At 41.7% G+C, this 144,179-nt stretch overlaps 1 long non-coding RNA gene and 1 pseudogene across 2 annotated transcripts; one reads left to right on the top strand and one right to left on the bottom strand.

The window, feature by feature from the left end:
- Positions 1–1,722: 1,722 nt before the first annotated feature.
- LOC101423082 (cancer-related nucleoside-triphosphatase pseudogene) lies at positions 1,723–3,464 on the bottom strand (annotated as a pseudogene).
- A 51,536-nt stretch (positions 3,465–55,000) lies between these two features.
- On the top strand, positions 55,001–114,837 carry LOC101419714 (uncharacterized). 2 transcript variants are annotated; one of them, XR_188563.3, is made up of 3 exons: positions 55,001–55,038; positions 55,706–55,800; positions 110,802–114,837. It is a non-coding gene; the product is annotated as an uncharacterized lncRNA (long non-coding RNA). The 2 variants fall into 2 exon arrangements; XR_011650028.1 differs by lacking the exon at positions 55,001–55,038 and adding an exon at positions 55,054–55,164.
- Positions 114,838–144,179: the final 29,342 nt, after the last annotated feature.

Genomic DNA, 144,179 nt, shown 5'->3' with positions numbered 1-144,179 from the left:
AAGAATGGTTTTATTTCTGTTTTGGGGTTTAATGCTCTATAGAAGTCTGTAAGGTCTGGTTTATTTATCATATTATTCAAACTCTAGTCTTTATTTATCCTCTGTCCAGATGTTCTATCCAATACTGAGAGTGGTATATTGATATATCCAACTATTTTAGTAGTGGCATTTATTTCTGCCTTCAGCTTTGTCAATGTGTGCTTCACATGTCTTTGGACAGTGAGGTTAGGTGCATACATATCTGGTATAGTTGTTGTTTTGCCTAATTGCTCCTTTAATTAATATATAATGACCTTCTTCATCCCTTATAATAGTTGTGCTTTTAAAATCTATTTACTCTGATATTACTATCACTAATTCAGCTCTTTTTTAGTTATTATTTTCATGGAATATCTTTTTTTTTTGAAACTTTAAAAATTTTATTGTAGTAACACATAATTTGCCATTTCAATCATTTTTAAGTGTACAATGCAGTGGCATTAATTACATTCACAATGTTGTGCAACCATCACCACTATGTATTTCTAGAACTTTTTCATCACCCCAATCAGAAATTGTATTAAACAATAACTCCCCATTTTCCCCTCTTCCGAAACCCTGTTAACCTCTAATATACTTTCTGTCTCTATGAATTTGCCTGTTAAGGTTATTAACATTTTCAAAGTCTAATCTCTTCTACACAAGGACTCACATATCTGTAATCATCGATTTATTTTTATATTTATTAAGCAATAAGTGAACAAATAAACAATAAGAGATGAGGGGAGAGCCTTCAATGGTTTTCTTTAGGAATAATAATTTTTAAAAATCAAATAACTTTACCACCTTAAATTGCCTGAGACTGAAGCTGCACCTGGATAGGAATGTAATTTTCATGCCATGAAAAATTGATTAGGTAGTGAGCTCTTTTTTCCTCCATCCCCTGAATACGTTTATAAACTTCAGTGGGGGCAAATTCCATCTAATGCTCTGAAAACCATTTCTTGTAGAGAGCCACTTGCTGTGAAACCTAACCACAACCCTCCGCAACATGGCGGAGTTCACAAATCTGCTCTGTCACTTCCTTATTCTTCTTCCTCCCTGTTTCTTTGTTCTCCGCTTCCCGCCACAGCCCAGGCAAATACAGCAGTGCGCAGACGCAAGGCGCGAAACTCTACATACCAGACGAGAACTTCTAGCCAATCCCCTCCTTAGACATTCACCTTCCTCCCTAGCAACTGTATCAACCAATCCCAAGTCACCACTTGCCCTTCCTCACCACCCCTCCTCCTCCCTAGAGTATATATGCCCAGTCCCCTCAATAAAATTTTGCAGCTTGATCAGAACACTGTCTTGCTGTCATTCTTCGTGTCTCTTGTCCCACCATCCCTCCCTGGCAGGTACTTGGGCCCTCGTTAGTGTCCCGCGGGACGGGACAATTTCTCATTTCATAATTAACCCAAATCATGCACACCACTGCAAGAGGAAATAAACAGAAATCTTTAAGCATAAATAAACCATAATGGATTGTTAATCTTGTATAGTCAATCCAGCATTATGGCTAATTTAGTCTTTTAAACATTTATGGAAAACAGCTGTCCAGCTTTCTTGGAAAAGCCCACAAGACTTCAAGAACTTGGTGAGCATAAACCTAAAGGCATAAAACCTTGACAGGCAGGGCCCCATCAGGCCCCGCTTGAACTGTGCACATTTCTTCGCATGCACAAAAAGCAGGAACACAAATTATCTCCACTTCCTCCCGCTCTGCACCCACATCACACTATCTTGCAGAAGGTTGGTTCGGTTTTCCTTGGTAACATTAAGCACCTTCACGTCGTTTGTTTCTTATTTCTTCCACTATTGCCAGTGGCTTTCCTTTAGGGACTCGTATTGTGCCAAGGATTATGATTCCTGGGGTGGACAGTGTCTGACAACAGCGTGGATGGAAGTCTGACTGAAGAGCTCCCTTTTCCCCCTTTCGTCAACGACACGCACTCTCTGCCCTGGGCCACGCTGGACCCCGCCTTCCCCAGGACAGGAGGCGCCCACTGCTCCGGGCAGGCAGGCCCGCCAGACCGCCGACTCGGTATTCGCGCTTTCCAGCAGGAGGCGCTGCCCCCATTCCAGGTAAAGGACCCCGAGTGCCGGAAAGAGGGGCGACATCAAATCCTGTTCTTCTCCCTCCTTGTCTGACTTCTTCTGTATAAAATCCATCCACGGGCCCGCCAGAGGACTTTAAACCCTCACTGACTTTCCGGGTAGGTGTTGTTTTTCCAACACCTGGTGGCCCCGTTAGGAACACGTGTCGGGCCATGCCCGCCCGGGTCGGTCGGGGGAATATCTTTTTCTAATCTTTCCTTTTCAACCTGGTTTTGTCCTTATATATGTGGTGAGTATCTTGTAGACAATAGTTAGATGGCTCATATTTTTTCATTCATTTTATCAATCTATGTCTGATTGCGGAGTTCAAGCCATGAACATTCAATGCTATTTTTGTAAAGGCATTACTTATTCATCCATTTTGACCTTTGGCTTTCTGTTGTCATATTGTACTATTGTCTCTCTTTTTACCCTTTAATTTACCCTTTCTAATAATTTTTACTTTTACACTCTTCTCCAAGTCTCTCGCCTTTTTTTTTTTTCCTTCCAGCATGCTGTACTCCCTATAGTATCACTTGTAATTCTTGTCTGTGAAGACTTTGAACTCCCCTCCATTTCTGAAGGACAGCTTTGCTGGATATGGAATTCTTGTCTGGCAGTTTTTCTCTATCAATATCTTAGTTAGATCATACCATTTTCTTCTCTTCTCTTTGGTTTCTGGTCAGAGGTTGGCACTTAATCTTATTGAGGTTCCCTTTTATGTCATGCTTTGCTTTTCTCTTGCTGCTTTCAGAATCTGCTCTTTTTCTCTGATACTTGTCATTCTGAATATTATTTGTGTTGGGGTAGGTCTATTTGGATTTACTCTGTTTAGGGTGCATTATCCTTCTTAGATATTGATATTTATGTCTTTCATAAGAGCTGGGAAGTTTTCTGTCAATATTCCTCAAATATTCTTTCTGTTCCTTTTCCATTTTCTTCTCCTTCTGGGACACCAATAATGCATATGTTATTGCATTTCACATTGCCATTCAATTCCCTGAGACCCTGTTCCTTTTTTTCTGTTCTCTTTCAGTTCTGTCTTTTCCAGTTTGGATGTTCTGTCTTTGAAATGACTAATTTTGTCATCGATCAATTCAAATCTACTCTTATGTGCCTATAATGTAGTGTTAATTTCATTGATTGTGTCATTCTTTCAAATTGTTATTTATGCTCACCCAGTGTTTTCTTAATGTCCTTCATCTCTTTATGTACATTTGCTTTCAATTCTTTAAATCGATTCATGAGAGTTTTGTGATTGTCATTGATTGTCTTAAATTCTGTATCTCTTCAAGATATTTGGTTTGTTCCTTTGGCTCTGCCATCTCTTCCTGTTTCCTAGTATGGATTGTAATTTTTTGTTGATGTCTAGGCATTTGAATGTGTTGGTGAATTTACTCTGGCCAGTTTCTCTCTCTTGCCTATTGTTATTTCAAAACTCTCTTTTGATATTTGGTTCAACTTATCCTAAGTTTTAAAAATTGCCCAGCTTCTTATCAAAATTTTGGCAGAGAGTCAATAGTGAGGCACAGATTTTCTCCCAGAAGATAGAGAACAGAAAGACCCAATTACCGTTTTTGACCATGCAATTTCCAGACCAGCCAGCAAATGGCACTCATTGGTGCACGTTTCTGTGGAGGCATTGCTCTCTGTTTTCCTTTGCTTTGTTCTGTCCAGAGCTCAGATTCAAATCAGGATCCAGTGGCTGAATTCATTGGAGAAAATCACTCCAACTGCCCCTCTCTTTTCCCTTGTAATAGCTGACAGGGAGGAAGATGTCTGCTCCCCTCTTCAGTCAGATGCAATCAGCCAGATATTTTACTCTCACTTAACAGAGTGTGTGGGAGGAGAACATTTCCCAGTGGCTGGGAGGTTGTGTAACTCAGAGTTTGTTGTTTTGGGTTCCTCCTCTCTCTGACCCTCACCCTCCTGGAAGTTCTGGAGCACTGTCCTTATCAGTTTACCCCCAAAGCAGGTCCCTCAGGGAGCTTTTGGCTCTTGCTCTATTTTTTTGTGAGAGAGCTGAGCTTTGCCTGCCTAATCTGATGCTACCTTCCCACAATCCACCACCAATTCTGTCATTGTGGTTTGATTAGAATTTCCTTAATAGCTAATGATTTTGAGCATCTTTTCATTAGCATTTCGGCCATTTGTATAACTTCCTAGGAGAAATATCTATTCAAGTCTTTTGCCCATTTTTTAATTGGGTTGTTTGTCTTTCTCTTCTTGACATGAAGGGTTTCTTTATATATTCTGGATATTAAACCCTTATTTGATATGTGGTTTCCAAATATATTCTCCCATTGTGTAGGCTGTCATTATTCTTTCATGATAAATCCTTTGAGACTCAAAGGTTTTTCATTTTGATGAGGTCCCATTTATCTATTTTTTTCATTTCCTGTTTGTGTTCTAGCTGTAAAATGTAAGAACTGCCTACCCCAAGATCCTGAAGATGCTTTCCTATGTTGTCTTCTAGGAGTTTATAGTTCTGGTTTTTATATTAGTTCTTTAATCCATTTTGATTTGATTTTTGTATATGGAGTGAGGTAGGGGTTCACTTTTATTCTTTTGCCTACGGACATCCAGTTTTCCCAGCACCATTTATTGAAGAGACTATTCTTTCCCAGTTGAGTGGTCTTTGCCCTTTGGCAGGAGCAGTTTTCCCTAAATTTCTGAGAATTGTTTTCAGAGCTCTCAATTCAATTCCATTGATCTATATGTCTCTCCTTTTTGCCACTACCATCTGCTTTAGTTATTCTGGCTTTGTTATATCATGAGTAATATGAGTCCTTTCCCATGCCATTCTTCTTTTAAAGATGGCTTTATTAAAAAATAAATAAAAAGTAAAAAAAAAAAAAAAAAAAGATGGCTTTAGCTATTCTAGGCCCTTTACCCTTCTGTATGAATTTGATGCTTGGTTTTTCCATTTCTGCAAAGAAGACTCTTAGAATTTTTATTAGGATTGCCTTGAATCTGTAAATCACTTTGGGTAGATTTGACATCTTAATAATATTTTGTCTTTCCATTCATGAACATAGAATGTACTTCCATTTATTTAGGTCTTCTTTACTTTCTTTCATCAATGTTTTGTAGTTTTCTGCATACAAGTCCTTTATATCCTTGATTAAATTTATTCCTAGATATTTGATTCTTTTAGTTGCTATTGTAAATAGGAAATATTTCTTGATTTTTTCTTCAGATTCTTCATTACTAATGTACAGGAACATCATTGATTTTTGCACATTGATTGTGCATCCTGTCACTTTGCTAAGTTCATTTATTAGATCTATTAGAATTGTTTTTAATTATTCAGGATATTCTATGTATAGGATCTATGTATAGGATCATGCAAACATGGAAAGTTTCAATTCTTACTTTCCAATCCAGATACCTTTTATTTCTTTCTCTTGTTTAATTTCCCTGGCTAGTACTTCAAGTACTATGTTGAATAACAGTGGTGACGGTAGGAGTCCTTGTCCTTTCCTGATTTTAGAGAGAGAGCTTTCAGACTTTCACACTTAATGGTGAACATTAATGGTAACTTAAGTAGGATGTTAGCTGTGGGCTTTTCATATGTGCCCTTTATCATGTTGAGGAAGTTTCCTTCTATTCCTAGTGTTATAAATGTTTTTTTTTTAATTTTTAAATTTTTTATCATTATCTTTTTAAAACAGATGCATGGATCACACAAAATGTTACATTAAAATAGTGTCCTGCATCTGTCCCTGCAATATCATTGAGGACAACTCCAAGTTCCGAAAATGCCCTAATGTTACACCTCTTTATTCCCTCTCCCTGCCTTCAGCAGTTTCCATGGCCACTGTCTCCACATCAATGATATAATTTCTTCCATTGCTAGAGTCACAATGTTTCTATAGTAGAATACCAGTAAGTCTACTTTAATCCATATTTTATTCCTCCATCCTTAAGACACTGGGATGGAGAGGTCCACACCACCTCTAAATTGAGAGAGGGCTTAGATCCCACATGGCTGATGGATGGAATTCTCCCACTTGCAGCTACAGACTTCCTTGTTTCCCTGGTGTGGTGGTTGACCACCCTGTTAGCAAACCTGATCAAGAAGAGGTGTGGATTTTGTCAAATGAATTTTTAGCATCAATTTTTTATCATGTTTTTTTCCTTCTTTCTGTTAATGACATTAGTTGATTTTCTTATATTAAAATACTCTTGCAACCAGAGATAAGTCCCAGTTGATCACAGTTGTAGCAGTTTGATATTATTGCTGAATTCTGAAAATAGATATTAGATTATGTTTGTAAACTGGTCCATACCTGGGTGTGATTAAATTGTGATTAGGTTTTTGATTGGTGAATATCAATAGAGTGTTGGTAACCTGCCCCATGGTGGGTGGAACTCACACATAAAAGAAATGGCAAAGGACAAAGTTGGAGTTTTCATGTTGAAGTTTTGATACTGGAGTCTTGAGCTGGGGCCCTGGGAAATAAGCACACAGAGGAGCTTGGTTGTGAGGAAAGAGAAACAAGCCCTGGGAATAGAGGAACCCTGAGCCAAGGGAGAAGCAAGACCCAGAAAGAGAGGAACCCAGGAAGTCTGGACCATGGTAGATGTTGGCAGCCATCTTGCTCCAACATGTAGCAAAAGACTTTGGTGAGGGAAGTAACTTATGCTCTATGGCCTGGTAACTGTAAGCTCCTACCCCAAATAAATACTTTTTATAAAAACCAACAGATTTCTGGTATTTTGCATCAGCATCCCTTTTACAGAATTTGGTACCAGAAGAGTGGGGTCATGCTTTTGAAAATACCAAAATGCTAGAACTGTTTTATCAATGGGTAAGGGGTATTTTTTGGAGGAATTGTGAGAGCTTGGTAGAAAGAACCTACAGTGCTTTGAGTAGTCTGTTGATAGTAATATGGACTCTAAAGAGACTTTTTTATGAGGCCTTAGAAGTAAATGGTGAAACTATTATTGGAAATTGAAGGAAAGGCAGTCTGTGTTTTAAAGTTGCAGAGAACTTATCAAGATTAATTCCTAGTGCTTTATGGAATGCAGAAATTGAAAATGGTAAGCCTAGACATTTGGATGAAGAACTTTCTAAAGAAAACTGAGAAAATGTAGCTTGGCTTCTCCTTGTAGTTTATAGAATAATGCTAGACACGTGAGATAAGCTGAGGACTGAACTGTTGGGCATAAAGAAAACAGAAACTGATTCTGGAAATTCCAAGTCTCTGGAAATCAAGCTCCCAGAAAACAGTGACGCATTTGCTGACTTAACCAAACTTGTAACTTATAAATCTGGATTGAAGATGCAGGTATATAGGAAAGAGTTGTGGAAAGTATTACTGTCCAATGGCTTGACCCTGATTCTTGCATGCTAAGCCAACAAGGTTTTTGGGAGAGTTGAATGAACAAAACCACTGCTTGGAACAATGGGGACATGGAAAGGAGAGATTGAAGGAGAAAGAGCTTTAAGAGGAAAACCATGGAAGCTGAGATCTGCAATTAAGACATCACCTTGGGCCAAGAGAGGAGCCCCACCCTTGTGTACAGAGAGGGTGAATTTGCAATAGCAGTTGAAGAGGGTGGATGTTCCCACCTCATGTTCAGGGAGAGTTTTACCACCCCAGGATACAGAGAGGGTGGAGCACATTCCTTAAGGATTAGAGAGGTTAAGGTCACCTCTGGTCTAAGAGAGGTGGACCTGTCCCCCATGAATTAGGGAAGGCCAGGTGGTCAACTCATTGCTCTGAGAGGGTTGAGACTGTATGCCAAGGATTAGGGAGGATGTTACCCTCATCTCACTGTACTAGAGGGGTTAAGACTCTAACCCAGAGTTTGGGTAATGTGGGGCAATCGCCCCAATGCTCTTGGGGTGTGAGGTTTGGAACTTGGTCAATACCCAAATGCTTGATGAGGGTGGAAACAAGAAAATGGCCATTGGGTAAGCCTGTGGAAAGTGTGGGTCCCCATGTGGCATCAGGGAGAAGAAACCATCATCTTAACAATGACTCTCAGACTTTGACATCTAATGAAGTATGTACTGCAGGTTTACTGAAGTGTTCTGGACCCCTAACTCATGTTTCCCTCCCAATTTCTCCTTATTGTGATGAAAATGTTTATCCTTTGTCTGTCCATTTGTGTATTGGAAGGAGATAAATTGTTTTGTTAGTTTCAGAGGTCTACAACCAAAAGGAACTTTGCCTCAAAACAAACTATGTATCTTTAAGCTGATTATGATATGATTTTGTACTTAGTATTGTTACTGATTTAAGGGTTTGTTTTTTAAAAATATTGTAATGTCTTTTTGGAATTCAGAAGGTGGAGTGTAGCACTTTGATATTATTGCTGAATTCCAAAAATAGATATTGGATTGTAAACAGGTCTATACCTGGATGTGATTAAATTGTGATTAGGGCTTTGATTGGTGAACATCAATAGGGGGAAGCAGACATGGCTCAACTGATAGAGTGTCCACCTACCATATGGAGGGTCTAGGGTTTGATTCCCAGAGCCTCCTGACCCTTGTGGTAGTTTTTAAGGATATTTCCATCTATAGTCATAAAAGTTTGTAGTCTGTAATTTTCTTTTCCTGTGCTATCTTTATCTGTCTTTGGTGTGAGGGTGATATTGGCCTTGTAGAATGAGTTACTCTTCAGTTTTCTTGAAGAGTCTGAGTAGGACTGTTGTTAATTCTTCTTCGAATGTTTCATAAAATTCCCCTGTGAAGCCATCTGGTTCTGGGCTTTTCTTTTATGGGAGAATTTTGATGATTGGGTAAATCTCTTCACTAGTTCTTGGTTTGTTGATTTTCTATTTCTTCTTGAATTAAGAAATGGCAACTTTGACGCTCTGTCTCAGGGAAGTGTGCACCTGGGGGAACAAAGGAGGACAGAGGCAAGAGAAGCAGGCTGCTCACAGCAGGGCCTGGCTCTAAGAGAATGGGGGAGGGGGCACTGGAACTCTAGGCATAGCAAAGAGACAACAAGAGTGCAAAATCATCAACATTCTGTAAAGTCAGAGTGAAGAAGAGCAGACTGAGAAGAGTGAGAGAGAATTAAGAGGCAGCAGGTTCCTGGATGTGGGTTGGTTTTGGGGGTGAAGGGCAGGACACTGACAGTCTGGAATAGGAAGGAATGTGTGTCCAGTTAGTTTCCTAGAGGTGACTGGAGGTGGGCAGGACCATTGTGGCCTTAGGTCCTTGGCTCCAGTCTGGACATGTCTTCCACGTGGTGGAGAACAGGTCATCTGATAGGTAGTCCTGGTTTTTAGGATGAGGCGGGAGCACTATGACTCTGTACCACTTAGGTAGCTATGACAGCCTCCCTGACATCCATCTGGTTCTAGCAGCATGTCTTCGGAGCCCTGTGGCCTCATCCTCAGGGTTAAGTCCTCCTAGAAGAATCAGATGTTGCATTTCCCAAGTACACTTTTATTTAATTTCACTTAATTTTCCAGTGCTTTCTATAAACACATTATTCTGAGAAGGTTTTCTAACCTGAAACATCAGATCTGTCTTGTAGAATGACAATAATTTTCTTATTAGGGATTAAGCAGGCCTGATGATTTACTCACTTGACTTCCCTCTAGGGAACATGTTTGCACAAATGTTCCTTATTCTTTTGATTTTTTGTAGCTGATGATGCAATTAATATGTAAGTAATTTGCCATCCTACCGATGCAGAGCCGTCATCTTCAGAAAGCTTTATGAAAAGAAAAAGGTGAGTTTTAATTTGGAAGTAGAGGATGGGGAGGAAAAAAACCTGTTTATCATGAAGTCTAGCCTGAGACAGCAAAAAATAAAAATAAAAATAAATAAATAAAACCACCTTCCTGTTTCCCATGAAATGGTGTGCAACTGATAAAACCCCAAACATGAAGCAACTTCCTGGGTCCACGCATCTCATTTATTCCTCTAGAGCCCACTTCCAATAGCAGTTGAATAAATTATGAAATCTGTAAAGATTCAGGAAGAAGAGCTCAAAGAACAGGGGACTATTGATTTTAGAGGTGATTGTTTTGTTTTAAAGTGACTTCAGAGGGAAGAGAAGAGGCCTTTGGACATTGACACTAAACTTCTTTTCTGCTGAAATAACTGACCAGTGACCTAGAAAGAATCAGCCCTTCTTCCATCTTGTGGTGGGAGTGGGGGGAACCTTTACTCGGGGGATCTTGCTCACATATTGACCCCACCAGGTTATCAGCTAGGTATTTGTCTCGAGGTGCACTTGGTTTATAGCTTCTCTTTATCCCTCAGTTATTTACATCCTGTTTTAGCAAAGGCATCTAAGAGATTTCAGCTCAGAGTGAGAACCCGGATGGAACCCCTTTGTGAGGTGACTGGTCCTACTTGGGGCTCAGCAAAGGTGAATGGAGGCCCCAACGTGAATGGAACATGCTCACAGGGTTTTCCTTGGAGTGCCCCAAAGGGAGTCATGTCTGGGTTAGAGGAGAGGCCCTGGGGTTGTACAGGGAGAAACAGATACGTGAAGGTTCCAGTCAGTGCCCCTTGCTCCTCCTGTCCATCGGCTCTGTTACCTCCTGCTTTTCTCGCACATGGAAGCCAAAGGTGACATGCCTTCATTGCATAATCTCCCTCCTCTCTGCTTTCTAAGAAAGGACAGATTGGTCTGCGACATTCCCACAGGGTGTTTGTTTTTTTTAAAGAAGATTTAGATTACATAAATGTTACAGCAAAAATAAGGAGCCTGGAGGCGGGGCAAGATGGCATCGCAGTAAGTGCACCTTCATCATCCCTTCTGAAAAAATGGCACAAAATCCTGCCTGAGTGAGCTGTTTTGAGAACCCACAAACAGGAGGCTGCTGGACATAGATCCGGAGAGGGCACGACAAGAAGAGTGACAGCTCAAGGTAAAACCGCGGGTTTCTCCCTCACCCCCAGAGCAAGAAGGCTGCTGTCCAGAACCTCACTGGTCACACAGCCAAGGGAAAAACTCCAAGAGTGGGAGGGTTCTGGTGAAGGGTACAGAGGAGTGTGGGAAGTTCAATTGTCTGGACCCCCTTTTTGAGCTTTGAGGAACGTACCAGCTGGCTTGAGTAGAAACCAGGCAGCTGCTGAAGCAGCCTGATTTACCTAACCTCTGTGAGTTACATCTGGGAGAAGGTGGAGTGAGGCAGTTAACTAAACCTGCTCAACACACCTAAGGGAGTGCTTGGTAGGCTCCCAAGAGCATATTTAGGGTTCTGGGCAAGGTGTGGGTGCTCTCCCTCAGTGAGATTGAGAGTCGTCATTTTCCATGGTGATTTGGGTCACCAGGGACCCACTGGAGTTTCGGAAGGGAGGTCTCACATGGGCTTCCTGCTGAGAGGGAAGTGAGAAAAGGAGAAAGGGGAAGGATAGATTCCTAATCAGTTTATTCAATTGCAAAGAGTCTACCTTGCCCCTAGAAGGGGACTTTTTTTGAGAAGCAGGTTGGCCCAGAAGGAGGGTTTGACTCAGTGGAGTAATTTCAGCCTTTAATGACAAGGTCTCTGGTTCAGTTCCCAGCTCCTCTTACAGTAATGACCCATTGGGATATTAGCTGACATTTTGAGACAGGGAAAACAGATATTACCCTTGTATTAGCTTCTCTTGGGTGTCTTATTTCTCTAAATAGGCGCTTAAGAGGGAAGTCTGGTTTTTTATTGTTTGGTTGACTCCTTGCTTGAGGGTTTGTGTTTGTTTTTTTTTCTTCTTGTTCTCTTGTCTTTCCTTCCTCTTTATACACCAACCCTTTATTTTTTCTTTTTTCAGTTAGGTGCTGCCAGCTTGTTTATTGTTTGCTGTGCTTCCTTGTCCTCAATTTCCTCTTTTCTGAGTTTGGCTACCAGTGCAGTCTCTTTTCCTTCCTACATCTTTCAATCTTCCACCTTCTGTTGTTGCTCTTACATTCCACCTCTCTTTGGCCCATTTTTTCTGTTTTCTATCTTTTCTTAACTCTTTAAATTATTGTCCTTTATTTTTTCTTTCCCTCTTTCCTGATCATGCTAGCCTTTTAATTCATACTATATTCTTCTCTATATTCAGTTTCCCATTTCATTGTAGGTACTCCACTTTCTTATTCCTAAAACTATACACTGCTTACATGAGCTTAATATTTATTCTCCTAGGTCTTATATGGTTCTTCTGCTAACATTTACAACCAATACTACTATTATGCTTTTTCTTTCCTTACTTCTTTGCCTTCCCTGGCCCTAATCTATTCCCTTCAAGGTAATTTAGACAACAACAAGGAAATAGATTAAGAAGAACAGAGTGTCAAAGAGAAGACTTAACAAACACACACAAAAATAGCACCTAAAAAAACCCGACTAGAGGGAGAAGTGAATCAACTGAATAAACCCACAAAGATAAAATGATGAGCAGACAGGAACAAAAAATTACAAATCATACCAATAATCAGGAAGACATGACCCAGTCCAATCAACAAATTAAAAACCAAGAAGAAGAGAAGAACATCAAACGTCTAATCAAAGCTCTCCAAAAAATATCATGGGCCAACTTAATGAAGTGAAGGAAGAGATTAAGGATATTAAGAAAACACTTGGAGAGCATACTGAAGAAACTGTAAACATATGCAAAAAGATAATGGATATGATGGTGATGAATGGGGCAATCCAAGAAATCCAAAATGAAATATATACTCTCAGCAAACAATAGCAGATTTGAAGAAGCAGAGGAAAGAATTAGTAATGTGGAAGACAGTACATCTGAAATCAGATAGTAGAATTGATAGATAAAAAGATAGAACAAATCCAGCAGGGACTGAGGGATTTGAATGATAACATAAAACACACAAACATATGCATTATAGGATTTCCAGAGAGAGAAGAGAAGGAAAAGGGGACAGAAGGGCTGTTGGAGGAAATAATGACTGAAAACTTCCAAAACCTACTAAAGGAGATGGATGTACATGTCCAAGAAGTGCAGTGCACCCCAAAAGTATAAATCCCAACAGGCCTAGCCCAAGATATATACTTGTCAAATGATCTAATCCTCAAGATGAAGAAAATACTGAAGGCAGCAAGAGAAAAGAGAACCATCACATAAAAGGGAAGCTTAATAAGGTTAAGTGCTTTTTTCTCACCTGAAACCACAGGGGAAAGAAGGCAGTGGCATGACATAGTCGATGTACTAAAAAAAAAAATTTCCGGCCAAGAATATGCTATCCAGAAAAGCTGGCATTCAAAATTAATGGAGAGTTCAAAATATTTACAGATAAACAGAAACTAAGAGAGTATGCCAATATGAAAACTGCCTTCCAAGAAATACTAAAGGGAGTTCTGCAGTAGGAAAGATAAAAACAGGAGAGACAGATTTGGAGGAGAGTGTAAGAACAACCAAAAAGACAAAAAGAGAAATAACAATATATGACATAGAGAAATCCAAAGAAAATATGGCTAATGTAAGTAATTCCTTGAGAATAATAACACTAAGTGTTAATGGATTAAACTCAACCTGTCAAGAGACTCAGATTGGCAGAATGGATAACAAAATATGACCCATCTATATGCTGTCCACAAAAAACCCACCTTAGACCCAGGGAATCAAGAAGGTTGAAAGTGGACAGCAGGAAAAATTTTTACAAGCAAACAATTACCAAAAAGGGCAGGAGTAGCTATACTGATATTGGACAACATAGACTTTAAATGCAAAACTATTTTGAGAAACAAAGATGGACACTACATATTAGTAAAAGGGGTAATCTTTCAAGAAGAAAGAACAATCATAAACATTTATGCACCTAATCAGGGCACCTCAAAACAAGTGAGGCAAACACTGGAAAAATTAAATGGAGGAATCGATGCCTCTACAATTATAGTGGGGGACTTTAACACACCATTATCACCATTAGAACATCTCAACAGAGAATTAATAAAGTAACAAAGACTTTGAACAATATATTAGAGGAGCTGGACCTAATAGACATATACAGAATATTACACCCAAATACAGCAGGATATACATTCTTCTCAAGTGCACATGGATCATTCTTGAAGATAGACCACATGCTAGGCCACAGAGAAAGTCTCAACGAATTCAGAAAGATTGAAATCATACAAAATAATTTCTCTGACCATTGTGGAATGAAACTGGAAATCTGCAAGGGCCAGAGACCCAGATTTGGCAACAAGATATGGAAGTTAAACAACACGCTCTTAGACAAACTTTGGGTCAAGGAGGAAATCTCAAAAGAAATCAGTAGCTACCTTGAAACTGATGAAAATGACAACACAGCATATCAAAACTTATGGGCTACAACAAAAGCTGTACTGAGAGGGAAATTTATAGCCCTAAATTCATACATGAAAAAAGGTGAAAGAACTAAAATTGAAGAACTAACTGCACACTTGGAGGAATTAGTAAAAAAAAATCAACAAACTAACCCCAAAGGAAGAAGAAAGAAAGAAATAACAAAGATTGAGCAGAACTAAATAAAATAGAAAATGAGAAAGCACTTGAAAAAATAAACAAAACAAAGAGCTGGTTCTTTGAGAAGATCAATAAAATTGGCAAATCCTTAGCTAGACTAACAAAGGAAAAAAGAGAGAAGATGCAAATACACAAAATAAGAAATGAGAAGGGAGATATCACCACTGACCCCACAGAAATAAAGACTATCATAAGAGGATACTTTGAAAAATTATACACCAACAAGAAGGACAATTTAGAGGAAATGGAAAAATTCCTAGAAACAGATAAGCAGCCTACATTGATAAAAGAAGAAATTGATGATCTCAACAAACCAATCACAAGTGAAGAGATAGAATCAGTCATTAAAAACTTCCCAACTAAGAAGAGCCCTGGGTCAGATGGCTTCACAGGTGAATTCTACCAAACAGTCCAGAAAGAACTAACACCCATCCTGCTTAAAGTCTTCCAAAAATTGAAACACAAGGAACATTGCCTAACTCATTCTATTATGCCAACATTACCCTAATAGTGAAACCAAACAAAACACCACAAGAAAGGAAAGTTATAGACCAATCTCTCTAATGAACTTAGACACAAAAATCCTCAAAAAAATCCTTGCTAATCATATTCAACAACACATTAAATGAATTATACACCATGACCAAGTGGGATTTATTCCTGATATGCAAGGATGTTCAACATAAGAAAATCAAGTAATGTAATACACCATATAAACAGATTGAAGGGAAAAAATCGCCTCATTTCCAGAGATGCAGAAAAGCATTTGACAAAATACAGGGTACATAAAAATGTTTGGATATTTTCATAGTAGTTACAGTTAAGAACAACAACTAAGGGAGTGCTGAGTTCCTAGCCACAGGAGCTCTATCACATTCCCCAATGAAACAGCAACAATCCCCCAATTGCAATGGCAAAGACCAACAGGAAGGATGGTCCAATGATGAACTCTTGATACTGATAACTATGCTTATGAGCCTGTGTGCCTGAAATGTGAATTAGGCCTAGAGCTGCAAGGTGCCCAAGAGTTACCTCCTGAGAGCCTCCATGTTGCTCAAATGTGGCTACTCTCTAAGCCACACTCAGCATGTAAATAAATTACCTTCCCTCCAGCATGGGACATGACTCCCGGGGATGAGCCTCCCTGGTGCTGAGGGATTTCTACCAAACATCAGCTGGTGATGAAAATAGAAAAAGACATTGAATAAAAGGGGGAAACAGTAAAGAGAAATGATTGTATATGGCTGAGAGACTTCAAAGTGAGTTGGAAGTTCATGAGAGGCATCACGCTTACACACACCTCAGCAGGATCTCAGAGACAGCCAAATTAGATACAACCACATGTAGTGGTCCTCCTGAGGGCTACAGAGATGCACAGGTTCTATGGTCATGGCAGATGGCTCTGGAGTTCAATGCCTTGCCAGTGGACCTTACTTTGGAGTTTGTGTTACTGAGTGTGATAGAGTTGGACTCAGATGTGACCTTTCTACACATGCCTCTTCTGTCACTCTTACTGAACCTTTAGTTGGTGCTGGGGTTGGTGTATTCTCAGGAGACCCTGAGCCTCAGGGGAGTTGCAGCACCTGCTCTCTGGTTTGTTGGATATGCCCATGTCAGCTAACAAGGAGGTGGGGATGATCAACCAGAGTATCTACAACTGCAAGCGGGAGAACTGCATCCATCAACCATGTGGCATCTAGTCCCCTCTCCAGTTAGAGGTGGAGTTGACATCACCATCCCAGGGTCCTCAGGATGGAAGAATATAATATGGATTAGAGTGGACTTACTGGTGTTCTATTATAGAATTATTGGGACTCTAGTAATGGAAGAAACTGTATCATTGATGTGGTGACAGTGGCCATGGGAGTTGCTGAGGGCAGGGAAAGTGAAGAAGAGGTGTGATATGGGGGCATTTTCAGGACTTGGAGTTGTCCTGAATGATACTGCAGTGAGAAATGCAGGACATCATATATCCTACCATAATCCACTGAATGGACTGTGAGAGAGTGTAAACCACAATGTTGTGTAGCAGTGCTCCAAAATGTATTCACCAATGCAATGAATGTGCCACACTGATGAAAGAATTTGTTAATGTGGGAAGAATGGGGGTGGTTGGTGGGGATGGGGAATATGGGATCCTTTTATATTTTTTAATGTAATATTTTGTATGATCTATGTATCCTTAAAGAAATTTTAAAAATACATTAAAAATTTAAAACAAACAAACAAACAATGAACAACAACAACAAAAAAGTTAAGGGTCCTGAGATGGTTTGATTATAAAGGATCATCTGAGTGGACCCAATGTCATCCCAAGGGTGTAATTACAAGTACAAGATGGAGATGGGAAAATCAGAGTCAGAATGAGACCATGAAAGCAGAGGTTAGAGTGATGTGGGGGTCTTGAGCCAAAGAAGACAGGCAGCCCCTACAAGCTGGAAAAGGCAAGGAAACTGATTCTCCCATCGAGCCTTCAGAAGGAAGGCAGCTATGCTGACACCTTGATTTTAGCCTAATGAGACCCATTTTGGAATTATGACCTTCAAAATTGTAAGTTAATAAATATATACTGTTTTAAGCCACAAAAAATAAAATAAAGAGGATTCCTATATACCGAACCCCTCTCTCCCTCCCACACTTTATCCCATTAACATCTTTCATTAGTGTGGTACGTTTGTTACCATTGATTAACACATAATGAAGCATTGCTACTAACCATGGTCTATAGATTACATTATAGTTTATGCTTTGCACCACACAATGATACAAGTTTAGACAAAATGTATAATGGCCTGTATCCATCATTGCAATGTCAGGACAATTGCAATGTCCCAAAAATGACTGATGTTACATCTTTTCTTCCCTCTCCCTCCCCTCAGAACTTCTGATGGCCACTGCCTTTATATCAATGATACACATTCTATCACTAGAATAATAAATGTATTTTAGTCCCTAGTTGAATTACCCCTTGTGTTTGTTCATTCCTCGATCTTGAGGTTTTGGGGATGGTGACATCTACTCTATTTCTTATTGAGAGATCCCGTGGGCAGATGCTTGGAACTGTCTTGCTTGCTCTTGTAGATACTGTTTTTTTTTGTAGATGGACATTTTCCATCATTATCCTTTTGTTAGTTGTGCTGAGCGAGTTCAGTTGTGGTGAAATATACACAACATAAAAATCATTTTAACCATTTTAAGTGGACAATTCTTTGAAATTAATTTCATTGACAATACTGTGTAACTTTCACCACTATTTATTTCCAGATAATCCTTCCAAACCAAAACTCAGACTCATTTAGTAATAATTTCCCATTCCTTCTGCACCCACCCTTGGTAAACAATATTCTGCTTTCTAGCTCTATGAATTTGCTTATTCTAAGTATGTCCTATAAGATAAATCATGAAGTGTTTGTCCATTTGTGTCTGGCTCATTTCATTCAACATGATGTCTTCACGATTCATCCACGTTGCAGCATGCATCAGTACTTCATTCCTTTCCATGGCTGAATAATATTCCGTTGCCTGGATCTACCACATTTTCTTTATTCATCTGTTGATGGATTGCTTCCACTTCTGGTGATTGTGAATAATACTGCCATGTATACAAATATAGAAATATCTGTCTGAGACCCTGCTTTCAGTTCGTTTAGGTATATATTGAGAAGTGGGATTGCCCAATCAAATGGTAATTTCATACTCAACTTTCTGAGGAGTCACCGAACTGTTTTCCACAGTGATTTCACCATTTTACCTTCTCGCCAACAATGCATGAAGGTTCCTATTTCTCTGCATCCTTGTCAATACTTGTTACTTTGAATTTTTAAAGTAATAGCCATCCTAGTGGGTATGAAGTATTCCTCATTGTAGTTTTAATTTGCATTTCCCTAAAGGCCAATGATGCCGATCATGTTTTTGTATACTTATTGGTAACGTGAATATCTTCTTTTCATAAATATCTGTTTAAATCCTTGGCCCATTTTTAAATTCAGCTGTCCTTTTGTTGTTGAATTTTAGGGCTTCTTTATACATTCTGGACATTACATCATTATCAGGTGTATGGTTTCCAAATATTTTCTCCCATTCTGTAGGTTGTCTTTTTACTTTCTTGATAAGGTCCTTCAATGCACAGAAGTTTTAATTTTGATGAAATCCATTTTATGTAGTTTTGTTTTTTGCTCATGCTTTAGGTAAAAAAAATCTAAAAATCCATTGCCTGCTATGTGGTCCTGAAGACATTTGCCTAGGTTTTAGTGTAAGAGCTACACATTATTAGCTGTCACATGTAGGTCTTTTAATACGGTGCCCCCACAGAGCTTTAAAAAGATTGGTTTTTTTCCCACACTAATGAAAGATGTTGTTAATGCAGAAGAGTGTGTGTGTGTAGATGAGTGAGGTATATGTGAATCCCCTATATTTTTGATGTAATATTTATGTAATCTAAAGCTTCTTAAAAAATAATAACTTTTAAAAGATTAAAAAAAGATAATTTTACTAGCAACTGCAGGAAGAGAGAGAAGAGACATCAAATTGAAAAATATACAACATTTCCTTGAAATTCAGAGAAGCTGGTGTAGAATGCAAAGCCAAACAGAATCCTAGAAATGATCTGAGCCAAACTCTTCATACAAGTGAGGAATTGGAGGTCCGGAGAGGAAACGTGTGTACTGTGTGTGACATCCACTGAGTTGGGCGCAGAGCCAGGATACATTTGCTGCTCATCTCCTGGGGCCCCAGGGTGTTCCCCTCAACCTGCCGCTTTGGCCCAAGACCTGACTTTATTCAGATGTAAAAGGAGCCGGGAACAGGAAGGAAGGATCTGGCCGTATGTGGAGTCTCATGCCAAAGACTGGAATGAAAATGCTTTAGCCCGTCAAAGGATAAATGAATCCCTCTAACATAAAGAAAGAGGGTAGGGAGAAGGAGTGCCATTTGGAGTAGGAGCTTTGAAAAGGAAAGAGACCTCAGGAGAGCAGAGATAATTACCTGCCGTGGCTTTAACCAGCTAGAGAACTTTTAAAGAACGTTAAATCACACGACCCTAAGGTGGATTGCTTTAAATTAATGTGCTCTTTTCTGAATGTTGATAGCTGAATATGTCTATTTCCATAGTCCATAGCCTATGGACTCTAGTCCAGCCTCTTTATTTTTTCAGATGAGCTGAACATACCACAGAGGAGCAAAGTGACTTGCAAAGTTAGAGAGAATGTGGGTGTCACATCTAGGAATCAGATGGTATAATTAAAGCAGGAGAGAAGACGGATGAAGGATGAAGAGGCAGGAGTGGTTCTCTACCCTACTTGCTGCGCATTCAGATATTCTCCCTTGGGATTGATGGAAGATACAGCACTACCTCATTATGAACATCACCTCTCAGTAGTTGTCCAAGGTGGACTAAGCGACCTAATTTCTCTGTGGTTTTAAATTACATGTCACTACATGGTGCTGTGTGGATGTGACATAGTCTGAAAATGGTTTAGAGTGGGTGTGGTACACAGAGTAGATATGGCAGAGTCTGGGCAAGGTACAGCATGTGCATGGTTAGGGTGGGTGTGGTGCAGAGAGGATGTGGTATAGCATGGATGTGGTACAGAGCGGACATGGCATACAGTGGACATGATGTGTGGGCATGACACATTGTGGACATGACACAGAGTGGACATGATGTGGTGCACATGTGCCACAGAGTGGACATGGCATAGAGTGGACATGATGTGTGGACAGGACACAGAGTGGACATGATGTGGTGCGCATGTGACACAGAGTGGACATGGCACAGAGTGGACATAACGTGTGGACATGACACAGAGTGGACATGATGTGGTGCACATGTGACACAGAGTGGACATGGCACAGAATAAACATGACAAGTAGGTGTGGCTGTGTGGGCTTGGCACAGAGCAGACATGGCATGGTGTGGGCATGGCATGGTGGGGACATGACACAGTTGGACATAGCCTGGCATGGACATGAAATGGTGTGGGCATGGCACAGTGAGGACACAGCATAGAGTGGGCATGGATGTAGGTGCAGCAGTGTAAGCATGGCAGAGAGGATATGGTACAGTGGGGACATGGTCCAGAGTAGACATGGTGTGGAGTGGGCATGGCACCAAGTGGACATGGCACGGTGGATGTGGACATGGTGTGGACATGACATGTAGACAGTGTGGTCATGATGCAGTGTGAATATGACACACTGAGGACTTTGGGAGCAGTTGCCAAAAATGTCACAGTACAGAAGGTATTTTGTGGATGGGATTTGGTTTCCTATATTCTAAAGTGAAATGGCCAGACTAAAAGATTTCTGAATTTAAATCTGTTTCCAACATAAACTTTTTGATGGACTTGCCAGTCCTGTGCCTTTCCCTTCATTGAAAACCAGACACAGGAATAAACATGAAAGGTAGTGCTGTCATTTGTGTGTGGAAATCAGCTATTTTTAAAACTAAAAAATTACCAATTTGCTTAAAATATTTAATTCAGTCCTAAATGCAGGTAAGTATATAGGTAACTAAGAAATCCAATAGATTACATTCAGACATAGCTTAAAGGGATTTTTATCACTGTGTTTTTAAAATTGTGTTTTTAAGGAGAATTTAAAAGGACAGAATACATTTTAAAATGAAATCTAAAATGTATTCCTTAAATGTATAAGGATTATGCTCATAAGCATCCCTAACCTATCTGTAGTCAGTCGTTAAAGCATTGGTTTGGATAAAAGGCCTCTCATAGAATAATTGGTCAATTAAATTCCTTTTAAACAGATCAAAATAACAGTGGCAACTAATTAACTCATAAATATTTCAAGCCCAAGTTTTTAACAGTGTCCTTTTAGCATGAGTCAGTTAATATTTTGAGGCCATCTTTGAAGAAATCTATCCATTGTATAAAGAGAAAGCAGTCTTTAATTTAAAACATTTATTTCATTATGGCGCTTTGCCAAGTAATTAATGGGACAAATTATTTTCAGGAATCGCCACATATATCTTCCTCTCCTTTAGAGACAAGTAGAGCCCAGTAGGTAGACTCAGCAAATCTGTGCTGGAATCCCAGCTCTCCCACTAACTCATGTCAGCTGAGAGCAGCCACTACCACTACTTACCCTCTCCAGGCCCCAGTTACTTTATGTGTAAGGTGGGGGATTGTGCCTGCCTCCAGAGGTGGTGGTGAGGAGGACGTTGAGGGGCTGCTCAGGAGGCCGTTGGTATCATTAGCCTTTGGTCATGAAGGTCTGTTATGTGCCTGTGGCTGGGAGTGCATCTTCCTTGCAGGAAACAGCACCCACTACCACCTGACCCAGGTTGCCTCCCTAAGCGTCCACTTGCTCAGCAGTGACGGGGCATCGGTGCTGGTGGACTGAGTGCATCAGTCGCATTAAAATCAGCATGCTGCTGGCCATCCTAAGCATCCTGAGGGGAAATGCCTATGTGGCAGCATTTCAGTTTGACCAGAAACTGGGTAAGCAAGAGTCCTGGGCCATCTTCAATGCTCACGGTGTTTCTTTGAGGAGGCCCAGGGAGGGCTCCTTTCCTTGGGGTTTCTGAATGCTGCTGCCACACAGTTTCTGGAAGGGCCGTACTGACCCCTACCCCAAACCCACACCATCCAGGTGTCTCTCTGGAGTTGTTTGTGTTTTTTTGCACATTGAATACTAGATTACTTGAAAAGTATCTTTAAATGTGATTCGGAACTAAAATTCTATCTGATCATCATCCTTCTATTTGTTAGAAGGTTAAACGAGCTTTCTTGGTCATATGGTTTTCTATGTCAGTTTTCTGGAAAAGGACAAGGACTTGTCAATATTGTATAAGAAAGTAAAATAAAAACTATTCACCATTATGCCACAACCATTGTTTTGAATTATGCCCTTTCACTCACTTCATTATGCACATACTGTTAGTTATCTTATTCTGCAGAACAAATGATCCTGAAATAGAGTGTATTAGTTGACCAAAGGGGTGCTGATGCAAAGTACCAGAACTCTGTTGATTTTATAAAGGGTATTCACTTGGGGTAGAAGCTTACAGTCACAAGGCCCTAAAGAGTCCAACTCAAGGTTATTTCCTTACCCAAAGTCTGTTGCCACACGTTGATGCAGGATGGCCAGCAGCATCGGTGTGGGTTCAGCCTTCCTCTTCCTCTTAAAGCTCAGTGTTTCCAGTTTCTTCCAATCTCTTCTGTAAGCTGACATATGGCTCATCTCTCTTCCTGGGGCTCATTTCTTTCTGGGCTCAGCAGCTCTCTTCTCTTCACAAGGTTGACTGTAAACTATCAGGCTCATCTCTCTTCCTGGGCTGCAGGATCCTCTGTGTATGTTCTCTGCGAGTCTACCTCTCTTGCCTTCTTGATTGATTATCCCTTTATATAGCCCATCAAGGGGTTGTGGACAAGGGGGCAGGGAATGAACCCTGCAAGCCATAATGATGTGACTGAATCAAAGCCCTAATCATAGCATAAGATAATCAAAGGCTTCTCAGCTGAATCTAATACAATCTAAGGGTTATTGTGCACAGAGAAACAGACCAGTTTACAGTACAGATTTGTTACAGTAACAAATCAATATTTCTTATTGAAATTCATAAATCTCAAACTGCCACATCTTAAAAAATAAACATTGTGTGACCATCTTTGAGGGTCAGGAGGGTGAGGATACAGGCGCAGCTCAGATGGATGATTCTGGCTGTGGGTCTTTCTCAAGGCTGCCATCGATGAGCTGGTCAGTAGCTTTCCAGGAAGGGTCAGTCACTGTGCTTCCAAGTCCACTCACCTAACTGTTGGCAGGAGGCCCCAGTTCTCCTTCCTCAGGCAGTTCCCAACACAGGGACCCAAAAGAAAGTCAGTCTTTTATAAATGAATCTTGGAGGTGGTAGACTGCTTCTTTGGCTCTACATTTGATCACCCAGGTCAACATTGGTGCAGTTGGGAGGGGGACTAAACAAGACAGTGAAAACCAAGAGGGCAGTCGTTGGGGGCTGACTCACAGGCCGTGGGCCATAACATATGCTTAATAGAAATGGGATCTTGTGCTTTGGACTGTTCTATAATTTGCAATTAAAATCATCATTAGAACATCCACCTACCACATAGGAGGTCCAGGGCTCAAACCCAGGGCCTCCTGGCCCGTGTGATGAGCTGGCCTGTGCACGCAGTGCTGATGTATGCAAGGAGTGCCCTGCCACACAGGGCTGTCCCCCGCATAGGGGAGCCCTATGTGCAAGGAGTGCGCCCTGTAAGGAGAGCCGCCCCACATGAAAAAAATGCAGCCTGCCCAGGAGTGGTGCCACACACACAGAGCTGACACAGTAAAGATGATGCAACAAAAAGAAACACAGATTCCCAGTGCTGCTGACAACAATGCAAGTGGACAAAGAAGAACACACAGTGAATGGACACAGAGAGCAGACAACAGGGGGGTGGGGGGGAAGGGGAGAGAAATAAAAAATCTTAAAAAAATAAAATAAAATAAAATCATCATTGTGTCATGTTCATTTTTCCATTTCATGTATTATTCTGCAATAGCAAAAAATCTCATAAGTGTATAGTCTTCCATTTTATCATTATATAATTTGTTTACTCAATCATTTATAATTACAAAAAAGTTTTACTATGCTCACCAATGCTGTGATATTTATATCTATAGCTAAATCTTTATACCCATCTGTGATTATTTCCTTAGTATAAAATTCTGGAAAAAGTGGAATTGTTGGATCAAAAAAATTTGCAAAATTTCAAAGTTAAAAAAATATATATATATGTATTTTATAAAGATACTTAGATTACATAAATTTTACATAAAAATATAGGGGGTCCACAGGATGGAGGAATAGAGTATAGATTAGAGTGGACTTACTGGTGTTCTGCTGGGGAACTATTGTGATTAGTAAGCGAAGAAATTGTAATATTGATGTGGAGAAAGTGGCCACGGTAGCTACTGATGGTAGGGAGAGGGAAGAAGAGATATGATGTGGGTGCATTTTCAGGATTTGGAGTTGTTCTGGGTGGTGCTGACTCAGATGCTGGACACTGTGCATCCTGCCATGGCCACTAGGTGGACTGGGGGAGAGTATAGACTACAATGTTGACCACTGTCCATGTGGTGCAGCAGTGCTCCAAAATGAATTCACCAGGTGCAGTGAATGCACTATGATGATGAAAGAGGTTGTTGATGTGGGAGAAGTGGGGTGGGTGTGGGTGGGGGGTATATGGGGACCTCATATTTTTTGAATGTAGCATTTAAAAGAAAATAAAGAAGAAAAAAAATATATAGGGGATTCCCATATGCCCCACTCCATATATCTCCTACATTTTCTCACATTAACAACATCCTTCATTAGTTTGGTTCATTCATTACAATTGATGAAAACATTTTTGGAAGCATTGCTACTAAGAATGGATTATAGTTTACATTGTAGTTTATACTCTCTCCCACACAATTTTATAGGTTATGGCAAGATATGTAATGTGCCGTATCTGTCATTGTAATGTCACTCAGGACAATTTCCGCATCCCGAAAATGCCCCTGTGTTACACCTGTTTTTCCTCTCCCTGCCCTCAGAACCTTCAGTGCCCACTGCCTCCATGTCAATGATATAATTTCTTCCATTGCTAGAATCACAATAAGTCTATAGTAGAATACCAGTATGTCTACTTTAGTTCATAGTTCATTCCCTGATCCTGAGGATTCTGGGATGGTGATGCCCACCCTTCTCCACCTCCAACTGAGGGGGCTTCAGTGTCATGTGGCAGATGGATGGGATTCTTGCAGGTGTAGACTCGGTTCTTTGGGTTGGTCTTTGTCCATCATCATCTCCTTGTTAGTTGTTCTGGGTGAGTCCAATGAACTGGAGAATAGGTGTTGCAACTCCATTTAGATTCAGGGCCCAGCTGGCACATGGACAGCTCAAAGATTTTAATCTCTTGGACATACACCTATCATCCCTAGTACTAATTACAGTTTCAATAGAATGGTCAGCAGAGTCATGTTAGGAAACCACAACTGAGTCCATCTCTGTCACATGGGGGAGCATAAATTCCAAAGTAGTGCCCTCTGGCAAGGCATCAAACTCCTGAGGTATCTGCCCTGCCTATAGAGAACTGGACATCTCCAGAACCTTCAGGAGCCCCACTATTTGAGGTAGTATTTGCTTTGGCAGTCCATGAGATCCTGCTGAGACATGCCTAAGTGTAACCTCTGGAATGAGCTCCCAACTCACTTTGAAGTCTCTTAGTCATACAAAATCATTTGTCTTTACCTTTCCCCCCTTTTGATCAAGGCCTTTTTTTCCAATTCCATTGCCAGTTGGTGATTGGTTAATACATATTTCTGGATTGCCCCTCAGGATGTCTTACCCATTAATTCTCACAGCAGTAGTATGTGGGGTGTGCCTGTGCTTAGGCTTCTTATAGCACATTTGTTCCCAGTCCTAGAAAGTCAGGTTTGAAAATTGCTGGCTTTTCATGGCCCTATTTGGAGTTTAAAACCTTTAAACCATGCATAAAGTTTATCAGGAGTTTTTTGATATCTCAAGTCTATTTTCAAAGATACCTAATTCCTTGAGCCACTCAAATCACAGTTCTAGGAATTTGTATTTGGATACAAATGCCTATTGGTTTGTGTTCTTTTTCTGTTTTGTGTTTTTACTCTCTGAAGAAGGCATTGCAGCCACCACATTATTTGTGGAACCCCAGCCACATTAGCCAATGTTGTTCTGTGGGCTGGGAAGCTGTGCTGGCCCATGCTGCACTGTGTGGTGGTGCATCTCCTTTGTGGTTTTGTGACCACTGGAGGCATTATGGAGGGGATGTAGACCCCTGGGCCTCCCAAAGAGAGCAGCATAAGGGGCAGGGGATTCTGAAGGCAGAAATGAAAATGGACAAGGAATCCTAGAGAGAAAGGCAGAGGACACAGGGAAGAGCAAGGACCCAATGACGTATTGGAAGGTTACACTCCATGTAACCTCTCCTCTTCACTATTTTCCTCTCACCATCCCATTAGGCCATGGACTCTTATCAGTACAGGTAAAGTGAAGATTTTATTTTATTTAATCTAGGCATTTATTAATTTTTAGGTGTTTTTCTCATGTAAAGTGATTATATACAACCCTATCTTTTTACATGTTGCCATAAAGATGTGCATTGTCTGGTTTAGGAATGCATTAAACTTATTTACATTATTCTTTATGGGAAAAATTTGTTTAGTATGTGTCATTTTTGGTACTTTTCATGCCTTCCAGGACTAATTAACAACAAGTACTGAGGTACTACTGTATATTTTTTCTTTTGTGGCCAGTTCTTGGGTGTCATATATAAAAAAAAAAAATCACTACAAATTCCAAGATTATGAAGCCTTTCTCTTATGTTTTCTTCTAAGAGTTTTGTACTTTTAGCTCTTATGTGTAAGTTCTTGATCCATTTTGAGTTATTTTTTGTATATGGTGTGAAATAGGAGCCAACTTCATTCCATTGCAGGTGATGTCCAATCAGTTTCTAATTGAGATGGTGCTTGGGTCTCATGGGGTAAATGGATAGGACTATCTTGCTTGCAGTTGTAGACTCTCTTTTCCTTGGGATGGTCATTGTCATCATCATTTCCTTGCTAGCTGTCCTGGGTGAATCCAGTGAACTGGAAAGTAGGCATTGCCACTCTGCTGAAAATCAGGGCCTCACTGACCTATGGAAAACCCAAAGATTTAAGTCTCTTGGACATACAGCTATCAACTCTAGTAGCAACTATAGGTTCAAATAGAAGGGGAAGAAGAGCCATGTGTATGGAAACCCTAACTGAGTCCAACTCTTGTCACACTGAGAAGCATATTTTCCAAAGTAGGGGCCCACTGGCAGGACACCAAACTCCTGAGCTGTCAGCCCTTTCTATAGTGTCTGGATGTCTCCAGAGCCCTCAGGAGTCCCACTGTTTTGAGGCAATATTTATTGTGGCAGTCAATGAGGTCCTCCTGAGACATGTATAAGCGTAGCCTCTGGAATAACCTCCTGTCTTACTTCAAAGTCTCTTAGACATATAAACACATTCGTCTTTCTCTGTCCTCCTTTTGGTCAAGGTCTTTTTCCAGTTGCATTGCTTGTTGGTATTTGTTAGTATCCCTCAGTGCCAGGGAGGCTTATCCCCAGGAGTCGTGTCCCACACTGGGGGGAAGGTAATGCATTTGTATGCTGAATTTGGCTTAGAGAGAGGTCATATTTGAGCCACAAGGAGGCTCTCAGGTGTTAACTCTCAGGCAATCTATAATACTAGGTGAAGTTTCAATTTCAAAAGCAAAGGTTCATAAGTATCAATATCAAGGGCCCATGAGTGTTCCATCCTCCTTCCACTGGTCACTGCCTGTGTACTTGCTGTCCCATCAGAGAATGTGGCAGAACTCCCCAGGATGGGAATTGAATATTCTTATTGTGTGGATCTCCACCAACCATGAAAATGCCCCATGGACACTTGAACACATTCATATGCCATAATGGTGTGCCACAGCTGAACCTCCTCCCATGCATTCCCCATCACTGATATTCCCCACCAATTATCCTCTCCTGCCACAGTTGCAACCCTTCTGTGATCCAAAACTTCTTTAAAAATGAAGCCAACAAAATAACCAAATAAAATTTATAAGAGAATGAAATAATAACATAGTTTTAAAAATAACAAATAAAATGCAAAAAATTTAAAATTTTTTTGATATAATAAAATATTTTTTAAGAAAAATTATTTTGGAATTTTGTTTTTTATCACTGTAAGATCTGTTGTCTTGTATGTATAGTGACATTTTCTTCCATTTATTCCCTAAGAGTCTTATTCTTTTCATTTTATCTTCAGAGAAACTTTAGCTTACAGAAAAGTCATGTACAGAATATGGGGGATTCTCATATTCCCATCATCCTCCACCTTTTCCCTTTTCCCATATTAATAACATTTTACATGTGGATGTACAAATATTGAAGCATTGCTACTAATGATTTTTATATATGGTTTACATTTTGGATGATACACTTTTATAAATTTTGATGAAATTTAACATGACCTGTATCCATCATTGCAAGATCATGTAGAACAATTCCAGTGTCCCCAAAATGCCCCATGCTCCATCTATTCTATTCCTCTCTCCCCCTCCCCTCTGGACCCATGGCAACTAATCAGCTTCACCCCTTGAAAAACAAGATTCATAGTTACTTTTAACAACATTGAGGGCTTGACATACTGGCCTGTCCTCCCCTATTAGATACTACCTATGATCTCGAGAGACACTTGCCCTTCAATTTGAGAACATAGCAGGACTTCCCAGGATGGGAGTCCAACACCTTCCTGTTCGTTGTATGGGTCTCCACCCACTGACACCATGCACTATGGCAGGGTGAACACTCACACACTCCCTAGGAGCCTGCCCCAGATGCACACTGTCACACATTCCCTCACATCTGACTCCTTCAACCAGTAAACCTCCCCTTGTGTATTTGCCAAAACATTCCCAACATTAAGTTTCAGCCACATACCAGCAAATCCCCTGAGCTCATCTGCTCCCTCCTCTGACCCTCCCCCCCCGTTCAATGGACCGTACAGCCCAACCCTCAACCTTTCCATCCTCACAGACCAGCACCACCCATCCCAATAGCATCACTGCACCACTGTCAAGCTCATCTACTTCACAGTCACAACCTTCCATCTTATCATAGATTTTGCCCATATGGCCTTGGCTCACAACCATCTACTCCCTTTCTGTCTCCTGTGAACCTATCTTCCAGACTCTAGCTCTGTGGGTCTGCTTAATTTGCCTATTTCATATCTATGGGGTCATGTAATATTTGTCCTGTGCCTGGCTTGCTTCACTTAACATAAGGTCTTCAAGGTTTCTCCAAGTTATCCCATATGTTAATACCACATTCTTTCTTACACTTGAGTAACATTCCATTGTATGTATATGCCACAGTTTGTCCATTCATCTTAATGGACATTTGGGTTGTTTCCCACATTTGGCAATAGTGAATAACGTCACTATGAACATTGGTGTTCATATATCTGTTCATGTCCTTACTTTCAATTCTTCTGGGTGTATACCCAGCTGTTGAATTGCTGGGTCAAATGGCAGTTGTATAGTTTGCTTCCTGAGCAACTGCCAGACTGTCTTCCACAATGGTTGCACCATTCTACATTCCTACCAGCTGTGGATGAGGGTTCCATTCCTCCATATCCTCTCCAACACTTGTCATCCTTTTCATCCTTTTTTTTTTTATAGCTTCCAATCTAATGGGTGTAAAGTAATATCTCATTGTAGTTTTTATTTGCATTTCCATAATATCTGGTAATGTTGGGAAGCGGACTTGGCCCAATGGTAGGACGTCTGCCTACCACATGGGAGGTCCACAGTTCAAACCCTGGCCTCCTTGACCCATGTGGAGCTGGCCCATGTGCAGTGCTGATATGCGCAAGGAGTGCTGTGCCATGCAAGGGTGTCCCCCGTGTAGGGGAGTCCCATGTGCAAGAAGTGTGACTGTAAGGAGAGCTGCCCAGCATGAAAGAAAGTGCAGCCTGCCCAGGAATGGTGCTGCACACAGGGAGAACTGACACAGCAAGATGACGCAACAAAAAGAAACACAGATTCCCGGTGTCACTGATAAGGATAGAAGTGGTCACAGAAGAACACACAGTGAAAGTACACAGAGAGCAGACAACTGGGGGAGGGGGAGAAGGGGAGAGAAATAAATAATAAAAAATAAATCTTTAAAAAAAATCTAGTAATGTTGAGCATGTTTTCATGCACTTTTTAGTCACTTGTATTTTTTCTTTGGAGAAGTATCTATTCAAATCACTTGCCCACTTCTTAAATGGGTTGTTTGTCTCTGTTTTTAAATAGCCATGAGTCTAATGGATGTAAGATGATCTCTCATTGTAGTTTTGATTTGCATCTCCCTAGTGCAAATACCTAGTGATGTTGAGCATCTTTAATGTACTTTTTAGCCATTTATATTTCTTCTTTGGAGAAGTGTCTATTCAAATTGCTTGACCAATTTTTAAATGGAGTGTTGGTCTTTTTATTTTTGAGGTGTAGGATTTCTTTATATATGCTGGATATGTTTGTCATCTACAGATAGTTTTTATTCTTATGGTTCTCTTTAAACAGTTGAAATCAGTTAGAGGCCAGTGTGCTTCTCTTCAATAAAAAGGACCATCTCAGAGACCTTAGGAAAAGATTATATGCCAAGTTCCCTTAGGCCCCAGATTGTAATGACATTGATTAAATAACTTTGAAAAGAATACCATTCAACTGAATCAAGATTTGCGTAATTCTAATGAAGGAGCTGATAGGTTCATGAGATTTTTAACACAATGTTTTTCCTCAAAAAATCTGAATTCTTATGAGATCCTTCTGCTTTCCTCATTTTTACCCAAAGTGCTGCAATATATTCTTAATGCTGCTACTCTGCTACCTTTATTTAATGAGGTGGAACCCCATAACTGTAAATTGGTAAATTCACAATTAATGGCCTTATACCTGCTCTTTTAACCAACCTAGATGCCATTCTGTTTTTCAATGGTTCTTATGATAGAAGATCTAATGGTCAGTTCCAAGCAGGCAATGTGGTTACCACTCACTATGTACTGATTCAGTGAGCTAGCCTTCCACAACACTTTTCTTTCCAACAGGATGACCTCTAATGCTCTTACCTGAGCCTGCTTTCTATCTGAAGGAAAATCTGTTAACATCTATAGTGATAATAGATACGCTCTTTGTGCAGTCCACAATTTCAGCCTGCTGTTGAAACAAAGTGCGTGCCTTAGTTATTCTGGTCCTCCCACTAAAAATGTATAGGTAGTAATTTCTTTTCTGCCATTTTACTCCTATCCATGGTTGCCATCATTAAAATACAGGCTCACACAAAAAGAACTGAGCCTGTGCGGTCACCCCTCGGGCTGAAGTGTGGTTTGCTGGCCTGGCGGGGGAGCAGCCGCGGCAGGCCAAGCCGCTGCCCCCATAATAGGGTGGCTGGTCGGACTCACCGCCACCCCTGAAGGGAGCTCGGCATGGGCGCAGAGTGCCCTCGGGTCTCCCCTTCTCGGCAGCCATGCTTCCGCGGCCGCCCCTCCTCCCGGATGGCACCACACGATGCCTTGTGGGGTGGCACCCTTCTTCTTCTTTCTCCCTGCGCAGGCGCAGGGCGGAAAATTCCAGGCTGCCCTTTTCCCCTCCCCCGACAGCAGCAACAGCCAGGTGTGGGCGGAAAAATCCAGTCTGCCCTCCACCCCAGCAACAGCAGCCACCAATCCCTAAACCCTGCCCCTTCCCCCAGCAACAGCAACAGCCAATCCCTAACCACCACCCCTCCCCCGTCTGGTACCGCCCACTGACCTTTCACCAGCAACCAATCAGAACAGGGCGTGGCTTCGACCAATCAGCCTTCCCCAGCCCCTATAAAACTGTTGCCTCTCCCTCAATAAAGTGGACTTGCATGTTTACCTTGTCTCCGCGGTAGTTCTTCTGCCGTGCGCCCTCCAGTCCTGAGAGCCCCCGACAAGGGCCTGGCCTCCCTTGTCCCCAGTTCGTTGCCTGCTTCTCCGGGCGACCCCTTCGTCGCCGGCTTTGCCGGGCGACCCCGTCAGCCAAACCGCGCAACCCCTTGTGAGACCGATCCCTCGTCTGCTGCCGGACCGACCCCTCGTCCCAGGTGGGACCGACCCCTCGTCCCAAGCGGGACCGACCCCTCGTCCAGAGCTGGACCGACCCCTCGTCCGCAGCCAGACCCCACCTCTACCGACCGAGCAAGCTGTCACAAGCCTGAATATCAAAAACTGCCCTTAGAGATTTTCAGGAGAAATCAGCAACTACTAACCAGCTGAGATTACACACTTAACATAAAATTGTTTAAATGAATTGAAGAAACTGGCTTTCCCCGACCCAAAGTTTTACATTTGCTCTTATATTTGTATTTATCTATCTATTTATTTATTTTTAATAATAAATTCTTTTTTTTTTTTAAAGATACATAGGCCCACAGGAAGCTGGGCAAAGAGAAGGCAGCGGGGGTCCCCTCGGGCGGCCCCCACGACCCGCTCCCCGTCACCGACGAGGTCGTGTGAGCGGCGCAGTCCTGCGCGGCCCCCAGGGGTGCCGCGCCCCTCGGCAATAAACAGAGACAAATGAAAAAAAATAAAATAAAAGATACATAAATCACAAAAATGTTACATTAAAAAATATGAGGTTCCCACATACCCCACTTCCCACCCCCCACTCCTCCCACATCAACAACCTCTTTCATCACTGGCCTATTCATTGCATTTGGTGAATACATTTTGGAGCACAGCTGCACCGCATGGATTATAGTTTACATTGTAGTTTACACTCTCCCCCGGTACATTCAGTGGGTTATGGCAGGATATATAATGTCCAGCATCTGTCCCTGTAATATCATTTAGGACAACTCCAAGTCCCAAAAATGCCCCCATATCTTATCTCTACTTCCCTCTCCCTGCCCTCAGTAGTTACCTTGGCCACTTTCTCCTGATAATGCTACAGTTTCTTCCATTACTAGTCACAACCTTTGCTCTTGATGATCATTCATAATAACACTTCCTTTGGGAAACACAAATTCTCCCCATATGAAATTAATACGGGCAGACCTATGTCTCTGGGAAAAAAGTGACCACTGATCACTTATGGTAAAACCATATGACCCAATTTGCAAATCCTTACTGCATTATGCTAAAGATTATTTCTAACAGGTAAAGGATACCCTTCCTTACCAACATGACAGACACCCCATTAATCATAATATAGAACCAAGGGGACTTGGTCTACTGGAAATGAGGCCAACAAAAGAGAGCCTTTGAAGAAAATTAAGAGGTTCTGGGAAAATAGCATTGATGTAGGTAAGCACTGCTCAACTCTTCTACAAAAAATATCAGAGAAGGGGCCAAAATCCTACCTTAGTGAGCTGTTTTGGGAATCCACAAAGCAGAAGGCTGCAAGGCATCACTCAGGAGGAAGCTGGACAAAGAGATAAATAGCCCAAGGGAAAACATTACTCACCCCTGTGGCTAGAAACAGCAGGTATATAAACCCTACCCTCAAGGTAGATAGCCTCCATGGATCCCCTGGCTCCCACCAGCCAGGTGAGTAAGAAGGAGCATTCCCTGGGAGGAAGAGGGGTCTGGCAAAGTGTGGAGAGTGGTTTCCTTTCCATGGAAGATGGAAAGAAATAAGGTACAGAAAGGCAAAATTCATATATAGAGATTCAATAACACACTCTCAGTGGGTCAAAGAAGAAATTGCAAGAGAATTCTGCAAATATCTTGAGATGAATGAAAATAAGATCATAACATACCAAATGCAAGTGGATGTTGTTCAAGTGCTTGAGTGTCTGCTTTCCATGTTCCCACGTATAGAGGTCCTGCGTTCAATGTCCAATACCTCCTAAAAAAAATAACTATGGGACACTGAAAAGGCAGTGCTGAGAGGGAACTATGTAGCCCTCAATGCTTACATTAAAAGCAAAAAAGAGCTAAAATTGAAGAACAAGAAACTAATCATTCATACCCTTGCATACCTGTTTCAATCCCAAACCAAACTGAAGGAAAGAAATAGTAAAGGCAAGAGAAGAAATAAATGAAATCAAGAACAACAACAAAACAATGGAAAGAATCAACCAACAAAACCAAAAGTTGGTTCTTTGAGAAGATCAACAAAATTGACAGACCCTTAACTACACTGACAAAAAAAGAGGGAAAAGGCAAATAAAATCAGAAATGAGAGGGGGACATTACCACTAACTCTGCAAAAATAAGAGAGATCAGAAAAGGATACTATGAACAACCATATGTCAAAAATCTAGACGATGTAGATGAGATGGACAAATACTCATGAATGACCAATACTGACCCTAGAAGAAATTGAAGACATAAACAAAACATTCAAAAGTGAACAGATTGAGACAGTCATCAAAATCCTCCAAAAGATGAAAAGCCCAGAACCAGATTGCCTCACAAGTGAGCTCTAACTATCATTCAAAGACAATCAAATACAATTTTGTACGAGCTCTTCCAAAAAAATTTTAACAGAAAAAAACCCTACCAAATCCTTCTTTGAAGCAAACATTGTTTTAACACAAAAACCAAATAAAGATACTACAAATAAAGAAAATTACAGGCCAATATGTATAATGAACACACATGTAAAAATCCTCAACAAAATACCTGCAAATCAAATCCAAAACCACATTAAAAGAATTATGCACCATGATCAAGTGGGTTTTATCCCAGGTATGCAAGGGTGGTTCAACACAAAAAAATCAATTAGTGTAAATAAACCACATTAATAAATTGAAGAATATAAATCACATGATCCTCTCACTTGATGCAGAAAAGGCATTTGTCAAAACAAAAACAAAAACAGTTCAAAAGTTAGGAGTAGGAGGACACTTTCTCAATATGTTAAAGTGCATATATGAAAGACCTATAACTAGCATTTACACTCAATGGTGACAGAAAGCTTTCTTGCTGAAATCAGGAACAAGACAAGGATGTCCAATGTCACCATTATTCAATATTGTGCTAGAAGTTATAGCTGGAACAATTAGGCTAGATAAATAAAAGTCACCAAAATAGTAAAGGAAGAAGTAAAACTTGCTCTATTCATTGATGATATGATTATATATCTAGAAAATCCTGAAAAATTCACAACAAAGAGGTGGGTCCAGAAAAGTGGCAGGATACAAGATTAATAAACAAAAATCAATAACAGGGAACCCATGAGGAGCCGCCATGCCTCTGAGCTTCTGCAGGTGTGTTCATGTCCACCTGTGGCTGTTACATAACTGCGATGTCCTGGTAACCTGAGTGGAATTGGCTGCCTTGAGGCGCTGTACATCTACAGAGATCAAGGATTCATCATGACAGTATTTCACTGCAATATCATATATCAGGGATAAAAACCCTCAAGTGGAAGAAAGTCCCCAGTGACTACTCCTCTGCTGAAAGAAATTTTCTACTTCTCATCGAGTAGCAAGAAACATTGACCAAAGGAATTGAATTAAAAACAGGGAATGAAATCATCAAGGGCCATTGCCCTGCAGAGGAAAAACTGAACAAAAGAGAATGAAATTCTCCTAAGATGCACATATTCCCCTCTTCTGTGATGGATTTCACTTTAGTCCAAGGGAATAATCCAAGATGTTGAATAAAATATCCTCTTTAGACTGACCTTGATATAATGACACCTGTGAAGGAAGAGGTCCATTTTCTACAAGGAGAAGTAGCCTTCTTCTTCATCTTGTTACCACATGCAAAGTCCTTTACCACAGACACCAAGCATGGGCTCCACTAAAAGAGGATATCCACTCCCACTAGGACTTTCATAGTTAGAGGGGAGAAGCCTGGCTTCAAAGCTTCAAAGGGAGACTGACTCTCGTTAGGGGCTAATGAAGCTGGTGAATTTAATGTGAAGGTACTGTTCATTTACCATTATGAAAATTGTAAGCCCTTAAGAATTATGACAAATCTTCTCTGCTTTTGCTTTATAAATGGGACAAAAAAGCCTGGATAAGAGAGCATCTGTTAACAACACAGTTTACTGAATATTTTGACCCCTCTGGTGAGAACTACTGCTCAGAAAAGATTCCTTTCAAAATATTATTGCTCATTAAGAGGATTGTGTGAAGATGGCAATGGACTGACTCATGGAGCTGAATGCTCTTTCACACAGACATACACAAAAATAGAGAAAAAGCCAAAAGCTGTCTAAGGGACCTTCTTTGGGGTTCAGCAGAGCAGGACAGTGTGACACAATTCCCAGGAACGTGTGGGACAGAAGAAGCTGAAAAGACAAACATGAATTACCAAGCCCCTCCAGGAGCCAGAAAGGGCTCCTCTCCCCTACCCCCAAGATGTCAAGCTGGGAGAGAACCCTTGTCTTACTGTAGCCAACTGAAAGGAGAACAGACATCTTCCTCCTTGTCAGCTGCTTCAAGGGAAAAGGGAGGGGAGATTGGGATGTTTATCTGCAGTGAAATCAGCCAGCAGAGACTGCTTTGAACCTCTGATCTGGAGATTCAACACAGGAACATAGGAAAGCCCAGACTGAAACACCTCTGTGGAAAGGGGCTCTAACTAGCATCTTCTGCTGGCTGGTCTGGAAACTGCATGGGCAAAAACTGCTCCTGCTCTATGTAGCCAACCCCAGGGTGAAAATCTGTGCCTCACTAGTGAGTGCCTGGCCTGATTTTGAAAACTTAAGCTGGGCAATTTTAAAGACTGAGAATAAGTTGAACTAAATATCAAAGAAGAACTGTGGGGGGAAAAACAGTAGGCAAGAGAGAAATTTGCCATCAGAGGAAATACACCAACATATTCAGATACCTAGACATCAGCAAAAAAGTACAAAAAATTACAAGATGGCCCAGCCAAAAGAACCAACCAGATAGCTGAAAGAGATAAAGCATTTAATACAATTAATCAGTGATAATCACATAATTCTCCTAAGTCACTTCAAAGAATTTAAAGAAAATATGACTAAAGAAATAAAAGATACTAAAAGAAATAAAAGACACCCAGAGATTATAAAGAACAATTTGAAATCCTGAAAAGAAACGTAACAGACATTATAGGAATGAAAGACATGATGGATGAAATTAAAAACACATTAGAGGCACATAAGAGCAGATTTGAATTGCTTGAAGACAAAATTAGTGATTTCAAAGATGGAACATCAGAACTGGAAAAGACAGAAGAGGAAGAGAAGAGAATGTAAAAAAATGGAACGGAGTCTCAGGGAATTGAATAACAATGCAAAATGCATAAACATTTGCATTATTGGTATCTGAGAATAGATGAAAATAGAAAAGGGGCAGAAAGAATATTTGAGGAAATAATAACTGATAACTTCCCAATCCTTATGAAGGACACAAATATCAATATCCAAGGATAACACACCCCAAACAGAATAAATCCAGACAGACCTACCTCAAGACACCTACTGCTCAAAATGACAAATAACGGAGATAAAGAGAGGATACTGAAAGCAGCAAGAGAAAAGCAAAACATTACATACGAGGGAAACTCAATAAGATTAGGTTCCAACCTTTCATCAGAAACCACAGAGGAGAGAAGAAAGTGGTATGATGTACTTAAGGTACTGAAAGAGAAAAACTGCCAACCAAGAATTCTGTATCCAGCAAAGCTGTTCTTCAAAAATGAGCGTGAGTTCAAAGTCTTCACGGACAAACAAAAATTGATAAAATATGTTACCAAAAAGGCAGATTTGCAAGAGATACTAAAGGGGGTGCTGCAGCCTGAAAAGGAAAACAGAGATTTGGAGAAGATTTAGAAATAAAGATTATTAGGATGGGTAAACTAAAGGATAAGAAGACAACAGAACAATATGACAGCAGAGAGCTAAAGGACAAAATGGATGAAGCAATTCAAAGTTTTCAAGTAGCTCTTCATAGCAATCCAATGAACCTGAAATATGGAAAGAAGACCATTCTTGGGCAAGAACTCTCCAGGAGTAGCAGAAAGTGGCACAGAGGATTAAAAAGAGTGAATCAACAGCAGAAGTGACACATTTCTTACAAAAGTCAATTCCTGACTATGATTCTGAAAGTGATGAGATTGTTGCTGTTTGTGCAGCTTTTGCTGAGACACAGAAGACAGCCTCAACAAATAAAACAATGGTTACTGTGTCTGCTTTTGGGACTGCAGAGACTGTAGCTGAGAAAGAAGATGGTGCTCCACCACCAGATGGCTCTGTTTTTATCAAAGCCTGATGAAGGAAGACACATAGCATGAATTATTTGGATCTGTCTTTATTATCATTTAAAGTTTTAGATACAGGAACATTTATTCTGGAGAAATAGGGTGAAACTCCTGTTCATAAGATAAGGTTTTCAGATGAAGTATATAAATCAAAATGGTAGCATTATTGTATAGTGTTTGGACTATGTTTGCTAAGCTATGCTTTATACTTAAGATTAGAATTCTGAGCAAAATATTTTTGATGTATAAATTTAATTTAATACAATATTTGTATGGATACATTTTTTTTAATTTTTATTTATTTATTTATTTTTAATTTTTTTATTTTTTATTGACTTTTTAATAATATTACATTAAAAATATATATGTGAGGTCCCATTCAACCCCACCCCCCCACCCCCCCTTCTCCCCCCCCCCCCAACAACACTCGTTCCCATCATCATGACACATCCATTGGATTTGGTAAGTACATCTTTGGGCACCTCTGCACCTCATATACATTGGTTCACATCATGGCCCATACTCTCCTCTATTCCATCATGTAGGCCCTGTGAGGATTTACAATGTCCGGTGATTACCTCTGAAGCACCATCCAGGGCAGCGCCATGTCCCGAAGACGCCTCCACCTCTCATCTCTTCCTGCCTTTCCCCATACCCTTTGTCCATTATGTCCACTTTTCCCAATCCAATGCCACCTCTTCTATGTGGACACTGGATTGGTTGTGTCCATTGCACCTTTATGTCAAGAGGAGGCTCAGATTCCACCTGGATGCTGGATGCAATCCTCCCATTTTCAGTTGTAATCACTCTAGGCTCCATGGTGTGGTGGTTGTCCTTCTTCACCTCCATCTTAGCTGAGTGTGGTAAGTCCAATAAATCAGATTGGATACATTTTTTTAAAAGATTTATTTATTTCTCTCCCCTTACCCCCACACCCCCTCCCCCCCCATCCCAGTTTTCTTGTTCTATGTGTCTATTTGCTGCGTTTTCTTTGTCTGCTTCTGTTGTTGTCACAGCATGGGAATCTGTTTCGTTTTGTTGCGTCAGGTCTCCGTGTATGTGGCGCCAAGGGCAGGCTGCACTTTCTTTTGCACTGGGCGGTCTCCTTAAGGGGCACACTCCTTCGGCGTGGGGCTCCCCTACGCGGGGGACACCCCTGCGTGGCAGGGCACTCCTTGTGTGCATCAGCACTGCGCATGGGCCAGCTGCACATGGGTCAAGGAGGCCCGGGGTTTGAACTGCGGACCTCCCATGTGGTAGACGGACGCCCTAACCACTGGCCCAAGTCCGCCGCCCTGTATGGATACATTTTATTTTTTAATTTTTTTAATTTTTTTAATTTTTTTTAATTTTTTAAATTTAATTTAATTTTATTTACTTTGTAATAATATTACATTAAAAATATATATATATGAGGTCCCATTGAACCCTACCTCCCCCACCCCACCTCTCCCCCCCCTCAGCAACACTCCCTCCCATCATCATGACACAGCCATTGCATTTGGCAAGTATATCTTTGGGCACCCCCGCACCCCATGGTCAATGGTTCACACCATGGCCCACACTCTCCCCCATTCCATCCAGTGGGCCCTGTGAGGATTTACAATGTCCGGTGATTGCCCCTGAAGCACCATCCAGGGCAGCTCCATGTCCCAAAGACGCCTCCACCTCTCATCTCTTCCTGCCTTTCTCCATACCCATCAGCCATCATGTCCACTTTTCTCAATCCAATGCCACCTTTTCTATGTGGACATTGGATTGGTTGTGTCCATTGCACCTCTATGTCAAGAGGAGGCTCAGATTCCACCTGGATGCTGGATGCAATCCTCCCACTTTCAGTTGTAATCACTCTAGGCTCCATGGTGTGGTGGTTGTCCTTCTTCAACTGCATCTTAGCTGAGTGTGGTGAGCCCAATAAGTCAGATTGTAGGTGCTGGAGTGTGTTGAGGCTCAGGACCTGGCTATCACATTGTCAGTCCAGAGATTCAAATCCCCTAAATATATCTTAAACCCCGACACTAACTGCACCTCCAGCACATTAGCATGAAAGTCTTATGAAGAGAGATCCCATCTGAGTCCAGATTCGTCACACATAAACACCAGTTCCACAGAGGGGCCATCTGACCTGGTAGTTAACCCCATCGGCCATGACCATAACTCCCATGGGTCTCTTTAGCCCTCGAAGGAACCGATATCTGGGGGTTGTATCTGCTTTATCTGTCTCTCTGACTCTGCTCAGTTGTGCATAAGGGCAATCCTTCTGACAGCCTCCAGACTCTTTTTTAGAGACTCGTAGCCATATAAACTCATTTCTCCTTTCCATTTCCCCCTTACATTAGGTCAAACAGCATTTTAAAGTCATGTTATTTTATGTAGACAGGGATATTCCGCTGATCCGCGTTGAACCTTCCGTATGAGGTCATTTTCCAGTTGCGTCATCAGTTGGTAGTTGATAGTGGTCCCTCGGTGCCAGGGAGACTCATCCCCGGGTGTCATGTCCCACGCTGGGGGGAAGGCATTGCATTTACATGCTGAGTTTGGCTTCGAGACTGGCCACATTTGAGTAACATGAAGGCTGACAGGAGGAAATTCCCAGGCACAATGCTGCTCTAGGCCTTGTTCTTATTTTAGGCTTATCAGCTCCCAAGCATAGTCATTAGCGTTATGGGCTCACTGTTGAACCCTCACTCCCTCCCGGTCCCCGCCACTGTACCTGGGAGACTGTCGCTGCTCCCCTAGGGACCACGACAGAGCACCACTGGCCAGGAACCCAGTACCCCCCCCTGCTGTGGTTTTTAATTGTTGCCACTATGAGTATATCCAAACATTGCCATGCACCCTGGACATATGTTCTGTACAGCTCCCTGTCAGCCATATATCCCCTGTCAATGGTATCCCATACCAGTATTCCTCCATTGCCATTGTTGAAACACTCTGTGATCCAGAACTCCCTGAAATTTGAAGCCCAATATAATGTCAGGGTCCCTTACTAGGAAATGGCATATAGCTATGGGTTTAAAGGTTATATAAAGAATACATGTTGACTTGGAAAAAATTCTACATCCTATCTTTCCCCCCCCCCTAATTATTGAGCTTCTCTTCGCAGGAGCCCTAGACCACAGCAATGCATATATATAGTATACAGCACTCCCATACATCCACCACAAAACCTTTCCCTTCCACAGCGATACTCTTACACCCTATTTACATCATATTTACTTAACGTAATGTACAGAGTCTGAGACAATAGCTTTCAAACAAGGTGACATTTGTGCTTACATTGTGGTGCATACTTTAGGATACACAGTTTTTACATTCTTAGTTATCCTATGTTTTACATTATGGTTTACATTATCAGTCTGTCATCTCCTATATGTTATGCTGTAATATTACATGTTTTATATCCATCCTTGTGTACTCTCACGAAACTCCTCTCTTACCCCCCATTTACCTTGGTTACACACATTTAATGTCCATTTTCCCTTCCACCTTGGTGCCCACAGTGACAGCCAGCCTCCGTTTCCCAAGGAGCCGCTTCCAGATATAGATGGAATAGTGTTCAGGGTTGTATGGATACATTTTAAAGACACAACTTGAAAAGCAAATTCTTGAATAGTAAATAACTTGGTTGGTGTTATTAAAATGTTGACTCTTTGACTTTTGAGTTATGATAAAGGAAATAAGTGATTGCTTTCTCTCCTAGAAATATATTGCTGTTATTATTCACTCTATTTTCCTTGCTTCTGAAGAGAAAGTTTGTCACAAGGCTTAAATGTTTTAATAGTTGTTTTGTTTCAAAGTTGTGGAATCTTTGAAAGTTCAGCCAAAAATGCATGCGAATGTGAAAATGTGCAGTTTCTCTTAATTCTGATTTGTGCTTAAGGTTTTTGGCTTTAAAGAAGTTGAAACAGTGGTAGTTGCCTCCTTCAAGTATTCGTTAGATGTTTGCTGTCACAGTGATGGTTTTATTTTTTAGATTATTAGTATAGGTAGGTTGGTCCTTACGACAAGTGAGTCATTTTTTTACAGTGTGCATTGCTGTAATGAGTGGATTTTACGGATACTTCATAATAAATTGTATTCCTACATTGTAAAAAAGATAGGGGATGATGTGGGAGTGGGAAGGGGACCCCTCATACTTTTCATGTAACTTTTCTATAATCTAAAACTTTAAAAATAAAGTTTATTATTTTAAAAAAGGTGATTCTGGTGTGGTCTTAAAATGAAATAATGTGTTATTAGAAATAGGAAGTAAGAAATTCCTTATTATAAAGTGGCAGGGGAAGTAGTAGAATTTTGTTCTGTTATTGGAAGAAGGCAGAATATTTAAGTGGCAAACTTGGATATTTATCTTATAAAATTTCCAAGCAAAGCATGGAAAGTATGGCCTTGTTCTCCTGTTCATTATAGTAAATTACAAGAGAAAAGACATACATTGAGGACTGCGATTTTAAGATAAAAGGAAACATCATTTATTGATTTGGTAAATTCTCAATCTATCAAGAGAGATTTCCCTGGAGATGGGAGTAAAGTGTGGCTGAACTGAAACATTGTCCGGTGATAAGGTATGTGATCACTTAATGTTCAGCCACTTTACTGCCTGATGATGACAGAGAGGGGCTTTCAGTCTGCTCATTGTGGATTATGAGATCAAGACCCTGGGGTTTGAAGAGCATGGGGACACTTCCCCAGCATTCAAGGAGGGCTTGGTTGACTCTCCAGGGATCAGAGAAAAATTGGACACCACACAGATATTTGGAGTGCAGTAGCACAAAGCCTCGAGTCATAGATTTAAGAGTCAAGGACTCTTAAACCTTGAAATCTAGTCTAATATGTCCAAACAACTGGATGCCATACCCTCACTAAATTAACCATACCAAAAACCCCTCATGAACTTCTCTGTGCAGATGGTTTCTGATGTACTTCCCCATCATATTCTTCCTGACAAATCAACCCATCAATTAAATCTCCCCTAAAAGATCACAGATTCCCCATTTCTACTTAGACTACTTCCAGCTTCCCCAAAACAATGGCTTCTGAAGAGAGAATACCTGTAGCCTTCTTTTTTGTCTTTCATCCCTACTTGAACCTGAGTCCTTGCCAAAGGCGTTGGTAGATGACTCTCTTGCCATAGCAAGTTACACTTAAATAGCCTCTACTTGTTCTTATTTGTTATTGTATGTTCCCTGTGAGGTTAGATTTCAGCTCACGTTCCATACGTGGGCCCCTTTGTAGGACGTCTACTTTGAACTTGTCTTGTTCTATTGGTCCAGCTGCTTCTGTGAAATGTACAAGGTGGAGGTGACTGGGACCTGGTCTCATGCTCCCCAGTCCTATCCCTCAGCAGCAACCAGATTCCTGGACTTCAGATGACGTAGCTGAAGATTTCATGTCAGGCCATCAGTCCTTCAGTAGCTTGATGTAGTGATTATCAAAAGCAAACTCAGAGACAAATAGTCAGCAGTTCTGGTAAGGCTGAAGTAATTGCCTTGCCAGCAAGTGATTGGTGGGTAAACTAATACAATGAGGTCATGGTGTCAGATATTCTTTCAGTGCACCCACTCAATGGGAGGACCTAATTCAGGCTTGGTGGGTGGAACCATGCTCAGACTCCACGGTATAAGCTGGAGGAATCCTGGATATGGATATAGTGGACACCGGTAGTGAAATACCGGGAGGACCATGCAACCATTCAATCTGACTTCCCTGGACTCTCTGGACATCAGAATAGCTTTCCCTAGTTTGGAGGGGATTGCCCAGTTTAAATACTAACACATTTCCTTGAACTTTACAATGTTCAAGATTGTTAGCAACTTTTTAAACTAGATTATGTCCTAGAAATTAGAGCATTTGCCTCTCAATTTGATGGGGAAGAGATTTTCAAAGAATTGATAAAATTACATAAAGCCAACCAGGATAAACTAACAGAAATCAAAAGAGGTCGGCAGATTTCGAGACAAAGGAGGTAGTAAAAAATGAGACATGAGGAGAATTGATTTGCTTTGACACCAAGAATGTTTATCATATTGGTCATAGTTTTTTAGTTGTTCACAGGTTATATCTTGAAGGGAGATGGGATGCAGTACTTTTCAAGAAGTTTCTCCATGTTGGGTTGGAATGAAATAACCCAGAAGAAGCCTGGTGCAGGACTGTGTAGCTGACAGCGCCTTCTGGTGTTCACTCTGGGTGGCCCAGGTTGCTTGGTCCTGGGTCTTCGTTACTTTTCTGTGGACTTGAAGATTTGGGTAGAGGAAAGCCTTCAAATAAACTTCCAAATAAACAGTTACTTTGCTCTATGAAGAGGAGAGAACATGAGGACAGAAGATATGATAAAATTGAGGTCGTCAGAGGACCCTAATGAAGCAGACCGTTTCAGCTGCCCAAGTACATATGGACTCTGTCTGGAAACTCCTTTGCACCCTGAACTGTCACTCCTTATGGAGCAAATGTCCTCAACAACTCCTCAGCCCAATCCTCTGTTTTCATGTGAAGAACCAGGAGTCTTGAGATGCAGAACAATCAGTGAGAGTGGGTCAGAAACTGCTGTGCCCATCCCCTTAGCTTGCTCTTTGTAGAAGCAGAGAATCTGAATGTCGAATGAGCCAATATCTAAAAAAAACTTCAGTATTTATATTATGTATATCCTCTTGGCTCTGTTTCCCTGGAGATTCCTGACTATTACAGGGTACTGGGACATTTTTAAAGTGTCTCTTTGTATAGTTTTTTTTTTTTTAATGGCTACACTGGGTATTACAAAATATATATATGAGATTTATATCAATCCACTTCTATCAACACTTTATTTCTTTTAGTGAAGTGTTGAAAACCTTCCTCCCATTTAGGTCCTTGAACCTTCCCTGCTCTTAAATATCATTTGTGTTGAATTTAAGATGGTTTTGTAATTTTTTCCTATTCTTTTTCTTTTCTATAGAGAAGTTGTATGTTTACAGAAATATCATGCAGAAAGCAGAGTTTCCATATAACCCCCTATACAGACTCGGTTTTCCCTATTATCACTTTGCAGTAGTATGTTACTTTTGTTACAATTGATGAATTTGTATTATAATTATACTCTTAACTATAGCCATCAATTATTGTTTATATGAAGACTCACTGTTTCTGTTGTGCAGTTATGTTTTTTAAAAAAGTTTTGGGGAACTGGACATGGATCAACTGATAGAACATCCGCCTAGCATATGGAGGGTCCAGGGTTCAATACTCATGGCCTCCTGGCCCAGGTGGTGAGCTGGCCCACGCGCAGCGCTGCTGCATGCAACGAGTGCCCTGCCACGCAGGGGCGCCCCCGTGTAGGGGAGCCCCACGCGCAAGGAATGTGCCCCACCAGGAGAGCCGCCCCATGTGAAGAAAACCCAGCCTGCCCAGGAGGGGAGCCGCACACAAGGAGAGCTGATATAACAAGATGACACAATGAAAAAGAGACACAGTTTCCCAGTGGTGCCTGACAGTGCAAGCAGACGTAGAAGAACACACAGGGAATGGACACAGCGAGCAGACAATTGGGGGGGGGGGGGAGGGGCAAAGGGGAGAGGAAAAAAAAACTTAAAAAAAATATTTGGTTCTAGTACTATATATACAACCTAAAATTCCCCCTTTAGCCACTTTCACATATAATTCAGTGGCGTCAACCTTCATGGTGCTGTGCTCTCATCACACCATTCATTACCAAAATTTTCCATCACCCCAAACGGAAGCTCTGTTCCAAATAAGCATGGACTCCCCATTCCTTACTACCACCTAGCTTCTGGTAGCCTACATTCTAGTTTCTGACTCTATGAATTTGATTTTTCTAATTATTTCACATCAGTGAGATCATACAGTATTTGTCCTTGTGCATCTGGCTTATTTCCCTCCAATGGTATCATCAAGATTCATCCATGTTGTCATCTGGATCAGAATGTCTTTCCTTTTTATGACTGAATCATATTACATTGCATGGATATAGCACATTTTGCTTATCCATTCATCTGTTGGACATGTAGTTTGTTTAGTTTTTGTTTCTATCATCAAATGTCCATATAAAACTCATAAAGACTTATATGTACTCATTATTTCTACTTTTTAAAAATTGCTCCTTCTTGTTCCAAATTCTTTCTTTAAAGGATTTCCTTTTATGTTTGAATAACTTCCTTTAGCAAAATTTTAGGGTATGTCTACTAGTGTCAAAGTCTTTGTTTTCCTTCTCCTGAGAATGTCTTTATTTCCCATTTATCCCCAAAGGAGAATTTTGCTTGATATAGAATTCATGGTTGACCCTTCTCTTCTTTCATCACTTGAAAATGTTGTGCCACTTTTTTGTGGTCTCCATGGTTTCCAATGATAACTCAGCTATAATTTGAATTGTCTTCTTAAAAAAATTTTTAAACTTTTTTACTGTACTTAATAAATTATTTCTATTTGGCTGCTTTCAATATTTTCTCTTGCCTTTAGCTTTCAAAAGTTTAATTAAAAAGTTTAATTAATCAATCTTGGCATTGATTTCTTTGGATTTATCCTGTTTGGAGCATGCCCAACTTCTTGTGCCTGTACGTTTGTGTCATCAGACATGGGAAGTTTTCAGACATTATTTCTTTCAATATTTTCACTCTCTTTCTCCTCTCCTTATGAGACTTCAATGATGCAAATGTAACATATTTTGTTCTTGTCCCACCAGTACCTGAGGTTCTATTCAATATTTTTCAATCTATTTTTGTCATATGTACAGATTGTGTGAATTCTACTGATATGTCCTTGGGTTCATTAATTGTACCCTCTGTCATCTCCATTCTGCTACTGAGCCCATCCAGTGAGTTTTTTCTTTGCTATTGCATTATCAGTTCTATAATTTCCTTTGTTATTGTTTTTTTAATAACAGCTATACCTTTGCTGTGATTTTCTATTTTACCATTCATTTCAAGAGAATTTGTAATTGATTACTGAAATCTTTTTTTAGGATAGCTGCATTTAATCCTTGTCAGATAATTCTAACACCTGGTTCTTTATTGTGTAGATATAAGTTGATTTTCTTTTCTCTCTTAAGTTGTGATATTCTTGGTTCTTGGTATGACACGTTGTACCCTGGATATTTTGTGTATTATGGTAGGAGACTCTGAGTCCTATTTAAATCATATTTTTTAGTAGGTAGGCAACGCTGTTTAGGTTTACCATGTGGGTATTTGGCTTCCTTTTGTGGTTTTAATGGTAGTTTAAATTTCAGAGCTTTTGCAGTACAGTTTTGGCCTTCTTGCCTTACCTGGTGCTGCTGGGGCTCCCCCTGGACCCTGCTGGTGCCATCCAGGGTGGGGGTGGGTGGATGAAGTTTTTCTGGGCTGGGCCACAGCATATCTCTTGATGTCAGAAAGTGTATTATCAGGTCCCTCCTGTTTGGGTTCCTAAATGCCTTTGTACCTCTAGGAAGGAAGGCAGTCTCAGACGTTTAGGGACAAAGAGGGTTCTTGCGTTAGCCATGTGTGACTAGGTCTTCTTGCCGGCCTGCCTGCCTGCCCCGTGCCTCTAGTCAGGGCAGGGGTCTTCCAAGCCTAGCCAGCACATCCTGGTCAGGGAAGGGAGTCTTAGACCTTCAGAGCCCAAGGAGAAAGAGGCATCCCAGGTTGGGCCACTTGTGTGACTGGGTCCTATTTGCCAGTTTTGCCCACTCATCTTGGTCCACCTTGGTGGGAGAAGAGAGTCTTGGGCCAAGCAAGGAAGAAGAGCACTTTCCCTGGCTGCTTATTTATTGGTAGACTCCTGATTAACCTCATACAGATGAGTCAGGCTCACCTGCCTGATATGGTCAGGGTTCTGGTACTATCTGAGGGATCAATCTGAGCTGCCTTCTGTTGCTATGTTGGGGGTTGGGAAACGCTAGGTGTGTGTGCCCTTCTTCTGTTGGCTGGTGGTTACACGAGATGCCCTGCCAATGTGTTGTTCCTCCAGTCCTGGAGTCACAAACCTTTTCTCCTTCTTTTAACCACCTTCTAGAGTTCTCCTTTAGATTGTCTCTGGCATTATTTTCAGGGTTTCTAGTTATGTTTAACGGAGGGGAGCAGGGAGAAACTGGTCTACACCATCTTATCTGGACTGCAAGTTCTTCCAGATAAATCTTAGCAATTTCCATTAAAAACATCATGGTGATCTTGGAATTTGTTAATTTGGGTCCCCATTGATAAGCTTGAAGAAAGCAGTTTTAGGGAACCCACTCCAGTTGTAGCAGAAAACTGAATTATTGCCCCCATTCTTCACTCTCCTCCCAGTGTATGTATCATGCAGCCCCAGTCTTTGTCATGCCCTCCCATTGTTAGCAGGGTACATTTTCCCACCCCTTGACTCTGGGCTCAGTGATTTCTTGCTTTAGCCTATGGGATATAACAGACATGTGCTATTGGTTTGTTCTCTGTGTCTCTGCCATAACCAGAAGTAAACCGTCCTAGTACAGGAGTTGCCTCCTCAGCCTGAGCCCCAGAAAGAAGATAAATGCATCAGACCTGAATCCACCTCAGAGAGCAGCCAAGCCTAGACCTCTAACTTGAAGCCCAGCTACCCAGACGAGCCCTGCTCAGATCAGTGGATTGTCAATTAAGCCACAGACTCCTGAGCTAAATTACTTCTTATTTCATGTGACTAAGATTTTGTGGCCATCTACAGCATTATTGTGGCCATAGTTAACTGAAATAAACCGGTCAGCTCCTGCAGGAGATGTGCCTTTCTGTCCTTTTCCTATTTCTTCCTTCATGCTCTCTGGGAGGGGCTGCAGTGATCATCCTGACCTTGGGGATGGAAGCCCTGTACTAGGATAAGAAACTGGCGGCTGGAAGAACCTGGCCTCCATGCCAGCCCTGCACCGCCCACCTCCAGACTTTCTTTGTTTAAGTCTTCAGTATTTGGGGATCTCTGTTTCATGGACCCAAACCTAATCTGAACTGATACAAAAAAGATCTCTACATTGAAAAATACTATGACTAATTTTCAGTTCTCATTTCACTCACATCTCCAAAATTGAACACTGCATTTCCCCCGGTATAAATAAGTGGCAACTGAAAGATTCCATGTTGTCAGACCAAAAAATCTTGGACTCATCCTTACCTCCATCAGCATATTTTATTGACTCAAAAATGTGTCCAGAACCCAACAACTTATCACCATTTTCATTCCAGTTCAAACCAGCAGCTGTAACTATTGAGTTGCTTTCACTGGTGTCTCAACTTAAGCTCTTTGTCTAATACAAACTATTCTTGACCCAGCATTCTATTATTTATTTTTTTAAAGATTTTTAAAAAGATTTATTTTTTATTTATTTCTCTCCCCTTCCCCCCCCCCCCAGTTGTCTGCTCTCTGTGTCCATTTGCTGTGTCCAGCATTCTTTTAAACATGTTAGAGCATGTTATACCCCTGCTCAAAATCCTCCAATTATTTCCCATTTACTAGGAATAACAGCCAAAGTTCTTTTTATAACTTTCAAGACCTGGACCAGCCAGCCCTCAGTTACCTCTCCAGTTTCCTCTCCCTCCTCTCCTTCTTCACATTCCACTTTGCTACCAACTCACACCCAGGTCAGGTTTTTGTACTTGTAGGTCTCTATCTGGAACTCCCTTCCCCTTTGGTCACATGACCTCCCCCTCTCTTCATTCATGCCTTTACTCAAATCCACCTCACCTACCCTGCCTGCTCTACTCAAAATGGCGCACTCCACCCTGTTACTGTTTCATCTTACCCAGCTTTTTCTTTCTTCTTTCTGTTATCATATTGTATGTATCTCTTTATTTCCCATCTCTCCATAGATTTTAAGCCTCATGGCACCAAGACTGTGTTTCTTTGTTTAGTTTTGTCTTTGTGGTTGTAACTCTAATGCCTAGACCTCTGCCTGGGACGTAGTAGGGCTAAATAAATAAGCATTGAATACAAGAATCTCTATCTTGAACACAGACACACAGTAAAGTATGTACATATTCAGTTATGGAATCAAAAGGTGAGAAGTAGAACTAGCATTTCAGAGTGATTAAGTTGTCTACATGACAGAACTAGAAATTATACTTCCTGACTCTGCAATTCAGCAGGCATTCACCTAGACCAGTGGTGCCCAGCTTACTTCCATTATTGCTCCCCTAGAAAGCCTTTTTTTCCTTATCTCCACCAAAAACACACATAAGAAATTTTAATACCACAAATACACAGTGTATCTGTTTACAGAGAGTGGCCCTTTGGAGGGCACAGAGCATTGTAATATTCAAGTAATTCGCTCCCCAGGAATCAATTTTTACCCCACAGGGGGGCAATGTTGCCTCCATTGGTAATATAATCTGGACTAATGTAATTTGATAATGGCAGTAGATGAAATAAATTTATTTTTTCTGTAATCTGAAGAACTTTTGCTATCTGTTGCTCATACATACATATTCCCAGTTCTGCCTCTGACATAAGGTAGCATTATACTTCTCCTCTACCCACTTCAAAGCTACGTGAGGCCATATGACTTGCTTTAACATAAACTATAAGTGGAAACGCCCTGTGTTACCTCCAAGGAGAAGTTTTGGGGCCGGTGCATGATTCTCCCCTCTCTTCATCTTGCTCCTGTGACTATGGAAGCACATGGTGAGGTGATGCCTCCAATAGCCAGGATCCCTGAGTGATGATCCAGAGCTTCCTGATGGCTCACAGTGGATCGTTTATGTGAGTGAGAAAGAAATTTCTGCTGTGAAATGCCACTGAGATTTGGGGGGTTGCTTCCATGTAGCCCATCTTGACTGATAAAGCATTATTGCATGGGGAAAAAATGTTGGATGCATAAAATTAGCTACTTTTCCCATTTTAATTTTAATTTAACACAGCCCTCATGAGGAAAATATACACAAATATATGTATTTTTTTAAATCCACAATTTTATTTATTTACTTTTCAATAAGTTTAAATCCTTGAGGGGTACAGCATCACATGGATTCGGTGTCCAACAGTCTCAGCTGGAAGGTTGCTTCAGAACTTAGCACAAACCATGCCACTATTTCCATGAGCACGAGTTACCTTTCCCCAGATTACTCTGGTTTTGCTAGGTTTGCCGCCAGGCATCACTGTGTTGTTTTTTGCTTTGTACACATAAGCCCATCTCTTGCCCAAATAGAATTCAGTTTCGTCTCGGGCATAAACGCCTTCAATTTTAAGAAGGGCTGTGTGCTCCCCTGGTTCTGGAGTCCCCGCTTAGAGTGGATCAAAAGTGGCTTTGGACCACAGCCTCCCATATTTGCCCTTTTAGAAGTCCTGTTCCCAGCAGGCCTCCAAAGGCTCCAAGATGGAGGAAAGAGCCACAAATATAATTTTTGGAAATTATTTTTAAATTTCAATTTTACTGACCTTATTATTTATTAAATTTAAAATCACACATAAAACAAGGGTTAGAGCTTTAATTCAAATATAGGTTGACACGTGGGTAAATGCCGAGGTTGGAGGGAGACCTGCCAGGGCTTTCTGAAGGCTCAGTGCTTTCCACATTTTCTTTGCAGGGTATGTTGTACTGGATCATGGACTTCATTAACAATTTAAAACAATGTGTGTTCACTGAATTTGTGTGACCTTTTCCTGTAACAATCTCAAGGCACCGAACTTTTAGCACATCCTTCCTCAGTAATTTTACATGCAGAGAGGATGAGAAGGTTAGACAATTACAGATGTCCACTAGCCAATGTCAGCAGGATGTATGAGGTGCCAGTAGAGGTTTTCTTTCAGGTATTAGCAATCAGAACGTAAAGCTCCAATAGGGCTGGGGTGAGGCAAGAGGCATGCTGGGAATATGGTAAATAATCCTGGGAATTGGGGCAGTGCAGCCAGCCTTCTCAGAGGATAGGAGAGGAAGCAGTAAAGGGCAGGGCTTTCAAAAGTAAAACCAAAGGGAATGAAGTAGACTTATTCTTATTCTAGCAATGGAAGAACTCTTATCACTGATGTAAACGCAGTGGCCACCAGAGGTTGTGAGGGATAGGAGAGGGAAGAATAGGTGTAACATGGGGCATTTTTGGGACATTATATTTGTCCTGCATGACCTTGCAGTGACAGTTACAGGTCATTGTGTATTTTGTCATAACTTACAAAATTGGGTGTGACAGAGTGTAAACTATAATGTAAGCTGTAGTCCATGGTTAGTAGCAGTGCTTCATTATGTGTTCATCAATCATAACAAATGTGCCACACTAATGAAGGAGGTTGTTAATGTGGAAGTGTAGGAGGGGGAGGGAGTGGGGCATATGGGAATCCCTTATATGTTTTATGTAACATTTATGTAACCTAAATCTTCTTTAAAAATTAAGAAAATTGTAAAAAAAAAAAAAAGGAAAACCAAGGGTTTTTATCAGCAAAGATGCCTAACACAGAATCCTCACCAGCACTCAAATATATTCAGCCATCAAAGTGTGTAAAAGGTAGAAAAGTTACCCTTTGCTCTACTAATTACTGTTTGCCCCTTTCACTTGACAAACTTTTGCAAGACTCTATGTAAGTTCACCTTTGCCTGATATTCTATAATACACAGTGTAGTTTCTAGTACTGGAAGTGTATCTGGTCTGGAAAATGGAGCCACCGCAAATATGCAGGGAGTAAAAGGGTTTGATATGGGAATTAGGGCTTCACCTATGTGGGAGGACAGGGAAGGTCTGCACAGGGCAGCGGAGGATGAACAAAACAACCCACATCAGCCTGAAAGACTGGAACAGGAGGGAAGCTGGAGTGAACACAAAGGCCAAGAGCCAAGGCCTCTGGCCACCGTGCCCTCTTAATGATGATGGCTTAGCACTCCAAACCCCATGCACATTCCTCCCATGGGCAGCAGTCCAATCCTGAACTGTAGAGGAAGGAGCATTCTGGAAGCCATGGTGCCCAGCCTTGGCAGGGAGAGGTGGTACTGCCAGGATGATGACAGATGATCCAGAAAAGCAACTACACAATGAAAAGGGAACTTCATTTACTGAAAATGGGTCTATTTATTTTAACCGGTAACTGCGGAACAGGCTAACATCAGGAATTCCGTTTAGCTATCTTTTTATTTTGTTAAGAACAAAATATCAGCTGATGCATTTATGAAATCTTTTTCATCTGATTTTAGACATGATTTTGCAACAAAGAATGTCCTGTTTTTAATGATCAAAGGCAGTGTCCCTGCCTTACTGCCTGGTTGATCAAGGTGAGACAACGGCAGTGTTTTGAGTGATCTATTGTGTGTTCATAAAGAAATTAAAGTTGCTCTCTCGTGGCATTAAAAATTATTCAGATCTAGCACATTAAAAATCCAATCAACTGTGACTTACCCTAGAATTGAAAACTGGCTTGCAATACAAGTTTATAATATGTCAGTGGATCTTTAAACTGTTTATCTGCAAATAATCTAGCTTGAGAGGGCACAAGGCAAATGTCAAATACAAGTAAAAGAAAAAACTTGCAAACTTTGATTAATGTTTCTGCAGTTATTTGGGATTTGAGGGTTCTATGATGATAGAAAGGAGTCCACTGCCTCTTGTGGTTTAGAAAAGCCTGAGAGAAGAGAGGAGGAGGAGGAAGGGGTGGGGGAGGAGGAAGGTAGATGGGGAGCAGGAGGGAGGGAGGGGAGAAATGGGACATAAAGAATGGCAGGGAAGGTTCCTGCAGTCAGAGAGGGCCCTGCAAAGGCACTAGTAGAAGAGGGGAAGCTTAAGGGAGCTGGGAGAAAAACCCTCTGACCAGGTTCTGTACTAGAGCAGAAAAGAAAAATGCTTTAATTGGTTCTAGTAATGAAGACTAGCAAGAGACTTGCTCAATTGCAAAATTCCTTTTTCCTCCTAATTCATCTTGAGTATGTCTGTGTTGATAATATTTGTTTAACTTAATATCCTAGCTTTTAGCCATTTTTAGAACTAGAGAAACCTATTCCTTGAACAGGAACAAGTCAGGATTTTTGTGGCTCCTTTCCAATGTAGGCACACCTTCTCCTTTTGGATGGCACGGAACTCTACCATCAGCAGGTGACAACTCAGAACTGTGCAGGTGAGAGATATAGTAGAAACTGTTCCTTTCAAGCACCAAAGAGCATTGTAATTATGATAGTTTTTTGACATTACAGGAATAATCTGTTTGGAGTGATTACACAAGTCCTAAAAGATGAATTACCGACAGTTTGTTCCAAGTACTGCTCTAAAATAGTCCCAAGTGCTGATTCACTTATAACCATAGCATTTCGTAGGTCTTAATTTCCCTTTAAGATCCACTTTAAAATTCCTATGTACGTGGGAAACTACAATAATTCTGTCCATTTTAGTTATTTTTATCACACTGGGTCCTAGAGTTATGACCTGTTAGTTGAAAAGGAACTGGTAACCATCTGTTTACAATGAGACTCCGCGCTCCCCCCCCACCCAGCGCCCCTTCTGCACTTTATTGAGCTACCATCCTAGGTTCAGCCTTTTATTATGTAGAAGAATATTTAACTCACAACCTGCGGGGGGCCGGCAGTTCTCCCAGCGAGGGGTCCCCACTCCTGGCCAACGGATCCTCGTGGACGTCAGGCGCGGACCGGTTGTGGGGGACGGGGGACGGGGGACGCTGGGCTCCGGAAGGCGCACTGTTGGGGCCCGGGACAGCCCCGCGGGACGCGAGCGCGGTGGGGGCGGGGCTTCTGACAGGGGCGTGGCCGCGCTCTTAGCCCCGCCCCAGCAGCGCAGCTCCGCCCCCGCTCCGGCCCCGCCCAGCGCGCGGCTCCGCGGCTGCGCCGTTCAGAGGTCCAGGTGTTCGGGGTCCGGCCTCGGTGACCAGTTGCTCAGGTCCTGGCGCGGACGCGCGCGGGGCTCCACGTTGCGGGGAGGGCCATGTTATCTGACCGCAGGGCGGGCGGCCGGGGGCGAGCGCCGGGACGGAACCTCAGGCGGAGCGCGCGGCTGCCCCCTCAGGTGCCGGGTCGAGCGCCGCTGCGTGGCCCGGGGCGTGTGCGGGCCCGACCTGGCGGCGGGCGGGCGGGGGCGTCCGCGGCCCTGGGGGCGGGGCGGGCGGGCGCTGCGGGAGCCCGCGGGCAGCGCGGCAAACCCCGCTAGCGGCCTCTCCGGCGGCGTTAGGGAGCGCCCGCCCGCCCTTGCGGGTGTGAGGGCGCGGGTCCCGACAGCTGTGCGCGGCGCCGCGCCCGTCCTGTCCCCTACGCGGCTTGGGGCCGAGGGAGGCAGGGGCTGCCTTCGCGGGCGGCCGGTGGGCGGCGGGGGCCTGCGGGCGGGCTGGGCTGTGTGCGGGGCGCCGTCAGAATAAGAGGTCGCCGGCTTTACTTGCGCCTGCAAAGGTAGTATCTTCAATCTTCGGAATTTTTTCAGACACGGATAACTTGTTTATTCTGTAAAAGTTAATTTAATGAAATTAGATAATTAAAGCTGCAAACCTGTTTATGGATGTACCACCTTTTGTTATTCATGCACTGTTTGATAGACATTTGTATTTTTTCCCCAGTTTCGGCTCCCATGAGCTTGCCTTAAGATTCGTTGTACAGACATAGTTTCATTTGTCTTGGATAGATTTCTCGAGTGGAATTAGGAACAATTATGGTAAGTTTATGTTTTCAAGAAACTGACAAAATGTTTTCCAAAGCTGCAGCACCGTTTTGCATTCTCCAGTTTTTCCACATCTCCTTTAAGAGTTTGTATTATCTTTCTTGATTTTAGCCGATTTAGTATGTATATATGATAACTCATAGTAGATTTTAATTTGTATTTCCCTAGTAATGAAAAGAATTGAATGTTTCGTCTTTGGTGAAAGTGTGTTTACATATTTTCCCATTTTTAAGTGCTGTTATTTTTCTTCTTTTTAACAAATCAATTTTATTGGTACTTATCAACAAAGCATACAATTCATCCAAAGTGCACAATCAGTGGTATTCTGCACCATCACGTAATTGTGTGTTCATCACCTCAATCGTTGTTAGAGCATTTTCATTATTTCAATAATAATAATAACCAAAAAAGCAAACAAAATCCATCACTTCTCCATCTATGCTTCCCCTGCTCTTCACAGCCTCCATTTCTGGCTATTCTTGCACAAATACTTTTTTTTTCTCCTCTATAAAAATTGATTTATATTTACATTTTATATAAATGGAATCATAGGATATGTTATCTGGTATATTTGGTTCATAGTAATGCAGTCTTACTGTATTTGTCCTTTTGTGTCAGGATTGCTTCGCTCAACATAATGTCCTCCAGGTTCATCCATGTCAAATATTTTATGACTTCGTATCTTTTTATAGGTGGGAATATACCACTGTTTGTTTATCCATTCATCAGTTGATGGACACTTGGGTTGTTTTGGCTTCTGGCAGTCGTGAATAACGCCATTCTGAACATAGGTGTGAGGATGTCTATTTATATCACTGCTTTCACTTCTTCTGGGTGTAGACCCAATAGTGATAGTGCAGGGTCCCATGGCAAATCTATATTCAACTTTGCCCAACAGTCCTCCACAGTGGCTGTACCATTCTGTATTCCTACCAACAGTGAAGAAATACTTGTCCAAATCTCTGCTTTCAGTTTTTTTGGATATATATCCAGAAGTGGGATTGCCAGGTTATATGGTAATTCTAAGTTTAACCTTTTGAGTTACTGCCAAACTTGTTTTCCACAGCCAGTGCATTATTTTACATTCCTACCAACAGTGTACAAGGTTTCCTATTTATATGCATCCTCACCAGCACTTGCTATTTACCAATTTTAAAATAGCCATTCGAGTGGGTGTGAAGTGATAACCCATCATGCTTTTGATGTGCCTTTCCCTGATGGCTAATGGACTTGAGAATCTTTTTATATGCTTATTCGCTATTAGTATATCTTCTTTGTAGAAATGTCTGTTTAACACTTTGCCCATTTTTAATGGGTTTCTTTGCCATGCCTACTTCCCTTGGAGGTTAGCCAGTGACTCAAGCTCTGTCTTCCTTCTCCACTTGCCACTGGCTATTTTCTTGATGTGAAAGTAGCCCCTCACCACTTGGCTGCTTCCTTCTCCTCATTTGATCCCAGCTGCATTCTTGTCTTCTCAGACTTAGGAAACATTTTTTTTCTTTTTTTTTTTTTTTGCGGTACCAGGGCTGGGCATTGAACCTGGGACCTTGTATGTGGCAAACTGCCACTGAACCACTGAGCCACATAGGTTCCCTTGAGTTGGTTTATTCATTTGTTTGCTTGCTTGTTTTTAGGAGGCACTGGGAACCAAACCTGAGACATCCTGTGTGGGAAGCAGGTGGTCAACTGCTTGAACCACATCCACTCCCAGCCATCTTTCTTACCTGCTCTGTTATCCTACCACTGATCTGCTCAATATGTATTTGCTGATTCTTTGTCTCTTGCTCACTGGATTGTAAACCACTCCTGTAAGGTTTACATTCATCTCTCCCTGCCCTGCGCCCAGTGCAGGGTCACATGTACAGTTATCACTCACTCACCATGTAAGAGAATGTGAAGAGTGGAGGACAGCGCCTGGTGCTCAGCACTTTCCACCGTCTGTACGATGACTCTCCTGGCTGGGGAGGTGCTTTCAGACTGTCACATTTGCAGCCCTTGGGTGTATTTGAGACACTCATCACAGGCTTTGAGTCAGCCCAGCTTGGGTGGAATTGTGAGTCTTGTGAAGTCATGTTCACAGTGGGTTAGCCTAAAGTCAGACTTCTCTGTACTTAGATCCTGACGTACTTCATGGGTCAATTTAGGGAAAGTACTTGAGATCTTTGTGCCTATCCCTTGTCGGAGTCACGGACCCGAAGGGTATCGGGAATGAAAGACAAAGAGAGATTGGGATCAGGCGTTCTGAGAGCATTGAAGCCTCAAGCTCATCAGACAAGTTTATTAATATCAGGGGCTTCTTTATATACCCCAAGCAACCGTGAGAACCAGCAACTATTCTAGCTAACTATTCCCATAATTTCGTTAATGAAAACACAGTGCACAGTGGATAAGAGAGTAACTAAAGCCTAAGATGTTCTATTATGTTATTGAACCAAGTATACTCATAAATCTTGTTGCCCAGGTTACTTGAGATATCAAGTCTGGGTTCTGCTGGAATGTTATGTTTCCCAGAGAGATTAGCCACCTGCACGTACATCTCCAGGGACAGCATGACCCAGTGGTCAGAAAGTAACTTGCTACCATGGAAACAGCATGCCTTTGTTTCCCACAATCTCTCATCTGTAAAGTGGTGATAATAAAACATACCTAATTTTTAGACTTTGTTTTATAATTAAAATCTAATTTTCTTGCCTGCCTCCCCAAATAAACTCCTTCCATCTCTAATCCTCAAAAAGTAGAGTGATGGGCCCAGTGGGTCCTATGCTTTTTTAAAGACAAATTGTCCAATGATATGTCATATCTTAGACATACACATTTCACTTTTTAGAGAGCAGGGGTGAGTTTTCATCCCTTGTTCACTCTGGTTCTAGCGCCTTAATGCCATGGCCATACTTTCCAGGTGAGCTGATTTGTCTAAACCTTAATTAAAAGCAAAAAAATCACCAGCTTCAAAACACTAAGTATATTATTTGTGTTTTATTGTGTGTACTCGTGGTGATGCATGCAGCCCTTTTCACAGACAGAGTGCCCTTCCCTGGGCCCACTGTCTTGGGCCTCCACCTGTCTCTCTCCCTCCCCAGGGCCCTCTTCTCCCAGGCTCCCTGTCTACCAATCCCTTCCCCAGGCCACTTTTACCCTGGGCGCCCCATCTATCCTTTCCCTGGATCCACTGTATCTTGAGCTGCCATCCTTAAAGTCTAAAGACATTTTTAATATTTATGTGTCAGGCTTCATATTCAGGTTTCATCTATTTTGCTACTTTCCCCACCCTATTAGCTGGGACATCAAAAACTTTAAAGAGTTAAGCCTGGCTTCTTCTGTCTCCAGTTCTCCAAGTCAGTGGCTTCTCTATACTTGACTTTCAGAGCAGACATATATTATGTAAAAGAAAAAGAACCAGGTTTTATTTCTAAAACATCTGTAAGACTGACAAGGAAAATAGGAAGGGCAGAGGACATCCATGGGCAGCCGTGGGCTCAGCCGGCTCCACGTCTGGATGGGCTGAGGCTCCTCTCCTGTCCGAGTGATCTGACTGCTGGGATCCTACCAAATGACAGCCCCAACCCCCAACTTCAGGAACAACACTGCAGGGAATGCAGAGGAAATGGAAACCTTTATGTTTGGGGCTCCAGCTGGCTCTAGCCGTGCAGAGAACAGGAATTGATTTGTATAACACATTTTAACTGCACAACCCCAGATCCAGCCAGCAGGAAAGTGGACAAGGCTGCTTCTTGAGATTCTGCTCCCTGAGGCCAGCATTAGCCTCTTAGACCCTGAGATGGTGGAGCCCCACCTGGAGAGACGGGAACGGGCTGAGGGCCCATGCAAAGCCCAGGCTTATGATGAAGGAACCCTGAAGGCAAGGCTGTGCCTGGTCGGTCGATGGGAATAAAGCTAGGAATATATGTTCATGTGAATCCAGGATGGCTCTGAGAGGTGCTGGGCCCTCCAGTGGAAGTAAGGGGCCCTGCCAGGGCAGGCTTCTGGGTGTCGGGCAGCATGTCGGGCAGTATGTGCCTCCAAACACAAGGTTCCTTTTAGGGGTGCTGGCTCCCACAATGGCAATAGGGGTGCTCTGGCTTCAGGACCCCAGGGCTTCAGGCCTAAGCTTACCCCATAGCAGTTTGTAGTGTGGGGCCCCCCTCCCTTCTGCTCTTATTCTGAGTGCTTCAGTGTTGGAGCTCAGATCTGTGACCTCCCCTTGGCTCCCAAAGCTCTTATGTGCTGCTGGAACCTCCGACCTGGAGCCAGCTGGGGTGGTGCTGCCAAATGTTGAGCATCACTGCCTCATATTGGCCTTGAAATTGGTCACAGCACAGGGCACATTGGTGGTGTATGCAAAATCAGATGCATTGGCTGTGCTAGAGGAGAATATGGGACAGGACTGGGGGTGGGATGGGCCCACAGGCCAGCTGGAGCCTGGCACGGGTGCCAAAGGTGGAACTTGTGGGTATCAACCCTCTGAAGCTAACTGGTGCTGCCCAGGGGTGGCTGGCCTTGAGGAGAGGTTGAGGTGGGAGCTGCCAGGTTTGCAGACGGGAAAGAATGGTCAGAGCTGATGGCTCCATGAGGCTGCCCACCAGGGACTCCAAATAGGGACTGGGGGGAGGCTCTAGGATTAAAGGGGTCTTTACACTTTGGGGTGGGGTTGCCGAACCCAAGTGTGGGCTGGCTGGGAGTGTCTGTGGCTGAGGCAGTGCTGCCACTTGGGGTGTGTGAAGGGCCTGGTCAGATGGGAAGAATGTGGTAGTGGAGCCAGTGGGAGGCTGGCAGAGCGGTAGGTGAGGGAGGGATGTGATATTCATCAGGGTGACCCCAGGGTTGGAAGACAGCAGGAAACCAAACCTGCAGATAGGCAGGTTGAGTGGTCATGGATTTTTTTTTTTCATTTTTCTTCATTTATTAAAGTATATCACTCATACATAAAATATATAAACAGAAAGTGTATAGTAATAGTTCTAAACTTATAAAACAAACATACGTGATGTCCTACAGTAGTCTCATACCTCACCCTACCACCAATGCCTTACATTGTTGCGAAACATTTATAACTAATGATTAGAGAGCATCCTCAAAATATTACTACTAACCAAAGTATCTTACATTTGGTGTACTTTTCCCCCAACCCACTTTATTATTATTTTTATATGATTTATTCATGAACATAGATAAATAATGTGTATAGTAAAAGTTGTGAACTTACAAAGCAAACAAGCATAACATCATATAGGGGTCCCATACATCAACCACCAACACCTTGCTTTGTTGAGACATTTGTTACAAGTTATGAAAGAATGTTGTCAAAATTTTACTACTAACTATAGTCCTTATCTTACATTTGTTGTATTATTCCTCCAATCTACCCTATTGTTACTTTTTAAATATATTTTTATGACAGAATTTGTAAACTTACAAAACAATCATGCATATGTGCACAATTCCCATATGACACCCCTGTCAATACAGCACACTATAGTGGCACATTTGTTACAGATTATGAGATAATATCGGATTATTACCAGGTCCATAGTTTACATTTGGCACACTTTTTCCATCCCATTATCAAAACAGTACATCTTAGGCATAGTTGCATGAATATTACATTATTACTGTTAACCACAGTCCATAGGTCATTCCAGTTGTATTTTTCCCATGCTTCTCCAAATTCCCACCACCCTTCAATAGTGATGTATATCTACTCTAGTTCACAAGGGGCACTCTTGCATCTGTACCATCAACCACAATTCTCATCCACCTCTGGGTTTACTGTGTTATTCAGTCCCTCAAATATTCTCTAGCTTTCTGTGAATTGAGATTTACATTCCTAGACTACCCTTTTTAGCCACATTCCCATTTATACACCAATTGTTACTACAGTGTGTTACCATCAACTCTATACATTTCCAGTAAGTTAATTAAAAGTTATACATACATTAAACATCAGTATCAGTAGTCCATCCCTGCTCTTTTTTTTTTAAGATTGATTTATTTATTTCTCTCCCCACCCCCTCCCCCCGATTGTCTGTTCTCTGTGTCTATTTGCTGTGTCTTCTTTGTCTGCTTCTGTTGTTGTCAGCGGCACGGGAATCTGTTTCTTTTGGTTGCATCATCTTATTGTGTCAGCTCTCCATGTGTGCGGCACCATTCCTGGGCAGGCTGCACTTTCTTTCATGCTGGGCAGCGCTCCTTACGGGGTGCACTCCTTGCGCGTGGGGCTCCCCTACGTGGGGGATGCCCCTGCATGGCACGGCACTCCTTGTGTGCATCAGCACTGTGCATAGGCCAGCTCCACACGGGTCAGGGAGGCCCGGGGTTTGAACCACGGACCTCCCATGTGGTAGACGGATGCCCTAACCACTGGGCAAAGTCCGCCACCTCAGCCCTGCTCTTATCTCCTTTAAGAATCCACCACTGACCACCAGGCCTTGAAGATATTTTCCTTTATTTTCTTTTAGAAGCTTTATGGTTCTTGATTTTATATTTAGGTTTTTGTTCTATTTTGAGTTAATTTTTATATAAATTGTTACATAGGGGTACTTTTTCCTTCATTTGGCTATAAATATCCAGTTCTTCCAGCACCATTTGTTGAATGGACTGTTCTGCCTGACCTGGGTGGGTTTGACAGGCTAGTCAAAAATTTCTTGACGTTAGATGTGAGAGTCTGTTTCTGAAACCTTCAATTTGGTTCTATTGGTCTATGTATCTGTCTTTATGCCAGTATCATTCTGTTTTTAACTGCTGTAGCTAGGTAATATGGTTTAAGGTCCAGAAGTGAGAGCCTTCTGACTTCGCTTTTCTTTTATAAGATGTTTCTGGCTGTTCAGGACCCCTTACCCTTCCAAATAAATTTCCATTCATTTAAAAAATGCTGGTGGAATTTTTATCAGGAATGCACTGAATCTGTATATTGATTTGAGTAGAATTGACATCTTAGTGACATTTAGTCTTCCAATCTGTGAGCATAGAATGTTCTTCCAACTATTTAGGCCTTTTTAAGTTTCTTTTAACAATGAGTTGTGATTTTTTTAATATAAGTGCTTTACAACATTGATTAAGTTTATTCCTAAATATTGGGGTTTTATCTGTCATTTTATTTTCACCACTCTTTTGACACTTTCAGTTACTGATATAATCTTCATTTTTAGACTCTCTTCTAAGCCTCTCTTCCCTGTTTTTTCTTTTCAGGCTGTAACACACTCTTTAATATTTCCTGCAAAGTTGGTCTCTTGGTTATAAACTCTCTCGGTTTCTTTTCACCTGTGAATATTTTTTTTTTTTTTTAAAGATTTATTTATTTTTATTTAATTTCCCCCCCCCTCCTCCGGTTATCTGTTCTTGGTGTCGATTTGCTGCGTCTTGTTTCTTTTGTCGGCTTCTGTTGTCCGCTTCTGTTGTCGTCAGCGGCACGGGAAGTGTGGGCGGCGCCATTCCTGGGCAGGCTGCTCTTTCTTTTCACGCTGGGCGGCTTTCCTCACGGGCGCACTCCTTGCGCGTGGGGCTCCCCCACGCGGGGGACACCCTTGCGTGGCACGGCACTCCTTGCGTGCATCAGCACTGCACATGGGCCAGCTCCACACGGGTCAAGAAGGCCCGGGGTTTGAACCGTGGACCTCCCATATGGTAGACGGACGCCCTAACCACTGGGCCAAAGTCCGTTTCCCTCACCTGTGAATATTCTAAACTCACCCTCAATTTTTAAAGATAGTCTTGCCAGGTATAAGATTTTTCTCTGACAGTCTTTCTCTTGCAGTATCTTAAATATATAATATTTCCTTCTTGCCTCCATAGTTTCTGATGAGAAATCAACATTTAATCTTATTGGGTATCCCTTATATATTATGCATTGCTTTTCTTTTGCTGCTCTCAGAATTCTTTGTTTTTGGCATTTGACATCCTGATTAATATGTGTCTCAGAGTTGGTCAATTCGGATTTAATCAGATTGTAGTAAGTTGTGCTTCTTGGACATGGGTATCCCTATCCTTCAATAGGGCTGGTTAATTTTCTACCATTATTTCTTCAAATAATCCTTCTGCCCCTTTTCTCTTCTGTTCTCCTCCTGGGACACCAATGACACATATGTTTGCATGTCTCTTGCTATCATTTAGTTCCTTGAGTCCTTGTTCAATTTTTTCCATTCTTTTCTTCATCTGTTCTTTTGTATGTTTGCTTTCAAAGGCCATTTCTTCAAGTTCACCAATCTTTCTGCCTCCTCAAATCTGTTACTTTATGATTTATGTGTATTTTTATTTTCATTTATTGTGCCTTTCATTCCCATAAGATCTGCTATTTTTCTATGTATGCTTCCAAATTCTTCTTTGTGCTCATCCAATATCTTAATATCCTTAATCTCTTTAGCCGTCTCATTGAAGTTGCTAAGAAGATTTGTTTGAACATCTGCGATTAGTTGTCTCAACTAATTTACCTCATCTGGAGGCTTATCTTGTTCCTTTAACTGACCATATCTTCCTGTTTCTTGGTATGGATGGCAGGTTTTTGTTGGTCTCTTGGCATCTGGCTTACTAGAAGTATTTATGCGTGGTGCAGTTTTCTCTTTAGTTTAGGGCTTTCTTGCCTTTTCTTCCTTGCTGGTTGTGCAGCAGAGCCAAGGATGTAGTTGGTGCTGTAAGCTGTGGAGGCTCAAGCTGCCCTCATTTCCTCAAGGACTGATGAAGTGTCTCCCAATTTTCTCCTTTGCCAGGTGTAGGGACAGAGCCACAGCTGTGTGTAATAATCCAAGTTTTTCAGGCCTCGACTGTAGTCACCCAGAGAGACTGATGAAGCTCAAGTCCTTTCTCCCCTGCCTAGGCGGGGATGGAGCTGCAGGTGTGGGCAACAGTGTAGGTCGTGCATGTCCAAAATGACCTTAGATGTGGGGCAGAAGCCTAGGCTAGGGCTGCAGGCTGCTCTGGGTGAAGCTGGTCTTTATCAGCACTATGATTTTCAGTCTTCCTAGCTTTATCTCATGCTGGGGTCCAAGTCAAAATGGTGTCTACTGGCCTCTTTCTGACTTGGACGGGTTAAACTTCAGTTGTTCTCAGGGTTGTACTTTAGCCAGCTGAATTTACTAATTAGTAGCTGAAATCCAAGGCCAATCATCTCTTCCTTCCCTGTTTTTGGGAAATAGAGCTTCCAATTCCAGTCACAGAAGAGCTCCTGAGATGGCTTGCACCACCAGTGTAGGATTACCAGCATCCACAGAGTGGCCAATATTTTTCCAGAGAGACTGGCACAGGTCCTCCCAACCCTCTCCTTGCTGGAGGTGGGGCTGGAGCTTGGCTAGAGCTGCAATCTGGTCTGGATGGAAAGAAGCTGGTCCCTACCAGCACTGTGATTTTCAGCCCATCTGCTTCCCTTGTGTCTGGGGTGGAGTTAAAATGGTGGATACCAACCTCTTCTGACTTGGATAGGTTCAAATTCTAGCCGATCTAAGGATTATACTTTAGCCTGCTGAATTTACTCATCAGTAGCTGAAGTTGGTACCCAGCTGTATCTTCCTACCCCATTTTTGGGAAGTGGAGCTTCCAATTCCAGCTGCGGAATAGCCCCCGAAGCAGCTTCGCCTCCATTGGAGGATGGGTTCTGGCCTCCAGGGCATGGGGTGCTCTACTTATGAATCTCTGTGATGGTCAGTCTCCTTCCTTCCATTCTGTCAAGGATGTTGCAGGATGCTCTTCTTGTTTCCTGGAGCTACCAAACAGGTGCTTTAGCTAGCTTTGTGTGATTACTAGCTGCCCTGTAGCAGGAACTGACTCTAGGAGCCCCTTATTCTGCTGCCACCTTGCTGGTTGTTCTTGAATTTTGGGTATTTTATATCTAGGTCTAAAGTTTCCTTTTACATAATTTTGTTTATGTTTCTTTGTTGAGAATTATCTTTTCTTTCATTCCAAGAGGATTTACCTTTCTCATTGAGCAGAGACTTAATAACTGCTTTGTCTGATAATTCCTTCTGTGGTTGATTTGGGACTGTATTTGCTGTTTGTGTTTTCCCCTAGAAAATAGATGGGATTTTTCTAGTTCTTTGTTATATTGTATAACTTGGGATGATTTCCCGGTTGTGTGTGCTTATTATTTAGTTAAAGACTTTTGAAAGGTTGTTTTGCCTAGTTGGGGCTGTGCTATTCCTTATGAATTTGAGGATCGACTTTTTTCATTTCAACAAAAAAAGGTTGCAGAGATTTTGATAGGTGTTGCATTTAATCTGTAGATCACTTTAGGAAGTACTGATATTGTAACCGTATTAAATCTGAAAACATGGACACACAATATCTTGCCATTTATTTAGGTCTTCTTTTCAGTAGTGTTTTTCAGTTTCAGTGTATAGATCATACATCTCTTTATTTAAATTTATTCTCAGGTATTTTGTTCTTTTAGATGCTATAGTGACTGGAATTTTTTTCAAATATATTTTTAAATTTTTTTCAAAGGTATTTAGGTTACTGAAAATGTTACAAAAAAAATATAAGGGATTCCCAAATGCTGCATTCCACACACCTCCCACCCTTGCCCACATTAACAACTTCTTTCATTAGTGTGGTACATTCATTGCAATTGATGAACGCATTTGGAGCATTTCCGCTAAACATGGATTATAGTTTACATTGTAGTTTATACTCACTCCCACTCAATTCTGTAGGTTATGGCAGGATATATATAATGGCCTGTATCTGTTATTGCAGTGTCATTCAGGATAATTCCATGTCCCCAAAATTCCCCCATGTTACACCTCTTTTTCTTTCTCCCCTCCAATAGCCACTGTCTCCACATCAATGATATAATTTCTTCCATTGCTAGAATACTAATAAGTCTATAGTAGGATACCAGTAAGTCCACTCTAGTCCATATTTTACTCTCCAATCCTGAGGATTCTGTGATGGTGATGCCCATTCCATCTCTAACTGAGAGGAGGCTTTATTCTCATATAGCTGATGGATGGGATTCTCCTGCTTGCAGTTGTAGACTCTCCTGGTTCCTTGGTGTGGTGGTTGTCCATCCTCACCTTTTTGTTAGTGTCCTGGGTGAGGCCAGTGAACTGCAGACTAGGTGTTGCAATGAATGGAATTGGTTTTTAAGGCCCATTTCAGGTTGTTCTTTCCTGGTATGGAAAAACAAAACTGATATTTTTAGTGTTTACCTTATACTGTGCAACTTTTCTGAATTTATTTCCTCTAATAGTTTTCTTGTGGACTCTTTGGGATTTTCAGTACGAAGGATCATATCATATGAGAATAGTGTTAGTTTTACTTTTTCATTTCTGATTTCTATGCCTTTCTCTTTTTTGCCTCATTATTCTGGCTAGAACTCCCAGTATAATTTTGAATAGAAGTGGTAAAAGTGGGCATCCTTGTCTTGTTTTTGACCTCAGGTTTCATTCTTTTCATTTCAAGCTTTCATTGTTTCTCACATTGACTATGATGCTAGCTGTGAATTTTTTGTATTTATCATTTTGTGGATGTTACCTTTTATGCCTGTTTTTCTGAGTGATTTTATTATGATATCGTGGCAGGTTTCATCAGAAGCCTTCTCTGTGCTACTAAAGGGATCATATGGATTTTTTCCTTCATTCTGTTAATGTGGTGTTACTATACTGACTGTTTTTCTTATGTTGAACCATGACTGTGTTCTGGGGATAAGTCACCCTTGGCCATAGGTATAATCCTTATAATATATGTAGTTTGATTTGATTTACCCGTGTTTTGTTGAGATTTTTTGCTTCTATATTCATATGGGAAGTTGTTCTGTTGTTTTCTTTTGATGTCTCTATCTGGTTTGGGTATCACAATAATACTAGCCTCATAGAATGAGGTAGGAAGAATTCCCACCTCTTCAGTTTTTTGGAAGAGTTTGGGAAGGATTAGTATTGTTATTTGAATGTTTGGTACAATTCTCTGTAAAGCCATCTGGTCTTAGACCTTTCCTTGTTGGGAGGTTTTTGATTATTCAATCTCTTTGCTTTCATAGGTCTGTTAGGATCTTTTATTTCTTCTTGAGTCAGAGCAGGTTATTTTTATGTTTCTAGCAATTTCTTCATGTCCTCTAGATTATCTAGTTTGTTGGCATATGAATGTTCATAGTATTCTCTTATAAACCTTTTAATTTCTGCCAGGCCAATGGTAATGTTCCCACTTTCATTCCTTAAATAGTTATTTGCATCTTCTCTCATTCTTCTTTGTTTGTCTGGGTAAAGATTTGTCAATTTATTAATCTTTCCAAAGAAACAAATTTTGGTTTCATTGATCCTCTCAATTGTTTTTCTATTCTTTATCTCACTTATCTCCCCTATAATCTTTATTATTTTCTGTCCCCTACTAATGTTAAGTTTGGTTTACTCTTCTTTCCTCAAGATAAGAAGTTAGGTTATTGATTTGATATCATTCTTTCTTAATGTAGGAATTTATAGCTATAAGTTTCCCAATGAGCAGTGCCTTGCTCCTTTCCATAGTTGTTTGCACATGGTTTTAATTTTTTTTCCTTAAATTTTTCTCTAAGAATTTTCTGATTTCCCTTGTAGGTAGATTTCAGAAAATTATCCTACTGGCTTTTTAAGAATGGGTCATGCATTTTCCACTTATTTGTACAATTCCAGTTTTCTTTAAGTTATTGATTTTTATATAAACTCATTGTGGTAGGAGAGAAATTTTGTGTGATTTCTATCTTTTAATTTTTATTTTCTTGTGCCCTAACATATGGTCTAGTCTGGAGAATGATCCATGGACACTTTAGAAGCATGTGTATTCTACTACTGTTAAGTGGTGTTCTATATATGTTTGTTAGGTGCAGCTTGTTTATAGTATTGTTCACATTCTCAGTTTCCTTTCTGATATTCTGTCTTGATGATTCATTCATTCTTGAAAGTGGGGTTTTGAAGTCCCCAACTCTTATTGTATAACTGTCTATTCTTTCAGTTTTGCCAATGTTGTTTCATGTATTTTGTGGCTCTCTGCAGATATGTTGATGATGGATTGACCCTTTTCTTAACATATGGTGTTTTCCATTTTCTTTTGTTGTAGTTTTGGACTAAAAGGCTATTTTTTTCTGATAGTAGTATAGCCACCCCTACTCTCTTCTAGTTACTTTTAGTATGTAATATTTTTATTCATTTCAAAACTTTCAAACTATTTGTTTCTTTGGATCTAAGGTGTCTTTAAAATAACATGGGAAGTGGACTTGGCTCAATGGATAGAGTGTCCGCCTACCACATGGGAGGTCCAAGGTTCAAACCCAGAGCTAGCTGGCCCACATGCAGTGCTGATGCACGCAAGGAGTACCATGCCATGCAGGGGTGTCCCCCTGAAGGGGAGTCCAGGAGCCCCACACGCAAGGAGTGCACCCCATAAGGAGAGCCACCCAGTGCAAAAAAAGTGCAGCCTGCCCAGGGTGGCACCACACACATGGAGAGCTGACACAGCAAGATGATGCAGCAAAAAGAGACACAGATTCCCAGTGCTGCTGACAAGAATCCAAGCAGAAACAGAAGAACACACAGTGAATGGACACAGAGAGCAGATGGGGGGGTGGGGGTGGGAAAGGGGAGGAAAAAAAAGAAATAACAGGTGTTTAAAGTATTTTTATTTTATTTATTTATTTCTCTCCCCTTCCCCCCCGCAGTTGTCTGCTCTCTGTCCATTCACTGTGTGTTCTTCTGTGACCCCTTCTACCCTTATCAAGGGCACCAGGAATCTGTGTTTCTTTTTGTTGGGTCATCTTGTGTCAGCTCTCCATGTGTGCGGCACCATACCTGGACAGGCTGCATTTTCCTTCACACTGGGCAGCTATCCTTACAGGGCGCACTCCTTGTGCGTGGGGCTCCCCTATGCAGGGGACACCCTGTGTGGCAGGGCACTCCTTGCACGCATCACCACTGCACATGGGCCAGCTCCACATGGGTCAAGGAGGCCCGAGGTTTGAACCGTGGACCTCTCATGTGGTAGACGGATGCCCTAACCACTGGGCCAAGTCTGCTTCCCTCAAAGTATTTTTTTCAATATGTTCTGCCAATATGTGTATTTTGATTGGTGAGTTTAATCTATTTTTTTAATTTTTAATTTTTTAAAAGCTACTTAGATTACATAAATGTTTAAAAAACAGGGGATCCCTGTATGCCCCACTCCCTACACCTCTCACATTTTCCTACATTAACATCTTTCATCAGTGTGGTACATTCGTTACAATTGATGAACACATTTTGGATCATTGCCTCTAATCATGGATTATAGTTTACATTGTAATTTACACTCTCTCCCACACAATTTTATTGGTTATGGCAAGATATATAATGGCCTATATCTGTCATTGCAATGTCATTCAGGGCAATTCCCAAGTCCCAAGAATGCCCGTATATTACATCAATTTTTCCCTCTCCTTTACCTCAGAACCTCCAATGGCCACTACCTGCGTATCAATGATATAAATTCTTACATTGCTAGAATCACAATAAGTCTATAGTAGGATACTTTAGTCTGTCGTTCATTCGCCGGTCCTGAGGATTCTGGGATGGTGATGCCCATTCCACCTCTAATTGAGAGGGGGCTTTGCTCCCATAGAACAGGTTTTGGGACTCTCTTGCTTGTAGTTATAGACTCTTTATGTTCCTTGGGATGGTTGTTGTCCATCATCATTTCCTAGTTAGTTGTATTGGGTGAGTCCAATGAACTGTAGAGTAGGTGTTACAACTCTGTGAGATTCAAAGCCCAGCTGGGACATGGACAGCCCAAAGACTTAAGTCTCTTGGATGTACACTTTATAATCTATTTATTTTATAGCAATTACTTTGAAAAGCAGGATTTATTTAGGCATTTTAAATTCACTTCTTATACATCTTACACCTTTTTACTCTCATTTCCTCCATTGCTGCCTTCTTTTGTGTGTAATTAATCTTTTGTAGTAAAAGTTTGATCCCATTCTTATTACTTTTTCTGTGTATTTTTTACATATTTGTTGGGTTATGTTGGAGTTTATAAACATCACAAATTGATAATAATCCTCTTTGAATTGACTTGAACTTACCTTCAGTTTCAACAGTAATAATAAGAAACTAAAAGTTAATTGTTAGATAAAATACTTACAAAGAAAATTTAATTCAGAAATGAATTACAAAGGTAATATAGGGCAAAAAAGAAATACAGAATAACAGCATACAACAAAATGAAAAATCTTCATTTCAGTGTCCTTTATGATGTACTTTTTTTAAAAAACAAGGTATATAAGATATTAAAAAAATGAAGCAAGATATGAAAAGACATCAGACAAATACTCAAAAAATGAAGGGACAGAAATGAGGAAAGAATATGAAAAAAAAAAAGGAAAAATCACTTCAAAATTGTAAACTAGAAAAATCACAGTGAATGATAATGTCTTATAAGAAATAGAAGTTGAAAAGAGAAAAATATATTCAAGAGAAATTAACAAAAATTGTAAAAGATTTGAGAAAAAGTGTCAGAAGTTACTGATAGGTACAGGAGAGCCAATATGTGAATTCTGGAATGCATGAACAGGCAAAATCAAAGCAGAGACCTGAAACAAATAAAAAAATAATCATTTTTTTTTCCTGGAAATAGAAGGAATGCTTTAAAGCTGCTTATTAAAAGTACATACTTGAGAAGCAGATTTGGATCACCTGATAGTGTCCGCCTACCACATGGGAGGCCCAGGGTTCAAACCCAGGGCCTCCTGACCTATGTGGTGAGCTGGCCCATGCGCAGTGCTTATGTGAGCAAGGAGTACCATGCCACACGGGTGTCCCCTGTGTAGGGTGTTGTGGGAAACTGGCTTACCTATTTGTTGCTTCCTGTTATTGTAAAAGATGTTGCAAGTTGCTTCCTGTTATTGTAGAAGATGTTGCAAGTTGCTTCCTGTAGCAAACAGCTGCTCATTAGCTTTCAAATAAATACAATGTGGAAACTAGGGTTGAGGCTCACGGTTTCAAAAGCTGTGAAGTCCCCTGGTTCATCTTTGTTTCCTCTCTTGTGTCTTTCTTCCTGTCCTTTTATTTCTTCAGTTCTGCGTCACCTTCCCTTCATGCAGACCTATTGCTGAGCTGGTCTCAGCAGTAGGGGAGCCCCACATGCAAGGAGTGCACCCCATAAGGAAAGCCACCCTACGTGAAAAAAGTGCAGCCTGCCCAGGAGTGGCGCTGCACACAGGGGGGCTGACACAGCAAGAGAACGCAATGAAAAGAGACAGATTCCCAGTGCCGCTGACAGGAATCCAAGCAGACACAGAAGAACACACAGTGAATGGACACTGAGAGCAGACAAGGGGTAGGGTGGGTGGGAGAGAAATTTTTTAAAAAGTGCGTACTGAGCCCTGAATGAGAATGAATATAATGGCAATATATATTCTAGTAAAACTGATAGCTTTAAAAAAAAAGAAAAATCCTTTTTGCATTTAGAAAAAAGCAAGTGGCATAATAGAAAATTAGATTCTCACCAAGGTTTTTGAAAACAATGCATTGTGTCATAAGAAAATGGGGTCATTAATTTTATACCCAACAAAATTGATTTGCAAATATAAAAGGCATGGAAGTCCAAGTTATACAATTAGACCATGGTAATATTGTTCCCATGTTCCCTTCCAGCTGATTGAACAGAGTTCAGGAAAGGTAGTGTTTAAAAAGACATTGGCCTGAGGACAGAGCTAAGTATTAAATTTACACTTGCTCAGCTATGACTAAATGAGGGTTCTATGAGAGAGGGAGTGTCCTTGGTGGAAGCCACTAGGGAGACAGACTTCAAAAAGTTCTCTCTTTGGGGTGCTTATCTTATCTGTATGTGTGCTTATTTTGATAAATATTAAGAAAAACAACTTGCAGGAGATAAATATTGTTTAATATAATAATACCTAACATTAAAAGTAAAGACTGTTTCTAAAACTTACTCTAAATCTATCAAACTAAAAACCAAACTTTCACTAGACCAGCTGATTAGAAAATGGGTATGAGGGGTTGAGTACTGAGGCATCTCCATTTCATTGGTATTATGCCTTTTTTCAGTCTGCAAACACCAACTCCTCTGAGGCTCCAGCAAAGACCTTCAGTTCAGGCATGGTCTTTGTAGCTGTTGATACTAGAATCTGTAACACAAACACAAGTTCCGGACTCTGGGAAGGCAAAAAGATGAATGGAGGAGAAAGCTGTACATGGTGACCCTCCATTCATCTACAGCCCTCTTTCTCAAGTTAAGGAGCCATTGGATGGATGACCGAGCAACCTAGGGCTTTTATGGAAAGGGTTTCTGTTCCCTGGGTAGAAGTTGTCATGATATCCTTTATCTTCTGTGCCTATTTTTTACCAGCTAGTTCTTATCTCCACTTGCATGTTTACATAAAATATTCATAGCAGCTACCTAGTGTTCCCCTGTTTTGCTGAATTTCCTGAAATGCCAAAAAGAAAGCTGGAAAAGCAGTGGATTCCGTATATACTTGTTTCCCTTCCCCTCTTCTTCTGACCTGCTGCACATTTCCTCTTCTTCCTCTTCAGGTCTTTTTACTTCCCAAATCACTTCTCTTGAACCCAGTACAGGATAATTTCTGGTACCAGACTTGTTTTGGAACAGTGTTGACAGCTGGGGGAAGAGGGAAGAAAACATTTATGCATGTCTGCGTGACTCAGTGCAGGAAAACTACTGTGTGGTCTGAGGAAAGTTCACAGGGAGGGGCATTGGTAGAATCTGGGGGACAGGGCTGACCTGTCTCACTGGAGCTGTGGGTTCTGAGAGGAGCAGGGAGCCCTGGGCCCTGTGGTCCAGAGAGACTGTGGTGGGCCTGGTTCATTCCAGGATACCAGGTCAGCAGGAGTGTGAGAGCCAGGGTGTGAAACAAGCCAGGCAGTAGCCCCTTCACACAAGTCCTCCAGAAAGCCTGCCAGGCCTTGGGAAGTATTGAGGGGCAGCTGGACAGCAATCCCTCTCAACTGAGAGCAAGTTCAGGTTTTATTCCTAATCCTTGAATTTTGGATCTGGGTGTAGAGTGGAGGCTATAAGTGTGTTCAAGGATATGCACCCCACTGTCCCTCTCCAGGACACACACTCACGCCCCCTCCCCTGCCCCCACATTCACAAGCACACCACTCAGACTTGCACATAGACAGTCCCCAGCCCTGTACACAGAGTCCATGCCACCCAAGCAAACACTGATGCTTGTAAGACCTAGTTCTTTACCTGGAAAATCCTTTAACCATACCCCAATCCTCATTTCTTCCAGGAGATGGAACCAGAATGACTCTCCAGACAAAACCAGCAAGAATGGTCTGGTTTTCTTATGCAGATATTTCCTCAAGAGTGAGTGATTCCAAAAAATGTGCTGTTTTTACTTCCTCTTAGAGTCATTCCCAATTACAGAAATGAAAACTCCATATTGGATCATGCTGTGTAGTGTTTGCTCAGGTACTTTGTTCCCTTGGTGCTTAGAAGAACCGATGGGAAATGGTGGTTAAGTCAAAGGCCCCATAAACAAGTGGAGGACATCTGTGGCAGGGCACATGCTTTGCTTGAACATAAATCTCTCAAGTCCATTTTGCTCAGTGGAGGAAAAAATGTTGCTGAGGTAAAGACCCCTAGCATGTAGTTTAGAATCTGCTGCTGCCCTTTGTGGATGCCCTTTTGAAAAAGTGGTCAGTTTGAAGATGACCCCACTTGACACTCTCCTCTCCTAGGAAATTGTATACATCAAATATAATGTACATAATTAGATATCCTTGTCTGAAGTCAGTGGAAAGAGAAAGAAACAAAAAGGTAACATATCTTAGACAAAGAATAGCAACCCCACCCTCTGCATTAGATGGGGCCACCTCATAATCTTTATTATGGGGAAGCTCCACATCATTTATTCCTTGGGAGCTAGGAGGGCATAGAGATCTCTGAGCATACTGGTGTTTAACCATGAATTACTAAGGGAATACTCTGGCATTGGACAGGAGGGTAGAGTGTTTGGAGTTTGTGGATTAACAAATATAGTATGAGCTACTGCTGGACCATCTTTCTTACTGTAAGAAGAATAGCAAAGACAGTAGGAGAAAAGAATTGTAATTAAAGGCAACCTAAAGTAACTTGTAATAATCATTCTACAAATGGTACTAATTCAATGATAGGGTCCCATGGTTCCTCCTGTTTGTTCTGTATTTCACCTAAATTTCCAAAATTGCCAGTGTCTTCTTGACATCTTCCGGATCATTTCAAACTCCATGGATCCACAAATGCTGACCCTGCATATACCATATATTTGATAGGAATTTCCCTAATGAATGATGACTTAGGATATCTTTTCATGCACTTATTGGTAATTGATATATCCTCTGGAGAATAAATTCAAGTCCTTTGCCCATTTTTAATTGGGTTGTTTTTCTTTTTGTTGTTGAGTTGTAGGTGCTCTTTATGCATACTGGCTATTGAAACCCTTACTTGATGTAAGATTTGCAACTATTTCTGTAGGGTCTTTTCACTTTCTTGATAATGTCCTTTGATTCACAAAACTTTTGACATTTGATGAAGTTCACTTCTATTTTTTGTCGTTGTTGCACATAAGTTCTGTGCTTCAGTTTTTCCACCTGAGGAGTAGGATAGTAAATCAACCATGACATGTCTATGAATGGCTTAATGTATGTAAAGTGTGTAGTGTAGATGCTCGGGAAGGTTAATTAAAGGTCCAGTGTCTTGCCTGAGTTCTCAACACATAATAAGACTTAGAGCTGGATTCATATCTGGGAGTGGAAACTCCAAGGTCAGTGCCCTACCCATGAAACATAGCTGCTTTGCCAATAAACAGTCACTTTATTTTAATTCTTTCTTAAATCTAAGTGTCTGTCAGAAATGGTGTAGAGGGATGTGAGCCAGTGCCCTTATGGGCAAAATTGATGATAAGGTGGAAGGGTGTAGCTGTGCAGTGGCTGGGCATGACGGTGGTGCAGTGAGGCTATTGGGATGGGTGGTGCTGGTCTGTGAGGGGGTAGGGTGGGGGTGGGTTGCACTGTCCATGGAACTGGGGCGAGGGTTGGGGGAGGAAGCAGATGAACTCTGGGGATTAGTTGGGTAGTGAATGGGTGTGACAGCGGTACAGTGATGTTGGGATGGGTGGTGCTGGTTTGTGAGGGGTTGGGGAGGGGAGGGTGGGTTAGATTGTACATGGAACTGGGGGGAAGGTTGGGGAAGGATGCAGGTGAGCACTGGGGATTTGTGAGTGTGTGGTTGAAATGACAACATTGGGAATGTATTTTGGCAAATAGGGAAGGGAGAGTTATTGGTTTAGGGTGTTGGATGTGGGGAGCATGCAGGACATTCTAGAGATTATGCTTATGCATATCTCAGCAGGATCTCATTGACTGCCACAGTAAATATTGCCTCAAATAACTGGGCTCCTGAGGGCTCTGGAGACATCCAGATACTATAGGCAGGGTAGACATGTGAGGAGTTTGGCACCGTGCTAGTGGGTCCTACTTTGGAATTTATGCTCTCCAGTGTGACAGTTGGACTCAGTTGTGGTTTCCAAACACATGGCTCTTCTTCCAGTTCCATTTGAACCTAATAGAATCGATAGGTTTATGTCCAAGAGGCTTTTACTTTTGGGCTTTCCATGTGCCATTTGGGATCTGAAACTCAACAGATTTGTAACACCTACTCTCCAGTTCGTTGGACTCACCAAGGACAACTGACAAGGAGATGATAATGGACAGCAAGTATTACAAGGAACAGAGAGAGTCTACAAGTACAAGAAGATAATGTCATCCATCTGCCCCTTGGATCTAAGCCTCCTCTCAGTTAGAGACAGAGTGGGCATCACCATCCCAGAATCCTCACGTTTGGTGAATGAATGATGGACTACAGTAGACTTACTACTATTCTACTATAGACTTATTGTGATTCTAGTAATGGAAAAATTTCATCATTGATGTAGTGGCAGTGGCCACCAGAGGATCTAAGGGGAGGGAGAGGGAAAAATATGCATAATATGGGGGCATTTTCAGGACATTGGAATTGTTCTCAATGATGTTGCATTGTCAGGTACAGGCCATTATATGTCTTGTCAAACTTAAAAAAATTGTGTGGGAGAGAATTTAAACTATAGTATAAACTATAATCCACACTTAATGGCAGTGCTCCAATATGTGATCATCAATTGTAACAAATGTACCACCCTAGTGACGGATGTTTTTAATGTGGGAAAGTGTGGAAAGGGGAGGGAGTCAGGTATATGGAAATTGGAAAAGGGAAAGATTTTCCTGAGCCCTTTAACCTTCCCAGCCCTCTGGGCCTTCTCTTTGCCAGAGCTCTGAGGGAGAGGCTAGGCATGGCAGATTAAAACAGTCATCTAGGCTGGGGAATTAAGAATCAGTTTGTCCTGTAGTTCCCCCAATTTAAACCTTTTTAACAGCCTTAAAATAAGGGTGGTTAATAATCCTATTAACATATTTAAGTAAGTAAAGGAAAAGTCCATGAACTCTATGGAGAGATCCTTTCTAAATTATAATTAAAACAAATTAAACAATTGTAGTGTATTCCAGAACCTAGCATTCAGTATGCTTTTAAGATTATTCACAGTTTTAGAATTTTATTAAAGAAAGGAAGTTTTAAACCTCATGTAATTTAAGGAAAAAGAACATTCCTGGAATAAACTATAATGGTTTCAATTTTATTTAGCTTATGTGTAATCTCCCTACATTATAGAATACCAATTAACTAAATTAAGATGATGAAAGTTCTAAATTCATGTTTAATGGAATTAAGTTAAAAGGAGGAAATGTAGATCTGCCCTTGCTTCAGTGAATAAAATAAACTTCACTGGTTGCTAATTGTGATTTTTTTTAAAAAGATTTATTTATTCCCCCTACCTTGTTGTTTTTGCCCTTGTGTGTGCTTCCTGTGTCTGCTTTTTTCTTTAAGAGGCACTGGAACCATCCCAGGACCTCTTGTGTGGGAGAGCGGCATTCAGTCATACGAGCCACCTCTTCTCCCCAGTCTGCTGCATCTCTCACTGTCTCCTTGTGAGTATCACTTTGTTGTGTCATCTTGCTGCACCAGCTGTCTGTAGCCTGGGCTGGCTGTCAGCTCTCTGCTGTGTGGACCATCAGCTCTCTGTGGCAATGGGCTGTCAGCTCTCCACAGTTCTCAGCCCAGGTTGCCTTCACCAGGAGGCCCTGGGAATCGAAGCTGGGGTCTCCTATATGGTAGACAGGAGTCCAATCACTTGAGCCACATATGCCTCCTTAATTGTAATTTAATAAGCTTATTTCAATGTAAAGTATCCATTCCATGTGGTTATGGTTAATCATTAAGATAGTTGATATTAATAATGAAAAGTAACTTCATAGCAGGGAAGCCTGTCAGAGGCCACCTCAATCTTCATATTTAGAGGTGGTAAGGCAAGATAATCTTGATTGCATTGGGAACCCTTAGTTTTCATAAAATACCAGAGAAAGTAGTTTCTCCTGTACTGCTAAAGTAAAATACCCATTAGTTTACATAATAGTGGCAAAAGTAATATCATTTAATATATGTTGCTGTGGAAGCATTTAGAAAGTATACAAAGACCAACAGTACTGTCATCCATCTCTTTTAAAATCTCTGTGCATCCAAACCTGACCGAAATACCCTGCATGTTGCCTCTTCATTTGAATTATTGGCTAAGTTGGTCACTGACCTCTACAAAATAAAGATAGTACCACATCTCTGGTTATGCTCCTGAAGTGGATGAAGAGTACATTGCAGTTTCAGACTCCTGCAGCAGCCAATGAGGGCTTGATACGGCCAGGCGTACAGTGGACATTGCCTTCAGACAGGCTCTCTTTCTTAGTGCCAAAGGGCACTATGCACCAGGTGGGTGAAACACTGGAGCCTTACTTTCCTAGTCTCTCTAGGATCAGCTGTGCTGCAGCATGCTGGCTGTGTGGAGGACATACCATGTGGAGCAACAATTACCAGAGTACAGTGAGTAGAACTGCAACACTATTAGCATTATGGCCTCCTCCCATGGAGAGAAAACTTATGTGGTATTGCAAACCTAGAGCTTAGATCTAATAACTGCAGCTCAAAGAGAAACTTGTGGATTGATTAGTGCCTTGATTAGTATCAAGTACTGTACCTATATATCTGATGAATATGATAATGTCTCTTCTAGAGCATATGCAGAAAGGTTTTGAACATATTAAAAATCTTGGTAAACTTAATTCATTTTATAAGTAATTAAGGAACATAGCTTTAAGATAAAGGAATGGCTCTCTTAAGTACCATCTTTATTTTGTTTGCCATATGCTTGGCTTGTTGTTGCCTGTACTGCCTTTGTTTATATTTAGGGCAGTGCCTCTCTTCATCCCTTTTCTAGCTGTCCTAGCATAATTGCTGCTATGGGCGCTGGGATTGACAGTTTATACCCAGACCCAGCAGGTCTACCACAGTCTCTCCCTAGAGATAACCAACAGCATAAAAGAAGTCTGCCCGGAGATGTACTCACCAGACGCAATGGATGTGACATGATGATGGGGGAGAGTGTTATTGGGGGGAGAGTGGTGGGGTGTGGGCGGTGGGGGCAAATGGGGACCTCATATTTTTTCAATGTAATGTCTTTTAAAAAAATGAATAAATTGAGTAGAATTTGGGGAAAAAAAAAAGAAGTCAAAGAAGAATGCTGTTCCCATCTACTTTGAGAGGAAGCAGCCTCTGAAGGCACCTGGTCTTTCTCACTCTTGTGGTCCAGTATGTCATGACTGGCCCCCTTTTTGGATCTGTTTACCACCATCTTCTTTATCCTTTTAGTGGGACTATGGATCTTCAAAATTCTATTTAAGTTTATTTTTTACAGACTCATTGCCTTATTAGTCACGTTGGGATTTCATCCATTTCCAACCAGGGTGCCGGATCCATCTTCCCTCAAACACAATAGAATAGACAGATTCATGCCTTGTCAGGCAGGGACTACTCCCCTAACCAGCAGGAAGTAACTACAGAAGAATGACATTGTCCCTCAGCACCCCCTTAAGAATAATGGCATGAACTCTCTCAGGGGGAGTTGAGGCAGTTTAGTACAAGGAAATGAGGTGAAGATGAGCCACAACATGGCCAACAGACTATGTGGCCATGAGACCTTACTGAGTCTTTGACCTTGACCTTGAGGGTCCAGTTGGGACTCTTTCCTGGGCTGAGGGGAGGCACTGCATATTCCAAACAGTATGCAACTCTGGCCCCCATCATTAGTGGGATAACCAATATTTGCTTGGGCCCTCCCATTAGTATTAGTAAGGGGGGGAATAATTAATAGCTTTGAAGGTGACCACACAAGCCAGAACTCACTCACTCTGCCAAGAGGATCCAACACCAAATTTTGGCCTAAAAATTAAATGGAGAATGTTAAAGATTTGAAGAAAACCTCAGAAGTTGAGGAATGGTTCAGATGATTCAATAGCTGAACACTGGGTGCCTGAACCAGGAAGTTGCTGTGACTATCCCAGTCTGAGGCCTGGCTGGGTACTGAGGTCTGGGCAGGGCCTGCACATGGGCAGTGCTGGAAGCTGTCCTGCCCCTCCCTCCCATGATGCTCAGCTCCAGGCTGCAGGCCTTGGAAGGTGGTGTCCAGGCTCCTTCTGCCAGGCCTTTGGTGGTGACTGTGGCTCCTCAGGTGCTAGGCTGCCTCGAGCTCTGCACCCTGGGGTGTTCATGGGAGGTGTTAGTCCTGTGCACTGGGGAAGCTGCAGACCCCTGTGCTGAGTTTCTCATCCTTTAATACGGGACCTCCTGCTGCTGGAGTTGGAGGTGGTGCATTTGTCTGCATGGACCTGGGGGACTCCAGATCACTGATTTGTCAACTAAAGTAAGTCCATGAACTGGATTACCATAGAGCTGTTAAACTGGTGGATGTGCTCCAGGATGACTGTTTGCTCCCACTTGTCTAGGGCAGTCCTTGTTTATGTCTGTTCTGCCTTTTCATGTCACCCCCTCTCACTAAGAGTTTCCTGATGTGACTTTATGTTACATGGTCATGCTGGTAGGTCTATTTTGGACATTTCTTTAAGAAAGCTTGACTTAATGACTGAATAATTTAATTTAAGTGAAAAAAAAATTAAAAAAATAGGCTGTACAATCAGATACAGGCATATATACTTCTGCCTGGACAGCCTATCCAGCAAGGAGATGTGTGAAATTGGTAAGTGGGTGTTTGGGCAGGGGAAGAACTGAAGGAACAGGGGCTGGATGAGAGGGAGGCTTACCTTTCATTGTGTAGCTTTTTCAACATTTGATTTTTTTTAAAGATTTATTTATTTCTCTCTCCTTCCCCCCGCCCCCCCCCGCCCAAGTTGTCTGTTCACTTTGTCCATTTGCTGCATGTTCTTTTATTTATTTGCTTCTGTCTTTGTCAGCGGCACAGGAATCTGTCTTTCTTTTTGTTGCATCATCTTGTTGTATCAGCTCTCAGTGTATGTGGCGCCATTCCTGGGTAGGCTGCACTTTCTTTCATGCTGGGCAGCTCTCCTTATGGGGTGCACTGCTTGCACATGGGGCTCCCCTATGTGGGGGACACCCCTGCATGGCAGGGTACTCCTTGCACACATCAGCACTGTGCATGGGCCAGCTCCACACGGGTCAGGAGGCCCGGGGTTTGAACCACAGGACTCTCATGTGGTAGACAGATGCACTATCCCCTGGGCCAAGAGGCTTTCTGAAAGAGGTTGTGGGGAATTGGTTTTATTTTTCCTTAAATGTTTGGTAGAATTTGCCAGTGAACTATCTGAACCAGGTCCTTTCTTTTTTGGAATGTTATTAATTATTGATTCAAATTTTTAATGGCTATTGGGCTATTCTGATTATATATTTGTTCTTCTGTGAGTTTTGATAGTTTGCACCTCTCAAGAACTTTTGAGTGATTACATCTAAGTTATCCAATTATTGGACATAGGGGTGTTCATAGTCTTGTCTGATTATCCATTTAATGTCTGTTGAACCAGTAGCAATGACCCCGCTTCCATTCCTGGTATTAGTCATTTTTATCTTCTCTATTTTATGTTTGGTTAGCCTAGCTAGAGGCTTATCAGTTTGATTAAATCTTTTCAAACAACAAACTAATGCTTTAGTTTGGCATAAATTTTCATTTCTATGTGGTCAATGTGCACTTGCTGGGCTGTATGATAAGTATATAGTTTTATAAGAAACTGTTAACTAGTTTCAGAGTGACTATACCATTTTACATTCCCTTATGCAATGTATGAGAGATTGTTTCTCTGCATTCTCATCATTTGGTGTTGTCACCAACAGCATTTTAGTTGTTTTAATTGTGTGTAGTTATATATCATAATGTTGTAGTTTGCATTTCCCTAATGGCTAATTATATACAGCATCTCTTCCTGTAGTTATTTCCCATCCATTTATCTACTATGGTGAAATGATTGCTCATATATATTGCCCATTTTCTAATAGGATTGTTTTTTCATGGTTGAATTTTGACAATATTGGAAATTATTTTAACTTATTCTATGTTTTTTTAATGTGTTTTTTTTTTTTAATCTTTTTTGGTGTCAGTGCCAGGGGTTGAACCCAGGACCTTGTAAGTGGGAAGCCAGTGCTCTACCACTAAGCCACATTGGCGCCCCCTGAATTTTTTTTTCATTTCTTTGCTTGTTTTTTCTTTTTGTTTATTTTAGCAAGTACCTGCAACTGAACTCAGAACCTCCCATGTGGGAAGCAGGCACTCAATTCCTTGAACCACATCCATTCCCAATATTCTAGGTACCTGTTCCAGATATCAGCTCCAGATATTCTAGGTACCTGTTCTTTCTTTGTCATAGTTAAGTTTGCAAATATTATTCCTCGCCTGTAGTTTACCTTTATAGTTCTTTTTTTCCAGATCTGTAGTTTTAAAATTTGGTGAAGACCAATGTATCATTTTTATTTTTTATGGATCTCATCCAAAGTACTCTTCCCTTGGAATCTCTTTCCATGTTTTCAAATATCAAACAGTTTTGATGATACCCCAGTCTTTCCCTTGCCTAGCATGACAACTCCTTTGATTCTTCTGCTTCAGTGTCACGATTTTTAAAAATTTTTGATTATTTTTATAGGAGCTTTAAATGACATAGATGTTCCATAAAAAATATAGGGGATACCCGTATACCCTACTCCTTCCCCCTAACACTTTTCCCCAAGAACATCATCATTCATTAATGTGGTCCATTTGTTTCACGTGATGAAAACATATTGAAGCATTGCTGCTAAGCATGGTCTATAGCTTACATTATGTTTCACACTTTGCACAGCACATTTTTATAAGTTTTGAGAAAATGTATAGTGACTTGTATTTATTACTGCAGTATCATGCAAAATTATTCCAGTGTTTAAAAAATACTGCATGTTATACCTATTCTTCCCTTTCCCTCCCCTCAGAACCTCTTGTGTCCACTGTCTTTCTATTAGTGTTACAAGTTCTTACATTATTAGAATAATAATAGTCTACTTTAGTCCATTGTTGTGTTCCTCCTGTTTGTTCATCCCTCTATCTTTTGGAGTTGAGGTTGTGTCACTTTCTCACCCCACATCAATCCATCACCAACTGCAAATATGTGCAAAACCTGACCACCCATTTCCCTAACTGCTGCTGCTCTGTCTCATCCACCATATCACTTGCCTGGACTACTGTGGTAGCTCCCTAACTGGTCTGCCTTTCACCTGCTTGCCACTGTGGTCCATTCTTACCTAGCAACCAGAATGACCCTGTTGAAACCTAAGGCAGGCCTTGTCTCTTGTTTCTCTTTACTGAAACCCCCACGCCTTCCCAGCTTACAGTAAAATGCAAGGGTATTATCCTGGACTACAAGAACCTCCACAATGTGTGCCCCAAGTTTTAAAAGCAGTTTTGAGATACAGTTGCATACCATACAATCTATCTGAAGTATACTTTAGTATAATCATGGATTTGTGCATTCATCCCCACAATCAAGTTTAGAACATTTTAATCACTCCTATGAGAAAAGCCCTATGTCCCTTAGAAATCACCTCTCCATCCCTCTATCAATCTCCAGCCCTACATAACCACTAATCTCATTCCATCTCTATACATTTATTTATCTTTACATTTTATATTAATGAAATCATAGACTATGTAGTACTTTGTGTGTAGTTTCTTTCACTTGGTATAATGCTTTCTTAATTATTGCAATTTTTTTAAATTAGGGAAGTTGTATGTTCACAGAAAATTCATATAAAAATAGTGTTCTCATGTTTCCCTCTATTTTTGATTCTTTGCATTAGTGTATTACCTTTGTGAGGATTGATGAAAGAATATAAGATATTACTGATAACTATAATCCATAGTTTTCATTAGGTAGGTGTGTTTTTTTTCCATCTACCTTCCTATTATTAACAACATATAATAGTGTCAGACGTTTGATATAATTCATGAAAGAACAATTTTATACATGTACTATTAACCTCAGTCCATCATCCACAACAGTGTTCACTTAGTTAAACAATCCCATCATTTGGCTTCCAGTTTTCCTTCTAGTAACGTACATAACCTTAAACTTCTTCTCTCAACCACATTCACAAACATAATTCACAGAAGGGTCCTGCCATCGCCACTATCCATCTCAAACACTTATAATCAACCTAAATAGAAATTCTGCACAATTTAAGCATCAGCTCTCCATTCTCTACCCCATTCTATCTCTTGGTAACTTACATTCTAGATTCTAACTCTATGATTTTGCTTATTATAATTACTTCAGATCAGTGAGATCATACAATATTTGTCCTTTTGTGTCAGGTTGATTTTACTGAATGTAATGTCCTCATGGTTCACCCATGTTGTCTCATGCATCAGGACTTCTTTCTTAGAGCTGAATAATATTCCATCATATATATTTACCACATTTTGTTTATCCATTCATCTGCTGATGGTTACTTGGCTTCTACCTTTTCTCTATTGTGCTCTGAACATTGGCATGCAAATGCCTGTCTGAATCCATGCTTTCAGTTCTTTTGGATACATATCCAGCAGTGGGATTGCCAGGTCATATGGCAATTTTAAGTTTAACTTTTTGAGTTACTGCCAAGCTGTTTTCCACAGCCAATGCATTATTTTATATTCCTACCAACAGTGTACAAGTTTTCCTAATTATATGCATCCTCACCAGCACTTGCTATTTTCCAATTTTAAAAATAATAGCCTTTTGAATGGGTGTGAAGTGATAACTCATCATGCTTTTGATGTGCCTTTCCCTAATGGCTAATGGACTTGAGCAGCTTTTCATATGCTTATTTGCCATTAGTATATCTTCCTTGTAGAAATGTCTATTTAAATACTTTGCCCATTTTTAATGAGTTTCTTTGCCATGCCCTCCTCCCTTGGAGGTTGCCCAGTGACTCAAGCTCTGTCTTCCTTCTACACTTGTCACTGCCTATTTCCTTGAGGTGGAAATAGCCTCTCACCACTTGGCTGCTTCCTCCTCCTCCTTTGATCTCCAGCTCCAGTCTTGTGTTCTCTGACTTAGGTAACTTTTTTTTTCTTTTTAGGTAACAGGACTGGGCATTGAACCCGGGACCATGTATGTGGGAAGCTGGCACTGAACCACTGAGCCACATAGACTCCCTTGAGTTGGGCATCCTGTGTGGGAAGCAGATGCTCAACTGCTTGAACCTCATCCACTCCCAGCATCTTTCTTACCTGCTCTGTTATCCTAACACTGACCCCTCAGGTTGTATTTGCTAATTCTTTATTTCTTGCTCACTGGATTGTAAATCACTCCCATAAGGTTTACATTCTTCTCTCCCTGCCCTGTTCCTAGTACAGGGTCACATAAACAGTCATCACTCACTCACTGTTTAATAGAGTATAAAGAGTGGAGACGGTGGCTCTTTCCACTGTCTCTACGATGAGTCTCCTGGCTGGGGAGGTGGTTTCAGACCATCACATTTGCAGCCCTTGGATGTAGTTGAGGCTCACCATGGGCTTTGAGGGTGGCCCAACTTGGGTGGAATTGTGACTCTTGTGGAGTCATATCCACAGTGGGTTAGCCTAAAGTCAGACTTCCCTGTACTTAGATCCTGACATGTGTTGGTGAGTCACTTCAGGGAAAGTGCTTTGAGATCTTTGTACCTATCCCTCATCTGTAAAGTGGTGATAAAAAAAGCCATGCCTAATTTTTAGACTTTGTTTTATTATTGAAATCTAATTTTAGCTTTCCTGACTCCCCAGATAGCCTCCTTCCTTCCCTATTCTGCTGAAAGGAGACTGAACAACTCAGGGGTCCCATGCTTTTTAAAATTAAAAAAAAATTTATTGAAGTATATCACCCATACATAAGCATACATAAACAATAAGTATATAATAATATTTGGGAATTTACAAAACAAACATGTATAACATCACACAGAACTCTCATACCTCACCCTACCGCCAATAACTTGAAATGCTTTTAAACATTTTTAACTAATGACTAAAGGACATTGTCAAAATACTACAACTAGCCAAAGTATTTCCCCCCAACCCATCCTATCATTATCTTTATATCATTTATATATGGTCATTCATAAACAATAAGTATGGTAAAAATTGTGGGCTTACAAAGCAAATATGTATAACATCATATAGGGGTCACATACATCAACCCTCCATCAACACCTTGAATTTTCATGAGACATTTGTCACAAATTATGAAAGATTATTGTCAAAATCTTATAGTCCTTATCTTACATTCAGTGTATTTTCCTCCCAACCCACCCTATTCTTACTTTTTAAAGTATATTTTTATGGAAGAAGTTGTAGACTTATAAAATAATCATGCACATGTGCAGAATTACCAAACTACACCCCTCTATCTGAACATTTGTTACAGACAAGCTGATATCATCTGTTTGTTACCATGTCCAAAGTGTACTTTTGGCACACATATTCCACACTGCCCTATTATCAACACAGTACATCTTTGGCATAGATGCAAGAATATTATATTATTGCTGCTAACCACAGTCCATAGGTCCTTCTAGTTGTATTTTTCCCATGCTTCTCCACATTCCCACCACCTAGGAGTAGTGATGTACATTTGCTTTAGCTAACAAAGGACTCTCTTGCATCTGTACCATCAAACACAATTCTCATCCACTTCTTGGTTTACTGTGCTATTTAGTTCCTAGATTATTCTTTAGCATTCTGTCAGTTGGCATTTCATACCTAGACTAACATTTTCAACCACATCCTCATTTATAAACTAGCTTTTACTCACTGTGTATTACCATCCACCCTATACTTTTCCACACTTTTATAGCAAAGCTAATTAAAACTTCTACAAACATTAACCATCACTAGTCCACATCTCAGTCCTCCTCTTATGTCCTTTAAGAATCCACCACCTACCACCAAGTCTTGAAAATACTTTCCCACAATTTCTTCTAGAAGCTTTATGGTTCTTGCTTTTATTTTTAGGTTTTTGATCCATTTTGAGATAATTTTTGGGTAAGGTGTGAAATAGTGGTCCTCTTTCCTTCTTTTGGCTATGGCTATCCATTTCTTTCAGCACCATTTGTTGAATGGATTATTCTGCCTTTTTGACAGGCTAGTCAAAAATCATTCGACCATACATATGAGGGTCTGTTTCTGAACCATCAAATTGATTCCATTCGTCTATGTGTCTGTCTTTATGCCAGTATCATGCTTTTTTTTACCTCTATAGCTAGGAAATATGATTTAAAGTCTGAAGATGAGAGTTTGCTTTTCTTTTTAAGATGTTTCTGGCTGTTCAAGACCCCTTACCCTTGCAAATTGTTTGATATTCATGATTTCAATTTTTAAAAATGCTGGTGGAATTTTTATCAGGATTGCATTGACTCTGTATATCAATTTGAGTAGAATTGACATCTTAATGATATTTAGTCTTCAATGTGTGGGTGTGGAATGTTCTTTGAGTTATTTAGGCCTTTTTTGATTTTTTAAAAATACTGAATTGCAGTTTTCTGAATACAAGTGCTTTACATCTTTGGTTAAGTTTATTCTTGACTTTTTGAGTTTTATCTGTTATATTTTATTTTCACCATTCTTTTGACACTTTAGTTACTTTTATTGATATAATCTTCATTTCTAGACTCTCTTCCAGGCCTCTCCCTCCTGTCTTTTCTTTTCAGGCTCTAGCACACCCTTTAATATTTCCTGAGAATCTTGTCTCTTGCTTAGAAGTCTCTCAGTTTCTGTTTATCTGTGAATATTCTAATCTCACCCCAATTTTTAAAAAAGATTTACTTATTTTATTTCTCTCCCCTCTCCCCCACCCTCTTTGTCTGTTCTCTGTGTCTATTTGCTGCATGTTCTTCTTTGTCCGCTTCTGTTGTTGTCAGTGGCATGGGAATCTCTGTTTCTTTTTGTTGCATCATCTTGCTGCATCAATTCTCCATGTGGGCAGTGCCATTCCTGGGCAGGCTGAACTTTCCTTCACACTGGGCGGCTCTCCTTATGGGGTGCACTCCTTGTGCATGGGGATCCCCTACATGGGGACACCCCTGTGTGGCATGGCACTCCTTGCACACATTAGCGTTGCACATGGGCCAGCTCCACTTGGGTCAAGGAGGCCCAGGGTTTGAACCACGGACCTCTCATGTGGTAGACAGATGCCCTAACAACTGGGCCAAGTCCACTTTCCTCACTCTCATTTTTGAAAGACAGTCTTGCTGAATATAAGATTCTTGGCTGGAAGTTTTTCTCTTGTAATATCTTAAATATATCAGACCACTGTATTATTACCTCCATGGCTTCTGGTGAGAAATCAGTATGTAATCATATTAGGTATCCCTTATGTTATGCATTGCTTTCCTCTTTGTCTTTGGCATCTGACATTCTGATTAGAACATGTCTCAGAGTAGGTTTATTCAGATTTTTTTTGATGGGCGTTCATTGTGCTTCTGGGACATGGATTATCTATGTACTTCATAGGTTTGGGAAATTTTTTAACATTATTTCTTCAAATATTCCTTCTGCCTGTTTTCCCTTCTCTTCTCCTCTTGGACACTCATGATATGTATATTTACATATCTTTTGCTGTCATTTAGTTCCCTGATTCCTTGTTCAATTTTTTCAATTCTTTACCTGTTATTTTTTATGTTCACTTTCAGAGGCCAGTCCTTTCTTCTGCCTCCTCAAATATGCTATTATATGATTCCAATGTTTTTAAAATTTCATTTATTGACTTTCATTCCCATAAATTCTGCAATTTTTCTATGTATTCTTCCAAATTCTTCTTTGTGCTCATGCAATGTCTTCTCAGTATCCTTAATCTCTTTAGTCATCTCATTGACTTTATTAAGAGTTTTATAACTTTTATGATTAGTCGTCTCAACTCCTGGAGGCTTATCTTGTTCCTTTAACTGGGCCATATCTTCCTGTTTCGTGGTGTGGATTATAATTTTTTGTTGCTGTCTTGGCATCTGGCTTACTAGAGTATTTATTCTGGGTGCAATTTTTCTCTTAAGTTTAGGGCTTCCTGCTCTTTCTCCCTTGCTGTTTGTGCAGTAGGAGCCAAGGATATAATTGGTGCAATAAGCTTTGAAGGCTTAAGCTGCCCTCCTTACTGATGAGGGCACTGATGAGTCTTCTCCCAACTTTCTCTGTTGCCAGGGGTAGGGACAGAATCAGAGCTGTGTGGAATAATTCAAGTCATGCAGACCTAGACTGTAGTTGCCCAGAGAGACTGATGAAGCTTCACATCCCTTTCTCCCCTGCCTGGGGCAGGGATGGAGCTGCAGGTGTGGGCAGCAGTCTATGCAGTGCGGGTTCAAGATGACTGCAGTTGCCCTAGTAGACTTCTGATTATCCAGTCTGTGTCAGCCAAAGGTACCTGCAGTTACCTGGATAGGCTGGTACAGGGCCTGCCAGTGTCCTCCCTGCCAGAGGTGGGGTTGAAGCCTAGATAGGGCTGCAGGCTGATCTGAGTGAAAGAAACTGCTCCTTATGGTCACAGTGATTTTCGGTCAGGCTGGCTTCCCCTCATGCTGGGGGCATAGTCAAAATGCTGGCTTCCAGCCTCTTTCTGACTTGGATAGGTTCATACTTTAGCTGTTCTTAGGGTTAGACTTTAGCAAGCTGAATTTACTAATCAGTAGCTGAAATCAGTGGCTAACCGTCTCTTCCTTCCCTGTTTTTGGGAAAATGGAACTTCCAATTCCAGCCACAGAATAGCTCTTGGGGTGGCTTGTGCTGCCATAGTAAGATATTCCCTGGCCTCTGCAGCTTGGCTGGTAATTTCCTGGAAAGCCTAACACAGGTCCCCCAGCTTCCTCCCTGCTGGAGGTGGGGCTGAGGCCTAGGCTAGAGCTGCAATCTGTTCTGGATGGAAAGATGCCTGTCCCTACCAGCACTGGGATTTTCAGTCTGCCCCACTTCCCCTCATGCCAGGTGCAGGGTTAAGATGGTGGCTACCAGCCATTTTCTGACTTGGACAGTATCAAACTTGAGCTGTTCTTAGGATTATCCTTTAGCCCACCAAATTTACTCATCAGTAGCTGAAGTTGGTGCCCAACCACCTCTTCCTCTGCATTTTTGGGAAGTGGAGCTTTCAATTCCAGTTGTGGAACAGCTTGTGCCTCCAGTGGACGATGGGCACTGGCCTCCATGGTGTGACTTGCTCTACTTACAAGCCTTCTCTGCAGATGGGCAGTCTCTTCCTTCCATTCCTTCAAGCATATTGCAGGATGCTCTTCTGGTCTCCTGGAGCCCCAAACAGGTGTTTCAGCTAGCTCCAGAGAGCTCTGGGTGTTTACAACTGCTCTGTAGCAGGAGCTGACTCTAGGAGCTCCTTACTCCACTGCCATCTTGCTGGTTGTCCAGCCCTATGCTTTTTTAAAGACAAATTGACCAGGAATATTTCATATCTTGGACATATGCATTTCACTGCTTACAGAGCAGAGGTGAGTTTTCTTCCCTTGTTCACTCTGGTCCTAGGGCCTTGATGCCAGGTCCACACTCTTTAGATGAAGCTGTGATTTGTCTAAACCTTAATTAGAAGCAAAAAAAAAAAAAAAAATATATATATATATATATCACCAGCTTCAAAACACTAAATATATGGGTGTACTAGTGATGATGCAGCCTGCACAGTCAGAGTCCCCTTCGCTGGGCCCACTGTCTTGGTCCTCCACCTATCTCTTCCCCCTCCCCAGGGCCCTCTTCTCCCCAGGCTCCCTGTCTACCAATCCCTTCCCCAGGCCACTTTTACCCTGGGCACCCCATCTATCCTTTCCCTGGATCCACTATATCTGGACTCCCAGACCTTAAAGTCAAATCACATTTTTAAAAAAGGTTTTATTTATTTATTTATTTATCCCCCCCCACCTCAGATCACATTTTTAATATTTAAGTGTCAGGCTTCATACTCAGGTTTCATTTGTTTTGCTGCTTTACCCACCCCATTAGCTGGGACATCAGAAATTTTAAAGAGTTAAACTTGGCTTCATCTGTCTCCAGTTGTACAAGTCAATGGCTTCTCTATACTTGATTTACAGAGCAGAGATATATTATGTAAAAGAAAAAAAAACAGGTTTTATTTCTAAAACTTCTGTAAGACTGACAAGGAAAATGGGAAGGGCAGGAGGCACCTATGGGCAGCTGTGGGCTCAGCCAGCTCCATGTCTGGAGGGGTCAGGCCATCACCTCCTTTCCTGCCCAAGTAATCTGGCTGCTGGGATCCTAACAGATGACAGCCCAAACCCCCAACTTCAGGAACAAACCTGCAGGGAATACAGAGGAAATGGAAACTTTTATCTTTGGGGCTCCAACTGGCTCTAGAGTGAAGAGAACAGGGGTTGGTTTATATAACACATTTAAATTGGGCAATCCCAGAGTAGCCTGAAGGAAAGTGGACAAGACTTCTTTTTTTTTTTTTATTAACTTATTTTATTTCTCCCCCCACCTCGATGTCTGCTTTCTTTGTCCATTCGCTGTGTGTTCTTCTGTGTCTGCTTGTATTCTCATTAGGCAGCTCCAGAAACCAGTTCTGGGACTTCCCAGAGTGTGAGAGGTGACCATTCTCTTGTGCCACCTCAGCTCCCTGATCTGCAGCGTCTCTTATTGTCTCTCCTCTGTGTCTTTTTGTTGTGTCATCTTGTTGCACCAGCTCTCCACGTGGGCCAGCACTCCTGCACAGGGCAGCATTCCTACATGGGGCAGCATTCCACATGGGCCAGCTTGCCTCATGGGCCAGCTTGTCTTCACCAGGGGACCCTGGGCATCAAACGCTGGACCTTCTATATGGTAGATGGGAGCCCAATTGCTTGAGTCGTGTCCACTTCCCAAGGCTGCTTCTTGAGTTTCCACTCCCTCAGGCCAGCTTTTGCCTCTTAGACCCTGAGATAGTGGAGCCCCACCTGGAGAGAATTGAATGAGCTGAGGGCCCACAGTTCTGTCTCATGCAAAGCCCTGTCTTGTGATGACTGAACCCTGAAGGCAAAGCTGCTCCTGGTGGGTTGGTGGGAATAAAGGGATGGATGTGCATGTAAATCCAGTATGGGTTTGAGAGGTGCTGGGCCCCCACTGGAAGTAAGAGGCCCTGCATGGCAGGTCCCTGGGTGTTGGGCAGCTTGTAGGGGCATTAGTGTCTCCAAACACAAGGTTCCTCTTAGGGATGCTGGCTCCCACGATATCCATAGGGGTGCTCTGTCTCCAGGGTCCCAGGGCTTCAGGCCTAAGCTTACCCCATAGCAGTTTGTAGTGTGGGCCCCCCCCTTTCTGCTTTTATTCTGAGTGCTTCAGTGTTGGAGCTCAGATCTGTGTCCTCCCCTTGACTCCCAAAGCTCTTTTGTGCTGCTGAAACCCCCAACCTGGAGCCAGCTGGGGTGGTGCTGCCAAATGTTGAGCATCGCTGCCTCATGTTGGTCACAGCACAGGGCACGTTGGTGGTGTATGCAAAATCAGACGCATTGGCTGTGCCAGAGGAGATCACAGTAGGGGTGGACCCATAGGCCAGCTGGACCCTGACATGGGTGCCCAAGGTGGAACTTGTGGATATCAACCCTCTGAAGCTAACTGGTGCTGGCCAGGGGTGGCTGGCCTTGAGTAGAGGTTGAGGTGGGAGCTGCCAGGTTTGCAAACTGGAAAGAATGGTTAGAGCTGATGGCTCCATGAGGCTGCCCACCAGGGACTCCAAATAGGGACTGGGGGGTGACTCTAGGGCTACAGGGGTCTTTACACTTTGGGGTGGGGTTGCAGAACCCAAGTGTGGGCAGGCTAGGGGTGTCTGTGGCTGAGGCAGTGCTGCCACTTGGGGTGTCTGAATGGCCTGGTCAGATGGGAAGAAGGTGGCACTGGAGCCAGCTGGAGGCCAACAGAGCAGTAGGGGGAGGGGGATGTGATATTCATCAGGGTGACTCCAAGGTTGGATGACGGCAGGAAACCAAGCCTGCAGATGTGCTGATTGAGGGGTTGTGGATTTTTCCCCCCATTTTTCTTCATTTATTGAAGTATATCACTCATACATAAAATATATAGGCAATAAGTTTATTGTAATAGTTGTGAACTTAAAAAGCAAACATATATAACATCATACAGAGGTCTCATACCTCACCTTATCACAATCAATTCAGTTCCATTGGTCTATGTGTCTGTTTTTATGCCAGTACCATGCTGTTTTTAACCACTGTAGCTAGGTAATATGGTTTAAAGTCCAGAAGTGAGAGTGTCCAGAAGTGAGAGTCCTCCGACTTTGCTTTTCTTTTTTAAGATGTTTCTGGCTATTCAGGACCCCTTACTCTTCCAAATAAGTTTCCATTCATTTTTAAAGTGCTGGTGGAATTTTTATCAGGAATGCACTGAATCTGTATATCGTTTTGAGTAGAATTGACATCTTAGTAACATTTAGTCTTCCAATCTATGAGCATGGAATGTTCTTCCAAAGATTTTGGTCTTCTTTATTTCTTTTAACAATGAGTTGTGGTTTTCTTTATACAAGTGCTTTACAACATGGGTTAAGTTTATTCATAAATATTGGGGTTTTATCTGTCATATTTTACTTTCACCACTCTTTTTACACTTTCAGTTACTTTTACTAATATAATCTTCATTTTTAGACCCTCTTCCAAACCTTTCTTTTCTGTTTATTCTTTTCAGGCTGTAACACACCCTTCAATATTTCCTGCAAAGCTAGTCTTTTGGTTATAAACTCTCTCCATTTCTTTTTATCTGTGAATATTCTAAACTCACCCTCAATTTTTAAAGACAATCTTGCTGGATATAAGGTTCTTTTCTGGCAGTTTTTCTCTTGCAGTATCTTAAATATATAATAACTCTGTCTTCTTGCCTCCATGGTTTCTGATGAGAAATTGGCATTTAATCCTATTGGGTATCCCTTATATGTTATGCATTGCTTTTCTTTTGCTGCTCTCAGAATTCTTTCTTTGTCTTTGACATTTGACATTCTGATTAATATGTGTCTCAGTTGCTATTCGGATTTATCCAGATGGGGTGTGTTATGCTTCTTGGATGTGCATATCCATGTCCTTCAATAGGGTTGATTAATTTTCTACCATTATTTCTTCAGATATCCCTTCTGCCCTTTTACTCTTCTCTTTCTGGTCTACCCATGACACGTATGTTTGCATGTCACTTGCTATCATTTAGTTCCCTGAGACCTTGTTCAATTTTTCCATTCTTTTTTTTAATCTGTTCTTTTGTATGTTTGCTTTCAAAGGCCATTTCCTCAAGCTCACCAATGTTTCTGCCTCCTCAGATCTGTTATTTTATGATTCATGTGTATTTTTAATTTCATTTATTGTGCCCTTCATTCCCATAAGATCTGCTATTTTTCTATGTATGCTTTCAAATTCTTCTTTGTGCTCCTGCAGTATCTTCTTAATATCCTTAATCTCTTTAGGCATCTCATTGAATTAGTTAAGGAGATTTGTTGGAACATCTCTGGCTAGTTGTCTCAACTCCTTTATATCATCTGGAGGCTTACCTTGTTCCTTGAACTGGGCCATAGCTTCCTGTTTCTTGGTATGGATTGCAGTTCTTTGTTGGTGTCTTGGCATCTGGCTTACTAGAAGTATTTATTCTGGGTGCAGTTTTCTCTTTAGTTTAGTGCTTCTTGCCCTTTCTCCCTTGCTTATTGTATAGTAGGAACCAAGGATGTAGTTGGTGCTTTAAGCTGTGAGACTCAAGTTGTCCTCATTTCCCCAGGAACTGATGAAGCATCTCCCAACTTTCTCCTTTGCCAGTTGTAGGAACAGAGCTACAGCTCTGTGTGATAATCCAAGTTTTGCAGGCCTTAATTGTAGACACCCAGAGAGACTGATGAAGTCTCAAGTCCTTTTCTCCCCTGCCTATGGAGGGACAGACCTGCAGGTATGGGCAATAATCTATGCCATGCATGTCGAAAATGATTGTATCTGCCCTAGTAGAGTTCCCACTATTTAGTTTCCCCACTGAATGTACCTGCAGTTACCTGGAGAGGGTGGTGAGGACCCATCTGCTTCTTTCCTGCTAGAGGTGGGGCTGAAGGCTTGGCCTGCAGGCTGATCTGAGTGAAAGAAGCTGGTCCCTACCAGCATGGTGATTTTCAGTCAGCCCAGCTTCATCTTTGCTGGGGGCAAAGTCAAAGTTGTCTACTGGCCTCTTTCTGACTTAGATAGGTTAAAACTTTAGCTGTTCTTAGGGTTGTACTTTAGGCAGCAGAATTTACTTATTAGTAGCTGAAATCAGTGGCCAACCATCTCTTCCTTCCCTGTTTTTGCGAAATAGAGCTTCCACTTCCAGTCACAGAGGAGCTCCTGAGATGGCTTGCACCACCAACGTAGTATGATTACTGGCATCCACGGTGTGGCCTGTATTTTTCCAGAGAGTCTGGCAAAGGTCCCACCAACTTTCTCTGGAAGTGGGACTGGGTCTTGGGCTAGAGCTGCAATCCAATCTGGATGGAAAGAAGCTGGTCCCTACCAGCACTGGGATTTTTAGTCCATTTGCCTCCCTCGTGCATGGGGTGGGGTTAAAATGGTGGGTACCAGCCTCTTCTGACTTGGATATGTTTAAATTTTAGCCATTCTAAGGATTATACTTTAGCCTGCCAAATTTACTAATCAGTAGCTGAAGCTGGTGCCCAGTTGTATCTTCCTGCGCATTTTTGGGAATTGGAGCTCCCATTTCCAACTGCAGAATAGCCCTTGAAGTGGTTTGTGCCTCCAGTGGAGGATGGGCACTGGCCTCTAGGGCATAGGGTGTTTACTTATGAATCTTCTCTGCAGATGAGCAGTCTCCATCACTTCAATCATTATTAAAATATTTTAATTATTTTCATAATAATAATAAGCAAAAAACCAGACAAGAATGGTGAAAAATGAAAGAACCCAGATTGACTTTGTATTATTAAATTAAATTCAAATTGTTCCCTATCTACTTTTTGCTGGATTTTAATTGTATTCCATATTCAAAACCAAGCCACAGTCTCAGGTCTCAATAAGATTATCTATAATATAAACAGAACACACAAAGCTAAGTAAAAACAGTACCTTGTTGTATCATCTATTTACACATTGTCGTGGGAGAACAAAATGGAAAAAAGATTTGTCTTGGGATAACATGTGGTTATCTCAATACATGCAAAAGAGGGCATTTGACAAAATACATAATTTCCTGATAAAAATCTTCCAAAAGATTGGAATAGCAGGAAACATTCTTAAAACAATAAAGTATTTATATGAAAAACTGAAAACTTTCCTGCAAAGATGAGGAATAAGAGAAGGGTGTCCACTCTGTCCACTGTTATTCAATATTGTGCTACAAGTTCTGGATAGAGCCATTAGGCAAGGAAAAAAAGGTACCCAAATAGGAAAGGAAGATGTAAAGCTTTCACTATTCACTGATGATATAATCCTATAACTAATAAATTCCAAAAAATCTACAACTACACTCCTAGAACTAATAGACAATTTCACCAAAGTGGTTTTATACAAGGCTAATTCTCAAAAATCAATAGTGTTTATATACATTATTAATGATAAATCTGAGGAGGAAGTCAGAAAAAAATTCATTTACCATAGTTTCTAAAATAATCAAATACTCAGGAATAAATTAAAACAAGACCATAAACTACCTATATTCAGAAAACTATAAAACATTGCTAAAAGAAAGAATGATGATATAAATAAATGGAGGAATATTCTGGGTGCATAAGTTGGAAGACTAAATATCATTAAGATGTCAATTCTATGCAAACTGAGCTACAGTTTTAACACAATCCCAATAAAAATTCTAATGGTCACCTTTGTGGAATTGGAAAAGCCAATTTTTAAAAATGTCTAAAAGGATAAGGGCCAAAATAGCCAAAAATATCTTTAAAAAGAATAAAGATGAAAGAGTCTCACTTCCAGGATTTAAAAGATACTATCTTGGTACAGAGGTAATAACAGCTTGGCACTTGAATAAAGACAGACTGATTGCCAAATGGAATCAAACCAAGTGCTCAAAACAAGACCTTCAAATCTATGGTTAAGTGATTTTTCATAGGGCTGTCAAAGCCACTCGGCCAGGTCAGTACAGCCTCTTCAACAAATGGTACTGGGAAAACTGGATATTCTTAGCTTAAAGAAAGAAAGTGCCCCCTATCCCACACCTTATTAAAAAATGAACTCAAAATAGATCAAACAACTAAATATAAAAGCAAGGACAATAAAACTCCTAGAACAAAAAAATTAGGTCAGCATCTTCGGTAATTTGTGGTACATGGTGGTTCCATGGAGATTACACCCAAAACACCGGCAATAAATAAAAAATAGGTAAATAGCACTTTCTCAAAATTGAACACTTTTGTGCTTAAAAAATTTTATTAAGATGGTGAGAAGACCATCAATGAGAAATCAATGAGAAAATATTTTCAGAAACCACATATTTGACAAGGGTTGATTTCCATATATATATAAAGAGATCACACATCTTGACAAAATAGCAAGCAACCCAATTTTTAAAAAGCCAAAAGACTAGAAAATTTTCCAAAGAGGAAATACTGATGGCCAAAATGCATGTGAAAAGATGCTCAACATCACTAGTTTTAGGTAAATGCAGCTCAAAACTACAATTGTATATCATTTTACACCATGTAGAATGGCCATTGTTAAGAAAAACAGAAAACTTCAAGTGCTGGAGAGGATGTGGAGAAATAGAAACCCTCTTTCGCTGTTGCTGTAAGTTAAAATGGTGAGACCTTTCTGGAATTTGGTTTTCCAGTCCTTCTGGAAGCAAAGTATAGAACTGCCATATTATTTGCCAATCCTACTATTAGGAATATATTCAGAAGAACTGAAAGTAAGGACATGAACTTTTGTTTCCACATTGATATCCATAGCAGCATTATTCACAATTGCTAATAGGTAGAAACAACCTAAGTGTCCATCAACTGAGGAATGGATTAAAAAAATGTGATACACTCATGAGATGGAATACTATTAAGGTGTAAGATGAAATGGATTGTGAAGCACATGACAACGTGGAGGAATCTTCAAGACATTGAGTGAAACAAGCCAAACAGAAAGGACAAATATTCTATGGTCTCATTGACATGAACTAAATCCAGTGGGTAGATTTAATGGGTAGACTTATGGAGTTGGATTCAGAGTGTAGGTTGGTGGGAAACAATGTGGATTGAGAAGAGGGAGCTGATGCTGGACCTATAAAGAATGCACAGTAAGGTCAATTGTAAATATGTGGTAATGGGTGGAGTTGATGTGGCCCATTACAATGAGTGTAACAAACACTTGATTTATGGATGTGATTGTGGCTCAAACAGTCTGAGGAGGATAGGGTTAATTAGAGGAGAAATGGAGGATAATATAGGGAATGTTTAATGGTGATTTTTGGCAGTAGATGAGAAGTGTGGCTAATATTAATATAAATACAGGAATTTCTACAAGGTGTTAATAATATGATGATACAAGGGAAAATATAAATTATGTAAATTATAGACTATAGCTAACAATATTATTTTTGTACTAACAGCAAAGAAGGTATTACATCAATGCTAAAGGTAAAAAGACTACAGGGTTTAGTTTTTTGCATAGACTATAAGCATTTTACCCCCTTCTTCTTTTTCTTCATTAATGAGAAGGTGTTGGTCATACCATTTTGCCAATGTGTGCTCATCCGTGTATCTTTCTGAGCATGGGAGCAGCAATTAAATCTGTTTTGGGGATTTAATAAGATATAAGTGCCTGGACATAACTCTTTGGATAGTTCTGTGACTGAAGCTTCCTTTTATCTGTTATTTTATTTTTTAATTTGAAATAATGTTAAAATAAAAAATTTTCCCAGACGTTATCTATTTCAAATCTAATATTGATGGTGTTAGATATCATCTCCCCATAATTTTTAGTGAAGACAAGAAGTGAAGATGGTAGAGTCCCTCCTCTAGCCTTCCTAGGTAGAGGCTCCAATTTTACATACGTCACTTGCACTATTTTTCTTTTCAGTTCTTTAGGGAACATGTCCATCTCCAAATTAAGCAAATGACCTTCTGAGGCCCTTGTATGATCACATCACAGGCTGTGACTTATTTGGATTAGGCACCCTTGGAATGTCATACTTTCCTCCTTGCTCATTACAAATCCTTTGTGTGTGAATTTAGAGACCAGCATGTAGAAGGTCACAAGCCTGTGTGGGCAGTGCTGTGTGTGTATTTCCAAGATACCCTCTATGTCCTAGTGCTCTCTACCCTCGCATTTTCATGTGTCTGTGTGCATGTCAGTATATATTTCATTTGCCAGGATGCTGCACATTTTTTATGTAATGCCCATAGAAGCTATTGTCTATTATTGGCTTCTGGGTTATGCAGTCTCTGTCCTGACTACAGACCAGCAGGCATACAGCATAAATAAATAAGCAAGTGACACTTGTTCCCAAATAAATGTTGCCTACAAAAGCAAGCAGTAGCAAATGAGTTTATATGGCTTTGAGTCTCCAAAAAGAGCCGGGAGGTTATAAGAGGAGTTGCCCTTATGCACACCTCAGCAGAGTCCCAGAGATAAAGTAGATACAACCCTGGGTATTGGTTCTTCTGAGGGCTACAGAGACCCACAGGTTCTATGGTCATGGCAGATGGAGTTCAGTGCCATGTCAGTTGGCCCTTCTTTGGAGTTTGTGTTTCTGTGTGATGGAGCTAGACTCAGATGTGATCTTTTTTCACAAGCCTCTCCTGTTACTTTTACCAGAACTGTAGTTGGTGCTGGGGTTTAACATATAACCAGGGGGTCTGAATCTCTGGACTGACCATATGATAGCCAGGCCCTGAGCCTCAACAGACTTCAGCTCCTACACTCTGGTTTGTTGGACTTACCCCACTCAGCTACTATGGAAGTGAAGAAGGTCAACCATCACAACATGGATCCAAGAGTGCCTACAACCGAAAGCAGGAGGATTGCATCCAGCATCCATGTGGAATCTAAGCCCCCTCTTGGTATAGATGTGGAGTGGACATAACCATTCCAAGGTCCACAGGATGGAGGAATAGAATATTGATGAGAGTGGACTTACTGATATTCTATTCATGAACTATTGTGATTAGTAATCGAAGAAAAGGTGGCATTGGTGTGGAGAAAGTGGCCATGGTGGCTGCAGGGGGTAGGGAATGGGAGGAAGAGATGAGATGTGGAGGCATTTTCAGGACTTGGAGTTGTCCTGAATGATGCTGCAGGGACAATTACCGGACATTGTATGTCCTCCCATGGCCCACTGGATGGAACGTGGGAGAGTGTAGGCTATGACGTGGACCATTGACCATGAGGTGCAGCGGTGCTCTGAGATGTATTCACCAAATCCAATGAATGTCTCATGATGATGGAGGAGATTGTTGCTATGAGGGGAGGAGTGGGGTGAAGGGGTTGGGGAGTATATGGGGACCTAATATTTTTTGAATGTAATACTAAAAAAATAAAGACAAAAAAAAAGCAAGCAGCAGAGTAGATTGAGACTGAGGGTCATAATGTGCAGACCTCTGCTCATTCCAACACATGAAGAATTTAGCTTGTTTTTCTTTCTTTTTCTTTTTTTTTTTTAATTCCCTCACTTTCTTTTAAATGTTACATTAAAAAAATATGAGGTCTCCATATACCCCCCACCACCCACCACCCTACTCCTCCCACATCAACGTCTTCCATCATTGTGTCACATTCACTGCACCTGGTGAATACATTTTGGAGCACTGCTGCACCACATGGACAGTGGTCTACATTGTATTCTACACTCTCCCCCATTCCACCCAGTGGGCCATGGCAGGACACACACTGTCCAGCATCTGTCCCTTCAGCACTACCCAGGACAACTCCAAATCCTGAAAATGCACCCACATCATATCTCTTCTTCCCTTTTCCTACCATCAGCGGCTATGTGGCTACTTTCTACACTTCAATATTACTGTTTCTTCCCTTACTAATCACTATGGTTACCCAGCAGACCACCAGTAATTCTACTCTAATCTATATTCCTCCATCCTGTGGACCCTGGGATGCTTAAGTCCAGTCCCCCACTACATCAAGAGGGGGCTTAGATTCCATGTGGATGATGGATGCAATTCTCCTGCTTGCAGTTGTAGGCACACTTGGCTCCGTGGTGTGGTGGTTGATTTTCTTCACCTCCTTATTAGCTGGCCAGGGTAAGTCCAATAAACCAGAGGGTAGGAGTTGAAAGTCTGCTGAGGCTCAGGACCTGGCTGTCACATGGACAGTCCAGAGATTCAGGTCTCCTGAGTATACACCAACCCAAGCACTAGCCATAGGTCTGGTAAAAGTAACAGAAGAGGCATGTGTAGAAAGGTAACATCTGAGTCCAACTCCATCACATTCAGGAACACAAATTCCAAAGTAGGGCCAGCTGACATGGCCCTGAACTCCAGAGCCATCTGCCATGACCATAGAACTGTGGGTCTCTGTAGCCCTCAGGAGAACCAGTACCTGGGTTTCTGTCTACTTTGGCTGTCTCTGGTACCCTGCTGAGGCATGCATAAACAACCCTTTGATGCCCTCCCAACTCTTTTTTGGAGACTCATAGCCATATAAACTCTTTGTCCTTTTCATTTCCCCCTTTTATCAAAGGTCAAAAAGCAGGTTTTAACACCTGATACTACATGTAGGCTGAAATATTCTGGTCTGAGCTGACCCTTTTCTTCAAGGTCATCAGCTGGTGCTTGGTAGTAATCCCTTGGCACCAGGGAGGCTCATCCCCAGCAGTCATGTCCCATGCTGAGGGGAAGGTAAGGCATTTACATGCTGAATTTGGCTTAGAGAGTGGCCACATTTGAGCAACATGGAGGCTCTCAGGAAGTAACTCTTGGGCACCCTGCAGCTCTAGGCTGAGTTCATATTTCAGGCACACAGGCACATAGTTGGAGCCATCAGTATCAAGGGCTCATTGTTGGACCATCTGTCTTTATTGGTCTTTGCCATTGCACTTGGGGGATTGTTGCTGTTCCATTGGGGAATGTGATTGAGCTCCCCTGGCTAGGAACTAAGTACTCTCAGTTGTCATTTTTAACTGAAGCCACTATGAAAATATCCAAACATTTTTATGTACCCTTTATTCATGCCCTGGAGGACTCCCTCCCAACCACTTGCCCCCTCTCAATAACACCCATACCAGTGTTCCTCCCTGCCATAATGGAACCTCTCTGTAGTCCAAAATTTCTTTAAAAAGGAAGGCTAATGTATTGCCAGGTTCCATTAATAGTAAAATGGAATATAGTGATGGGTTTAAAAGTTAGATATTGAATAAATAGTAATCTAGAAAAATTAAATAAAGGAAAAATAAATTGGTTTAATGAGCTTACTCCAGCCAGCTAACAGGAAGGTGAAGAAGGTCAACCACCACACCAGGGAGCCAAGAGTGCCTACAACTGTAAGCAGGAAAATTGCATCCATCATCAATGTGGAATCTAAGCCCACTCTCAATATAGAGGTGGAGTGGACATAACCATCCCAGGGTCCACAGGATGGAGGAAGAGAGTATGTATTAGAGTGGACTTACTGATATTCTATTCTGAAAGTATTGTGATTAGTAATGGAAGAAAATGTAGCATTAATGTGGAGAAAGTGGCCATGGTAGCTGCTGAGGGTAGGGAGAGGGGAGAAGAGATATGATGTGGGGGCATTTTCAAGACTTGGAGCTGTCCTGGGTGGTACTGCAGGGACAGTTGCCAGACATCATAGGTCCTGCCATGGCCCACTGGGTGGACTGGGTGAGACTGTAAACTACAGTGTAAACCACTATCCCTGTGGTGCAGCAGTACTCCAAAATGTATTCACCAAATGCAATGAATGTGCCACAATGATAAAAGAGGTTGCTGATGAGGGAGGAATGGGATGGGGGGGGGGGGGGTGGAGAGTATATGGGGACCTCATATTTTTTTAAGTAACATTAAAAAAAATTTAAAAATAAAAAAATAAATTAGGTATCAAAAAATGGAAAAGCTTTGTTTTTGACATTTTGCCTTTCATCACTGCTATAGGTATTGCCCTGTATGTACAGTGGCAAGGCAATTTTTTCCATTTCTTCCTCGGTGTCTACATCCTTTCTTTTTTCCCCTTAATTATTAAGTTTGTCTTTACATAAGTTTTGTATCACAGTAATTCACATACACAGTATATGGTACTCCCACATATCCAACATCAAACCCTTTGTCCCTTCCCCAGCAATGATCTTTTTACGTGTTCATATTATATTTGCTGCAGCTGATGTACAGATATTGAAACAATAGCTTTCAAATATGGTTCCTTTTGAGTTTACATTATGCTTTATATTTTTGACTATACAATTTTCTAAATTTTTAGTTATCTTATGTTTTACATTATGGTTTGCATTTTAGCCTATAGACTTTTATACATTTTTGGTGTAAATTAACATGTCCTGTATCCATCATTGTATGATCTTGTGGAACACCCTTATTGCCCCATAGTTACACTGATTCCATCTATTCAACACCTCTTTCCCCCTCCCATCAGGGCCCACCACAACAATCAATCTGCATTACTTGAAGACCGTATTCAGAGTTACTTGCAACAATGTTGAGGACTTAACATACTTGACTACACTAACCCATTGGGAGCCACCAATTCTCTTGAAAGATACAATTCCCTCTGTTTGAGAACATCAGTCCTCCCCAGGATGTGCGTATACCTTCACTCTCATTGTATGAGTCTCCACCCAATGATATAACCCACTGTGACAAAATGAGCACTCACACAATCCCTAGAAGCCTGCCCTTTGTCAGATGCCCCCCTTAAGCATCTTAAACAGGTAACCTTCCATATTATATTTTCTAAAGAGTTTTTCTACATTATAATTTTAACCACATACCTGAAAATCTCCTATGCTCAAATGTACCCCCAATTTCTTGGGCCATCTGACCCATCCTCCCATCCCTAGCCCCCCTTGAGCCCACAAAGCCCCACTCAAAGGTATCCCTATGCCCCCATTTTATCCCTTCCCTGTATAAATACTTACCTCCAGCTTATCATAGATTTCCTTTACATCTTAGTTAAATTTATTCCTAGGTATTTGACTTTGTTATTTACTATTGTAAATGGTATTTGATTCCTGGTTTCCTCCTCAGATTGCTCATTATTGGTGTATAGAAATGCTACTGATTTTTGCACATTGATCTTGTAACCTGTGACTTTACTGAACTCGTTTATAAGTTCTAGAAGCTTTGCTGTAGACTTCTCAGGGTTTTCTATGTATAGGATCATATCATCTGCAAATAGTGAAATTTTGACTTCTTCCTTTCCAATTTGAATGCCTTTTATGTCTGTTGCTTGCCTCAGTGCTTGAGCAAGTACTTCTAAGACTATGTTACACAGAATGGGTGATAATGGGCATCCCTGTATTCTTCCTGATCTTAGAGGGAAAGATTTTAGGATTTCACCTTTGTAAATGATGTTAGCTATGAGTTTTTCATATATATACTCTTTATATCATGTTCAGAATTTCCTTCTATTCCGATCTTTTGCAGTTTTATCAAGAAAGGCTGTTGTATTTTGTCAAATATTTTTCTGCATCTATAGATAGGATCATGTGATTTTTCCCCTTCAATCTTTTATATGATGTCTTACATTAATTGATTTTCTTATATTGAACCATCCTTGCATACCAGGAATGAATCCTACTTGGTCATAATGTATAATTTGTATAATGTGTTGTTGAATACGATTAGCAAGTATTTTCTTGAGGATTTTCACGTCTAGGTTCATTACAGAGATTGGTCTGTAATTTTCCTTTCTTGGGGTGTCTTTGTTTGGCTTTGGTACAAGAGTAATGTTGGCATAATAGAATGAATTAGGCAATGTTCCTTCTGTTTCAATTTTTTGGAAGAGTTTATGCAAGATTGGTGTTAGTGCTTTCTGGAATGTTTTGTAGAATTCACCTGTGAAGCCATCTGGCCCAAGGCTCTTCTTAGTTGGGAGGTTCTCAATGACTGATTCTATCTCTTTACTTGTGTTTGGTTTGGTGAGATCATCAACTTCCTCTTTTGTCAATGTAGACTGCTTATGTGTTTCTAGGAATTTGTCCATTTCCTCTAAATTGTCCTTCTTGTTGGAATATAATTTTTTAAAGTATCCTCTTATAATCTTTATTTCTGTGGGATCAGTGGTGATATCTCCTTTCTCATTTCTTATTTTGTGTATTTGCATCATCTCTTTTTCTTTTCTTTGTTAGTCTAGCTAAGGGTTTGTCAATTTTATTGATCTTCTCAAAGAACCAGCTCTTGGTTTTATCTTTTCAAGTGCTTTCTTATTTTCTATTTCATTTATTTATGCTCTTATCTTTGTTATTTCTTTCTTTCTTCCTTTGGGGTTAGTTTGTTGTTTTTTTACTAATTCCTCCAAGTGTGCAGTTAGTTCTTCAATTTTAGCTCTTTTTTGATGTATGAATTTATGTTTGTAAATTTCCCTCTTAGTACTGCTTTTGCTCCATCCCATAAGTTTGAGTATGTTGTGTTATCCTTTTCAATAGTTTCAAGGTAGTTATTAATTTCTTTTGGGATTTCCTCCTTGATGTACTGTTTTTCTAAGAGTGTGTTGTTTAAGTTCCATTCTTGGTGCCAAATCTGGATCCCTGGCCCTAGCAGTTTTCCAGCTTCATTGCACTGAAGTCAGAGAAATTTTGTATGATTTCAGTCTTTCTGAATTCACTGAGACTTTTTCTGTGGCCTAGCATGTGATCTATCTGGAGAATGATGCATGTGCACTTGAGCAGAATGTATATCCTACTATATTTGGGTGTAATGTTCCATATATGTCTGTTACGTCCAGTTCCTCTAATATATTGTTCAAAAGTCTTGTTTCTTTATTGATTCTATATTGAGATGTTCTGTCCAAACTTGATAGTGGTATATTAAAGTCCCCCACTATAATGGTAGAGGCATCTATTCCTTCACTTAGTTTGTCCAGTGTTTGCCTCTTGTATTTGGAGGCACCCTTGTTAGGAGCATAAATGTTTATGATTCTTTCTTCTTGAAAGATTATCCCTTTCACTAATATGTTGTGTCCATCTTTGTCTCTCACTATTGTTTCACATTTAAAGTCTATTTTGTCTGATATTAATATAGTTACTCCTACCCTTTTTGGCCATTGTTTGCTTGTAAGATTGTTTTTCAACCATTCACTTTCAACCTCCATGAATTCCTGGGTCTGAGATGTGTTTCTTGTAGAAACCATATAGATGGTTCGTATTTCCTTATCCAATCTTCTAGTCTCTTGACAGGTGAGTTTAATTGATGGACATTCAGTGTTATTACTTTCAAGGAATTACTTCTGTTAGCCACATTTTCTTTGGATTTGTGTTTGTCATATTTTGTTTGATTTTCTTTATCTGTGTTTGTCTTTTTTTGTTGCTCTTAAAACACTCTCCTCCAACTCTGTCTTTCTGGTTTTTTCTTTCTTCCTGCAGAACTCCCTTTTGTATTTCTTCAAGGGCAGGATTTTTGTTGGCATACTCTCTTAGTTTCTGTTTATCTGTGAATATTTTGAACTCTTCATCATTTTTGAATGCTAACTTTGCTGGATAGAGTATTCTTGTTTGGAAATTTTTTTCTTTTAGGACCTTGCCTATGTCATACCTTTTTGCCTCCATGGTTTCAGATGAGAAATTGCGCTTAATGTTATGGAGCCTCCTTTGTATGTGATGGCTCTCTTTGCTTTTGCTACTTTTAGTGTTTTCACTTTGTCTTGAGCATTGGATAATTTGACAAATATATGTCTTGGGGTAAGCCTGTTGAGATTTATGCTGTTTGAGGTGCTTTGTGCTTCCTGGATAATGTACATCCATTTCCCTCAATATGGGAAGTTTTCAGCCTTTATTTACTCCAACACCCCTTCTGCCCTTTTACCTTCTCTTTTCCTTCTAGGATACCTATAATGCGTATGTTTGCGTGTTTTGCATCATCATTCAATTCCCTGAATCCCTGCTGGATTTTTTCTATCTTTTTATCAATCAGTTCTACTATCTGTTTGATTTCAGATGTACTGTCTTCCACATCACTAATTCTCTCCTCTGCCTCTTTGAGTCTGCTGTTATTTGCTGAGAGTGTATTTTTGATTTCTTGAATTGTGCTGTTCATCACTATCATATCTGTTATCTTTTTGTAGTATATCAATTTCTTCTGTATTCTCTCCAGATGTTTTTTTCATATTGTTAATCTCTTTCTACCCTTCACTGAATTGGTCCCTAATATATGTTTTGAGAGCTTTAATTACTTGTTCTATTTTCTGCTCCTCTTCCTGTTTTTTAGTGTGTTCATTGGATTGGTGCATGCTTTCCTCATTATTGATTTGGTTTGTAGTTTTTTGTTGCTGTCTGGTCATCATTTTATCTTGACAGGTTTAATCAGTTGCTTAACTTCTTTGTCTAGGGGTTTAATTAGTTGTTGTTTTGTGTGTGTGTGTTAAGTCTTCTCTTTGTCACTTTGTTCTTCTTATTCTATTTACTTGTTGTTGTCTAAGTTCACTTGAAGGAAAATATTAGGGCCAGAGAAAGCAAATGGAGTAAGAAAAGAAAATGAATAATAGTAGTATTGATAGTAAATATTAACAGGAAACATGTGAGATCTAGGAGAATGGATATTAGATTCATATAAGCTCTGCAGAGTTATAACAGTAAGAAAAACAGAATGTATAGTGAGACAGAAACTGAATACAGGGAGGAATATATTGTGAATTAAAATGCCAATGTGTTCAGGAGAGAAGGAAAGAGAAAAGAAAGGACAATAATATAAAGAGCGAATATAAGACAGAAAACAGAACAAAGGTATTAGAAATAAAGTTAGAAAAATGGGGCAAACAGAGAGGTGTAATGTAAGAGAAACAATAAATGATGGAGGATAGAAAAATGTAGAGGAAAGGGGATAGTGTTGGTGGCCAAAATCAATACACACAGAAAAGAGAAAATGGAGGATGAGGAAATACAGCAAATGTGCTCTCTGCAGCACCTAATATAAAAAGAATAAAAAAGAAGAGAAAGAAAAGGAGAAAAAGGGACAAAAGGGAGGAGGAAGCAAACAACAAGAAGAAAGAGAGAAAAAGAAAAACAGAAAAAAGGGCCTTGAGGGGATAAAGAGGAAGGAAAAACAAGAACACAAACCATGAAAATACCAGACAAAGTTTCAAGCAAGGTATCCTTTTTTTTTCAGTTAAATAAAATGCTTAGGGATCTGACATTCCGCCTTTTTCCCTTCTCACTTCTGTCTCTCCCAGGACAGCAGGAAAGCTGCCTGAGAGGTGTGGTAGGAGATTCAAGTGGGTTCTTATTGAACCAGCTCCACCCAGAAAACAATGACTTAATTTCCAGAGAGAGAGCACCCACACCTCACCAGGAACCCCAAGTATGCTATTGGAAGCTTGGAAAGCACCTCCTTCAGTCCCTCTCCTTAAGGTGTGCTACAAGAGGGCTAGTTGATTTTCTGAGTCCACCTTCTCCCAGACCAAGTTTCCTATCCCAGGGTATTTAGCTGAATCGGGCTTTCTCAGCAGATTCACCACTCCTTTCTTCCCAGGCTCTCCCCAAGCTAGCTGGTATGCTCCTCCAAGTGGAAAAAAAAAATAACAAAAGTGGGGGGAAACACCAGAATATTGAACCCGTATTAGCCAGGCCCCCCTGCTGTACCCCCCCCCCAGGAAATCCCTCCCACCTGCAGAATCAGTCCAAAACTGGAGGGCTAGGGCAATCCTGGACCTCCAGGAATGCTGGACTAGGGAAAGGGAAATCTGGGACACTGCAAACCCAGGGTATGTAGGTCCGTGGAACACAGGCTATGGGGCCTCAGGGGACACTGACCTGGGGACCATGCATCCAGGGACCATGGGGCCCAGGAACACTGCTGCACAACTGACAGCTCTCAGGGCATACCGTGGCTGCCAGCCCCAGAGGGAAGGGTCCTGCCAGCCCACAGCTTCCAACGTCTGTACTTGTAACCCGCAATTCTACCTTTAGCAAATGCCACCTCTGTCACTGTCTCTCCAAATAGACATCCACACACCCTCTGCCCTGCAAGCCCCCAAGACAGCCCGCTCCAGCAAGACTCCAACCCCACTTGGCCACCTCTTTGCAGGAAAGACTGTAAGGTGCACTCAGACGCCATCTTGCCCTGCCTCTCCTAGCTTGTTATTCTAACCTTCCCCTTCCCAATTTCCTTTCTGAGTCATGATCTGATGATTTTAGCACAAGTACCTGAGAAATACCAAGAAGCCTGTTGCCAAGGTAATTTATTTGTATATTTCATAAAACAACTTTCATGCTCAAACATAGTAACTCAAGTTGGGACACCACCAGGAACACAGCTAAATGAAAAATCATGACATGAAAGTGGGCTGAGAACTGTGTTCAGGAGACTTGCAGCTGTGAGCAACAAAAAGAAAACCGCTGTAAACTTAACACCACGAAACAGAATCTTTTGGGATCTTGTTACCCTGTGCAGGGGCATTTCCAACAGAAGCCTCCCCGCCCCCCCCCCCCCCCAGTCCTGTGCCACAGGGAGATACAGGTCTCTGTGAGGTGATTTATGTGAGTGCACAAGCAAGGAACTGGGGGATCTTCCCAAAACCTGTTCAAAGTGAGAATGGGAGCCAGGGTTTTTATAGGCAAAGGGGAGGGCTAGGGGAGAAGAAAAACAAGTAAAAAAAACAAACATAGTGAGGACTAGATATTCCAGGGGTCTTGTGAGGAGGATGCATGCAATTTCTCAGGCCTGTGTTCTCTCAAGCACATTCACCTTGTTGGTTTTAGCACCAAATAAGCCAGAGTTTAGATACTGTTGTGCAGGTGCCTACATGCCAGACTCCATGACTCCTTTCTCCATCAGCACTCAAGAATATCAAGGTTTTTTCCTTCTGAGGTAAGTTACAGATTTCCTGGGTCACAAGATACTCCTGACACCATTCTGTTTGGTTTTGCTTTGAGGTTTTTTCTTTTTCCAGTAAGCAAAACTGAGAAGGTTTGGTTAATATTCTTCAGGGAACCAGGTGCAAAGTGTAAACTTCTAAAATTAGACTAATATATAATTAGTTCAGTTACGTCTGGGAAGACCCAGAGCTGCTTAAGTGAAGAAATTTTTATGAAGTGTATATTCTAGTTATCAGTCTCACTTAAGGAATCCAGTAGCAGTAGATCCAATGTAGGAGTGATCCTTTCACAGCCTGCATGGTTTCCTCTAGGTCTCAGGCATGTCTCAATTTTCATTTCCACAGCCTGGGTGTGTTCCTTAATTCTGTGAGGCTTTCCCTTCTCCTGACCCCACACTGCCTACTGAACTTCACTCCTCACACTCAGGGGGTTGTCTATATCCAGGGCACAGATGGAAATTTCCAAGATTACTTGATGATTGCCTTCCATCTACACATCCTATAGGACCTTATATGCCTGATTCCTGTTAGGTCTCTGTTTAGAAAAACTGTAATTCAGACAAAAACCACTTGAAGCCTTCTAGAAGGTTTGGTTATGGCTTTGGGGTAGGTAAGTAACAGAGTAGGAAGGACATTACAAATATTTCTATTCATTCCATTTGCAAGTCTACACTAAATGAATTGTTTTTCAGAAAACATATGCTTCTGTGAACTATCATTCTTCTCTGGAAGATGACATCTGAGGGGGATCATTTTACCCTTTGCCCAGGGACCTGATGGCCACTGGAACAATGAGTCATGTTTAGGACTTGCTCATGGAGATGCTGCTGGAGATAAGAAGACAAGGACTTGAGTGCAAGGATCACTTGGTCCTCACAGAGGTCCCACCATCCCCAGCAGACTCCTGCAGCTACCAGTTGACTAGGCCATGGCTCTGTTTCTCTGGGATTCCTCTTTGCGCCTGGTCTTTCTAAGCACCAGGACACACTCCAATGGCCCAAACAGGAACAGCAGGAGTTGCATTATTTGCCATGTCCTTTCAGAAAGCAGCTGTGTGTGTTTCTGTGTTTGTGCACATGTGTGTCTGTGGGTGGGTATGAGAGAGAGAGGGAGAGGGAGAGAGGGATAGACTGTATGTGTATGTGACAATAAACATTCTCAATTTTCTCTGACTCCTATTAAGATAATAGAAGCAGTATCAACTACTCACTGATTGCCTGGACCCATTAGGAAATTCATATTTATGTCCTCATAAACACATGTAATTATTGCCATTCAAAGGTGAGGAAAATGAGTATTAGAGAAAAAAATAAGTAGCAAGCATGAAATCTGAAATTGGTCAGCTCCTGATTTCAATCCCAAGTACCATTTTCATGTGAACATCTTTGATTCAGTTAAATTCTCAGTGCCAGTTTTCTCAATGTAATGATAATGCTTCTACTGTACTCCTGAAAACATATTTTTTGAACATTTTAAAATTATATGTTATCAAAGGAAACAGAAACAAGAAGGAGGAGTTTGCAATGGAAGCAGAAAACTTTATGAGTAGGCACAATGGATTGAACTTACAAAGCTCATTATGACTGAAAAAAAATCGTGTTCTGTAAAAGAAGAGGACCAAGTTCTGTCTCTTCCGAGCAGGTGTGAGAAATGCTGGGGGTGGGCAGGTATTGACTGTAAAGGGGCATGAAGGAAAAATTCTTTGGTTTGTTGGTTTCACTGGGGTAGGCCTTTGTCAAAGTGTACTGGTGTGAACATGTGAATGGTGTGGCTCATATCTATATGAATTAAATCTCAATATAGTTGATTATTAGAAAGTAAAATAAGAATCCTAGAAATAGTAAAATAAAAATCATTGAAAATTTTCAGAGAGCAACTGAACACTTGGAAGGAAATTTACTTAAATTAAATTTTAAGTTTTAAGGAAACTTGTTGCTCATGAGTCAAAGAATATATGGATTTAATTTCATCACCAAAACACTTCCTAGATCCCCCAGTGAATACAGTTTAATCATTTACCTTAAATATTGATCCCAACTAGGTTTTTAAGGTGAACCACAGTCTAAAGCAAACCCCACAATTAAATAGATTTCCTGTGCTGGTGCAGGTCAAGAGAAGAAATACTCCTTTGTAAGGTTTGCATTTAGATGAAACAAACAAACAAAAACAAATGCATGGGTGAGAAGAATCCAAACAATGAAAGTCTCCAATAATCTGAGCCCATAGGAAAGTCTAGGGGTTTCCTTGGGTGCCCCAGCCGCCTGGCTCCCTTCACATCGCCCCCTGCCGGTGGCCTTCACTGGTGCGCTGGGCTTGGTCCTTGGACCTGGAGGTGTGGGCTGGGGTTTGCAGCACCTGCCATGGAGAAGTAAGGAGAGATGCCACTGTGAGCCCACAGCCTCTTTGGTCTCCTTTCCAGCCTCAGCACCCCAGCCCTGCCCTCACCCCTCCCTCAGTACTTCCTCCTGCTCAACTGTGCTGGCTCCTCCCAGCTCTATGAAAACCCGTGCCAGGCCTAGAAGCGTCATCCTCAGGTCTTTGACCGCATCTCCCCAGGGCCGTGTCTCCATGTGACCCTCCAGTCCCTGAGCACTCTGTGAGCCCCTCACGCTCCTCACCCACATCCCCGCAGGGCTCCACCATCCAGTTCAGCAACCTGGCTCCTTGGAGAGGCCTCTTGCACTGTTGGATGTAGTGGGAAAACAGTAGGAACATGAGTTGAAGTTGAAACATTTCCATAACACAAAAAGTGCAGGCCTAGGAATATGAGGCCTTGACTAGATGGAACACCATCTGGTCAGCGCACACACACACAAATTGTGTAAGGAGGCGTTTGAACTTTGTATGACCTATACCTTATTACTGTAAATGTTGCACCTGTCCTCTATTATAGTAAATAACAAACAGCTGCTTGTTGGTTCCTAAATAAATATGATGTGGAAACTAGGGTTGGGGCTCTCAGTTTCAGAAACTGTGAGTCCCCTGGTCCCATCTTTATCTCTTCATAAAAAAATAGTTCTTAAAATGAATAATTTATTTTCATAGGATAAAATGAAAGATTACAAGTTAAGCAAATAGTGAAAAAGGTAAAAAGTTTGTGGGAATGCTAACTGAAATTTAATAAGGTGTATTTCATCCTAAAATAAAATGGTTAGTTTTATAAAATCAGAAATGGACATATGTGGGACAGAACTAGTATACATGTGGCAAGATTGTGGAAGCTTTCAGTGAAAAAATGTGTTTTTGTAAAACAAACCTGAATGAATACAAAAAGTGCAAAAACTGTGTGAAAAGGTCAACAATGGACTTTTGCAGTTCTTCAAGGCTTTCTGCCCTGGCCTGATTGGAATGAACCTGGCTGCGTAGAAGAAACCTGTGGCAGTGACGTTACTAAGAAACATCAGAGACAATGGTATCTTAAGGGCCTGGAATAGGCAAACAATTGGGACAAGCTGTAAGGTCCCTGCTACTCTATCAAATTCTTAAATGTAGTTTAGTTGGGTAAAACAAAACTATACCATCTACTGTAATTGATAAAGTACAGTGTTTTCTTATGTTAATGAAATTTACTATATTGTTGGAATACTAAAAATCTTCCATCCCTCACTTCGTTCAAAACCATTATATGTGTTCATTGTAAAAGGCCCTTCAAGCAGCAAGAAATCGCCAAATGTGTCATCATTGCATTGCAAAACAAAACGGGGGATTGTTGTGGGAAAACAGTAGGAACATGGTTTGAATTTGAAATGTTTCCACAACGCAGACAAAAGTGCAGGCTTAGGAACACTGGGCCTTGACTAGATGGAACACCATCTGGTCAGTATGAAAAAAATGTTTGCATGAGGAGGCATTTGAACTTTGTATGACTTGTACCTTATTATTGTAAATGTTGAACCTGTCCAGTAGTATAGTAAATAAAAGGCAGCTGCTTGTTTGTTCCTAAATAAATATGATGTGGAAACTAGGTTTGAGGCTCTCAGTTTCAGAAGCTGTGAGTCCCCTGGTTCCTTCTTTATCTCCTCTCATCTTTCTTTCTGTCCTCTTATTTCAGTTCTGCTTCACCTTCCCTTTGTGCAAACCTATCGCTGAGCTGGTCTCAGCAGCTGGACTCCGTCTTGTCCTCCCCTCTGCCTTGGGCTCTGGATGGTCATCCCTTCAGCTTCTCTCCAATGTATCCCAACTGCTCTGCTAGAAGATCCATTGGGACTTCTCTGCCCTTTGTTCCTGGACTCCTTGGCCACCTGACCCTGCCTGGTGCTGACTGTGGTGACCTGGCTGAGAGACAGTGAGTGGTCCCTGATCCATCTCTGGATGTCTGGTGGAGAGATGGTCACCCCAGGCTCCACATGATCATACAGGCTATGTGTAAGGGCTGTGTATTTCTTCATGAATAACCTGGGCTGTGTGTGTTCAACAATAAAAACTGCAGGCCTGCCTTTTGTTACCATGCCAACCACTCCAGTCCTGGAAAGCCAATTAAGTGATATAGGCTCTATAGACTGAATATTCAGAAATGATGCAAACTAAATATGTTAATTCAAGCTTACCTGGAATGTGGGGGATATGTGTTAATTCAAGCTTACCTGGTACTCAAACAAAGCACCATTTAACTCCCCACTCCTATATCCTCTGTATAAAAGGAACCCAAAAATCCTATTCAGGGCTTGGGTTTTGAACTGGAGTTCCCACGCCTGGTCGGTTGTTAATAAAATTTTCTTCCCAAAATTATTACTGAGTCCTGGCCTTCCATATGTGATTGCTGACTCTGCTTCCACAACAATGGGACCAGAAGCCCACAGTGCCCCCCCTCCAAGTGTCTGATTTCCTCTAGCAACTCCCACCTCCAATCACAACCCCCAGGTCCTGGACCTTTCACTCTACAGGCTTGGGGGGCTGCCCTCCAGCACCCCCTTCTGGTCTGCCCAATTATTGCTAAAAGGGCCACGCTTGGAGATTGCTCAGACCTGGTGACAGTTTCTTGGGGCTCAGTCTACCTGCAAGAGGAAATCCAAGGGCTTTCTAGGGCCAGGTAGGGGAAGCAGATGAGTGGACAGGTGAAATGGCCTGGCCTAGGAAAGAAATTTCCCCAACCATTTCCCAACATTTCAAACCTAATCTTTTTTTTTTTTAATTGATTTTGTAAAAATATTACATTAAAAAAACAATATGAGGTCCCATTCAACCACACCACCCCCACCCCACCACTCCCCCCCCCCCCCCCCCAGCAACACTCCCATCATCATGACACATCCATTGCATTTGGTAAGTACATCTCTGGGCAGCTCTGCACCTCATGGTCAGTGGTCCACATCATGGCCCATACTCTCCCACATTCCATCCAGTGGGCCCTGGGAGGATTTACAATGTCCGGTGATTGCCCCTGCAGCACCATCCAGGGCAACTCCAATCCCAAAGGCACCTCCACATCTCATCTCTTCCTGCCATTCCCCATACCCATATCAGCCACCATGTCCACTTTTCCCACTCCACTCCAATGCCACCTTTTCTCTGTGGACCTTGGATTGGTTATGTCTGTGGCATCTCTATGTCAAGAGGAGGCTCAGATTCCACATGGATACTGGATGCAATCCTCCTGCTTTCAGTTGTAGGCACTCTAGGCTCCATGGTGTGGTGGTTGTCCTTCTTCAACTCCATCTTAGCTGAGTGAGGTGAGTCCAATAAATCAGATTGTAGGAGCTGAAGTCTGTTGAGGCTCAGGGCTAATCTTGATACTGTAAGGTTTCATTTCCCCATCTCTTTAGTGAAAGGGTTACAGTGAGGAGGCTAAAGTCCATTCTGTACCCTTCCTAAGTACCAGAACCAATTTTAACTACACCATTTGAAACATTTCTCCCTTCGTTCTTTCAGGAACCTGTCAATCTCCAAATTAAGCAAATGATCTTCTGAGACCCATGCATGATTGCATCACAGATTGTGGCATGATTGGATTAGGTACCCTTGGGGTGTTTTCTTTTACATCTCTTTATATGTGAATTTGGGGACCAGGATGCCCATGTGGCTTACTACAGGGCAATGTGGGCAGTCCCTGCATATGTATTTCTATTCTGTACTTCCTGCTGTTTTCTCCACATGCATTTATGGACTTCTGCATGTCTGTGTGCATATCTACCTACCTTTCTATTTATTTATCTATACCATCTATGGGGATCTGCAAAAATATTCTGTAAAACCCACCCAAGTTGTTGAGTAGTTTAGGCTTTGGGGTTCTGAAGACTGTTATGACTATTGCTTTCTGCCGTTTTGGCAGGAAGCAAGCATAGAACATATATACATGAAGAAGGAACAGGTGTCCCCAAATAAATGTTATTTACAAAAATGAACAGCAAAGCAGATTGAGTCTAACTAAGGCCATCGTTCTTGGACCTCTACTCGATCCAAAACATCAAGAATTTTGTTTGTTATTCTAATCTTCCACTTCCCAGTTTATCTTATTCAACTCAATCTGACAATTATGACAAAAGCACATGAGAAAAACACCTGTTGCCATGATAATTTCTTTTTGTTTTTAACAACCATAAGCTTTCATGCTTGAGCATGTTAACACAAAATGGGACACAACCATGAAGAAAGCTAAATGAAAAATCATGTACAGGAAAGAGATTAGAATTAGATTTTTGTATCTGGAGACTTGTAGCTTCAAGCAACATAAAACCCCTATGAAATTCACTCCACCAGACAGGAAGATTTGGTGTCTCCCCTAATTTCAGTTTGCTAAAAGCTGCTGGGAGCAATATACCAGGAATTGGTTGGCTATTATAATGGGCATTTATTCAGTTAAAAGCTTTCAATTTTGTGGATGTGAAAATGTTAAAATCAAGGCATCATCAAAGGTGCTGTCTCTCTGAAGGTGGGCTGCTGGTAGCCCTGGACTCCTGCCATGGAGCAAGACATGGTGGTGGCTCTGCCCCCTGGGCTTCTCCTGCTCCTGCAGGCTCACTTTCTCCCTGAGCTCACCTGTGGCTGTCAGGCATATGCTGATCCCCCCTCTCCTCCAGCCTCTCCTCAGCCACTAAGGAACCTCTTTCCATTACTCTGAGCTTTGCTGATTCCAGACTCTGGCCCCAGGACATATAACTCAGCCTTTCAGGGTTTCTCTGTCTCTGCTGCTTTTGTCTTGTCTGTGGCTGTTTAGTCTTCTGTTTAAAACAGACTCCAGTAAGAGGATTAAGACACACCGTTGGTCCTGCAATCTAATGAAAAGCTCATGTATGGGGAAGTGGACTTGTCCCAGTGGATAGGGCATCCATGTACGACATGGGAGGGCTGTGGTTCAAACCCTGGGCCTCCTTGACCCATGTGGAGCTGGCCCATGCACAGTGCTGATGTACACAAGGAGTGCCCTGCCACGCAGGGGTGTCCCCCACGTAGGGGAGCCCCACATGCAAGGAGTGTGCCCCATAAGGAGAGCCACCCAGCACAAAAGAAAGTGCAGCCTGCCCAGGAGTGGCACTACACACATGGAGAGCTGATGCAGCAAGATGACGCAATAAAAAGAAACACGCATTCCCGTGCCGCTGACAACAAGACGCGGACAAAAAGAAGAACATGCAGCAAATGGACAGAGAACAAACAACTGGTGTGGGGGGGAGGAGGAGAGAATTTTTTTTTAAAGCCCACGTATAATTGGTTACTGGCAGAGGAATGGGCTTGCATGAAGAACAAAATTGTTGGGGGGTCTACAATAGGCTCAGAACAGCATTCACTTAAAAAGGCATATGGTAGCAATTGAGCTGCCCTAAGGTTGATTGATTCACAGTCTACATGATTTCCTCTAGATCTTCTCACTTTCTCCTTTGAGGTGCATTGGTTTTTCCTGTGACACTGACTCCTCTCCTCATTCCATGCTGCCTGCCTATGTTTCACTCATCACCTGCAGCGGGCTGTCTACATCCAAGGCACAGATGGAAATGCCTATCTTATATCTTCTCAGAAGGGAAGCTCTTATTCTGAGGCTCCCAGAAGAATGAATCTCCTATATTGTTCTTATGTGCCAATCCTTAATTAGGTCTTGCTTTAGAAAAATTATGATTTAGAAAAAACTTGCAGACTTTGAAGAAAATCGCCGAAAGGACACATTGTTCACAGTTCAAGACAAAGAAGAAATACACCTTTGTAAGGTTTATTTTTTGAGATGAACCATGAAGACATCAGTGGATGAAAGTGTCCCCATCAGTGAGAGTGAATAACTTCAGAGTCTCTTGTGTAATTACACTGCTAGTACTATCTTGATTTTATTCTCTCCTCCGTTTGTGTGAATTAAAACTGCATATATGTTTTTAGGGACCATTATTGCTTAGGGCAATATTGGTGGTATTGGTCCTTTTTTCATGGGATTTTTTGACCAAGACTATACACAACATCAGTTAAATTGAGCCACTTGGCTCTGATTCTAATTATAATGGGAAGCCATTGGAAGGTTTCATGTGAGAGAGTAATCATATCTGATTTTCATTTAATTTCAACCTCTTCAAGGTGCAAACTGAGAAATGTGATCAAGAAGGAAATTATCTTTCTCAAGACCACACAGTCAGTACTCAGTCCTGTTGGGTGTGGTAGTCCATGTTATGAAACATCCCTTATAATTCATCCTTCTATAAAATTGTTTTACCTATTGAGACACCAGCCCATGACTTTTACAGTTATTATCTCACATACACTTGATGACCCAGGAATAAGAAGCTAGAATGTTCCCCATTGTATTGGTGAGAAGACTGGGGAGGTGTCGAGAGGTAAGATGAAAATACCAGGGTCACTAAACTGAGAAGAAGTAGTAGTGAGGTTTGAAGGCAGATCTATCTCTTCATGCCAGGAGCGCTGTCTGCACCCAGCCCATCTAAGGTAGCTGTAGGAAGGGATATGTGGTGAAACTGTCCAGTTTATACGATGACATGGTTTAGGAGGATGAATAGCCAGCAGTCCTGAGGGACCTTCATGGAAGTCTTATCCATTGAGGACTGTCAGTTAAGTGTAGCGACCTCACTTCCTTGGAATGACATCATTTCCTTGGAAAAGGAACACAACAGAATTTGAAAGCCTTGTAACCAGGCACCGAGAATCCACAGACAGCCCTCTACCCACCTGACTTAGCAGGAGATGCTGGAGAGAGCAGAATGTTCTCCTGCTGTGTGTGTAATTCCAGAAGTCCTGGCCTCAGGAATACTGGGAATAAGACCTTTTATCATTGATGTAGGCATTGGGTTAGTCCTCAGCCAAAGGTAACACAGAGTGGCTCAGGGTCATCCAACACAAGTCATGCCACACTTTCCTCCTACCTGGGCATCCCAAATACCCCCTCCTTTCAGTGTGTGAGAGGCATGAGGAACAGGACAATCTTAGGCAGGAGCTCATTGTCAGGGTTTGGAAATGTATCAGGCCCTTCGGGTTCACATCCCAGGCCATGGATGACTGGTGAGAAGGCAAGTGTGGGGAGTGGCAATGACCATTTTAAATGTTAGACCTGGGGCCCATTCCAAGTGGTCTGGAGGCAGATTCAGACACCCTTCTGTGCCTCATCTGGTCACAGAAGTCGTAGGGGGTACTTACCCTGGAGTAACCACAAGGCATCCTCCTGACACCTCCTGCCTGACTACCAGGCATTGTGTTTACAGAGCTCCACACACAAGGTCGGCAAGAAGCAGCCCTAGGGAGCCTGCCAGTGCTGCATCCAGGTGAGAGCATGTGGGTGGCAGCGCCACACCAGGTCCTGAGACAACTGGAGTAGACAAGAGGGTCTGATTCCTGCCTGTCACCTTCCTCTAAAACCCTCCCATAGGTATGCCATCTGTGTGGCCCACAGTCCATCTTCCCAGGGCTCCACCCTACCACTCTGGGAAGAGCTGCTCTCAGGCAGGTGAAAAGTCACTCTTTACACATTTGTAGAAGCATCTGAAAAGAGATACAATTCTTTTTTAAAATTTATTTTTATTTATTCCCCACCCCCCCTTGTGGCTTCCTTGCTCTCGGCTCTCTGTGTCCATTCACTGTGCATTCTTCTGTTTGTCTGCTTGTCTCCCTTTGTTGCATCATCTTGCTGTGCCAGCTCTCCATGGGTACAGGCCATCAGCTCTTCACAGGCATAGGCTGTCAGCTCTCAAGTGTGGACTGTCAGCTCTCTGTGGGTGCAGGCTGTCAGCTCTTTGTGGGTGTGGGCCAGCCTGCCTTCAAAAGGAGGCCCCAGGACATGAACCCAGGACCTCCCATATGGTAGACAGGAGCCCAATCGATTGAACCACAGCTGCTTCCCTGAAAAGAGATACCAATATTGTTTTTTTTTTTTACATTTTTTTATTGATTTTGTAATAATATTACATTAAAAATATATATGTGAGGTCCCATTTAACCCCACCCCCCCACCCCACCTCTCCCCCCCCCCCCCCCAGCAACACTCGTTCCCATCATCATGACACATCCATTGGATTTGGTAAGTACATCTTTGGTCACCTCTGCACCTCATAGTCAATGGTCCACATCATGGCCCATACTCTCCTCCATTCCATCCAGTGGGCCCTGTGAGGATTTACAATGTCCGGTGATTGCCTCTGAAGCACCATCCAGGGCAGCTCCATGTCCCAAAGACGCCTCCACCTCTCATCTCTTCCTGCCTTTCCCCATACCCATCAGCCACCATGTCCACTTTTCCCAATCCAATGCCACCTCTTCTATGTGGACATTGGATTGGTTGTGTCCATTGCACCTCTATGTCAAGAGGAGGCTCAGATTCCACATGGATGTTGGATGCAATCCTCCCACTTTCAGTTGTAATCACTCTAGGCTCCATGGTGTGGTGGTTGTCCTTCTTCAACTCCATCTTAGCTGAGTGTGGTAAGTCCAATAAATCAGATTGTAGGTGCTGGAGTCTGTGGAGGCTCAGGACCTGGCTATCACATTGTCAGCCCAGAGATTCAAATCCCCTAAATATATCTTAAACCCCAACATTAACTGCACCTCCATCACCTTAGCATGAAAGTCTTATGAAGGAAGATCCCATCTGAGTCCAGATTCATCACACATAAACACCAGTTCCAAAAAGGGGCCATGTGACCTGGTATTTAACCCCATCGGCCATGACCATAACTCCCATGGGTCTCTTTAGCCCTCGAAGGAACCGATATCTGGGAGTTGTATCTGCTTTATCTGTCTCTCTGACTCTGCTCAGTTGTGCATGAGGGCAATCCTTCTGCCAGCCTCCAGACTCTTTTTTAGAAACTCGTAGCCATATAAACTCATTTCTCTTTTCCATTTCCCCCTTACTTTAGGTCAAACAGCATTTTAAAGTCATGTTATTTTATGTAGACAGGGATATTCTGCTGATCCACATTGAACCTTCCATATAAGGTCATTTTCCAGTTTCATCATCAGTTGGTAGTTGATAGTGGTCCCTCGGTGCCAGGGAGGCTCATCCCCGGGTGTCATGTCCCACGCTGGGGGGAAGGCATTGCATTTACATGCTGAGTTTGGCTTCGAGACTGGCCACATTTGAGTAACATGAAGGCTGACAGGAGGAAATTCCCAGGCACAATGTTGCTCTAGGCCTTGTTCTTATTTTAGGCTTATCGGCTCACAAGCATAGTCATTAGCATCAGGGGCTCACTGTTGAACCCTCACTCCCTCCCGGTCCCCGCCGCTGTACCTGGGAGACTATCGCTGCTCCCCTAGGGACCATGACAGAACACCATTGGCCAGGAATCCAGTACCCCCCCTGCTGTGGTTTTTAGTTGTTGCCACTATGAGTATATCCAAACATTACCATGCACCCTGGACACATGTTCTGTACAGCTCCCTGTCAGCCATATATTACCTGTCATTGGTATCCCATACCAGTATCCCTCCATTGCCATTGTTGAAACACTCTGTGATCCAGAACTCCCCGAAATTTGAAGCCCGATATAATGTCATGGTCCCTTACCAGGGAATGGCATATAGCGATGGATTTAAAGGTTAGATAAAGAACTTGGATAAAGTTAGATAAAGAACTTAGATAAAGAATGTTGACTTGAAAAAATTCTACATCATATCTTTTTTTTTTTTTTCCCCCCCCCCCTAATTATTCAGCTTCTCTTCACAGGAGTCCTAGACCACAGCAATGCATATATATAATATACAGCACTCCCATACATCCACCACAAACCCTTTTTCCTTCCATAGCGATACTCTTACACCTTATTCATATCATATTTACTTAACGTGATGTACAGAGTCTGAGACATTAGCTTTCTAACAAGGTGACATCTGTGCTTACATTATGGTGCATACTTTAGGATATACAGTTCTTTACATTCTTAGTTATCCTATGTTTTACATTATGGTTTACATTATCAGTCTGACATCTCCTATATGTTATGGTGTAATATTACATGTTTTATATCCATCCTTGTGTACTCTCAAGGAACTCCTCTCTTATCCCCCATTTCACTGAAGCCAAGGGTAGCTTTGCATTTTATTTTTTTATAGTCACACCCTAATCCCAGGTATCCCCTGGAGCAGTTGACTGGACTGTCCTTCACACTTTCTCTAAGCCTCAGAGTACAGACCTTCATGTCCTAAGGGTGGTTTTGCCTCTGAGGGAAAGGGCTAATTTTATGCTATAAAGGGGCTCACTTTATGACATGTGCATGTGCAAAATGCACACTCATATAACACATGTCCTTGAACTTTCCAGACCAGGAACAGTGGCCTCATTCAGTTGAATAATATTCCAGAAGGAAGGATGCATATAGCAGTGGTCCAGGTTCTCCCTGCTCTCAGTCTTGAAGGGATTCTTTTCTGGGACCAAATCCTCAGTGCTTGAGGGAACATCTTGAATGTGTCCTATCACCTGCTCCCCCTCCCTGCCTGCCAGGAGAGACTTCCAGTAGAGCAATGGCTGGTCACACAGGGAAATTCCACAGCTTGGGCCCTAGGCCCTCCACAAGACTCCAGCAGTTCAGTTCCTGCATCCCCCTGCCCAGCTATTAACATTCCTTTTCATTCTGGCTAACCTGGCTTCAGGGGGAAATGGTGCCACTTGGGTGCTTTGTCCAATGAAAGGTGGAGCCCACCAACCAGCCATTGGGTTTACTCTTCTCTGAGGCTTCTCTTCATATCCTCAGCCTTGCAGGGGTCTTTCTCCCACCTGGAAACTGTTGGCATTTGCCCATTTCCTGGAGCTGGGGTCAGCATGGCTGCAACTTCTGTGAGTTTCCTTTAATTCAGAAGACAGAAACAGTGTGTTGCTCAGAAATCAAAGTTGTTCTTATAATCTCTGATTTCTCCTCACACTTCTCCAAACTGGGGGAATGATATGTGAGCAGACCCTTTCCCTCCATGCCTGCAGCAGACCACACCTCCCATTAGAATGAGGGAGTATCATGTGGCCCCAGCAGGAATAGCTCCAATTTCTGACCTCATGACCCTGGGGATTTCCTAAAGTCAGGAAGGGGGTGATTTGAGGGCCCTCATGGGGATCATAGTCTTTCCAGGCAGTGAAGCAGGGAGGTCCTCTTGCTCATCAGCTAAAGGAGTGACAGAAAGGGACTAATAATTGACTTATTCCCTCAGGTCAATTCTATTTTTGAGGCTGGGACCTTGCTCTGCCACAGGCACTCCTGCTCCACTTCTGGCCTCAAGGCACAAAGGATTTGGGGGAAGACAGTCTGCACCACCCCATGCTCTGGGATTCAGGGACATATGCTGACCCTGTGCTCCTGCTCTTTCCCTCCCCAGTGTGGAAACAAGTTAGCACTGAGGAGGGCCCAGCACAGCCAGGAGCACACCGACAAGGTGGGCACTTGGGAGAAGCTCATGTAGCCCCTGGTGCCTGACATCCTGGAGGGTGATCGAGCCTCCCTGAACATCTTCCTGACAAAATACCGGGCCTTCACCTCTATCAGACAGGTGTTGGAGCAGCTGTTTATCAGATAAGCCCCTACCCTCCTTCATAGTGAGGGCTCTGCCATCCACCAGCTGTGCCTGGGGAATGTCACTGCACCCTCTGGCCTCAGTTTACTTGTGTGAAGAATGGAGTGGCAGCAACAACTTTCTGGGGGTACTCGTCAAGACAAAAATGGGCTGAGCCACTGAAGGTGCTTCCCTGTGCCTGCTCTGCAGAAAAGGTGATTGTGGGGGAGGGGGCTTGTCCACGTAGAGAAATTTCCTCTCCACCTGAAGAGGCTCTGTAGATGACCACACTGTTGGTGATGAGACTGGAGAATGCCAGAAATGTCTGAAAAAGTGAGTGAGCTCTGGTTAAGGATGAGGGGCTCCTGGCTCCCATAATTCCCATTAGAGAACAGAGGCCAGGGGTCAATTCTCTGCATCGAGATTGTGGAAGGGTTCTTGTGTGTAGGGTGCAGAGGGCACCCTGGAAGCTCTGAGCCTACCCAGGAACCACCCAGATCTGCTGGCCCCTCTACCCCACCATATGCAAGGACCCCAATCTGGAGGTGTGGTGAGACAGCAGCTTACACATCTGCCTTGCTATGCAGTCCTGGGAACCAAGTTCCTGGTGCGCTGTGGTGGGCTATGCCCATGCCCTTTGGGAGGCCAGTGTCAGGGGCAAGAAGACCCCAAAAATGGGTTGGAGAGGAAGAGGCAGGACCGCTGTGCACCAACAAGACTGTGGGGTCATGAGGGACCAGGATGGCTGTGGCAGGAGGACAGGGCTTGTACCTCAAGGATCAGATGTGTATGAAGCTCACACCGTGTGCCAGTGCTGTGCAAGGAGCAGAGCAGACAGAATCCCTCCCTGTCCTCATGGAGGTCACGTTCCAATGGGAGGGCTCGGGGAGGCAGAAGAGAAGGAGGTCTGGCTTCTCTGGCCTAGGGTTCTGCCATGGGAGGTAGCCATTGGGGGCTGTGTGGCAGAAATGGCCTCTCCACTCACTCTGCTGCTTGTCCTTCCCCAGGACCACCTCCTGCATCCGGTGCACCTGTCTGGATAGATTCCCAGAGGATTTCTTCCAGCCTTCCGACTTTCCCTGACTTGAGCAGCTGGTGGCTTTTGCACAGGTCAGCTCACCTGGGTCTGCCCTGGAGAGCCAGGCTCAAGTTCTCCTTTTTCAGCTGGAGCCCAGGGAGCTCAGGGAGACAGAGAAAGTGAGGAGCCCTGGGGCTGAGTGGACATAGCCTGTGGGGAAGGGGATGGGGTAATACAAGGAAGAACCTCCAGAAGAGGTCTGATTGCCCAGAGAAAAGAGTAACTCGGACCCCTATCTGAGGGCTTGCAATTTGGAAAGCCTTCCTGGGGGCTGCTGGTACAGACAATGCAATCATTCCTGATTGGGGAAGGCTTCTAGAGAGGCAGTCCTGCTGTTGCATCTTCTTCCTTTTCCTGCTGTATATCAGGCACAGAGATACAAACCACTGCAGTGCCTCCTCCAGAGCCACTTCCAACACTGGCACCAGCCATCATGCCTACTGTAGAGCTCCAGGCCCCTCTGGCACCACCTCCAGTGCTATCTCCAGAGGCTGCATCATTGCTGGTTCCAGAGCTGGAGCCTGTGACATCACCAGCTACAACATCTTACACAACTGGCAGAAGCTCTGATGCCACCTCATCTGCCACCTCCAGATGTTCAATAATTGATGGCTTCTAATCTGGAGCAACCCACTCCACTAGCAGAAGCACCATGTCTAGTGCTGGAGGCAGCACCACCGCCACCTCCACTGTCAACTCTGGAAGTTATGTCATTGCCAAACACAGAGCTGGAGTCAGTTATTCACTACCAGCAGTACCAGGGCCAGTGCTTGTGGTAGATCTGATGTAACCTTCACTGCCTCCTCTGGATTTGACATCCATGCCAGCCCTATCTTCACCTCAAGACCCTTCCTGCTCCTCATCTGAGACTCTGGAGATTGGGCTGAGTGAGTTGAAGTCTCACTTCCTGACATTCCCTCCTAAGGTGGTAAGCCGGGTTCAACAGGGTGGAGCAGGGGGATCTTCTCTGGAGTCTACACTTCCTGACTTGCCATTCCCTGAACTGGGGTCCAGTGGCCTGTGTCTAAATGACAGATCCACGTTTCTTGAACCTGATGACATTGACAGTTTCTAATCTGAAGGCCTCATATTCCCCATTTTTTAGTAGATCATAGGAGATTATTCATACAGTTAGAACAAATGAAGCCTTGCTGGGTGCCTAGCCCATTCGGAGGCAGAGGGGAGCTTTCTGAGGTGCCGCCTGATCCATGACTGACCCACCCATCTGTCCAGAAGGCATCAAGAGCCTCCAAATGTATTAGACACTGATGGGTCATGAGGACAGGCATCCAAACGAAGCCCTTGATTGTAGCCCCAAGAGGGGATGGGGATCTGAACAAGAGAGAGGACCAGAGGAACTATCAAGAGGGACCGAATTTGCTGCCTCCACATATGGGGAATAGGCCCCATCTGGCCCATGGCAGGAGCAAGGATAGACTTGAGGAAGATAGAGCTCTCACTTCCTGCCATCATGGAATCCTGGTTCTCACATGTACTGGGCAACTCGAGGGGCAGAGGACCAAACCCAGGGGCCCCCACCTGCCTCAAGCCACACCCTCAGCCTGCAGAGATGCAGGTGCTAACACTTCCATGGCTTGAGGGTTGCATTTTGTGCCTGGGTGTTGTATGATTGGTGACACTCCTGCCCTCCCTAGCAGCTATTCACAGAAGGTTGTCCCCTATCATTGTCTGAGCTCCATCTGGTTCCAGAACCACAAGAAGTTCAAGGAGCCCCTGGCACCCTCCATCCACACCACCATCACCCAGTTCAATCATGTGGCCAACTGTGTTATCACCACTTACCTCGGGGAGCAGAGCATGAAGTCCCAAAGTAGGGCCAGGTTTGTGAAGCAGTGGATCAAGGTGGCTGGGTTATGCTGCCCAAGCGCAGGTCTCCCACTCTGGGTTCTTGGTCCTTATCATTTTATTCAGCTCTCAGGATTTGAGTCTGTGTTCACATCCCCTCCACCATCCCCAGACCCTCCCTCTCTGGTTGCCAGGTCCTTTTCTGACATGACGCAGGAGCAATGCACTTATTTCCTACCGATATTCCATCCTTAGGTTAAGATAAAGTCCTCGACCTTGTGAGTGTCACCTGTTGGGCCTAAGGTGTGCCCCAGAGGGCTCCCTGGTCAATAGCATCATTGTGAGAGTCCAATTGAAGTGATGTGATGCTGGAGCAGGTGGGAGCTCAGCTCCATCTCATTGGTTATTACTTTGTCCTTCCCCAGGAGTGCCAAATTCTCAGGAACTTCTCTTCCCTCCACTCCATCCTCTCTGTTCTTCAGAGAAACTCAATCCAATGCCTGAAGGAGACCTGGGAGGAAGTTTCCAGGTGGGCTGGCCTCTCTCCACAGTACCCTGTGGGTGTTGTGCCTCAGTGACCTGGGCCCAGCTGGAAGGCACAGCTTCCTTGGGCCAGGACCTGCTCTGGGATGGTGCTCTCAGTCTCCATCAGACAGGAGGGCAGCAGTTTTTTCTCAACACAGGTTGTTCACCTTATCTGTGAGGTACAGAAATAAGCCACATGGGACCTTACCAAGTGATTGCTACAAGGCCCCACAACATTTTTTTTTTTCAATTAAAATCAGTTTTGGTATAAAGTGGCTCAGGTGTCATGGTTTGGGAGTCCCAGCTTTGCCACCTGAGAGTTCACCCATCAGTACCTTGTGACCCTGGAGGGGTCAGTGTCAACAAGATTAATATCCACTCACCCAGGCATTTAGGATCCTTTGGATCCAAAATCACACAGGTTCGCTTACTCATCACTCATCATGAATCCTCAACTTTCTCATTCCTTTTTGTCCCCAAAGAGGCAGCACCTGTGAATTCTAAACTCTGAAGAACACCTCACTTAGCAGGGATCTGTTGATCCAGGTAAAGTGGAGACAAGGGATTTGCTCAGGGAAGACAATGTGCCTCCTTGTTTCACAGTGAAAGTTTCTTTGAAAAATTCCAGTCTGGTCATGTCTGGACCAAGAGGAAGAGGATTTGTTTGGCAATGCACAGCTGGAAGCAGTGGGGGCATAGGCCCTGGTCATGAGATGTGGTAGAAGCAGCTGGGCTTCTCTAGGAGATGCTGAGTCAGAAGATTTAGCAGGCCTCTTTCACATGGGGAAGATTGTCATCAGTTACATATCTCCAGACAGTTATGAGAATTATTTGGGCATTTTGTGAACCATGGTGGTTCATGTAAAACAGGGAAAGAGTAAGCAAGATATTGATGTCCAGTGCTGCTGGCAGCCTGTGTCTTACTTGGTCAGTCAGAGCTGATACATCAGGAGACCCCTTCCTGGGTGGATGAGAGAAAGTTCAAGAATTTCCCAAGGGGCTGCTTGGTGTAGGAGCAGCATATGGCATGGCCTTGATCAGAGATTTTGGGGCAGAGACTCCAGGGTTTAAGGCAGGAGGAGCTTCTCTCCCTCTGTGGCTCTTCTGGCAGCATTCCTGGTTATACACTGTGAGGGTGGATTAACTGAACCCTTTCAGTGGTGGTGCATGTGAGGTGACTTCAGCTTGGATAGGGCCTCACACTGAGAGGTGGAGACAAGGCTTCCTCCAAGTCCCCCTGTGACCAAGGGAAGTCACTGCATTCTTAGGCCTATGTCTCCTCACCTGGAAATGAAGTCATGACAAAGTGTAGGACCTTCTTCATAAAAGGGGAGAGGTTCAAGGGAGAACCGGAATGTCAGGGAGCTTTCCCATGGCTCCAATTTGGAGAAGGTGCCACAGAGAGTACCATCATAACAGGATGCAACCCTTAGTCTTCATTCTCACCTACACTTTACATATACACCAGCAGGCACAGGGAGGCCAGGCAGCTCATCCAACCCACATACCCAGAATGAGCTGGAGCTGGGATTCACATTTCCAACCAGAGCTCACAGTTGGTGGCAAGAGCATTTCTGCCAGTCGAGGTGGGCAACCTGTCTAAGTCCCCAGGTCCAAGATCTAGGGTCAAATAGGTGAGGGGAGGATGGCCTCACTGACCTCATTCTCAACCCTGAAAGGAGTGGACCTTTGAGGAGTCCCCCCTGGAGATGAAGACAAAGAAAGCCCACCAGATGCAGCCACAAGAGAGGGTGTGTCCTTGAGGCCATGGTGTGGCAGGAGGATCTGGCCTTTAAGACATCAAGGGGACCCTACTTTCCAGGTAACCACTAGAGATATTTGGGTTCTTGGTGTTTGGAGAGGTACTAGGAAGGAGGTGGTGAAGATTCCCAGATTCTCCCAGTGAGAACTCTCAGTGGAGGGTATGAATCTGAGTCTGGGGAGTTTCCCCACCCGATGCCACATATTGTCACACAGGGCACTGTCCCCTACTTGGGACGTTCCTCAGGGAACTGGCCATGCTGGACTCTTCTCTCCAGGAAGTCTGGATGTTAATGGGCTTGATGTCATGGTGGGGTGAAGTTAGGGCACAGAGGTTTTGGAGAGAGAGGCACTTCCAGAGCCTTGAGTTCTCAGCACTGGGCACGCCTGGTCCATGGTGGCCTCACTGCACCCCTGTGAGCTCGAGGTGTCGGGAACACTTTTCAGATGAGTAAGCAGATGTATCACCTTCTGAATGCACAATAAGTAATGCTCTGGATGAGCTGGGCATGGCCTTGGTGGGAGAGTGAGGTTGGTCCCCTAAATGGATGGGAATTATGGAAGAGATTGAGCAGCCTCTACACCCTGATACACAGTCTCTCCCTCTGTCATCAGAGAGGGGTGAATGGATGGTCCCTTAAGCTCTGCCTCAGGTTCCCCTCCTCTACTACCCTAAACCTGAAAAGCTCCAAGTCCTGGGAGTGCTGGCCTGTCCCCTGGTGCATCCTCCCAGGAGTGCACATGAGAAGGGATGAGGAGAGCTGGTAATGGTGTGAAGAACCTCTTCTGATGGAGCTGGGATGTCTGTCTTCCAGGAGAGAATGATCTATTATGAAAAAAGGAGGAAGGTGAGTAGCTGTGTTTATCACTGCAAGGGTAGGGTGTGGTTTATGGGTGAAGTCAGAGACCCACCTAGTCAGGACATTCCATTGCCCCATCAGCCTTCCACTTATTAAACGGGAGCATTTATTCAAGGAGATGAGGTAGACCTGCCTCACTAGGGTGGGGCAGGAGGAGGTATCTGGGACCTTTTCCTGGAGAAGGAGCTGTGTGACTCCTGATCTGAGAACAGGTATGTCTTGGAGGAGAGTGCAGGTGGAAGAGGGAGCCCATGTGAGCAAAGCCCCTGTCACTGGAGGAGCCCCTGTCCTGCCAAGCAGAACCACCATGGCCTCTTCTCCACCTGCTCTTTCCCTCTCATTCCAGGAATACCAGGTCCTTTCACAGATCCAGGTCCTGCAGTTAAGCTGCACCTATGACCACCTGGTGCCTGGTGAGCAGTTATTTTCCTGGTTTGGGATATTGGGGCACCTCAGAGAGACTGAGAGGTAAGGGCAGGCCCCAAAGGGCAACAGGAGGGCACACCCACCCTTTCACCCAGTTCCAGAGAATCTGATAGTTTTCAGGAAACTATCATTTCTCCTGACCAAGCAGAACTTTCCCATGGGGACAAACACCAATAACGGGGCCTGCTCAACCATTCTTCAAAGGAATAAGAAGGGACTCAAGTTCCTAAAGAGAAAGTATCTAACAGGCCTGCCAACATCAGGGTCAACCTTGGTCGACCTGGTCAGGAAGGTTAGCGATCCCAAAACTGAATATGCCAAGCTAGGCTAGCCCTGTTTGTGGGAAGGTATATTTGAGGGGATGAAGGAATTATTGAATTTTTTTGTATATAAAACCAAATAATTACTTGTTTTATGGGTATAATATTTATTTTTTGTAAATAGCAAATCCTACATTTGAATACCACATTAAATCCTTTTTTCCACTGCAGCCAGGGAGTTGAGTTTTGTATTTTTCTTGTACTGTGGTGGTTTGAATGAGCTACCTGCTCTCAAGTGGTCCTTTAAGTAAGAAATCCCATAGGGTGGCAGTGCCTTCTATACAGGAGAAGCGAGCATGGCCAGGGAACCTTTCTTGTTTTACTGAAGCAAACACACAAGTCACCTTTCCCGGAGTGATTTAGTCAGCATTCTCTAAAGAAAGTGAACTGACAGGAGACATGTATACATTTTATGAAATTTTATAAGATTATCTTATATACCTATGGGGTTGCACAAGTCTAAATTCCATAGGGCAGGCTGCAAAACAGGAAATCCAATGAATGCCAAGGTGAATTCCCCTGGGGGAATTGTTTGGCTGAACTAGTGATTATAATTCCCTCTTTTGTGTGAGCATTACACAGAGCAAATATGCATTTCATTAGCAGCAGCATGGCCAGGAGCTGAGGCTGACCATCTGACCTCCCTAGCATTAGAGGCCACTGGACCTTCCTCAAGGCACAGTAGCCATTTCAGGAGCTTGGGTTTAATTCCAAATTACATTTAAAAGGGCTGTTTCTTGACCCAGTACAATGGTTGCCTATATACAGAAGTATATACAAAAGTAATGCTGTTTTCAAACAACAATCTGGTTTTGGAGAAGTGTCTGAAAATGGTTCTGAAGTATTGGGTATTGTAAAGAAGCAGGTGGGAGATTCTAGGCAGCAGAAAACATAAGTGTGCCTAAGTGTGAGCGTCCAGGTGGAAGTGAGTATAGACCCCACGGGAAAGAATGCAGCTTGCAGGTTGGGGCAGGAGCTGCCAGAGGGATGGTGGTGGATGAGAAGTAGGGTCCAGGAGAATGGCAGCCTGCAGGATTCATACCAGGTCCTGTGGCACTGGAGGCCCTTCAGAAGGAGGAAGATTTAAGGAAGAGTTTGTACCACATTTTTGGAATATTCTTGCAAGGTAATAGGTAAGTGGGAAGAAGATATATATGAAAAGACAAGGCTTAATTTAAGGAGACATGAATTTCTTTCTTATATGGTAATTCTATACTTAAGTTTATGAGGAACTATCAAACTGTCTCCCTCAGTGACTGTACCATTTCATAATCCCCCCAGCAATGAATGAGTGTTTCTATTTCTCTGCATCCTCTCAAACACATATAATTTTCTGTGTTTTTAAAAAAATAGTAGCTGTTCTCATGGGTGTGAGATGATGTACCTCACTTTAATTTTGATTTGCATTTCCCTAAGTTTAATGATGTTGAGCATCTTTTCATGTGCATTTACCATTTTTATATCTTCTTTGGAAAAGTGTCAATTCAAGACATTTCCCCATTTTATAATATTGTTGGTGTCTTTTGTTATTAAATGAAGGATTTGTTTATAGGTTCTACATTATTAAAACTTTATTGAATATGTCATTTCTAAATATTTTTCCCCATTGTATAAGCTGTTGTCATTTCACTTTCATGATATTCCTTTGGCGATTAAAAAGTGAAATTTTTATGAGGTCCCATTTATCTATTTTTTCTTTTGTTGCTTGTGCTTTACATATAAAGTCTAAGAAACCGTCACCTAACGCAAGGTCTTGAAGATGCTTCTCTATATTTCCTTTTAGGAATTTGATAGATCTGTGTCTTATATTTAGGTCTTTCATTAATTTTGAAATGAAATAAAAATTCATACACCACGGTGAGAAATAAGGGAATTTAAAAAGCAGTTTATTTAACAACAGCATCAAAAAGATTTTTGTATGAGGTGTGAGGTAGCAGTAATTCTTTTTTTTGCAAATGGAGATCCAATTTTCCCAGCACCATTTGTTGAAGAAACTATATCTTCCTAATTGAGTGAAATTGCCCCCTTGTTAAATAAGTTGGCCATAAATATGAGGGTTTCCTTCTGACATCTCAACTCAATTCTTCTGATCTATATGTCTGTCCTTGTGGGAATACCATGCTGGGTTTTTTCTTTTTAACAAATCAATTTTATTGATACATACTAATAAAGCATATAATTCATACAAAGTGTATAATCAATGGTATTTGGTATAATCACATAGTTGTTCATTCATTACCTCAATCATCATTAGAACATTTTCATTATTTCATTAAACAAGAAAATTCTTCAACTCTCAATATCTCTATGCTACCTCTGCTGTACATAGCTGCTATTTCTGGTTATTCTTGCATGATTATTTATTAATTAAGCAGTTTTACTGAGATATATTCATATATCATATAATCTATCCAAAATGTATAGTCTTTGACTTTTAATATAATCAAAATGCTGTGTATTCATCACGACAAAAATTTAGAGAACAGTTTCTTTATTCCAGAAAGAAAATCTTCCACTTTTAAAAGAAGGTTGTTGGTGTTGCTTGGGATTGTGTTGATTCTATAAATTGCTCTGGGTATGACTGACATCTTAACAATATTTTGTCATCTAATGCGTGAACACAATGTCTATCAATTTATTTAGTTCTTCTTTGATTTGTTTTTATCAATGTTTTCTTTTTTTCTGAGTACATGTCCTTTATTCCTTGGTTAGATTTATTCCTAGATATTTCCACATTGCATGAAAAGCTTTCTCGTTGTGTCTCTCCTAAGGAGAGGGCTTTGCCATGTATTCTTTGAGAAGATTGTTCTTAGACAGGGAGCACAAAACGTTTCACTTTCTGCAATGTTCCCAAGAGATTTATTCTTAACTTTTTCATGGAATGCTTAAGCAAGACTTAAGCAACTTTCTAATCAAGGCATGCTGTAGTTCAGGATTGTTTCCATGTAAAATTCTGATAGGTTAAGAGAGAGTGGGAAAGCATATACAATTGTGACATGAATATACAGAAGGTTTACAGAAGGTTGGGATTTTCCAGTTGGGTAAGTTGGGGACAGGCTGGTGCCAGATGAGTCATATGGAAGCCCAGGGAGAAAGGGACCATGAGTGGCCCTGTTTACATGTTTTCATCAATTTTTAATGTGTAATAATTCTTCAAACTTTAAAGTAGTGAAAAGTATTTAAAATTGAGAAGTATGTGGAATTTAAAATTAATATTTTTAGTGCTAAATTTTATATATAACAAATCCAGGATTTATTTTAATATTTCTTGAATTTAGGAAAATGAACATTTCAAAAATATTTTCTAATATTACTATAATATGTTGTTCAGCTCACTTTCAGTTGGCATAATTGCAGTGTTTAACAATTTCTCATGAATCAGTAATGGTGTTAAATAGGCTTTTTTCTTTTTACTTCTAACATATATTTATGAATTAATAAGTTTTCATTTGTGTTGCCTTCCTAAAATATCTTCCCCAGGTTTCCCTTCTTTAATATATTTCAGCAATGGTTAGTAGTTTTCAAGTTACAAATATTCCACCTCCTTGGTTAAATTTCTTCATGATTATTTCGTTCTTTTTGATGCTGTTGTTAAATAAACTGCTTTTTAAATTTCTTTATGTGTCACTGTGGTATAGGAATACAAGAAACTTTTATGTAACTTTGCTGATAATATTTATTAGCTCTAACAGTATTTTCGTGAATTCTAGAGGATTTTTAAATATTTAAACCATGTCATCTGCAAGTAGTGGCAGTTTTACTTCTTCTTTTCCCATTTGGATGCCTATTCTATTTTTCTTGGCTAATTTTTGTGGCTGGTATATACAGGACGATTATCAATAACAGTGATGAAAAACATTATCTTTTGTTTCTGATCCCACTGAAACCTTTCAGTCTTTCCCAACTTAGTATGGATGCTATATATATGTATGCTTAATTTTGTTTGCTTATTTTTTCTTGCATGAATGGCTATTGGATTTTGTCAAATAGTTTTTCTGTGGCAATACATATGATCAATTTTTTTTTGTTCTCTTTATTGAATTAATGGTGTATGTTCCTTTGTATTTTTAATAGATTTTAATTATTTTATGAGAAGTTTTTACAGATAAATCATGCATAAAGTACAGAATTCCCATATACCTTTCAGACACATAGATTTCCCTATTCTTAACACCTTGCATTAATGTGATAATTTTATTAAAATAAATGAAATGCTGGTATGAGATTTATACAGTTTACTATAGTTCATAGTCTATGTTAGGATTCACTCTTTTTGTTGTACAATTTTATGATTTTTAATCCTTTTATTCTGGTAGCATATATACAACATAAAATGTTCCATTTTAATCACTTTCCAATATACAATTCAATGCTGTTATTTACATTCACAATAATGTCACTACATCTGCCACCCAAATATTCCTAATTTGTTTTGATCCCTGGAAAACACTCCTTTCAATGAATGTATTGTGTATTGTTTATCCATGTACCTGAAGGGTATATTTATTACCTCCCATTTTTGGCAATTATGAATACACTGCTATAAACAAATTGTGCAGGTTTTTGTGTGGAGGTAAATTTTCAAGTAACTTGTATAAATATTTAGACATATTGGTGTTGGATTATGTGGCAAGCCTATGTTTAGGTTTTTAAAAAAACCAGCAGACTCCCTTTTAAAATGACTGTACTATTTTGCCTTCTCACAAGCAATGAATGAGAGTTAATGTTGCAACATGTCCTCACCAGCATTTGCAATTGTCAGCTTTTGGGTTTCTAACCATTTAAATAGTGGTATAGTGGTATCTAACTTTTAAAATTGTGTATTTCCTTAAATACCCATATTCTAATAATGATGTAATTCCTTTCATATATGTCTATGTCATCTGTATATCTTTTTCTTTTTTTTCCCCCCATGGTATATTTATTTTTTATTTTTATTTTTGTCTTAGTTTTTTAATGTTACACTAAAAAAAATGAGGTCCCCATATATCCCTCACCCCCTTCACCCCACTCCACCCATAACAACAACCAACCTCCATCATCATGAGACATTCATTGCTTTGGTGAATACATCTCTGAGCACCGCTGCACCTCATGATCAATGGTCCACACCATAGCCACACTCTACCTCAGTCCATCCAGTGGGACATGGGAGGACATACAATGTCTGGGAACTGTCCCTGCAGCACCACCTAGGAAAACTCCAAGTCCTGAAAATGCCCCCACATCACATCTCTTCCTCCCATTCCCTACAACCAGCAGTCACCATGGCCACTTTCTCCACACCAATCCACATTTTCTTAGATTACTAATCACAATAGTTCATGAATAGAATATCAGTAAGTCCACTCTAATCCATACTCTATTTTTCCATCCTGTGGACCTTAGAATGGTTGTGTCCATTCCACATCTACATCAGGAGGGGGGCGTAGATTCCACATGGATGCTGGATGCAATTCTCCTGCTTTCAGTTGTAGGCAGGCACTCTTGGCTCCCTGGAGTGGTGGTTGACCTTCTTCAACTCCTTGTTAGCTGAGTGGGGTAAGTCCAATAAACCAGAGTGTAGGAGCTGAAGTCTGTTGAGGCTCAGGGCCTGGCTATACAATGGTCAGTCCAGAGATTCAGGTCACCTGGGTATACACTAAACCCCAGCATCAGCTCCAGATCCAGGAAAAGTAACAGGAAAGGCTTGTGGACAAAGATCACATCTGAGTCCAGCTCCATAACACAGAAACACAAACTCCAAAATAGGGCCAACTACATGGCACTGAACTCTATCTGCCATGACCATAGAACCTGTGGGTCTCTGTAGCCCTCAGAAGAACCAATACCTGAGGTTGTATCTACTTTATCTGGCTCTGGGACTCTGTTCAGGTGTGCATAAGGGCACCCCATCTGATAACCTCCCGGCTGTTTTTGGAGACCCATAGCCATATAAACTCATTTGTCCTTTCCATTTCCCCCTTTTCTTCAGGTCAAAAAGCATTTTTAACTCCTGGTATTATATGTGGACTGAGATATTCTGCTGGTCTGAGATGACCCTTTTATTCAAGGTCATTTCCAAGTTACATCATCTACTGGTACTTGGTAGTAATTCCTCGGTGCCAGGAAGGCTCAACCTGGGGAGTCATGTCCCATGCGGGGGGGGAAGGCAACACATTTACATGCTGAGTTTGGCTTCAAGTCTAGCCATATTTGAGCAACACAGAGTGTCTCAGGAGGCAACTCTTAGGCACTCTGCAGCTTTAGCCCTTGTTATTATTTCAGGTGCACAGATTACAAGCATAGTCTTTAGTATTAAGGGCTCATTGTTGGACCTTCCTTCTTTTTTGGTCTTTGCCATTGCACTTGGAGGATTGTTGCTGTTCCTTTAGAAACTGTGATAGAGCTCCCCTGGCTAGGAACTCAGCACTCCCTCAGTTGTTTTTAATTGTAACCACTATGAAAATATCCAAACATTTTTAGGTACCCTGGATATATACTCTGTAGAACTCCCTGCCAACCATGTGTACGCTGTCAATAACATCCCACACCAGTATTCCTCCCCTGCCATTGTTGAACCTCTGTGTGATCCAAAACTTCCTGAAAAATGAAGCCCAATGCATTGCCAGGTTCCATTAACAGTAAAATGGAATATAGTGATGAGTTTAAAGGTTAAATATAGAATACATGTTAATTTTTAAAAATTAAGGTAAAAATAGATTGGGGTATCAAAAAATTTAAAAATGCAAAGCTTTGTTTTTGATATTTTGCCTTCCATCACTGCAATAAGTGTTGCCCTGTATGCAAATTGGCAAGGCAACCTCTTCTGTCTTTTCCTTAATGTCTATGTCCTTTCTTTTTCTTTTTCTTTTTTTCCTAATTAAGCTTAACTTCACAAAAGTTTTTGATCACAGTAATTCATATATACAATATACAGTACTCCCACATATCCAACATAAAACCCTTTTCCCTTCCACAGCAATAATGTTTTTACATATTCATACTGTATTTACTGAAACCGATGTAGAGATATTGAGACAGTACCTTTCAAACCAGGTAACATTACGGTATACATTGCGGTTTATATTTTAGACTGTACAATTTTCTAAATTTTTAGTTATCTTATGTTTTACATTATGATTTACATTTTATCAGCCCCTATATATTTTTGATGTATTTTAACATGTCTTATATCCATCCTTGCATACTCTTGTGGAACACTTCTATTGCCTACACAGTTACATTGATTCCATCTATTCATCACCTCTTTCCCCCTACATTTAGGGCCCACAGTGACAGTCAATCTTCATTGCTTAAAGGGCCATGTTCAGAGATACTTGCAACAATGCTGAGGGCTTGACATGTTCAACCACCCTAACGCATTGGGAGCCACCATTTCTCTCAAGAGATACAATTCCCTCTATTTTAGAACATCAGTCCTCCCCAGGATGTGGGTATAACTTCACTCTCATTATATGGGACTCTATCCAATGATACAACCCACTATGGCAAAAGGAGCACTCATACACCCCCTAGGAGCCTGTCCTGCATCAGATTATCCCCTTTAAGCATCTTAAACAGGTAACCTTCCTTATTATATTTTTGAAAAAGTTTTCTCAGCATTATACTCTCAACCAAATACCTGACAATCTCCTATGTTCGTATGTTTCCCCATCTCCCCCCAATTTCTTTTTTTATTGATTTTGTAAAAATATTACATAAAAAAAACAATATGCGGTCCCATTCAACTCCACCACCCCCACCCCCCCACTCCCCCCACAGCAACACTCACTCCCATCATCATGACACATCCATTGCATTTGGTAAGCTCATCTCTGGGCATCTCTGCACCTCATGGTCAATGGTCCACATCATAGCCCATACTCTCCCCCATTCCATTCAGTGGGCCCTGGGAGGATTTACAATGTCCAGTGATTGCCCCTGAAGCACCATCCAGGGCAACTCCAAGTCCCAAAGGCGCCTCCACCTCTCATCTCTTCCTGCCATTCCCTATACCCATCAGCCACCATGTCCAGTTTTCCCACTCTAGTGCCACCTTTTCTCTGTGGACCTTGGATTGGTTGTGTCCATTGCACCTCTATGTCAAAAGGAGGCTCAGATTCCACATGGATACTGGAGGCAATCCTCCTGCTTTCAGTTGTAGGCACTCTAGGCTCCCTGGTGTGGTGGTTGTCCTTCTTCAACTCCATCTTAGCTGAGTGAGGTGAGTCCAATAAATCAGATTGTAGGAGCTGGAGTCTGTTGAGGCTCAGGGCATGGCTATCATATTGTCAGTCCAGAGATTCAAATCCCCTAAATATATCTTAAACCCCAACACCAACTACAATTCCAGTAAAGTAGCATGAAAGTCTTATGAAAAGAGATCCCATCTGAGTCCAGTTCCATCACACAGAAACACCAGCTCCAAAGAAGGGCCATCTGCCATGGCAGTGAACCCCATCTGCATGACCATAGAACCCGTGGGTCTCTTTAGCCCACAAAGGAACCAATACCTGGGGATTGTATCTACTTTATCTGTCTCATTAGACTCTGTTCAGTTGTGCATAAGGGCCATCCTTCTGACAGCCTCCAGACTCTTTTTTAGAGACTCGTAGCCATATAAACTCATTTCTCCTTTCCATTTCCCCCTTACATTAGGTCAAACAGCATTTTAAAGTTATGTTATTATATGTAGACAGGGATATTCTGCTGATCCGCATTGAACCTTCAATTCAAGGTCATTTTCCAGTTGCATCATTAGTTGGTAGTTGATAGTGATCCCTCGGTGCCAGGGAGGCTCATCCCCAGGTGTCATGTCCCACGCTGGAGGGAAGACATTGCATTTACATGCTGAGTTTGGCTTTGAGACTGGCCACATTTGAGTAACATGAAGGCTGTCAGGAGGAAATTCCCAGGCACAGTGCTGCTCTAGGCCTTGTTCTTATTTCAGGCATATAGGCTCACAAGCACAGGGTCTCACTGTTGGACCATCATTCCTTCCTGGTCCTTGCCACTGCACCTGGGGGACTGCCGCTGCTCCCCTAGGGACCACGACAGAGCACCCCCGGCCAGTAACCCAGTACCCCCCAGCTGTAGTTTTTAATTGTTGCCACTATGAGTATATCCAAACATTACCATGCACCCTGGACATATGTCCTGTATAGCTCCCTGTCAGCCATATATCACCTGCCAATAGTATCATATACCAGTATTCCTCCACTGCCATTGTTGAACCACTCTGTGATCCAAAACTTCCTGAAAATTGAAGCCCAATATAATGTCAGGATCCCTTACTAGCAAAATGGCATATAGCGATGGGTTTAAAGGTTAGATATAGAATACATGTTGACTTGGAAAAATTCTACATGCTATCTTTTTTTTCTTTTTTTTCTCTAATTATTGAACTTCTCTTCACAAGAGCCCTAGACCACAGCAATTCATATATACAATATACAGCACTCCCACACATCCATCACAAAGCCTTTTCCCTTCTACAGCAATACTCTTACAACCTATTCAAGTCATATTTACTTAAGTGATGTACAGACTCTGAGACAATAGCTTTCAAACAAGGTGACATCTGTGCTTACATTGTGGTCCATACTTTAGGACACACAGTTTTCTAAATTTTCAGTTATCCTATGTTTTACATTATGGTTTACATTATCAGTCTGTCATCCCCTATATGTTTATGGTGTAATATTACATGTTTTATATACATCCTTGTGTACTCTCGCGAAACTCCTCTCTTACCACACATTTACCTTGGTTCCACACATTTAACATCCATTTTCCCATCCCCTTGGTGCCCACAGTGACAGCCAACCTCCGTTTCCTGAGGAGCCACGTCCAGTGATACTTGCAACACTGTTCAGGGCTTAACTTGCTCAACTGCCCGAATGCCCTGAGAGCCACCCTTTCTCTCGAGAGATACAGTTCCCTCTATTTGATGGCATTAGTCCTCCCCAGGATGTGGGTCCACCCCCACTCTCACTACTTGGGTCTCTACCCAATGGTACCACCCACTCTGGCAAAATGAGCATTCAGACATTCCCCAGGAGCCCGTCCCGCATCAAACCATCCCCTCCGAGCATCCTAAACAGGTAACCCTCTTAATTATATTTTGATACGATTTTCTCAGCATTTTACTCTCAACCAACACCTGACACTCTCCTATGTTCGTATGCTACCCCTCGCCCATCAACAGATGAGTGGATCAATAAAATGTGGTATATACACACAATGGAATACTACTCGGTTGTAAGAACAAATACACTACAAACACACGTGATAACATGGATGAATCTTGAGAACCTTATGTTGAGTGAAGCAACCCAGGCATTGAAGGACAAATACTACATGAACTCAATGATATGAAATAAGAAAGCTGCCTCAGAGAGCTAGAGACTGAACGATAGGCTTACAGGAAATCGGGGGGTGGAGGAAGGATGTTAGCCGATGTCTGCAGGGGTGGAATTTATGATGAGCTGGAGGTAAGTATGAACACAAAGAAGAGATAAAATGGGGGCAAGGGGTTGCCTTTGGGTGGGGCTTTGCGGGTTAGAGGGGGGCTGAGGATGGGCGGATGGGTAATATTCCCCCCCAATTTCTTGGACAATATTTCCCATCCTCCCATCCCTAGCCCCCCTCAAGCCCACAAAGCCCCACCCAAAGGTAACCCTATGCCCTCATTTTATCCCTTCCTTGTACAAATACTTACCTCCAGCTTATCATAGATTTCACCCATGTAGATGTCAGCTTGCATTCTTCGTCTACCCCCCAATATCCTTTAAGCCTGTCATCCAGTCTCTAGCTCTCTGAGGGAGCTTGGTTTGCTTATTTCATATCATTGAGGTCATGTAGTATTTGTCCTTCAATGCCTAGGTTGCTTCACTCAACATAAGTTCTCAAGATTCATCCGTGTTATCACATGTGTTTTCAGAGTATTCATTCTTAAAGCTGAGTAGTATTCCATTGTATGTGTATACCACATTTCATTTATCCATTCATCTGTTGATGGGCATTTGGGTTGATTCCAACTTTTGGCAATAGTGAACTGTGCTGCTATGAACATTGGTGTGCATATATCAGTTTGTGTCCTTGTTTTCAGTTCTACTGGGCATATACCCAGTAGAGGAATTGCTGGGTCATATGGCAAATCTATAGCTAGTTTTTTGAGAAACCACCAAACTTTCCTCCAGAATGACTGAATTCTTCTGCATTCCCACCAGAAGTGGATGAGTGTTCCCATTCTCCCACATCCTCCCCAGCATTTGTAGTGTTCTATTTTTTTTCATAGCTGCCAATCTTATGGGAGTAAGATGGTATCTCATTGTAGTTTTGATCTGCATTTCCCTAATAGCTAGAGATTTGGAGCATTTTTTCATGTGCTTTTTAGCCATTTGTATTTCTTCTTTGGAGAAGTGTCTGTTTAAATCTTTTTCCCATTTTTTAAATGAGTTCTTTATCTTTTTATTTTCAAGATATAGGAGTTCTTTATATATGCAGGTTATAAGTCTCCTATCACATATATGGTTACCAAATATTTCCTCCTGTTGTGTAGGCTCTCTTTTCACTTTGACAAACTCCTTTGAGGTGCAGAAGGCTTTAGTTTTGAGAAAGTCCCATTTATCTCTTTGTTCTTTTGCTGCTCATGCTTTTCTTGTGAAGTTCATGAAGCCATTTCCTATTACTAAGTCCTTTAGATGCTTCCCTACACTGCTTTCCAAAGTCCTTCTGGTCTTGGCTCTATTTAGGTTTTTGGTCCATCTTGAGTTGATTTTCATATAAGGTGTGAGTTGGCAATCTCTTTTATTCTTTTACATATGGATATGCAGTTCTCCAGGCACCATTTGTTGAATAGGCCATTCTCTCCCAGTTCAGAGGGTTTGGTGGCTTTATCGAATATTATATGACTATATATATGAGGATCTATATCAGAACTCTCAATTCAGTTCCATTGGTCTGTGTGTCTCTCCTTGTGCCAATACCATGCTGTTTTCACTACTGTAATTTTGTAGTATGTTTTGAAGTCAGGTAGTGTGATTCCTCCAATTTCGTTTTCTTTTTCAGGATGACTTTGGCTATTTGAGGCCTCTTTCCTTTCCAAATAACTTTCATAGCTAGTTTTTCTAGTTCATTAGAGAATGCTGTGTTGACTTTTATTGGGATTGCATTGAATGTACAGATAAGTTTTGGCAGGCTAGACATCTTCATAGTATTTAGTCTTCCTATCCATGAACAGGGAATATTCTTCCATTTATTTAGGTCTTCTTTGATTTCCTTGAACAGTGTTGTGTAGTTCTCTGTGTTTAAGTATTTTACATCTTTAGTTAAATTTATTCCTAGGTATCTGATTTTTTAATTGACTATTGTAAATGTTATTTGTTTCTTGATTTCCTCCTGAGCTTGCTCAGTATTGGTATGCAGAAATGCTACTGATTTTTGCACATTGATCTTATAACCTGCGACTTTACTGAACTCATTTAAGAATTCTAGAAGCTTTGTTGTAGACATCTCAGTGTTTTCTATGTATAGGATCATGTCATCTGCAAATAAATGAAATTTTGACTTCTTCCTTTCCAATTTGAATGCCTTTTATATCTGGTTCTTGCCTCAGTGCTCGAGCAAGTACTTCAAAGCAATGTTAAATAGAAGAGGTGATAATGGGCATCCTTGTCTCATTCCTGATTTTAGAGGGAAAGATTTTAGGATTTCACCATTGTAAACAATGTTGGCTTTGGGTTTTTCATATATACTTTTTATCATGTTCAGAAAATTTCCTTTTATTTAATCTTTTGGACTGTTTTTGTCAAGAAATGGTGCTGGATTGTGTCAAATGCTTTTTTGCATCTATAGACATAACCATTGATTTTCTTCCTTCAATCTGTTTATATGGTGTATTACATTGATTGATTTTCTTATGTTGACCCATTCTTGCATACCCAGAATGAACCCCACTTGGTCATGGTGTTTAATTCATTTAATGTGTTGTTGAATATGGTTAGCAAGTGTTTTGTTGAGGATTTTTGCATCTAGGTTCATTGGAGAAATTGGTCTGTAATTTTCCTTTCTTGTGGTGTCTTTGTTTCATTTTGGTAGGAGGGTAATGTTGGCATCATGAATTAGGCAATATTCCTTCTGTTTCTATTTTTTGGAAGCGTTTCAGCAAGATTGGGATTACTTCTTTCCAGAATGTTTTGTAGAATTCACATGTGAAGCCATCTGGCCCAGGGCTCTTCTTAGTTGGGAGGTTTTTAATGACTGATTCTATCTCTTTACTTGTGATTGGTTTATTGAGAGCATCAATTACTTCTTTTGTCAATAGAGGATGCTTATGTGATGCTATGAATTTGTCCATTTCCTCTGAATTGTCATTTTTGTTGGAATATAGTTTTTCAAAGTATCCTCTTATGA

This window comes from Dasypus novemcinctus, chromosome 11 (assembly GCF_030445035.2).
Source record: "Dasypus novemcinctus isolate mDasNov1 chromosome 11, mDasNov1.1.hap2, whole genome shotgun sequence".
In the NCBI taxonomy this organism is placed as follows: Eukaryota; Metazoa; Chordata; class Mammalia; order Cingulata; family Dasypodidae; genus Dasypus; species Dasypus novemcinctus.
The sequence above is the reverse complement of the archived record's forward strand: the minus strand, read 5'-3'. Positions and strand labels throughout refer to the sequence as shown.